At 45.1% G+C, this 144,179-nt stretch overlaps 5 protein-coding genes, 2 long non-coding RNA genes, 2 other non-coding genes and 1 pseudogene across 16 annotated transcripts in view; 5 read left to right on the plus strand and 5 right to left on the minus strand.

Annotated features, from left to right (window-relative positions):
- Positions 1-613: 613 nt before the first annotated feature.
- Positions 614-26,904, minus strand: amotl2a (angiomotin like 2a). Of its 2 annotated transcripts, none has more exons than XM_077015124.1 (11): positions 26,838-26,904; positions 7,281-8,070; positions 6,996-7,188; positions 5,539-5,683; positions 5,311-5,397; positions 3,179-3,474; positions 2,822-3,015; positions 2,325-2,426; positions 1,656-1,816; positions 1,124-1,306; positions 614-832 (listed from the first exon to the last, which is right to left on the minus strand). In XM_077015124.1, exons 2-11 carry the CDS (start codon positions 7,994-7,996, stop codon positions 738-740), a joined length of 2,172 nt encoding a protein of 723 aa, XP_076871239.1. In that variant the 5' UTR covers positions 7,997-8,070; positions 26,838-26,904; the 3' UTR covers positions 614-737. The 2 variants fall into 2 exon arrangements, with proteins under 2 accessions (XP_076871239.1, XP_076871238.1); XM_077015123.1 differs by lacking the exon at positions 26,838-26,904 and adding an exon at positions 8,947-9,228.
- Positions 26,905-36,693: 9,789 nt separating this feature from the next.
- cep63 (centrosomal protein 63) lies at positions 36,694-45,020 on the minus strand. 5 transcript variants are annotated; one of them, XM_077015120.1, is made up of 16 exons: positions 44,702-45,017; positions 44,084-44,167; positions 43,757-43,934; positions 43,317-43,412; positions 42,582-42,677; positions 42,342-42,464; positions 41,992-42,105; positions 41,622-41,837; positions 39,925-40,070; positions 38,860-39,006; positions 38,634-38,736; positions 38,331-38,528; positions 38,035-38,121; positions 37,724-37,914; positions 37,123-37,420; positions 36,694-36,959 (listed from the first exon to the last, which is right to left on the minus strand). In XM_077015120.1, the coding sequence occupies exons 2-16, from the start codon at positions 44,122-44,124 to the stop codon at positions 36,780-36,782; spliced, it is 2,214 nt and encodes a 737-aa protein (XP_076871235.1). In that variant the 5' UTR covers positions 44,125-44,167; positions 44,702-45,017; the 3' UTR covers positions 36,694-36,779. The 5 variants fall into 5 exon arrangements, with proteins under 5 accessions (XP_076871235.1, XP_076871234.1, XP_076871236.1 ...); XM_077015119.1 differs by having other exon boundaries at positions 44,084-44,197; XM_077015121.1 differs by having other exon boundaries at positions 41,658-41,837; positions 44,084-45,020.
- A 281-nt stretch (positions 45,021-45,301) lies between these two features.
- Positions 45,302-45,373, plus strand: trnap-cgg (transfer RNA proline (anticodon CGG)). The gene has a single exon. It is a non-coding gene; the product is annotated as a tRNA-Pro (tRNA).
- A 220-nt stretch (positions 45,374-45,593) lies between these two features.
- On the plus strand, positions 45,594-45,665 carry trnap-ugg (transfer RNA proline (anticodon UGG)). Its single transcript has one exon. It is a non-coding gene; the product is annotated as a tRNA-Pro (tRNA).
- Positions 45,666-47,944: 2,279 nt separating this feature from the next.
- LOC143521788 (RING finger protein 227) lies at positions 47,945-50,804 on the plus strand. 2 transcript variants are annotated; one of them, XM_077015126.1, is made up of 5 exons: positions 47,945-48,094; positions 48,737-48,815; positions 48,869-49,283; positions 49,540-49,653; positions 50,268-50,804. In XM_077015126.1, exons 3-5 carry the CDS (start codon positions 48,976-48,978, stop codon positions 50,293-50,295), a joined length of 450 nt encoding a protein of 149 aa, XP_076871241.1. In that variant the 5' UTR covers positions 47,945-48,094; positions 48,737-48,815; positions 48,869-48,975; the 3' UTR covers positions 50,296-50,804. The 2 variants fall into 2 exon arrangements, with proteins under 2 accessions (XP_076871241.1, XP_076871240.1); XM_077015125.1 differs by having other exon boundaries at positions 48,737-49,283.
- A 4,879-nt stretch (positions 50,805-55,683) lies between these two features.
- LOC143521789 (kelch-like protein 10) lies at positions 55,684-72,427 on the plus strand. Its single transcript, XM_077015127.1, has 4 exons — positions 55,684-55,918; positions 64,244-64,390; positions 64,555-64,775; positions 70,019-72,427. The coding sequence occupies exons 3-4, from the start codon at positions 64,711-64,713 to the stop codon at positions 70,512-70,514; spliced, it is 561 nt and encodes a 186-aa protein (XP_076871242.1). The 5' UTR covers positions 55,684-55,918; positions 64,244-64,390; positions 64,555-64,710; the 3' UTR covers positions 70,515-72,427.
- A 7,777-nt stretch (positions 72,428-80,204) lies between these two features.
- On the minus strand, positions 80,205-82,992 carry LOC143521790 (uncharacterized). The gene is made up of 3 exons (XR_013132842.1): positions 82,226-82,992; positions 81,839-81,911; positions 80,205-80,451 (listed from the first exon to the last, which is right to left on the minus strand). It is a non-coding gene; the product is annotated as an uncharacterized LOC143521790 (long non-coding RNA).
- A 717-nt stretch (positions 82,993-83,709) lies between these two features.
- On the plus strand, positions 83,710-88,843 carry LOC143522242 (uncharacterized; annotated as a pseudogene). Its single transcript, XR_013132969.1, has 6 exons — positions 83,710-83,764; positions 84,328-84,674; positions 84,783-87,104; positions 87,269-87,489; positions 87,883-88,042; positions 88,633-88,843. The product of XR_013132969.1 is annotated as an uncharacterized LOC143522242 (transcript).
- A 6,674-nt stretch (positions 88,844-95,517) lies between these two features.
- rab6ba (RAB6B, member RAS oncogene family a) overlaps positions 95,518-144,179 on the minus strand; it is a 55,730-nt gene continuing 7,068 nt past the window's right edge. The window contains exons 2-8 of the mRNA XM_077015128.1: positions 122,506-122,564; positions 113,706-113,759; positions 113,189-113,294; positions 112,239-112,350; positions 106,182-106,275; positions 103,006-103,072; positions 95,518-98,120 (exon numbers count right to left, since the gene is read on the minus strand). Coding sequence (XP_076871243.1) covers positions 98,056-98,120; positions 103,006-103,072; positions 106,182-106,275; positions 112,239-112,350; positions 113,189-113,294; positions 113,706-113,759; positions 122,506-122,564 — 557 coding nt within the window. The 3' untranslated portion in view covers positions 95,518-98,055. The remainder of the gene's footprint in view (positions 98,121-103,005; positions 103,073-106,181; positions 106,276-112,238; positions 112,351-113,188; positions 113,295-113,705; positions 113,760-122,505; positions 122,565-144,179) is intronic.
- On the minus strand, positions 100,426-102,994 carry LOC143521792 (uncharacterized). Its single transcript, XR_013132843.1, has 2 exons — positions 102,135-102,994; positions 100,426-101,153 (listed from the first exon to the last, which is right to left on the minus strand). It is a non-coding gene; the product is annotated as an uncharacterized LOC143521792 (long non-coding RNA).

Raw genomic sequence — 144,179 nt, forward strand, 5'->3', positions numbered from 1 at the left:
ACGGCCTTCAGCGTTCCGTTCTTGTCTTTCTTGGGGACTTTTCGGGCTCACGCAGTTGTGACATGTCTCCTATATACAGCGAGACCAAAGTAATGTCTCTGTTTCATCCAGGAATGCAGGCTATGATCTTGCGCTGAGCGCCACACCAAGTCAGTATACAAACACTGCCCTTCAGGGCAAACTGATGTGCAGACATGACTAACATGTATGAAGAGTTAGCTAGAGACATCCAAATGTCCTCTTCTCTTCCTCCTTCCACACAACACTCTTCAAAAGAAAACGCACACTCAATTCAGCAGCTTTATCATAAATATGAATTGCAAAATAAAAAAAATGTTACATATTTGTATAAATTCCGATACTGTTTTATATGTTCTTATGCAGGGTGATAGCAGCCTGTTGGAGTTGGGCCGAGTACTGGAAGTACCTTGGACCCACAGGGCTGCACTGGGCCAGCTGGGCACGTCCCAGCAGCCACTCCACTGTCTCATTGCTTTTAAGTGTGGACAGTAACAGGAGTTCAGCTCTCCTGTCTGCACCGAGGAACATCCAGCTTTCTTCTGTCTCTTTCATCTTGCCTGATTGGACAGAGACAGGCTCCATCGCCCTCCTGGGCAGCGTCAGAGACGAGATCCTGCCCGGCAGATCCAGGTCGTCTCGGGCCCACACTGGCTGGGGAGCCGTTCCAGGCCCGGAGTGCTCGGCGCAAACCGGGTCACCCTTCCTCTTCACAGCCTCTAGATGAGGATCTCCACCAGGTCCTTCACGCCACCATCGCTGCTCGTGCTCGTGCTTGGAGACGTCTGGGTCTGCGGAGGTTCAGCGCCAGCATCTGCACAAAGACACGAGGGTCATGAGGGTCACCAGAAAGTATGAACAATGCCAGATGCCCACGTTCCCTTCCACACGGGTTACGCCTTCACCCCGCCTGGTCCGATGAAGAACACATGCACTGTCTTTACAGACTATCCCGGAGACTATACATGCATCAAGGTAATCAAACCCAGGAGCGCCATGCTGAAGCTCTTAGTGTCTCCGGGCGAACGTGTTCATTTTATTACCATCCGCCAGACGGAGACGGAGCTTTTAGGGGATGGGTTGTGTGTGAGCGTGAGATACACACCACAGCCGGGCACTGAAGCGTGTTCAGAGGCAGCTGGTGTGACGAGGGGCTCAGACACGGCGCTCGTCACGTCTGACGAGACGTCACACTGGGTAGCGCGGTCGCGGCTCTGGGCCTCGGGAAGTGTGCGCAGTGCGGCGGACAGGGGCGCGGCTGCTGTCTGGTCATCCGAGAGACTCTTCCCTGCCAACACAGACAGAAAAAGGAAGCAGGTTATTTACTGGCCTTGAGAAATGCTCACCCCCCCCCCCCCCCCCCCCCCCCCTCCAGCCAAGCTCTCACACATCTGCTCCCCTACAGAACCCCCTCCATCTATTCCGGAGTCTCTATTCCAGAAGACCAAAACGCATTCCGGCTCACAGGACCGGGCCTATTTGGGACCCGCCGGCAGTCTCGGCGACATTATTTTGGATGAGCACATTCTTTCCGCGCAACTTTACATAGCATGAAGAATGTGGCAGTTGTCAGGATAAAAATGTTGCTGCAGATCAGGCTTTTCTGAGCTAGATCCATGTGACCCCTGAACCCTCACCTTTAGGCTGAGTGGTGGCAGAGGCAGTGCTGATGGAGGGCACTGAACGGGCGGGCCGGAGGCTGACCAGCTCTTGGTGACCCTGTTCCCTGCGTGAACGCTGCTGTAGGACTTTGATTACGGCGTCTTTCTCCAGGAGCTTGGCGTAGAGAGCTCGGATCCTGCGACAACCACCAAAACACACGGCACACATGTAACACACATACTCCAACATGTGTAACACACATACTCCAGCATGTGTAACGCACTTACTCCAGCATGTGTAACGCACTTACTCCAGCATGCATAACACACATACTCCAACATGTGTAACACACATACTCCAGCATGTGTAACGCACATACTCCAACATGTGTAACACACATACTCCAGCATGCGTAACACACATACTCCAGCATGTGTAACACACATACTCCAGCATGCGTAACACACATACTCTAACATGCATAACGCACATACTCCAACATGCGTAACGCACATACTCCAACATGTGTAACACACATACTCCAACATGTGTAACACACATACTCCAATATTTGTAACACACATATGTGAGGCTGCCCAGCTATACTCTAAACATGTCATATCTAGTAAATGTTTCAGGTAAACTGTGCTCTTTTACATTTGGGTGTTGAATTAGGAGATAAATGTGTAGAATATGTGACATACCTGTTTTCCATCTCCTGATGTCTGTGATTGGATGACGGCAGGACCTCGATGAGACTGTTGTCAGGTGAGTGCCGGGGAGAGTGCTTGATGATGGTGGTATCTCTGTAACCAAGTGGATCAGGTTCAAATCAACCGTTCCCCAAACAGCAGAACCGATACAGCACTGACAGCACAGGACCCCTCACCCCAACCCCACACCCCTCACCTCTGACCCCTCACCCCAACCCCACGCCCCTCACCCCAACCCCACGCCCCTCACCTCTTACCCCTCACCCCAACCCCACGCCCCTCACCTCTGACCCCTCACCCCAACCCCACGCCCTTCACCTCTGACCCCTCATCCCAACCCCACGTCCCTCACCTCTGACCCCTCACCCCATCCCCACGCCCCTCACCTCTGACCCCTCACCCCATCCCCACGTCCCTCACCTCTGACCCCTCACCCCATCCCCACGCCCCTCACCTCTGACCCCTCACCCCATCCCCACGCCCCTCACCTCTGGGCTGCAGCAGTAGCAGCTGCATCCATGGCGAACTGTCTCATGGTGCTCTCCTCCAGGTACTTCTGCTCCCAGCGCGTGATGTCTGCCTCCAGCGCCAGGATCCGCTCCTCACGTTCCCTCAGACGCTGCTGCAAGGAGGAGCTGCTCTGGTCGGCCAAGGAGGCTCCGCCCACCTGCTGTCCCTGCCACTGAAGGAGGGGGACGAAGAAATGCAGAGGTTTAGTGAACGAGTCCATCTGGCCCTGCCAAGGCGGATGGCTCCCAAGGCAGGGCGACGGGGCAACAGGGCGACGGGGCGACAGGGCGACAGGGCAACAGGGCGACAGGGCAACAGGGCGACGGGGCGAGTACCTGTTGTGCCCTCAGATTCTTCAGCTCCTGCTCCAGCCGTGTGCGGAGCCTCAGCTCCAGAGCTTCCCTCTTCTCGCAGGCAGCCTGCAGCTGGCCGAGGGCGCTCTGCAGCTTCTCCACCTTCTCCACGTAGGCCCGCTTCTTCCGCAGATCCTCCTCCAGCTGCCTGTTCCTCGCCCGGGCCGACACCAGGGCCCGCTCCAGGGTTTCCCGCCGTCGGCACCAGTCCTCGGCAGAGGCCCTCAAACGCTTCAGCTCCCCCTCCAGGTGTTCACACTCACGCCGGTGCTCCTCGTCTGCAGAAAGAGAGAGAAAGTCGTGTGAGAACACGTGAGATCTTCATCACTAATCTGGATATGGTGTGAGGGCACTCCACTCCACTCTTAATTTGAATGCAAACGTACAGTCATAGCACAGTGAACGCAGCAGAGACACTGAGATCAGTTGGTAGGAGAGTCACTCTTAAGGTCTAGGGTGTGTCCTGAGCACTCCCCACGCCCGGGAGTCACTCTTAAGGTCTAGGGTGTGTCCTGAGCACTCCCCACGCCCGGGAGTCACTCTTAAGGTCTAGGGTGTGTCCTGAGCACTCCCCACGCCCGGGAGTCACTCTTAAGGTCTAGGGTGTGTCCTGAGCACTCCCCACGCCCGGGAGTCACTCTTAAGGTCTAGGGTGTGTCCTGAGCACTCCCCACGCCCGGGGAGTCACTGTAACGGATTCCCACGAGACAATCTTCCCACAGGAGAACAACAGAGGACTGCTCGGTTTACACACGCCTGCATGGGCTGGGACAGGAGTGGTATAATCGTCTCTGTGCTTTGACCCAGCATTTCAAGGATCTGGCCAAAATTCCCAGGCTGCCAAGGCGACCACGGAGCGAACGGATAATTTGGGGCGCGAACTTCACGACTCCAGTCTGCACTCGACATGTTGTGACACTCTTCACCTATGCTGGCTTGTTTTCAGGTCTGAATATGTAGCAACAAAAGAGCTCTCAACTCTCTCGGCCCTGACACTCTGTACTGAAGTCTGGCTTATACAACCCCAAACGGCACACAGGAATGGAATGCGGATGTCGTCTTATCCACTTACGCATACAGGCATGTCTTTATATCCAGCCGAACTCTGGAATGCCTTTGGACGAAGTGGTAAACAAGCAATACAAATACTTCCTCAAGGTCATGGAGTTTTGGAGTTTTAACGTACATACTGCATTAAGATATGAGATGTTGAATCACATGATGTCCTGAGCTAATGGTTGTTTTTTTTTGTCTATCACAATCTGTCATTTCGCAACACTTGGACACTCTGTTTACCCAAATGGAGGCAAGGTGCCTGTAAAACAAACACATTGGTACTTGATGGAAAGCTAATTCCATTATGCAACAAGGTAAGGTTCACTTTGAGCAGATTAGTTTCCAACACAAGGTCCAAATTAACATTATTGCAAGAGAGCTGTAATTCAAACAGCTTAACAATAGTAGAAGCCCTTTGGAGATGGCACTGCCAACAGAACACCTCTCCTGGTACTGCACAAACCCCATTTTCTTCATCACACTGTCTGCTTCAGCATCACCATGCCCAAAGAAGGAGACCCAGTAAATCTTAAATCTGGAATGGGTGTCTCTGGCTTGCCCGAAGAAGGTGCCCACAGGCCCCTCCACCGAGCCGGGGTGGGCCGGAGGGGGGGGGGCATTCCTCAAGCATGGAATAGCCCAAAATACCTGAAAATATTCCAGGAATCCCGGCCGCGTTTACTGATGCTGTTAATAATGGCTTGTGCTCGGGTTCCCTGAGCGGTTCTCTCTCAGTGGAGAAGAACATTCCCTCAGCGGGGCCTCACCTAGCACCAGCGAGCAGCTACTCACGCCGGACCCAACATGCCAGTGTAATTCCTCACAGGAGAGCTGCCTCTGCAATGCTAACGAACCGCTTATTAATGTGATATGTCAAAAGACGAGCATTCTCAGGAATCACAGTCATCACAAGCATGCAGAACGCCGATGTTGGAGCAATGTGTAGCAAAGATAAACAAAACCCAAAAAAGCCGCAAGAGCCAGGACTTCGAGTTCAGCAGGCTCGGGGGACAGATGGCTCGAGTGAACCCAAGGACAGGAGGGGGATTGGCACTTACTTTGCTCTGCCAGTTTGGCGAAAGCCTGCTTGCTGTGGTCTTGCTCTTCCATGACTGCCCTCTGTTTATTAGCTGTTTCTAGGCGGTCTAACATTAGATACGGAAATGGTGGAAATTAGAATTCATGGAAATCAGGGTGTTGCTACATGGCTATCATCACAGTTCAATATCCTGTTTTAAGACAAGCTGGATTGACCAGATCATAGTAAACTACAGGACAGTACTCACCCCTAAGGTCTCTGTTGAAGTCATGAAGCCTCTTAATTTCTGATTCAAGCTTGTTCCTCATGGTTTTCTCGAGGGTCTCTCTCTTTGCAGATCCCTTCATAAGGGTCTCGTAAGCCTCTGATATCCTCTGAATCTCCTTCTCCAGCTGAGGAAAGAGAATAAATATTTTGTAAAATATAACTTTTGTGTGTGTGTGTGTGTGTGTGTGTGTGTGGACACATTTCATCACAGGAATTCCTCAGTAGGCACCTGAATGACCTCAAAGGACGCCTGAAAAGTTCCACCTAAAAGCCAATCGGGCCGGGATCAGTGACAAACACAGAGGAGGATGAATGTACTTCACTGAGGTTCTTACTGTGCCTGCCTACGAGTGAATTACTCTCACAGAGTTCTTCAGGGACTGGGAATTGAATCAACATTCCAGAAAGAACACTTATGAGTCCCAGGTGTTTGTGAATTCTCCACATGGCAGGATGCCAAGGGCAAGCCAAAGGAACAAGACGTGTTGAAAAGACCAGACTGTACACTACATGTAGTGTTCAGTCGTGTTAAGGGTGACAAAGGCTACGACCAGAGGTGCCTAACATGGGCCTTCACTGTCTAAACACAGTGAAAAGACACTGGACTCAGACTGGGCTTGTGCTCTGGGGTGAAAGTGAAAGAGGCCATTGAGTCTGGGGAATCCACAGCTGCGAGGTCTGCCTGTCAGCTGTGGGGCGCCCGGGGCCCCTCGCCACTCCTGAGACCGACCGAGGCATCTGCTCCAGCTGGCAGACAAAGGAGAAGCCTGGTCAGAACCCAGGGAAGCCTCCTCCTTCCTGCCTCAATTTACGGCCTATTGATCGAATGGAGGGAGGCCGGATCCATAGACTCCTCAATGGTCACGGACCATCCTCCTTTCAGTACTCGACTATAGACTTTTTAGAAGCCCCGCATGCAGCAAAAACAAGTTAATTTGGATTGCTGACTTTAGTGAAAGACAATGCAAAAGGAGTTTGGTGAATGCCCAGGCAGAACCTTACATAGCCCACTGTATTCCTGCAGAAGCACAGACCAAGCTAATCATGTGACATTCCAGCTTTTCAAGTACTGACATTATTATGTTACAGGAATACACTGGGCATTTCAGGCAAGGGCAAATTCAATATGGTTTCAAACGCGACAAATTTCTAGGAAATTTTGGGTCAGTTACTGAGAAAGAAGGCTTTTCAAGTGAAATCAAAATCCTTGTGATGCCGGTCACTGCACACATTCCTACACGGCTAGCGAGCTAATCTCTTTGGAATGCAGCGTTTGGAAGTGACTAGCACACTATGGTTTCTTTCATCCACACTCTTTCTAAGCCACTTTTGAGCTCAAAACCAAGGGGAGCCCCTGCAAATAAGCGCCTGTTCTACATCTACATGTGTAGTTGAAGGAATTCCATCCCAAGACATAACCAAGCGATTTCCGTTTACCTTCTGCAGTCTGAGTGCTTTCTCACTGTAGCTCTCCAGTTCCCTCTTCAGGATCTCGTTTTCCTTCATCAGCTGCTCCACCTGAGGATTAGGAGGTGGGATGCTATAGCCGGCAACTATGACCTCCTGTCCAGCAGGGGTCAGTGCAGGCAGGGCGATGTGTCGAGCCACCTGCGGCTGGGCTGGAACGTACCTGGCGTAGACACAAAGGAGGAGCCGATCAGGGTTTTTGTTTTTCTTTCGCTTTTCTGAAGTTGCATGCAGCTCGTTTTCTGAACTCATTACCTGTGATGCTGAGAGTGGAAAGCTGGCGGTGGCTCTTTGTAACAGTGTCCGTTCTCCTGCGAGTAACTCAACATGTACCCCGGGGCTCTGACGTTGGAGGGGTACTCTGGGGGTGGGCCACACTGCTCGGGTCTAGCGTGCACAGCGATGCCCGCAAGCCCGGCGGACAGCTGGGGGTAGCTGTGTGAGGATGTCATGGGCGCGTTGTCGTGCACGGAGCTCCGCTCCAGCGAGAGCTGCATCAGACGTTCGCTCAGCGATCGGGCATGTTCTCGCTTCAGCTCCCACGTGCCCGGGTCCTGCTCCAGTCCCACGTGTGGGCCGGGCATATCCAGGGTCCCCTGCTGCTGTCCGGCCTGACACCTCTGGGAGGCCAAGTACTGCGAGTGGGCCTTCGCCTCCTCGTAGGTGGGAAGCTCCTCCGTGTGGAGCTGGTACAGGTGGCAGACGGGGCTCTCGGAGTGCGAGCAATCGCCCTGGTGCTCCTGGCCCTGGGGCTCCTGTCGCATGGACGTTTGGAGGAACTGGGACTCCTCCTGGGTGAGGCTCTCCAGGGAGGAGCGCGGACTGCCTGCACCTCCACCACTGCTGCCCCCACGCAGGGCCTGCTGCTGGATGGCCAGGAGGGTGCGAGCGTCCGTGGGGTTCCCGTAGCGCAGCTGCTCCTGAATGAGCCGGTGCAGGACCGTGCCCGAGGACTCCTCTGCGGTTCTCATCTCAATGCTGATACACAACGGCCAGTTTAATGATGCTTTATGTACTGATAAATGTTCTGCCTTGACTGATGAACCTGAAATTGCATCAGTTAAACGAATTACAACAAATTCACCTAACAAAACAATAACAACAACAATAATAATTCACATTCAGTAACCTCAAGGCAATTCTTTAGCTTTGTAAATAGCTTAATTAAACCGTGAGTAAATGCTTGCTCTGCTGCATCAGCTGAAACACTAAATTCCTTCAGAAACAGCAAACAGTTCGCTGAGTGGGTTCACCCGCACCTCACATGCCTCTTCCCTGAACGTCCCTACTCATAGCAACACCACGTCAGCCTCTAAATACCGCTGGAAATATCGTACACAAGACCCCCCCCCCCCCAACACCCGCATTCCATGAAACCCTGCACGAATATAAACATACCATTTCTGATTGCTTATTGAGAAACCGCTTACACCAAAAAATGCAACATTTCCTAACTGGACACCATAGGAAATAACTGGAGGATGAGTAAGATTTCTGCACCATTACTTGCGTCACTTGTTTCCTGGGTTTACTAACTCATTTCCACCGGCTCGTGTTCCCATAACTTCTCCAGTTAATGATGAAGTCAGTAGTGTAATATTTACACCAAAACCACTCAAATGTTCTGTCAATAACCCACAGATCACACCGCCGTCGCTTAAGAATGTAAACACAAATAGTTTTCATCCAAGTCTTATTAGAACTCAACGTATATTTTTATGTCATGTAGGCGAAAAGATCTTGATCCAGATGTTGTAGTAAATACATGTGAAAGCAGCAGTTGGTTATTCTTTAACAGTAAATCTAGCGTTTACATTAACAGTAAATCATCGTGCACTTACGGCGTAGCACAAGATACTTCCGAGCCATAGAAAACCTAAACTACTGTTTACTACAATCAGTAGCAAATCATTAAACTCACCAATCAATGTCGCATCACGGCTAAAAAAAAGTTGAGAGCGGTGCTTATAAGTCGTCTTTCTTTTGAAATAATCCTAATAACGCTGCACAAGGGTTGTATTTCCATTCGTGTTTGACTGCGGACGCGTAAGTGCGCCCGAAGAGCTCCTACAACGGACTGAGCGGCGGGGCGAGAGCTCCGCTAATAAATGACTGAGGGCCGATTGTTCGCGCGCCTGGAATGTTTGGAATGCGAAGGCTCCGAGTCCCTCGGGGATCAAACGCAAGGCTGCTGCGCGCGGAGAGAAAGGGGGCAGGGCGGCCGTGCGACAAGCGGAACTGCGTTCCCAGTCGCTTATAACCAGCGAGGTGCATCCTGCTCGTGCATGCAGCAAATGTTATTTCTAAACAGACGTCGAGTTGGATCGGTTGTACGATTGTTAGACTGCACGAGCGGATATGGAAAAGGTTGTTGGTTGTTTCACCTTTAATTTTGTTGACATTATGCATTAGGCATATTATTATAGAATGACTGCCTCTTTGACTTGCTACACCTTAGAGATCAGTTTAATTCGTTGCTATTTAACATTATTAAAGAAAATAAAATGATATTAGATATTCTTAATGTATTCACTCATCTCTCATAGATTTTTATTTATTAAAAGGTCAAATCAGTTTTCTCTGTTTTCCTCATGCTGGTAAGAAACCAAATAACAAGAGTTCAAACAAGAGCACAGACGGCACGCTTTGAATGACCAAAAACTCAAGGACCTGATTTGAAGTTTTGTTTGCGTTCAGCTGGTGAATATTTAAGCCCTGGCCCGTGCCAGTTAATTGTTGAGTGTGTGTGTGTGGACAGTGCGGGAGGATACTGTGGTGTGTGTGTGTGTGTGAACAGTGAGGGAGGGTACTGTGGTGTGTGTGTGTGTTTGTGTGTGTAGTGAGGGAGGGTACTGTGGTGTGTGTGTGTGTGTGTGTGTGTAGTGAGGGAGGGTACTGTGGTGTGTGTGTGTGTGTGTGTGTGTGTGTGTGTGTGTGTGTGTGTGTGTGTGTGTGAACAGTGAGGGAGGGTACTGTGGTGCGTGCGTGTATAGACAGTGAGGGAAGGTACTGATATGTGTGTGTGTGTGTGTGTGTGTATGTGTGTGTAGACAGTGAGGAAGGGTACTGTGGTGTGTGTGTTTGTGCATGTGTACTGTGAGGGAGAGTACTGTGGGGTGTGTGTGTGTGTGTAGACAGTGAGGGAGGGTACTGTGGGGTGTGTGTGTAGACAGGGAGGGAGGGTACTGTTGTGTGTGTGCATGTGGACTGTGAGTGAGGGTACTGTGGTTCGTGCGTGCGTGTGTGTGTGTGTGTGTGTGTGTGTGTGTGTGCATGTGGACTGTGAGGGAGGGTACTGTGGTACGCGTGTGTGTGTTTCAGGCATGCTGCCTGCCAGCTGTCCACAGACTGCAGTGACCCCCCCCTCCCCCTCCTTAATAAGGTTTTAGAGAGACGTATTGTTGTACCCAACAGCAGACATTACTGGGAGAGGTCTGCCATCTGCTCCTGAACGACCCCCAAACCCTCTCACTGCACTACACTCTCTCTCTGACACACACAAACACAATGTGTGTATGTACATATATGTATGTATGTGTGTGTGTGTGTCTATCTATCTATCTATCTATCTATCTATCTATCTATCTATCTATCTATCTATCTATCTATCTAGGACCTCTGTCCTAAACATACAGCAGAAAGGCCTGGAACATGTATTGTAGACACTTCACCATGTAATCAACACATACAAAATACACAACTTGTCTTTTTCTTCTTAGCTCCACCCAGAGGATCCACACGAACGCATTTAGAATGTGTACAGCCACACAACTCCTCTTCCTATCACTGTTCCATACAGAAACCCCCCCTCTCCCTCGTACACAGGAACATCACCCTCAGGAACACGCACAGGATCTCTGTCAGATGGCGGATAAGCCTGTTCTTGGTTGTACAGAAGCGCCTGAGGGGCAGTGAACACTACCAGTGACTATGTGGGATTGGCACATTCAGGCGCTAACTGAACCCAAACAGGCTGGTGTGTGGCGTGTGTGTGGAGAGCAAGTCGTTACTTGTTAACGTGCAGTTGTGGTGAGTGGCTGCATGGAGCCACGACAGAGGGTCAGTAATATCTGGGTCAATACATTCTGTCTCTCTCTCAAGGGTCAGTCCATTCTATGATGGGTCGTGTATGAAACAGAAATAGTGCAGGTCATGTCATGTCTGTGACCTGCACTGAGTGCCGAGACTCCGAACTGTTCAGAACGTCTTTCTGAATGTGGTCCATGTTGGAGAGGAATCATATTCCACCTGTCTAATGGAAGTGGCATAACTGACCCGGTTGTCTGGCACAAAAATATTTCCTCAGGTTCTGAAACATAGGCAATAGATTAACATTAAACAAATGACAGAAATGAGCAGATCACGGCAGGACTTTTTTTGTTTGTGACATGGTGGAAGTTACTTGATACCATGACCCAGTATTCACTCCCAAAGCTCTCCAGAAAGTGTTACTGGGTCTACAAACAATTCCACTGTACTCTCCCCTGCACCGAGCTTGCAATGACAAAACTCTGAATGCTTATCCAATGAATATGGAATTAATTAGATATTAGATATCAGACGGTTACATTGGAAAAAGGCTTCATGCCACATGGGAGAGTGGAGAGGGAGAGTGGGGAGGGAGAGTGGGGAGGGAGAGTGGGGAGGGAGAGTGGAGAGGGAGAGTGGAGAGGGAGAGTGGAGAGGGAGAGTGGGGAGGGAGAGTGGGGAGGGAGAGGGAGAGGGAGAGTGGGGAGGGAGAGTGGAGAGGGAAAGTGGGGAGGGAGAGTGGAGAGGGAGAGTGGAGAGGGAGAGTGGGGAGGGAGAGTGGGGAGGGAGAGGGAGAGGGAGAGTGGGGAGGGAGAGTGGAGAGGGAGAGTGGAGAGGGAGAGTGGGGAGGGAGAGTGGAGAGGGAGAGTGGAGAGGGAGAGTGGAGAGGGAGAGTGGGGAGGGAGAGTGGAGAGGGAGAGTGGAGAAGGAGAGTGGGGAGGGAGAGTGGAGAGGGAGAGTGGGGAGGGAGAGTGGAGAGGGAGAGTGGAGAGGGAGAGTGGAGAGGGAGAGTGGGGAGGGAGAGTGGAGAGGGAGAGTGGAGAAGGAGAGTGGGGAGGGAGAGTGGAGAGGGAGAGTGGGGAGGGAGAGTGGAGAGGGAGAGTGGAGAGGGAGAGTGGAGAGGGAGAGTGGGGAGGGAGAGTGGAGAGGGAGAGTGGAGAAGGAGAGTGGGGAGGGAGAGTGGAGAGGGAGAGTGGGGAGGGATGGCCTTGTTTCTCTTCATGCTCCTCCGGATGGAGGAAATGGCTGCATTCCATACATTAGCATGAGCAAGGAGGTGGAGAGGGAGGCGGTGAGGGGGAGTGGTGGAGAGGGAGGAGGTAAAGAGATAGGGGGTGGAGCATATGCATTTTCCCCTTAATTAAAGTTTCCTTTACAAGCAACACATCTGTGCGTCCTGAATTTCTGAGCTAACATACACTACTCACAAAACGTTAGGGATATTTGGGTTTCGGGTAAAATGTATGGAAAATGTACAAAATTCACGCTACAGTGATATTATATCATGAAAGTAGGACATTTAAGAAGCATGCAGTAGTGATTTCCCCATCTGAAACAATTTATCGAAACAAAAGTCAACAGTGGTGGCTATATGCCAACAAAAAATGTCAATGTCTCAGTAATTTGTCATGTGCCCATGAGTATCAATTACAGCTGGACAACGATGTCTCATGCTGTTCACAAGTCGACTTTATTGTCTGCTGAGCCGGCACCCCTCTCTTCTTGAAGGGCCCTCAGGTAAGTGAGGTTCTGGGGTACAGAGTTCTGAACCTCTACATGGTGACTCCACCTGCCTACAGTGCAAATTCTTCACCGGAGCACCAAGAGCAAACCAATCCTCCGCTACCTTCCAGGGAAAGACCTCCAGCCACCTGACTCAGATCCAGCAATCACACACTGATCATTTATTGTACACAAAGAACCAGTAATGACATCCACTTGTCTTGCAAACATCTATTCCAAACACCGCTACCGTATATTGATTGTATTATTTCTCTTTGGTGAACACCCTTATACATGTAACTAAATCTCATGTAGTACTGGAGCTTCTCTGTACAGGGAAATGTACACGTAAGACTCTTCATGTTCGTTGTGAGTCGTTAAGGGGGCGATGCCTGGATTTGCATGGTGGTCATTCACTGTCAGAGCCATCAGTGAGGGGTTATCAGAGCAGGCTGAAGGTAAGGCCACCACGCCCAGGGGTCAGAGGGCTTATCAAGGGTCTGAGCACAGCTGCCAGAGAAGAGAAGATCCTTATCAGTTACATTTCCCCTGGCAATTTGACCTCTCATTTGCCTAACCAAATTCATCCTGGCCAGAGGCCTGCTGCAGTAGCTCAAGAACCAACAACCCCACACACCCCCAACACACACACACACACACACACACGAGACAGCTGCACACGTCTTTGAGTTATGTGTAATTGTGTGTGACCATCCTCATCACTGTCCTCCATTGTCCTTGGCCCTAGCTGGGTGATCAGCAAGGGTTTCAGTTGTCCACTCCTCTTTACACAGCTCACATTTCACATAGCATCACATTTTTCACTTATCTTCAGCGTTGTGTCACATGACCCAACTGTGAAAAATGTCATGAAAAGGCTTAAGCTGCATTTCACGATGCTGACATCACAACTGGTGCCTCTGTTCAGCTGATCAACAGTGCACCTGCTGTCGGGTGAAACAGCAAATACTGTGAATCACGTAACACGGTGTGCACTTTAAAACAGGCCCAAAATGTGAAGTATCCATTATCCAGGTGCGAGATGCACACAGCACTGGGTGAATTCCCCTCAGTCTGACACCTGTGTGACGTCTGCTCTTTCAGTTCTAAATTTAACTCCAAACGTCTCACTGACAGTCACCTTCAAAGGCAGGTTATGACTTTCTCTGTGGCTGTTACGAACACAGTAGATGGTCTGGCCAGTGTATCAGAGTCCACACAAAGAACAAAGGATCTGTCTGTGTCTGCACCTCGAGTCTGCAGTTCCAAGCGGTACACCTTACCGGCTGACATTTACTAAGAAAACCAACCACAGACCAGTCATAATCAGAGTCTGAATCCACCACTCATTAAACGTGATGAACAGGAAGAGTGAATCTGCAGTATGACTCCGCTACTGCTGCAATAAAGGAGGACGGCTGTGGCTCTGGCTACACAGTGACTAGTGTTGACAGCTACAATACTCTTTTGTATTTATTATTTCACCTGAAGGTAAAGAAAAAAAAATGAACCTTTGTGTTATCAGGACAACAACGGAGTTACTGGGATGCTGAGCAGAGAGAAGTGACGTGTTCTGGGCCTGGTCCCTCTCTACCCGCAGAAGATCACACGTTCCACCAGAGCAGTGTTGCACTTACGTGTTTCCACTCAGTGAGAGCCCTGCTCTTACTGTTTGTGGTTTTCACCAAATAAAGAAGCCTTGTTTGGACCATAAACACTTAAAGCAGGGACATTTTTCCAGTTTGCCAGGTTTTTTTTTCCTCTGCTGTTTGCAGACAATGTTAAACCCTCATCAAGGACTGTTTAGGAAACTAAAGGCACATTTGTTCCATGAGGAATGCAGAGTTTGTCTTCTTTTTTTAAGAGCAATATCTTACTTTGAAAACCCAATGTGTTTGCACCATCTGCACACACAAATGAAATAAGAGAGAACCAGTTTAGATACAATAGAATTTCTTGTGCAGGTCCATAAAAACATGTGACTTTAAGTGTATACCAAGGTTCATACAACGGTCCTCTCAGGTCTCTTCAGGTGGGAGATATGAGCTACACGGCAGGTGAGTGGTATGTGTTTGTATACTAGGGTAGCGGTTAGGGTGGGGGAGGGCCAGCCTGGAACCTTCTGCGGTAGTGGCACCTGTTCCTCCTCCAGCACCATATGGTGTATGGGAGTGGAAAAGGCTGAGCCTTATTACAAGCAACCCCCCCCCCCCCCCCCCCCCCATAGACACACACGTTCAGAACATGTTCACATTCACACATGCCTCGCATATGATCATGTGATCCACTTATGTTTTCAGACTACTTTCCATTTTGATAAAAAAAAAAAAAAACCTAAATTATCAGCGTTGCATATTATGTACAAAAAGAAACTGAAATTCACGATATTCACAGACACACCAGCTACCATTTCACAAAAGACAATGGCAGCACACCAATGAAACACAGAATGGTCCAGAGTTGTGAAGAGGGAGGTGTAGAGAGGAGTCCCCCAACATTGTCCGTCTCCCCGAGGACAGCAGACAGAGCCAGACCCTCAGTGACAACACTGACGCACGTCCTCCTGCATTTTCACCCCACATTCCACGGGGCCATTAAGGCAGGAGCAGGTGGTGGGAGAGGCTGCCGGGCCCCGCCTGCCAAGCAGACACTCCCCCAGCATCATAAGGGGCCATTGTGATGCAGGCGTGTCTATGGAAACGCACTGCATCCACTCCAGTGTAACGGTGTTGAGCTTACGTCTATGTTGCAGATATATTCACATATGTAGGGACCAGTATACATGCAACGCATATCTGAAAGTAAGCAGACAAGACTGTAGCTCTAAAATACAGTGAAAAAGAGTCTGGTGGTGATTTATATGCAGTTTTCATTCCTTTTCTGACATTAGGAATGTGTTTATCATCTGAAAATAAACATGATAGCTGTCGTCAATGTGCCTTCTCCATATTAGTTGATTCCAGAGCTGTGTTCATTTTAATAGCATCGTTTTTAAACCAGGCCCCCGCAGAATCAGCTGTTTTCTCCAAACACGCTGAAACGCTGGTATGCTTCTTGTGCCCTTCATCGTGCTGTGCGGGGGAAGGGGGAACAGGTCTACCACAGAGTGAGTCAATCCATTTCATTATGTGCTCCCACCGTAGCAATTTCTTGAGGACGAAGAGCACGTTTTTGGAAAGAGTCAGAACAGAGGAAAACATAGAACCATGTGGTGGCCATGGCATGCAGAAGAGAAGCATGGCTTACTAACAGCAGCAGCCAAGCACAGGTCACTCAGAACGTGCATGACACCGATACAATCTCATGAAAAGATCCAGAAAGCATAACATAATTTTAAATGTTTATACTTGGCATCACCTTAGGTGGGAGGCAACCAAGAACAAAAAGCCTACACACACACACACACACACACGCACACGCACGCGCACGCACACACACACACACACACACACACACACACACACACACCAGAGCAGATGGTCTACTAAGCGATCACTTCCAGAGCAGATAAAGTTGTCTCCCAAGGCCATACTGACTGGAGATCTTTGAGCCACTCATCAGCTATTGAAATGAGATGGATGCTTTTTAGCCTGCAGCCTAGTGACAGACACACACACACAGACACACACACACACACACACACACACACACACGCCAGGTGGTGGGGAAGTGGCCTGAGTGGTTGGGATTGAGTAGTGCATCTCACCGTCCAGCTGTTCAGTACAATCTCTTTACATGGTTGCAGCACCTGTCCTCTCCAGCGTAGAGCACTGTAGGGGTGTTTCAAACTGTCTGACATGAATATGACTTTACTTGGGACACTTCCGACCTAGAAGTGAAGAATCACTTAGTCAAGTTTGGCAAATGCTTTGTTTATGCTAAAATAGGACATTGTTATCAGTGGCTTGTTCACTTATGCATGAGTGAATCACTCGAATGATTTGAATCAATCAAATGTTGGGGTGGATGGTTGTAAGGGTGTTTGGGGGGAGGATGCATGGATGTTGGGGTGTTGGGAGTGGAGGGTGGATGGGTGTACTGGAGGAGGGTGGATGGGTGTTGGGGTGGAGGGTGGATGAGTGTTGGGGTGGAGGGTAGAGGGGTGGTTGGTTATAGGAGTGTTGGGGTAGAAGGTGGATGGGTGGATGGTTGTAGGGGTGTTGGGGTGGAGGGTGCATGGGTGTTGGGTAGAGGGGTGGATGGTTGTAGGGGTGTTGGGGGGAGGATGCATGGATGTTGGGGTGTTGGGAGTGGAGGGTGGATGGGTGTAGGGGTGGATGGGTGTTGGGGTGGATGGTTGTAGGGGTGTTGGGGTGGATGGGTGTTTGGATGGATGGTTGTAGGGGTGTTGGGGTGGAGGGTGGATGGGTGTTGGGGTGGATGGTTGTAGGGGTGTTGGGGTGGAGGGTAGAGGGGTGGATGGTTATAGGGGTGTTGGGGTGGAGGGTGGATGGGTGTTGGGGTGGATGGTTGTAGGGGTGTTGGGGTGGAGGGTAGAGGGGTGGATGGTTATAGGGGTGTTGGGGTAGAGGGTGGATGGGTGTTGGGTGGAAAGTAGATGGGTGGAGAGGCCGGCCCAGTTCCCCTGCTCCCTCCCAACCCTGAGCCTCCTGTCTGTCTACGTGTTTCTGCCACTCTGAGTCCATTGTTCTGAACTTCCTGCTAGGAGGCGCACAGGCTGAGGGAGCCCAGTCAACCGCAGAAGAATGCGGACAAAAATTACGGATGTTTCCTGGGATTTTGGAGCATGATTCCTGCCGTCTTCCAGCTAGGCGTCTGGAACAAGGACTTCCGGCTATATACACGTTCAATGAAGAACAGGCTTGCACATGCATGCATGCACGCAGGCAGGCAAACACACACACACACACACACACACACACACACACACACACACAAACACACACAAACACACACACAAGGCCCCATCATGGAAGTGACACAGATGCCTTTCAAAAACAAGGACTCTGGAGACGAAATCCCACACAGGGACACAGTGCATTCCACATGCAGAGGAAGAGAAGAACAGTAAAGTCTGCTATCAACCTACAAAAGCTCATTAATGATTAACGTGGTGTGGAATGTGCTGCATAGCTGCTGTACAGATGTCAGTCAGGAATACATTTACATGGGATCAGATCTTTACACACCTTAGATCCTCTGAAATTCAAGTGTGGGCTGCTGGGAGTAAAACCAGAGCGTTTCTCCACTTCTACAGCCTCGTCCTCATACAAAACGCCACATTCAGAGCCTATAAAAGTCACCTTTCTTTCCTCCTCTTGTAATTACTCCACCAGTGTTGTGTTTCTGAACAAAAGGCATGTCACCTTCTAGCATTAAAGAAGGTAATTAGCATTTGAGTGAGCAGGAGGAAATGGGTCCATTCAGCCACAGGCCTTGTTCAGCGGGTCTGGAAGAGGAGCCAGCGCCCCCCCCCCCACACACACACACACACACACACACACACCACAGAGGGTCACGGCAGACTCAGCGTCGCCCTCATGCGAGCCCAGACCACAGGAAGCCCACCCCTGACGCCTACACCGGCCCGGCCCCCACTGGAGGGGGGACAGAGAGAGAGAGAGAGAGAGAGAGAGAGATGGTAAAGACGAGAGAGAGAAGTAAGGATAGTGAAAGGGAAAAGGAGGAGAGATACAGAACTAAATATCCATATTATCTCTATATTCTGCCAGCGCTGCAGAATGTCTTTGAAAGCTTCTAAAATTAAACAGCTGCGATAGAGATAAAGAAACTAGAGGCGGTTGACGGTCTTTGCTATCGAGCATAGCTTTCGGTCAAACCAGCGTGAAGGTGATCGCTGTCCGCCAAGGGAATAGCGTGGGCATGATTTGGCAAACTCGCTGCTTCCTTCTGTGGCATACCCGCTTTTATCAACGTTGGCATCTACCGCCTATGGAATGTACAACAAGGCCCAGAGAAACAAGGCTTGGCGAGAACCGCAGGCCCCATCTTCCTCCTTCACACTTATGAAACACACTTTCTGAGTTTCTCAGAACTCTTAACAAAAATCCCATCACCAAAGCCACAGGCGGATTACTAGAAAACCTAGAACACACCGCACTGTCCCAGCTCACCACCACGGTGCACTGGCTAGACGCTGCCCGGTCGGCACGACGACACGTCACTATACAGAACCTCCCACTGCTTCAGCACAGCACTGTAGTTGGCTGGAGCAATACCAGAAATGGAATTTACCTTCATCACGCCACTCCTGATTGGTTGGTTGCCATCAGGTGTTATGACAGAGGAAGGGAGGCTCAGGGAAGGCGGGAGAATTTCTCCCACGGCACCTATCAGACCAGGATGCCACGCTGGGCCCCTGAGGCCTGGCTGTGTTCAGAGGAGTGAACAAGGAGTACAACAGTGATCCTGCAAAGCAACAGAGCAGTAGCAGTGTACCGCCCCCTGCCTTGGCAAAAACACACAAACAAAAACAAAACACAAAAACAAACAAACAAACAAAAAAAGATAGAGAAGAACCCATCAGTCCCTTACGTCCCTCACCCAGGTACTGAATCCAGTCTTTGGGCGTCCTGGCCGCTCGAGATTTTGCTCAATTCCAGTCTGGTAATCAAAAGCTTTGGAGCCCATGCTTATCTTATTCAGGCATATAACGAGGTGGAACCGAAGAAAAACCTAGAATGGCCTCGGGACTGGACTGAATACCTCTGTCTTAATGCAATGTTAAGGTATTCAGTCCAACAATGTACTCCTATTACTTTGTGGATTACTGTATAGTAAATGTAACTCGATGCTACTTAATCACTTTTTTTCCGGCTTTGAAATCCGAACATAATAATAACTGTGTCCGGTTCACTTTTGAAGCTTCTCTGGAAACAACAGTTTTGCACACTTATGTCTGAACTACTTCAACCCAATACTGAAGTTCTACACTAATTCACTGATGCACTGAGCACACTCGCATTGTAAAATTCCATTTCAGCTAAACCATCAGGCCTCATATCTTATAACGTGACTTTCAAAATATTTTTATCTACATTCCTGTCAGGGTAAATGCATATACGAAACTCCCGCGGTCTTGACTTCACAGAATTTAACCTGAACTTCCACATTCTTTCTGCAGGGCTAAAGCAGCCCCAGACCTTGAGGAGATGAGGAGACAAGTGGACACTGCTACCTATCTATCCATCTCTCCCTCTCCCCTCATCTCTCCCTCCCTCCCTCTTCCCCCTTGTCTCTCTCCCTTCCTCTCTACCCTTCTCTCCCATCTCCCTCTCCCTCTTTCCCTCCCTCTCTCCTTCTCTCCCTCCCTCCCTCCCTCACTCTCTCTCTTTCTCCTACTCCCTCCCTCTCTGCTCACTTGTTTCTCCCTGGTGTGTGGGTCTCTATTTGTGTGCCTGTTTTTTCAGAAGTTGCAGAGGTGAAATGGCAGGTATCCAACACTGGGAGACCATCTGAAGAACCACCCAGAGAAGGCAGGTCCACCACTGTGGCCAAATTTATCACCTCCCGCACACTGGCCGGTCGTGACCGGGTGGGCGGAGCTTTCCCTGACTATTCTTGACGTATGCTAATTACGTCCGCATATTCACCAGCATTCCGGACCCGTGGCGTGGAGTCTAAAGAGAGAGGCAGGGGCCCCGAACCAGAGACCCGCGGTCACCGTCCTCAGCCCACCACAGCGGGCTCCACGCCAGCAGGTCGCGCCGGCCGCATCCGTCAGGCAGGAGGCTTTACGTGAGAGGGGTTCCTTACAGGGCCACACACGGACGCACACACAGACCAGAAAACACCATGTGGAAGTTCAGCTCTAAGAGAACTGAAGAATCACTCAGAAGAACAAGATGCGTTACAATCATCAGGGGCAGCCTTAGGAACAGACAGCATTCCTTGACCCTGGAAAACATGAAGAACTGCTCCGTGTTCTACACAAAGAAAAATTATGGGCTGAAGTCAAACATCTCCAACATGTTCAACCCCAAAACAGAGGAGCCCTGGCAGGCCAACAGCAAAAGTGACAGGAATTCTTGATCTGGGTCTAGCATCCACTTGTGTGTGTTAATGTGTGTGTGTGTGTGTGTGTGTGTGTGTGTGTGTGTGTGTGTGTGTGTGTGTGTGTGTGTGTGTGTTAATGTGTGTGTGTGTGTGTGTGTGTGTGTGTGTGTGTGTGTGTGTGTGTGTGTGTGTGAACATGAAAGGTGCACATGGTGCCCACCAGCAGCGTGGGAGTAGTGAGGAAGGCCCAGGGGGCTCCGATAGCCTCAGCAGACAGCCAACGGAGTGACTGATGTCATACGCAGGCTTGGAGCTTTCTCATGAGTGCAGGACAGATAAGACTCACCCTCAATGGGCCTGCCATCTGTCCATCACACACACACATTCACACAGAGAGAGAGAGAGAAAAAGACTGCTCACAAAGACTGATATTATACACAGAAACATACTGACAAAGTACAGACACATTGAACACAGACAAACGGATATAAGAAATCATGGCTGCCCAGAAAGTAGAGACTCTGACAGCACACACTGGAGAAGTATTCTCAAGTATTCTTACCACTACTACGTATTCTGTCTACGTATTCAAGTATATGGTGATGGCAATTATTTATTTTTATTATAAATAATTGCCAATAATTTATTATTGTTTATTTATGTTTTACAACAATACTGCTTTGGCAATGATGTAGCCATAAATATGGTTGTGTCAATAAAATGTACTGAACTGAAGGGAGGGAGGGAGAGAGGGAGGGAGAAAAAGAGAGAGAGGGAGAGAGAGACTAAGAGGGGCGTGGGAAAGGGTCGGAGATAAGTGAAAATACACCTTCTGACTTTGAAAACAACAACAAATCATGTGACTATAATCATGAGAGTAGACATATTCTTGAACATGTTTAGTGTGTGGAGCTCAGTAGATGAAGTAACTTACTAGTAATCAGAAGGTTGCAGGTTCAAGCCCCATCATTGCCAACATACCACTGTTACAGCCCTGAACTCTTACACAATTGTAAGTTGCTTTGGCTAAAAGTATTTGCTAAATGTACATTTTCATAGTGCTCTGAGCCCTGTACAGATGAGGGAAGGGAAGCTGTCCTATCGGTCAGTCCTCAGTAGGAGTTTGAGAGTGTTGGTTCCTGCATGCATTACCATTCTCACTGCAATCCCATGATGTCCTGCTGAGGATCTGAATTCCTGGGATTCCTCTGGCTCTCCTCACAGCGTCTCAGAGGCAAAGAGCCACAACTTCCTGCTCACAGATGGCTGAGACAGGATGAAGTTTGCTCCATGAATCTTCTGTGCTGAGAATATGACGCAGCTGATAAAGTACCTGAGCCCTAACCATTCATCTTGCTTGTGGTATCTGACAACATTCCTTGGTCGGCAACCTCATCCGTCTGCAAGTTAACACAACTGGTATATGATCTGCGTTACTTGGACCACCCCAAGTCCTTTTTTTACTTTAGCAGACTTACATTACTACATAGATATTTAGCCAGTCAACAGTTTTAAAGTCATATAGTTTCCCAGAACCAATCAAGGATAGGTTTCCTAAAAGCACCATAAAACAAAGATAGTCTTTTAATGGTAATAGAACTACCACACTGAACACAGTCTCCCATTTAAAATCATCTTAAAACTACGATTATTTTGGAAAACGGGGCCCAGATTGATTCTTCCCTTCCATTGCAGACACCCATGGTGAATTAACAAATGTGTAAAGGTAGTGAAGGTAAAATTGAAACTCTTCTAGAAAAAGGCAATAAAAATGTTCAAAGATTCTTGGGATGACTAACAATCAGCTGTACAACTATCTCCGCCATATGCAGCTTCTGTAATCAAAGTCTTCCACAGGGTTTTTGACACATTCTTTACAAGTCATTACTTCTCAGGCACACAGAGTAATGCACGTCTCTTCCTGTCCCTCTCAGTTTACACGCTGTCTACATCAGGGACCTGAGGCCTGCCACCTCCATGCAGCACATCGCAATAAGCAAACAAAGAGTCTAGTTCAAAATACAGTGAACCAAGGCAGCGTGAACATGCCTGAAACACAAAAACAACTCCAAACAACATGTCAGCAAATCACTCTTATCGCAACAGTCATATGTTCATATGTTCTGGATCACACCGTTAAACTGACCACCATTTCCATTGTGATAATTTCCCAACATGACGGCAATGAGTGAGGGAGGGAATGGGAGCAAGTGAGGGTGGGAGGGAGCGAGTGAGGGCTGAGAAAGTGAGGGAGGGAGGGAGGGAGGGAGGGAGCAAGTGAGTGAGGGAGGGAGTGGATGTGTGAGGGCTGAGAGAGAGAGGGAGGGAGGGAGGGAGGGAGGGAGGGAGCAAGTGAGCGAGAGAGTGAGGGAGGGAGTGGATGTGTGAGGGCTGAGAGAGAGAGGGAGGGAGGGAGCAAGTGAGCGAGGGCAGAGAAAGGGAGTGAGGGAGTGAGTGAGTGAGTGAGAGCTGAGAGAGGGAGGGAGAGAGCGAGTGAGCGAGGGCAGAGAAAGGGAGCGAGGGAGGGAGTGAGTGAGCGAGGGCTGAGAGAGGGAGGAAGGGAGCGAGTGAGCGAGGGCTGAGAGAGGGAGCGAGAGAGGGAGTGAGTGAGTGAGTGAGTGAGTGAGTGAGCAAGGTCTGAGAGGGAGTAAGGGAGAGAGGGAGGGAGGGAGTGAGCGAGTGCCTGGAGAGGGAGGGAGGGATGGAGGGAAAGAGCCAAAGGGAGGGAGCAGGGGAACAAGAGAGGGAGTAGAGGAGGGAGCGACAGAGTGAGAGAGGCAGCAAGGGCCCGAGTGCGAGAGCCAGCCTGCCACGGGGATCAGAGAGGCCATGCTGATTTATGGCCCAGCTCCTGTGACTACCGACTACCCTCTCATCTTCCCCCAAGGCCACTCACCACTTTATGATGGACATAATGAAGGCTTTACTGAGCTATTAGACTAAAAGAGACATCAACATTAAAACTGCCTAAGAACCACTGGTATGCTTTTGTTACACTATACAGCTCCAGGGGAATTTGAAGAGAGTTATGAACTAAGAGAGCTATTAAACAGCGACTACGCGAAGAGGTAACTTTAACAAGACAAATAAAACCCAAAAAAGAACATTTTGTCTTCTAAATAACTCACCAAGTAAATTCACCAACTGCTGCCACTTTACACATCACTGCCCCTCCACACTACTCCTTCTGACTACTACTGCTCCTCCACACTACTACTGCCCCTCCACACTACTCCTTCTGACTACTACTGCCCCTCCACACTACTACTGCCCCTCTACACGACTCATACTGACTACTACTGCCCCTCCACACTACTCCTTCTGACTACTACTGCTCCTCCACACTACTACTGCCCCTCCACACTCCTCCTACTGACTACTACTGCCCCTCCACAATACTACTGCCCCTCTACACGACTCATACTGACTACTACTGCCCCTCCACACTACTCCTTCTGACTACTACTGCCCCTCCACACTACTACTGCCCCTCTACACGACTCATACTGACTACTACTGCCCCTCCACACTACTCCTACTGACTACTACTGCCCCTCCACAATACTACTGCCCCTCTACACGACTCATACTGACTACTACTGCCCCTCCACACTACTCCTTCTGACTACTACTGCTCCTCCACACCCCTACTGCCCCTCCACACTACTCCTACTGACTACTACTGCCCCTCCACACTACTCCTTCTGACTACTACTGCCCCTCCACAATACTACTGCCCCTCTACACGACTCATACTGACTACTACTGCCCCTCCACACTACTCCTACTGACTACTACTGCCCCTCCACACTACTACTGCCCCTCCACACTCCTCCTACTGACTACTGTGTAACTCCCTCCCTGAGCAAGAATGTAAACAGGTAGTGTGCCCCCTCCCCCAGGATCCGATGTGCCCGTGCAGATGCGTACGTTTCCTCCGCTGCCCCATGCGACTCCTTCCACATTCCTCCAAACAACTGCACTTCCTTTCCACGGTTCCCGTGTAGGGCAAACAAGCGTCCAGAGTGGGGTCACAGCCACTTAGCTGGGAGGAATTCTCACTAGTGTTAGCTGATTAAGATAAGGCTGGCAGACTTGCATAGTCTTACCATCACCCGCTGACAGGTGACTGACACTCCGTCACGACATGATTGGTTTGTGCAGCATGCAAAGGTCTGGTACACGCATCAGCAGACCATGCATGAGGACCAGGGAACCGGCATGGCTGCAAGCAAGTCTGTTAACGATTAAAGAGGAATTTGTGGCGCAAGGATTCAGGAACGACGACTATTTCCCCTCCCAAAAATGCGTCTGTGCATCTCAAACGTTCACACAGTCGGTCAAAGTCGCAAAGTTCTCGTTTGAGATGCATTTCTGGCTGGGTTACCGTGAAGAGTTCCCCCTTGGATAAAACATTTGCCAAACTAAAAGCGGCCCAGAGAGACCACTGGCAGTGAAGAACTTTGAATCCTAGAGAGACCAAAGACAGCCGTTATCAGATGGATTGAATGTGAATAGGCGCCTAACGCCTGGCCCTGGGAAACAGCTATTGATTCACAAATGAGCGTGTTCAAGTGCTCAAGCTTCATCTGTTCCTTTAGTCATTGCTGCAAACCATGCAGAGTAGGATCCACACGTCCACTCATCCCCCCAACCAATCCACCACCGTCATACACAAACCTGTGAAACAGAGCATGGAGCTTCCTGCTACCAGTGTTGAAGGTTTCTGTATTAGGACCTACGCACGCAAACGCAGGTGTAAGTGTGAACCAGGCTAGTGTTGGCCAGCAGGGGAGCATGCCAACAGTCACAGGACAATACAGTTTAATTAAGGTCAGTTTCCAATTGGTTGCTTTCATTCATAGTCGAAAGAGACGGGGGGGATACACTTTAACATAACAGTGGCTACTGCTATAGGTTACCATTGGTCAAAGCTTACAGTCAGATCAGATATGTCCTGTGGTGTTCTCAAAATGACCTGGGGAGAGGGAAACTGCTCTCTGCCATGGGGAACGTGTGTTAGAAAGCCTTTCTGATTTAAACGGTTCTTCAGGTCACAAGAGAATCCATGATAGTGCTTATGAGGAAATTTCCTCAAGCTGTACTGATATACATCTTTATCACATTACCGACAGACGCCAAGGACAGGACGAGGTGAAAGCTAGCTCAGTTTTCTCCACACTCCCCCCATCACATACCACCACCAACACCAGCACATATGTCATGCTGTGGCCTGCCCTTACTGAGCTCAGATCAGATAGTAGACGTTCCCATAACCACTACAAGCTTCTCGCATGATACAAAACAGCATCAAGCACCAATTCAATACACAAGGAAGCTGTGTGGGTTTTGGGTCGAGACCTGTCTCGAGCAAGACCTGAAAAGTGACAGAATGTGATCCAGTATGATCCAGTACGTTATCTCAGCACTGTAAGATGGAATTGAAGTGTTCAAACCTCGTACATGTTATACCAACGGTCAGTGAAATGCCAAAAGTGCCTGCAACACTCAGATTAGAGGTGACCACAAGACGCTTGCTTACTGATGCATGAACGACGTCCCCCTGGACTTACAGATAAGAGAATGCAACCATAATGGGGTCAAAAGGGACCGGACAGGAGAGGAACACTCTGAAAGAGTGGAACAGGTTGCTGGCACATCTTTAGTTCTGAGGATCAACGGCGTCTCCCTGAGCACAAATGCACTCTCTCTGAATCATGCCGATAAGACAACCCCGCCTCTGTCTCCAGAGCACTCGAGCCACCACGGAGAAGGCATCTGGAGCCGTGTGGAACAACACTAGATGAGTCCACCCTTACCCCCACCCCTACTCACATCCTCATTTAGCACCAATAAACAATGAACACACACACACACACACACACACACACACACACACACACACACACACACACACACACACACACACACACACACACACACACACGGCTGGAACCAGGGCTGGGATGCTTGGCCCGAGGCCTACCACCCCCCGGAGGCCTGGTCGAGCTGTGGAACAAACGCTGCGGGCGCGTGCGCCGTGTGCACGACTGCAACAATCGTGGGAAAGCACTTATCACTGGCCTCTTATCTCGGCGAGGAATGTCAGGCCGCCATCCACGAGCAGATACGCACCACATCACTTCCACTGCTGTGAGTGCAGTCTGCAGAGAGATGAAGAGGAGAGAATGTGACAGGGAGAGAAAGGAGAAACTATTTATAGGAAAGATAGAAAAAAATGAACTGTTTTGTTACACAGACAAACGTTTCTGCGATTTTGACAGCAAGCAAAGAGGCAGGCACACTTGAGGGAGGCACACGTGAGGGAGGCACACTTGAGGGAGGCACACGTGAGGGGGGCACACGTAGAGGGGGGCACACGTAGAGGGGGGCACACGTAGAGGGGGGCACACATAGAGGGGGGCACACGTAGAGGGGGGCACACGTAGAGGGGGGCACACGTAGAGGGGGGCACACGTAGAGGGGGGCACACGTAGAGGGGGGCACACGTAGAGGGGGGCACATGTAGAGGGGGGCACACGTAGAGGGGGGCACACGTAGAGGGGGGGGCACACGTAGAGGGGGGCACACGTAGAGGGAGGCACACGTAGAGGGAGGCACACGTGAGGGAGGCACACGTGAGGGAGGCACACGTAGAGGGGGTGCACGTGAGGGAGGCACACGTGAGGGAGGCACACGTAGAGGGGGGTGCACGTGAGGGAGGCACACGTGAGGGTCCATTCACGTACCGTGAACTAACGTGGACTGTATGCACATTTTGTACACAAATGTAGTATACTGCACTCTGCAAAAAAAGCACACCTGTATCACGTTTACAGTTCAGCTTACATGACTGCTTTATAAAGTAACTGAGAATTTGCAATAGATATGTAGTTTCATCTCATACTTGGGAGTGCACTTTCTAAAAAATTTACCCTTTTAAGTAATCACAGTGCATCACTGATAAGCCAGAACTTGACAGGAAACTTGAACAGGGCACAGCATCAGCCTGGAGTGAGAAAACCCTGGAGGAGAAGACACCACAGAACACCACAGAACAGCGATGATGCTGCAAGCGTCCGGCTAGTGATAGGAGGCTGTTCGTTTTGGCCCAAGTCCTCCAATAGCCCAGTGTACCTCTGACCTCACTTCCCTTCCCAGGGTTGTGCATTTTCTGGCATCGTGCTGCTCTGTGCAGCGCAGCCATGGACTTTAGCAGGACCTCTATCCCCCCCCCCACCTCTCCGCTGTGTAAACACAAAGTCTCTCCCCCCTGTCCTAACCCTTGTTTCTCGTGCAGGGAAAAGACCATCTCTCGGACTGCCATTCTCCCTTTTCCATTGTAGATGACGGTTCTGGTCATTATTCTAAAAGAGTGTCCAGACCACGATTAATTGCGCTCAGATCAGTCAAGGAAGCAGCTTTTTCTGCCATGCAGTTTGGTCACTTCACCACACTGCTGCTTTTTCCTCTCTTGAAAACATTCTCAGTAATCACAGCTGACCCTCTACAATTTCACACAATTACATCCTTTTCCATTTGACAACATTTGTTTTACAACCAGCCCGATATCAACCACCTTTGTTCTGAAAGTGAAATAACGACATTGTACTACGTGCGAGCGATGGTGTGACTGCATGTGCAAAGAGTACAGAGGTGTGTTGTTTTAGGCAGCGGTGTGTTATCATCCACGTAGCCTATGGAAGGGAGTGGACCTGTGTTGTGCTGTGCTGTGTGAAGGGAGAGGACCTGTGGTGTGTTGTGTGAAGGGAGTGGACCTGTGTTGTGCTGTGCTGTGTGAAGGGAGTGGACACGTGTTGTGTTGTGTGAAGGGAGTGAGCCTGTGTTGTGCTGTGCTGTGTGAAGGGAGTGGACCTGTGTTGTGCTGTGCTGTGTGAAGGGAGTGGACCTGTGTTGTGCTGTGTGAAGGGAGAGGACCTGTGTTGTGCTGTGCTGTGTGAAGGGAGTGGACCTGTGTTGTGCTGTGCTATGTGAAGGGAGTGGACCTGTGTTGTGCTGTGTGAAGGGAGTGGACCTGTGTTGTGCTGTGTGAAGGGAGTGGACCTGTGTTGTGTTGTGTGAAGGGAGTGGACCTGTGTTGTGTTGTGTGAAGGGAGTGGACCTGTGTTGTGCTGTGTGAAGGGAGAGGACCTGTGTTGTGTGAAGGGAGTGGACCTGTGTTGTGCTGTGTGAAGAGAGAGGACCTGTGTTATGCTGTGCTGTGTGAAGGGAGAGGGCCTGTGTTGTGTTGTGTGAAGGGAGTGGACCTGTGTTGTGTGAAGGGAGTGGACCTGTGTTGTGCCGTGCTGTGTGAAGGGAGTGGACCTGTGTTGTGCTGTGTGAAGGGAGTGGACCTGTGTTGTGTTGTGCTGTGTGAATGGAGTGGACCTGTGTTGTGCTGTGTGACGGGAGTGGACCTGTGTTGTGTGAAGGGAGTGGACCTGTGTTGTGCTGTGCTGTGTGAAGGGAGTGGACCTGTGTTGTGCTGTGTGAAGGGAGTGGACCTGTGTTGAGCTGTGTGAGGGGAGTGGACCTGTGTTGTGCTGTGCTGTGTGAAGGGAGTGGACCTGTGTTGTGCTGTGCTGTGTGAAGGGAGTGGACCTGTGTTGTGCTGTGTGAAGGGAGTGGACCTGTGTTGTGCTGTGCTGTGTGAAGGGAGTGGACCTGTGTTGTGCTGTGCTATGTGAAGGGAGTGGACCTGTGTTGTGCTGTGTGAAGGGAGTGGACCTGTGTTGTGCTGTGTGAAGGGAGTGGACCTGTGTTGTGCTGTGTGAAGGGAGTGGACCTGTGTTGTGTTGTGTGAAGGGAGTGGACCTGTATTGTGTTGTGTGAAGGGAGTGGACCTGTGTTGTGCTGTGTGAAGAGAGAGGACCTGTGTTATGCTGTGCTGTGTGAAGGGAGAGGGCCTGTGTTGTGTTGTGTGAAGGGAGTGGACCTGTGTTGTGCTGTGTGAAGGGAGTGGACCTGTGTTGTGCTGTGTGAAGGGAGTGGACCTGTGTTGTGCTGTGTGAAGGGAGTGGACCTGTGTTGTGTTGTGTGAAGGGAGTGGACCTGTGTTGTGTTGTGCTGTGTGAAGGGAGTGGACCTCTGTTGTGTTGTGTGAATGGAGTGGACCTGTGTTGTGCTGTGTGACGGGAGTGGACCTGTGTTGTGTGAAGGGAGTGGACCTGTGTTGTGTGAAGGGAGTGGACCTGTGTTGTGTGAAGGGAGTGGACCTGTGTTGTGTGAAGGGAGTGGACCTGTGTTGTGCTGTGTGAAGGGAGTGGACCTGTGTTGTGCTGTGTGAAGGGAGTGGACCTGTGTTGTGCTGTGTGAAGGGAGAGGACCTGTGTTGTGTTGTGTTGTGCTGTGTGAATGGAGTGGACCTGTGTTGTGCTGTGTGACGGGAGTGGACCTGTGTTGTGTGAAGGGAGTGGACCTGTGTTGTGCTGTGCTGTGTGAAGGGAGTGGACCTGTGTTGTGCTGTGCTGTGTGAAGGGAGTGGACCTGTGTTGTGCTGTGCTGTGTGAAGGGAGTGGACCTGTGTTGTGCTGTGTGAAGGGAGTGGACCTGTGTTGTGCTGTGCTGTGTGAAGGGAGTGGACCTGTGTTGTGCTGTGCTATGTGAAGGGAGTGGACCTGTGTTGTGCTGTGTGAAGGGAGTGGACCTGTGTTGTGCTGTGTGAAGGGAGTGGACCTGTGTTGTGTTGTGTGAAGGGAGTGGACCTGTATTGTGTTGTGTGAAGGGAGTGGACCTGTGTTGTGCTGTGTGAAGAGAGAGGACCTGTGTTATGCTGTGCTGTGTGAAGGGAGAGGGCCTGTGTTGTGTTGTGTGAAGGGAGTGGACCTGTGTTGTGCTGTGTGAAGGGAGTGGACCTGTGTTGTGCTGTGTGAAGGGAGTGGACCTGTGTTGTGCTGTGTGAAGGGAGTGGACCTGTGTTGTGTTGTGTGAAGGGAGTGGACCTGTGTTGTGTTGTGCTGTGTGAAGGGAGTGGACCTCTGTTGTGTTGTGTGAATGGAGTGGACCTGTGTTGTGCTGTGTGACGGGAGTGGACCTGTGTTGTGTGAAGGGAGTGGACCTGTGTTGTGTGAAGGGAGTGGACCTGTGTTGTGTGAAGGGAGTGGACCTGTGTTGTGCTGTGTGAAGGGAGTGGACCTGTGTTGTGCTGTGTGAAGGGAGAGGACCTGTGTTGTGTTGTGTTGTGCTGTGTGAATGGAGTGGACCTGTGTTGTGCTGTGTGACGGGAGTGGACCTGTGTTGTGTGAAGGGAGTGGACCTGTGTTGTGCTGTGCTGTGTGAAGGGAGTGGACCTGTGTTGTGCTGTGTGAAGGGAGTGGACCTGTGTTGTGCTGTGCTGTGTGAAGGGAGTGGACCTGTATTGTGCTGTGTGAAGGGAGTGGACCTGTATTGTGCTGTGTGAAGGGAGTGGACCTGTGTTGTGTTGTGTGAAGGGAGTGGACCTGTGTTGTGCTGTGCTGTGTGAAGGGAGAGGACCTGTGTTGTGTTAAGGGAGTGGACCTGTATTGTGTTGTGTGAAGAGAGTGGACCTGTGTTGCGCTGTGTAAAGGGAGAGGACCTGTGTTGTGTTGTGTGAAGGGAGTGGACCTGTGTTGTGCTGTGTGAAGAGAGAGGACCTGTGTTGTGCTGTGTGAAGGGAGTGGACCTGTGTTGTGCTGTGTGAAGGGAGAGGACCTGTGTTATGCTGTGTGAAGGGAGAGGACCTGTGTTATGCTGTGCTGTGTGAAGAGAGAGGACCTGTGTTGTGTTGTGTGAAGGGAGTGGACCTGTGTTGTGTTGTGCTGTGTGAAGGGAGTGGACCTGTGTTGTGTTGTGTTGTGCTGTGTGAATGGAGTGGACCTGTGTTGTGTGAAGGGAGTGGACCTGTGTTGTGCTGTGTGAAAGGAGTGGACCTGTGTTGTGCTGTGTGAAGGGAGTGGACCTGTGTTGTGCTGTGTGAAGGGAGAGGACCTGTGTTGTGCTGTGTGAAGGGAGAGGACCTGTGTTGTGTTGTGTGAAGGGAGTGGACCTGTGTTGTGCTGTGTGAAGGGAGTGGACCTGTGTTGTGCTGTGTGAAGGGAGTGGACCTGTGTTGTGCTGTGTGAAGGGAGAGGACCTGTGTTGTGTTGTGTTGTGCTGTGTGAATGGAGTGGACCTGTGTTGTGCTGTGTGACGGGAGTGGACCTGTGTTGTGTGAAGGGAGTGGACCTGTGTTGTGCTGTGCTGTGTGAAGGGAGTGGACCTGTGTTGTGCTGTGTGAAGGGAGTGGACCTGTGTTGTGCTGTGTGAAGGGAGTGGACCTGTATTGTGCTGTGTGAAGGGAGTGGACCTGTGTTGTGTTGTGTGAAGGGAGTGGACCTGTGTTGTGCTGTGCTGTGTGAAGGGAGAGGACCTGTGTTGTGTTAAGGGAGTGGACCTGTATTGTGTTGTGTGAAGAAAGTGGACCTGTGTTGCGCTGTGTAAAGGGAGAGGACCTGTGTTGTGTTGTGTGAAGGGAGTGGACCTGTGTTATACTGTGTGAAGAGAGAGGACCTGTGTTGTGCTGTGTGAAGGGAGTGGACCTGTGTTGTGCTGTGTGAAGGGAGAGGACCTGTGTTGTGCTGTGTGAAGGGAGTGGACCTGTGTTGTGTTGTGCTGTGTGAAGGGAGTGGACCTGTGTTGTGTTGTGTTGTGCTGTGTGAATGGAGTGGACCTGTGTTGTGTGAAGGGAGTGGACCTGTGTTGTGCTGTGTGAAGGGAGTGGACCTGTGTTGTGCTGTGTGAAGGGAGTGGATCTGTGTTGTGCTGTGTGAAGGGAGTGGATCTGTGTTGTGCTGTGTGAAGGGAGAGGACCTGTGTTGTGCTGTGTGAAGGGAGAGGACCTGTGTTGTGTTGTGTGAAGGGAGTGGACCTGTGTTGTGCTGTGTGAAGGGAGTGGACCTGTGTTGTGCTGTGTGAAGGGAGTGGACCTGTGTTGTGTTGTGTGAAGGGAGTGGACCTGTGTTGTGTTGTGTGAAGGGAGTGGACCTGTGTTGTGTTGTGCTGTGTGAAGGGAGTGGACCTCTGTTGTGTTGTGTGAATGGAGTGGACCTGTGTTATGCTGTGTGACGGGAGTGGACCTGTGTTGTGTGAAGGGAGTGGACCTGTGTTATACTGTGTGAAGAGAGAGGACCTGTGTTGTGCTGTGTGAAGGGAGTGGACCTGTGTTGTGCTGTGTGAAGGGAGAGGACCTGTGTTGTGCTGTGTGAAGGGAGAGGACCTGTGTTGTGCTGTGTGAAGGGAGTGGACCTGTGTTGTGTTGTGCTGTGTGAAGGGAGTGGACCTGTGTTGTGTTGTGCTGTGTGAAGGGAGTGGACCTGTGTTGTGTTGTGTTGTGCTGTGTGAATGGAGTGGACCTGTGTTGTGTGAAGGGAGTGGACCTGTGTTGTGCTGTGTGAAGGGAGTGGACCTGTGTTGTGCTGTGTGAAGGGAGTGGACCTGTGTTGTGCTGTGTGAAGGGAGTGGATCTGTGTTGTGCTGTGTGAAGGGAGAGGACCTGTGTTGTGTTGTGTGAAGGGAGTGGACCTGTGTTGTGCTGTGTGAAGGGAGTGGACCTGTGTTGTGCTGTGCTGTGTGAAGGGAGAGGACCTGTGTTGTGTTGTGTGAAGGCAGTGGACCTGTGTTGTGTTGTGTGAAGGGAGAGGACCTGTGTTGTGCTGTGTAAAGGGAGAGGACCTGTGTTGTGCTGTGTAAAGGGAGAGGACCTGTGTTGTGCTGTGTAAAGGGAGAGGACCTGTGTTGTGTTGTGTGAAGGGAGTGGACCTGTGTTGTGCTGTGTGAAGAGAGAGGACCTGTGTTGTGCTGTGTGAAGGGAGTGGACCTGTGTTGTGCTGTGTGAAGGGAGAGGACCTGTGTTATGCTGTGCTGTGTGAAGGGAGAGGACCTGTGTTGTGTTGTGTGAAGGGAGTGGACCTGTGTTGTGTTGTGTGAAGGGAGTGGACCTGTGTTGTGTTGTGTTGTGCTGTGTGAATGGAGTGGACCTGTGTTGTGCTATGTGACGGGAGTGGACCTGTGTTGTGTGAAGGGAGTGGATCTGTGTTGTGCTGTGTGAAGGGAGAGGACCTGTGTTGTGTTGTGTGAAGGGAGTGGACCTGTGTTGTGCTGTGTGAAGGGAGAGGACCTGTGTTGTGTTGTGTGAAGGGAGTGGACCTGTGTTGTGTTGTGCTGTGTGAAGGGAGTGGACCTGTGTTGTGTTGTGTTGTGTGAATGGAGTGGACCTGTGTTGTGCTGTGTGACGGGAGTGGACCTGTGTTGTGTGAAGGGAGTGGACCTGTGTTGTGCTGTGTGAAGGGAGTGGACCCGTGTTGTGCTGTGTGAAGGGAGAGGACCTGTGTTGTGCTGTGTGAAGGGAGAGGACCTGTGTTGTGTTGTGTGAAGGGAGTGGACCTGTGTTGTGCTGTGTGAAGAGAGAGGACCTGTGTTGTGTTGTGTGAAGGGAGTGGACCTGTGTTGTGCTGTGTGAAGGGAGAGGACCTGTGTTGTGTTGTGTGAAGGGAGTGGACCTGTGTTGTGCTGTGTGAAGGGAGAGGACCTGTGTTGTGTTAAGGGAGTGGACCTGTATTGTGTTGTGTGAAGAGAGTGGACCTGTGTTGTGCTGTGTAAAGGGAGAGGACCTGTGTTGTGTTGTGTGAAGGGAGTGGACCTGTGTTGTGTTGTGCTGTGTGAAGGGAGTGGACCTGTGTTGTGCTGTGTGAAGGGAGCGGACCTGTGTTGTGTTGTGCTGTGTGAATGGAGTGGACCTGTGTTGTGCTGTGTGACGGGAGTGGACCTGTGTTGTGTGAAGGGAGTGGACCTGTGTTGTGCTGTGTGAAGGGAGTGGACCTGTGTTGTGCTGTGTGAAGGGAGTGGACCTGTGTTGTGTTGTGTGAAGGCAGTGGACCTGTGTTGTGTTGTGTGAAGGCAGTGGACCTGTGTTGTGTTGTGTGAAGGGAGAGGACCTGTGTTGTGCTGTGTGAAGGGACAGGACCTGTGTTGTGTTGTGTGAAGGGAGAGGACCTGTGTTGTGTTGTGTGAAGGGAGTGGACCTGTGTTGTGCTGTGTGAAGGGAGTGGACCTGTGTTGTGCTGTGTGAAGGGAGCGGACCTGTGTTATGTTGTGCTGTGTGAAGGGAGTGGACCTGTGTTGTGCTGTGTGAAGGGAGCGGACCTGTGTTATGTTGTGCTGTGTGAAGGGAGTGGACATGTGTTGTGCTGTGTGAAGGGAGTGGACCTGTGTTGTGCTGTGTGAAGGGAGTGGACCTGTGTTTTGCTGTGCTGTGTGAAGCTGGCACCATGACTCACAACAATGGGCCTTCTGCATTAAAGTTTTCAAGTTGCATTGTGAAATAGTGTTTTTGATTAGTGTTTTAGGTACAGTACAGAGTTAACAGCAAAAATTCCTTAGAGAAAAGACATTTGGGAATCACAACAGTGCCCTCTATTGGCAATAAAAGGAAAAAGTGGATTGAAGGGGGGGAAAAAACCCAATTATTTTATATAATTATATTTCATACCTGTATAATGGCTACCTAGAATTCTAGGACCCAGAAGACATTTCAATCAATTTGGCTGAAACTGAATCCAAATGACATTCTTTTCACTATTGTTCTATTTCCTTGAAAGTGCATGAGCTCGGAGGGCCGCTACAGCGCTTTGAACCCACTCGGTCTTCATTCTGAAGCTTCATTGCTTCATTGGCTGTGCAGCTCAGAAGTGCTGCAAATCAGAAATGTTCCACCTTCTGCTCGCAAAAGCATAAACGTCCTCACTGCCAAATTCCTCAGCTCTGTTTGTTTGGCCTAACTGCTCTGGTAACCAGGGTTACGGAATACCAATCACAAAACCCTTGGACCCGAGCCTAGCTAAGCATACTTTTGGCATTTAGTAATTCAAGTGAAGGAAGAGAGAAGGAAAGAGAGAAGGAATAGGCACATACCAAAACAAATTAGATCTGGAATATTCATTTTCCCTCCACTGTTGTAAGTCATTCTGAGTGAAGGAGCATATCTCTTCCCCGCTCCCTCCTGGATCAGTCCAGTGGAGAAATACACTCCTTCCCCTGTGCACGACACCGGCGCTGTGTGCATGCTGGCCATGCCGAGAGCAGGACCCCATACGGATGCTATTAACACAACGTAACTTCGTCCTGATGGACGGCGCCGTTTGGGACAACGTGACGGCGTTGGCAGGAGCTCTGCATTCCTGGGTCACACGTGCTGGTCAAATGACCAGCAGGCCTCCGGAAACGGACACTGAAGCAGAATTGCATGTGCTTGTGTGTGTGTGTGTGTGTGTGTGTGCTTGTGTGTGTGTGTGTGCTTGATATCAGCAATGTGTCTCTGCAGAGCAGAACTGTCCAAAGGCACGTCCCTGGAGGACTGGGCACTGGCCTTGTGTCCACACCACCCTCCTCTCCAAAGGCTACAGTGACAAAGAGAATGAAAATGCACATAAACACGTCCACTCCCACAGACAGAACAGCAACGCCTTTAAAAACAAGCTTGTTTAATTCTCCCATTACAACAGGCTCTCCACTATGTCAGAAAAGCTTAAAAAACTCTCACATAAATTTGGTAATTGTACACAAACACAGACTGAGTGAGCTAAGGGGAGAGTACACATTGTGTACGTGTGTGTTCATCTACAGAGAGTGAAGGAGAGTGTGTGTGTGTATACGTGTGTGTACATCTACAGAGAGCAGCAATATCCCATAAACATTAATAAAGTGCTCAACAAAAAGGACAGAAGACAACAAACTATGACACACAAAAAGTGGCAAATATAAGGAGTTGTGAGGCCAGGACCATGTATGAAAAGATTATGTGGAGTCCAGCACTAGTGGGAGGACCACAAAGGTGTTTGTCATGGCTGAGATGATCCACATCCTGCAGGTATAATCTGCTCACTTCTCAGGTTTCTTTGGCATTGATCTTGTTTTTACCATCAACACAGACACATTCTCACCTCTGTACCACAAAATGCATCCATTTATTCCAGTCTTAAAAGGCACACCTTGAGACCCTGCTGTCTGTGTGTGTGTGTGTGTGTGTGTGTATCAGTGCTTGCTGTGGGGACTGCTGTCCTTGTCCAGGTACTTGTGGACAGTCCTGGTGTTCTCCTCTTTCATGCTCTGTATGTGAGCGTCCAGTCTCTGCAGGAGCTCCTCAGAGCGTAAAGACTCCTCCTCCAGAAAACGGGTGGCCACAGACCCAGCCGGAGAGGCAGCACCGCGCTCCTGCAGAACACGAACACACACACACACACATGAGAAAAGGAAGCAGATCAATCTACCTTTACATCATGGAGTATTAGTACACATGCACCTTTGACTTGTTTAATTGATGTGTGTGTGTGTGTGTGTGTGTGTGTGTGTGTGTGTGTGTGTGTGTGTGTCTGACCGTAGAGACGGGGTCTGAGGTGGGTTCTGGGGCATGTGCCTTCTCCTCCTGAGCCACAGTGCTATGCAGCACCACTCTCTGCAGTCCTTTATCAACTGAGGAAGACGAGGAGCCAGAGGGCGAGGAAGAGGGAACAGGGGAGACGGCAGGCCTGCCGTCCTGTGATTGGCCGTCAGCGCGACGAGGAGACGCAGCGGACAGCGCCTCCAGCTGTTTGAGCAGTGACTGGATCTGATGCTCATAGTGGGAGGAGCTCTCCTGCATGCGAGACTTTACGGCATGTAGCTCCGCCTCACATCTGCAACACAGCACACGTGGACACGGTTCCGCTGATGTCTGGGTACCGCACAACACAGCACACGTGGACACGGTTCCGCTGATGTCTGGGTACCGCACAACACAGCACACGTGGACACGGTTCCGCTGATGTCTGGGTACCGCACAACACAGCACACGTGGACAAGGTCCCGCTGATGTCTGGGAACCAAACACAGCAGCCCTAGTCTAGGGCCAGAATGATCTAATCTGATGTGTGTGTGTGTGTGTGTGTGTGTGTGTGTGTGTGTGTGTATTATGGCGCTCTGTACTGCACTACATATACCTGTCATGCGGGTGACTGTCCTGACTCTGCAGCAGGACTCTCTCGTACTTGTCCTGCCAGGTCTGGGCACTGGCGTCCATGCGGGCACGCAACTCAGCCAGCTCTCTCTGCAGCTGCTGGTTCTCCTGCTCCAGGCTGACCACAGATGACATGTAACTGTCCCGCAGTCCCGACAACTCCCTGTCGGCCCTCTACGGCCACGCAGGTGGCGGGGGAACCGAGACGGCATGAAGAAAAACAAAACACAACATGAAATTGAATGTAAGAACTTGGAAACAAATATGTCAATAAGATGTGATGACGGTAAAGACCTTTGGTGAATGAGACTCCACTCTCTCCAGGAGATCATTTAGATGCTGGTTCTCAATCTTCAGAGTTTCCAGCTGAACCTGTGTTACCTGCAGAAGCAGCACGATGACCTATTTCGCCACATCTCCGTGTGTGAACCAATCAATCTCCCGAGTCTAACTAGGGAAAACCGAACATATCCGAACTAGACCGATCCACCCAGTGACATTATTCACTCATACTATCCCTGGTTCACACCCACACCGGCCGTGATCATCGTGGCAGACAGCGGACAGACGGCCTCGTGAGAGGGCGGCACCTTAAGCTCCGCCGCCTTTCGCTCCGCCTTCTCCACGTCCGCCCGCAGTTGCCGCTCCATGCTGGAGGCGGAGCCGCTGAGTGTGGCGATGGTGATGTCACGCTGGTGGAGCTCGCTGGTTAGCTGGGACACCTCCTTCCTCATCCCCTCTACTTCACCGCAGCGAGTTTGCTCCGCCCGCTGGAGCTCCTCACGCAGCTGCGCGCGCGCACGCAAACACACACACACACACACACACTAATGCATACTCCCGCACTATATATTCCCAATAAGATGTGTGGCGTAACTCTGTGGTCTCCTCACCCGCTTGACTTCAGCCACGGAGCGAGCGTGCTCCTCCCCCAGCTGCTTCCACTCTTCTTCTCTCTTCCCCACTTGTGTTCTCTGCCTCCGCACACCGTCCAGTCTGCCACAAACCACCACACCGTTAACGCCACCTCTCCCTCGTGTCCACAGGTGATGTTCAGGAGGAACCGGGCCACACCGGAGGAACCGGGCCACACCAGAGGAATCCCTGACGGCTGCTTACTTGTCTCTGAGCCGGGCGACCTCAGCCTTGAGCCGTCTCTCGCAGGTCTGAGCGGAGTGCAGCTTGGCTGTGATTCTGTCCAGCTCCTGCCTGAGAGAGGCCAAGCCCGGGGCAGAACCCTGAGACGCCAGGCACTCCTCCAGGGACCTGCGCAAAGAGAAAAGACGGACGTTGCTGGACACACCTACACTGTGGGAGATGAGGGCATGGGGCCAAGAGGTCATGAGTTTGATCCCCCTTCAAATCTGCTGCCGTGTATCTACGGGCTGACGGGCTGCCGTGTATCTACGGGCTGACTCTCACTGTAGCGGATGAACACAAATCACGCTAGTAACAGCCAGAAGATGTTGTATCTACGGGCTGACTCTCACTGTAACGAATGAACACAAATCACGCTAGTAACAGCCAGAAGATGTTGTATCTACGGGCTGACTCTCACTGTAGCGAATGAACACAAATCACGCTAGTAACAGCCAGAAGATGTTGTATCTACGGGCTGACTCTCACTGTAACGAATGAACACAAATCACGCTAGTAACAGCCAGAAGATGTTGTATCTACGGGCTGACTCTCACTGTAGCGAATGAACACAAATCACGCTAGTAACAGCCAGAAGATGTTGTATCTACGGGCTGACTCTCACTGTAGCGGATGAACACAAATCACGCTAGTAACAGCCAGAAGATGTTGTATCTACGGGCTGACTCTCACTGTAGCGCATGAACACAAATCACGCTAGTAACAGCCAGAAGATGTTGTATCTACGGGCTGACTCTCACTGTAGCGGATGAACACAAATCACGCTAGTAACAGCCAGAAGATGTTGTATCTACGGGCTGACTCTCACTGTAGCGGATGAACACAAATCACGCTAGTAACAGCCAGAAGATGTTGTATCTACGGGCTGACTCTCACTGTAGCGGATGAACACAAATCACGCTAGTAACAGCCAGAAGATGTTGTATCTACGGGCTGACTCTCACTGTAGCGAATGAACACAAATCACGCTAGTAACAGCCAGAAGATGTTTAAAGACCTGCGTGGTCTGTGGTGGCGTCTGTGTACCTGATGACGTGCTCCTTGGCCTGCAGGGTCTGCTTGAGGTGGGTCACCTGAGCACGGAGCTTCTGCTCCTGGAGTCTGGAGCTCTGCACAAACTGATCCTGAGTGTCCAGAGTTTCCCTGAGCTCCTGCCTCTCCTCACTCAGAACCTGTCCACAGGAGCCCAGGGCAGCCGCCGTCCGTCAACTGCTCTTATTACAAAATCAACTTGAAATGCCGTCCAGCTAAGCGAGCAACTGGCTAACCTGCCAACCTCAATCACCAAGAGCAAGTCCAAGTACTGAATTTCAGTTCTTCAGAACATTCTGAGCTACCGTACTGCTGCTTTCAGATGAAAATAACCAATACTTGACTTTTGATTTCCATTGTTCCTGCTTACATGCACAGTGAAGAAATTAGTCTAAGATGACAAATGTCCTAATAACACATGTATTACAGTCATGCCTCAGTGCACCATGGGTCATTATGGATATTGATATCAGTGTATCTCTAATATTAGCTCTGCAGTTATCCAGTTCACACTCCAGCTGGTTTCTCCAGTCCTGTGCCTCACCCCAGATCAGCCAGTGGCGACTGGTGCTAAAACTTTTGAGGGGGGTGCAAAAAAACTGAAAAATCTCAATACATACAAAGGTGCACAAAAAAAAGGTAACACGCTTATCCGAGCTACATATCCCTGCGAGATTGTACTGTGTTTGGTAATAGCAGAAGAATAACTATTGCATAAGCTTGTTGGCGTATTAATATATACTTAAAATATATGCTAGTTTGGTTAGGATTTGCTCTGGTAGCTAGCTTAGTTACCAAGCCATCATATATTTTATTTAATGGTAGTTTATTTTCACACAATCCTAATGTCTTCACGTTCTCTCAAGTTTCCTGCTGGAATAACAAGAGGTGGTGCATTTCTTATATACTTGTAACGTAATACAAATATTTGTAATGTAATACAAGCTTATATTTGTAAGGTAATACAAGCGAACCATTCAGTCAGATAGCTATTTGTTGTGAAGTGAAATTAATGTCTAGTTAATTTATGGTACTTCAGCCAAAATTCCAGCACTTTTCAAATCCACTCCAAGCTCCTTTATGCTTTTTTTCCCCCTTCAACCGAACACCTGGTGAAGGGATTTGTTTATAAGAATGAAACTGAATTTTCCTTCATTTAGAAAAAAATTATGTGCCAACTTGAAAGGTAAACAGTTCAACAATAAATTAAATCTCTCACGTCCTCTCATCACCTAATGGAGCTGTCAGAATGCTTCAAGTATAATCACACAATCACACAATAGGAAAAATAATTATCTATACCGATAAAAATAGGTGTATCCGCAAACTTTAAGATAACCAATTAAAGAACTCCAGATCACATGCTTGCCAAAAATTTTACGGACCTACAGACACACATTAGTCTGACGCCCCACACAGGAAGTATATAGTATACATGTAATTTCACAGAAATTCAGCAGATATAATTCTTGATTAATTCTTTTTTTTAAATAAACACTAATTGCCAGTGTTACAAGATTCATAATACTTTTGCAATACATCATTTACATTAATCTATATATCCAAGTAGTATTTATTCTCTGGATAAATTGACCACCCCCTACTGACCAGCAGACACTGGTCCCGCCCTGGTCCCTCCCCTGGTCCCTCCCCTGGTCCCGCCCCTGGTCCCGCCCCTGGTCGGGTTGTACCTGTCCTGGGACGTTAGTTGCGCCACCGCCACCGACCTGCTGCTCCTGCTGGGAGTCGCCCAGTTCCTCCTGCAGCAGACGCAGACGTTCCAGCTCCAGCTCCTGAGTGTGGAGGGAGTCCTGAGCCCTCTGCAGCTGCGCCCGCAACCGCTGGGCCTCCACCTGGGCCTCCACCTGGTCCCCCGTCTGGCCCTGCAGCCGCGCCAGGCCCTGGGCCTGCAACACACACACACACACACACACACACACACACACACACACACACACACACACACACACAGGCTTCACACAACATGCGTGGCATCTAAATCTGAGGCAAATAACACAGGTCTATACAGGTGCGTCTGGCACTCGGGCAGTATGAGGTCACCTGCATCAGGGTGAACTGCTCGGCCAGGTTCTTCCTCTGGGCCTCTAATGAAGCCACCTGCCTCTGGTACTGCAGCCTCTGCTGCTCCCACTGTGCTGATCGCTGACTGAACTCCTACAACAAAGATACTGCAAGTACTTAAAAACACCAGTAGAGGGCACCAAACATAAAGCAGTTGCACAAGACAACACAGGAGTACATTAGAAAACTGAGCAAGCACTCAGTGTAGTTGTAGTACTGTTACAAGTGTAATGGCTGTCATGTGTTTACATTTGTTCGTGATACTGACAAACTGCCTAATTTGTAGTCTATCAGAAGAGCATTTCAAAAACTGCTGGTCACTGCTTTACCTCCAGCTTGCGGTTGAGGAGCGAGACCTCCCCTTTGTCCTCCTCCGGGCCTCGAGCTCCGTCCCGTGCCTCCTTCATGTGTTTGCGCTGCAGCTTCTCATAGCTGCGCTTCAACCTTGACAGCTGCGAGGGCAGATCTCTGGTTAACACACCGCAGCACGGGCCGGCGCTAACGTGGCAGCAGCGCAAGCGGCCTGGGGTCAGAAGAAGGGCGGCACCGCCGGCGTCCACCACGCTTACCTCCTCCTTCATGCGCTGCAACTGTTCTTCATACCTCCTCGCCAGCTCCTGCCTCCCAGTCTGCATCTCCTCCAGCTGCTTCTTGAGCGTCACGATCTGATTGGTGGAGTATTGCAGAACAGAAGTTTCACGGATATTAATGTTACCCAGATTTCTTATGGGTGAACTTCAAACAAATATTTCGGAGCATCTAATAATACTTGACTACAGTGACTAAAGACGGTGATTCAGTCCACTCTCTCAAAACACTGGTAATCAGACAGTGAAGTCTGGACTGATAGTGGCTGAAAGCTGCATTACATGCATGTGTTAATCTGTTTCTCCAACAGTTGTGTTTAATTGCAGACTGATGTCTGTGAAGAGCCTAGAAAGACCCCACACAGGAAATAAGCACAACAATAAACAGTATACACATATAAAATGGCCATTATCACTACTCTATCCAAATATTTTGCATATTAATAGTATAACTGCTATAAGATGCTTTGTTTGAACAATTACTAAAAGAGCTAACACTTAGTACTTAGGCACTCCCTGCTCTGATCTTGACACCTTAAGCAAGAGTAAGCATTTTGTTAAGAAACCATGAGTTCATGTTTCAAGCACACTGTTACATGGACAATTCTGGCCATGCAGATCAAAGTGCTGCCTGACAGTTAAGAGACCATGCACATTCACCTACAATAATCCTTTCTCCACTGCCATACTGTTCATTCACCAACCATGCAGATTCACCTGCAATAACCCCTTCTCCACTACCACACTTAGCATTTGGAATCCAGTGTCCTGGAGCCCCAGCAAGGAGGTAACAGCCTGCCTGACCCTTAACATCTGCCGGGGTGAAGGAAGAGCATCAAGGCAAGACACGTCATTCACTTGTGTCCTGATGACTCTGTAGTGACTGGTGCTTTTAAATTAAGTCTTGGAAAAAAAGGTTTTTCCCAGGATGCACCACAGCCCACCTGGGCGAAACACAGTTCTGTTAAAGATGTGTCTAACAATAGAGCAATCAAGATGAAACCAGGGAAGTCCCATCCTCTTCCCTTTGTTACCCCACAGACAACTACACGATCACTCTGTCACTTGTTCTGAAGACAACATGAAATAAATCATGTTGCAAAACCTCTTAAAACTCTTCTAAATATGGCCAAACAAAAGGCCAGTCCATCCACTACCTCGGAGTTCCTCTTGTCCAGCAGGTCTCTGGCTCTCTGCAGATCTTCTTCTCCATCATGTAGGCGGAGCTTCAACACGCGCATCTCCGCTTCCCACTCACTGCGTTTCTGGTTAACCATGATGTCGATCTGCCTCATTAGCTCCTGAAGTTCAGGCTCACATGATGTCAGGAGAGAGCTGGTGATGGAGAGACAAGAGCTGTTGGGTCAGATCACGGATGTGACATGTCTGTATTATACGAAATATTCCTGAACTATGTTAACATACTCCCACCAAAGAATGATTTTATTTTTCTAAAGGTTATGCAGACCTCTTTGTCTCATTACCTGACATCATGCTCCTGAAGACTTCCAAAAAAAGTATCCATTAGTGATGTTCTGATGGCATCCCAACTGTAATCATCTCACTCCCTGAGTAAAACAAAATTAACCCTGGACAGACTTTCCCAGGAAAGGCACAACGTTCAGTTAGCCGGTACGAAATGTATAACTACGATTTCCCCTTTTAAAAATACTTCTGACGACGTTCGCAACAAAAACAGCGTAGCTAGTTAAACTTAATGGGATTATTTTGGCTGCAGCCACTTATTACTAGTTAACCTACACAACGGTGAAACACATCGACTAACTTACTTTTAACATTCAAGCTACCATTAGACATTCTACAACTTTAACTAAGTTCGCTATAAAGCTACAACACATCTTGCTTTAATCGATCACCCACTTATTCCAGCTAACTCGCTACCCAACAACCCACTTCAATGCTTTGATAAGCTAATACTTTACTAACTAGCCAACTATTGCGCTTGTTAGCTCGTCGCTACTTTTCAGAACAAATATTATTTGAATTCCGGCTCAATTCAGGCAAAAGAGGGCGCTAGTGAGGCTTATTCAAAACGACAACTTACAAATAAAGCTATACGTTCATAACAATAGTTAACCTACCTAACATGTTCTGTCATATTAGTTTGGCTAGCTAGCTAAGTAAAGCTAAGCTAGCTAAGCTAACGTTCTACAGCAACAAGAAAACGACAGTTGGGCACGCGATACGTTTGGAACGCAAAGCATCATGGGTGTCGTCTTCCACGCTCGCGTTAGCTGGTTAGCCGCTAAAATAGCTGATAATGGTGTTGGGGGGGGAAATGAATTTACTCTATGTAGTTCTGGGGCACTTAGTTTTTGAAGCCACTAACACGTTCCACTATATATAGATGGCAGAATGTTGATACTCAAGGCAGTGAAATGTAACTATGCTTGCTAAATCTTTCTGCTGTCTTGATTAATAAATTATATAGATACAAGCTAATCCAACGCATGCTAATAGTAACTACGTATCTAGCCAATTAAAGCGTATATTTTTTTAACATCACTGCATTTTTAGCTTGATAGTGTCATATAGCTTGGTGGCTAATGTAATTCAGCTCTATTGCTATAACCATCATGGTTAGCAAATCCTGTCAGAGGGTGAGTCAGTTCTGACCAAGATTAAATTAACACCGTTGTTGATATGTCTATAGACACAACAAACTAGCATTTTTCACACGTGGCTCGTTGGTCTAGGGGTATGATTCTCGCTTCGGGTGCGAGAGGTCCCGGGTTCAAATCCCGGACGAGCCCGGTCCGTCTTTTATCACCACTCCTCCAAAATTTCGCAATGACGCTAAAAACACACGACACTGAGCCGGTTCAGAGTGGATAAAATGTGCCACTGGCTCTCTGATATAAATTATATCAGCGACAGTAAAATCTAATGTTAATTAAATACGTATAGTTACTGTAGAACAGTTAATGTAATGCAGTTGGTTTTATTTTTTCCTTTAAGAAGGAACTAACATGTGGCTCGTTGGTCTAGGGGTATGATTCTCGCTTTGGGTGCGAGAGGTCCCGGGTTCAAATCCCGGACGAGCCCATAGTTTTACGTCGTGCAATGTCGTCCTTGTGGATTTCGATCTAATCCACGCTTCTGTGCTGATCTTTTACGCAAATCTGGTAGTCTACAAGCATGTCGTTTTTAATTATTTGTTTCTGTTTGGTTTCATTATTTGGGCATGCTGTTTTCACTGTTCACTTGCTGATAGATAGCTTTTCCAGAAAGTATTTGCATGAATGCATCTGAAGACTTTAAAGTAACCTACCATTAGAGGGCACCACAACCCATTCAGATTGTTAATTCCTAACTCAGAAAACAGTAAATATAGGCTAGGCTATGTAAATGAGGTATTGGGGTAGATGTTGGGAATAGAATTTTAAACATTTCCTGTACCTCCCTTTCAGAGAACTAAGACATTGCGGTCAGACAACTACCAGCTACAAAATACCAGCTCCTTCTATTGGAAACTTCCATGCGTTTAAAAATGTGTGATTCATACTTTTGACATGAAACATATTAGTCACGACACTAAAGCCTTTTAGGTGTGAACAGATGTCAACACAATATTATGCCATTTAAAATTAATAACAAGTACAATGAAAACAGGCTACATACAGGCTACAAACAGGCTACAGTGGAAACCACCAGCAAACATTATTCCTGTCTGTATTAAATATCTTTGTATGGTACATAGCTGCTGTTTTAGATTGGTAAATAAACAGTGATTTGGCTGGACGGAACATCAGTGTCACTGGTGTCGCATCTTTTCTTGACATCCAGTCTGGAAGTTACAGGGTTGCACAATGAACAAGTTAAGACAGGATTCTAACTTCTGTAGTATTAGGATTGTCATGTAGCATCATCCCTCTCCAGTAAATGTAGACAGCCCTTTCCTCTGAAACTGCTGCTGGGATCCCTCTCTAGTCTGTTCACTACTAGCCATTTCTACAAACATGTCTAAAATGTAGGTTTGATACGTAAAACAGTTAATTGTAACCGGTAATGTATTGCTGCATTAATAATTACACTCGAATAACACACAGTTGTTTTTAATTGCGTATTTCTCTTGGCGAGTATCTGTATTTAAAGGCTACAGTTGCATGCAGACACACAGGCTCCACCCCCACCTCTCCGTCCTTGGCCAAGAGCCTTAGAAACAGACATGTCCCACCAACAGACCTGGTACGTACCTGTGGAACCTAGTTACCGGCTGAATCTGAGTGTGTATGTTGCCATGGCAACTCACCATCCTGCTCACTGCTGCCCGGGTTACCGACGAGGTGGCACACTCTCATGACAGCAGCGTGAGTGCAGGAGTAGTGGCGTGGTAGCGGGTGTTGTGCCGGTGCTGGTGTGTCAGGTAACAGCTGCTGGAGTCTTTACATGCATCTGTGTTGCAGCCCTGCTGAGAGGAGTCCTCCGGTAAACACACACTCTCCATTCCACAGCTACCCTCCATCTCTTCTCCAGTGTTCCTCACACGTGACAGGTGAATGTAGCGTAACATGTCAGCATATGTTTATATTATCCTTGAGTGATTACCATAAAAAAATTTTATTTGGTTTTTACACACATAGTAACAACTTATAATTTAGCCCGTTTTAAGCAAGTATTTCTCCAGAACAATCCAAATAAAGCTCAAAAGATAAGCTTAGTTTAATATTAACCAGTAATTGCTTTGTTCGTGTGTTCCTGACTTTTGATACAACTCTACTTGGTGTAATTACACAGTCCTGCTGTGGTGACTCACACATATTTTTGCATTTGTCAGCCACTTAAGACAGTTCAATGCAGGAAACACGGAAGCCAAAACAGACACGAATACCAGAGAAATTCCACATTACCGCCTCTCATAACAGTTGTGTGTTCTGAGAAAGAACAGTGAAGGAAAACAAAGCGAGCAGTTACAGGCTCTTCGATAACGTGGAAAAGTTTTATCTACAGCTACAAATACTTTAGATAAAGCCTCACTCGCTTGTTTTGTCTACATTTTCATTTTTATCTTGATTTCTGTGGTCCTAAGTTGTTGTAGGGCTTTAATGAGATGCATGCTCACAGCCTCCTACACTAGGTTTACTGTGCAGTGTTCACAGTCGCTGCTGTCGACCCCCAAGCCCCGAGTCACACAGACCCTCACAGCAGCCGTCCACCCATCACACGTCCACCTGCCTCTGTCCGACACGCTCGACAAAGGGAGACTGGGGACAAACAACCCTCCCGCTTCTCCCCTTACATGTTCCCCTCTAACCAAGCTGTGCCCATAGGCTATGCTGGAATATCTCCGCCTACTTTCCTCCTCAGAGCCTTAAAAACCACACGGCGGCCGTGCTGACAGCACTACGGGTTCCTCACCGCCGCATGCACACACACACACACAGACACTAATTCCTCACTCATCTGAGCAAACAGTGGAGGAACTGTGGGAGGAGAGGTTCCCAGCCAGCAGATACGCTGTCTCTCAGTCTCTGGTAAGTAACATTTTATCTCGAGGTCCTTTTTGATTCCTCTTGGACGTTTTAATTGAGGCACACCTAGTAGAGTTTCAACATGGACATAATTTAGAGCACACACCAGCAGTGGACGAATGAAAGCCTGTGTTGTTGAATTCACTAGAAAGCTTTGAAGATGTTGGACGTCTGTTATTCTACACATGATTTTACAGCTTTTTACAGTAAGGTTTAGCCAGCTTACATTGATTTCTCTGTTACAGATTATATGGTGTTTTGTAGCAGACACGTTTTTTTTAAGGTCACATATTAGTGTTTTCTGCATGAATGTTCTGAAGAGGTCAAAGGTTTCTTCCAAGAGGTCAAAATTAAGTGGATCATTCTGGGTGAGCAGGTGGCAGCAGCTAGAACAGGGTATTATAATATTATAATGATAAACCCTCTTTAGGGGAGGACAAACGTACCCGTGCCATCTGCTCTGGAATTGTAATTCTGATTTCCCTGACACTCCATACAGAGCTGAGCAGACTTTCAGGGTCGTGAGAGAAATATCAGTCTGAGGAAGATCAAAGATTCTTTAAGTTACCATCAGGGAAGAGATCTTGCACTTGTGAATGATACTTATATATCTAATTTGTTTATTTTTTGTTGTTGTTTTTTAAGGAAGAGAAGACAGCACTCTATAAGTGCGTTGTTGCTGGAGTAAAGAGAATTTGACCACTCTTTTACTGAAGGGGACCTTCCCATCAATTGACGGTTTCCGCACCGTTTACGGTGAAGAACTTCAGCCCTTCCCCTATTCTGCTCCGTCACCTGGGCAGGTGTTTCTGGAGCTGGTCTTGAGGAGTGAGACCGCTTGGTCAGCTGCTTTTCCTGCACTCTCCGTGCGTCTTTCCGTGATCATGGTGTTGTGTGAAGACCTGGATTGTAGCGTGTGCTTCCAGCCCTACTCCCGCAGCGAGCACGTTCCCCGCATGCTGTACTGCAACCACACGTTCTGCGCCCCCTGCTTGGAGAAGATAGCACTGCATCAGAAGGGCATGATGAGTGTCCGCTGCCCGCTGTGCCGGCAAGTCTCCTGCGTGCGCCATGGCCTCGACCTGCAGGAGGCGCTGTGGATCGACAGCAGCATTTGGGACCGCATATCTGAGAGCCAGGAAGGAGAGAGACCTGCCAGTGAGCAGTGCCTGGCTCCAGTGGAAGATGAATGGTGAGCATTTACCCTGTGTAACCATGAATAAATGACATCTGAGTAAACAAATCACTCATTTTAGTACCTCTGGTTCAGAGCCTCTGTCAAATGCTGAAAATATAAATGATTACATAATGTTGATCTTATAAACAGAGATTTAGATAGTTAATCTAACACCTACATTTGTGCTTATATAGAACTGTATTAGAATGCCATGTTAAGATAACTGAAGATTATGCATAACTACATTTTCTATTTTCACTCACTCTGTCAGTGGGCTGAGGCCAATCTCTAAGCACACCCGACCAAGACTACAACTCCCATCATTCCTGAAGAAATTGGGTTTCACCAGACATCCCCAGGAGAGAATTGTTCCTGTCAGCAATGTGTGAGTGAACCTCCTACGTGTTACAATGCTTAACCGACGCAGCTCATGTCAGATTGCTCCAGCGGATTATATTACCTAATATTATGAACGCAGAGATAAATATTTGTGTTAGCAGTGGATATTTCAAGCACCTCGTATGCGTCATACGTATGTTTTCCCCCTCACGTGCAAAAACATCTATTGCAATCATGGATTGACTCACGTTTGTAGTCCTCCATGACCGCACGGGGCATTTCAAAAGAGAGGATATTATTTTGATGCTCTTTTGAAAACATTTCCTCCTTCTTGTTTACTAAACCACACAGCACACCCGCTTTGATTGACGTTTGTGTTGTGGTGGGGACAGCACTGTAACGACAATGTTCTTTTGTGCTGCTCCGGTGAAGTTCAAAGGAAGGGAGCAGATGGGTGAAGGCGAGAGGGAAAACCTGTATAAACAGAACACAAACGCAGAACTGACTAAACCACACTAACCAGATTTACTCGCAGACCATTCAGCTCTTTTGAGACGTACAACAACCTGCGTCTGTCACTGTGAAATGAGATCCGATTTAAACCATTGTCGCATCTGCTGCTACATTGATAAAATGCTAATGTTCCTTCTTTCATTACAGGCACACAACATCATGGCGAAGACTTTAGGAGGAAGCAGCTCTGAACAATGTCAAAACCAAGTGGCCTCTTCTGCACAATACACCTCCAGTTTCTGCCATTGTTATTTAAAACGGCCTGCCACGCGCCCGTCAGGCCTGGATTGAAACAGTCAACATTGGGGGGGGGGGGGGGGGGGGGGGGGATTAGGTCGAGCGAACCGCTTACCCCGCTGCCCAAGTCTGACCCCAGGCCCCTCGGACTGCGTTTCACGTGCGAACGGCGCGCGTTGTGGTTCTGTCTGCAGGGATTCCGTCACCTCCCGTTCCGCCTATAATCCCGCACAGCAGCTGCCGCGGGAACCGGTTCAGCTGCTCCAGCGGGGAGGGAGGGGGAGAGACCCATGTGCTACATGATGTTGTTGGAGCATATGGCCCTGTGAAAAAGATCTCCCCCGATTGTAATTACATTCCAGCCTCTCCAGATATACCGTTTAACTTATTGTTAAGATTTGCTGTTTGGGTTATTTATTACTTATTGTGAATTAAAGATTTGTTGAATTCAAACGTGTCAGCATTTTTCTGTATGTGCTCGTTGTAGTTTTATATTTGTTATTTTTTTACTGCTGCATGTTTAATTAACTAGAAATAATTGCTTTTGGGCTGGCGGTGTTTGGGCACCATGTCTGATGTTGCCCCTGGTCCCTCCATTCTAACCCAGATCCAGTCTCAACCTACAATCCAACGAGGCTATGCAACAACTCCGAAACAGGCAGTATCAATTCACAAGACCTCAGAAGATATTAAGAGAATATTTTCCAAATATTAATGCAACAGGAAACCTAGTAGACATGTATTTACTATAAAAAATAATTTGAAAAACCATGTATCTTATGATCTCCAAAGCTGCATCAGCTGCAACAAAACTACCCGTCTTAGAGAGTAGCTAAAAACAAGAGTTTTGAAGCCATACAAGTACCAGTTTTAAGGACAGGGAGAGGGAGGTATAGCAGTCACAATTTGTTCATCTGGGAAATTACTCTCACTCATTAGAAGTCCCAAGAATCAGGCACAAGAGTGAGATATCCTAAAAGTGCAGTCATTAAGACGCTCAGACTCCTGGAAAAGAACATTCCAGAAAACTTAAAATAATTGTGCTAGTTTTCAGCTTACTCAGCAGTCTAGTCTGGACCTAAAAGTGTGTGTGTCAGTGAATGTGCAAATGAAATTATATAAGCCTCAAACCTGCAAAAGAACTTCAAATCAAACACAAATGCATGGAAGGTGCACCAGAGGTGGCGTCTGTTCTTCTGGGTATCATGAACTTAAAACCTAGCTTTAATTTAAAAGCTCAGATCAACAGAGCTGTTGTGGAGCACTTCGTGTAGTATGTATGAAGCCCGAATATCCTCCGACATCCATTCAAACATTACTGTGAAGAGGAATGAGCAAATTAAATATATGTGTTATTTTTGACAAAAGGTGCAATTTCAGTGTTTCATATTGGTCAGAGGAAATTGCATTTTGGTATGAAGGATGACATTAGTTTTGGGTTATGTTCAAATGCAGATTCAAATGTTCAAATATGCTTTAAAATATTTTTCAGCCCATTGTATGACACTCATGAGAGATTTCGGACAGTATTAGTATTAGCAAAACACCAGCATAAGACAACAGTGGTAGAAATGAATTATGAGTTGTTCCAGCATGTGCCACGTGGTCAGGTCAGAGGGGTCAAAGTTGACACCTCATTCATTAATTTCTTCACTGGTCCTCCCATCTGTAGCTGAACTTGTGCCAGCTTCTCTTTTGCTGTAGTACTGGTTCTAAAGTATGTTACTATCTGCCTTGGTTTATTTCGGACATCAGTGAGTGTCCCAATTCGGTCGCATGATTTTCGAACTGTTAAATTTAAAGAATGCGCTATTCAAATGTGTGCCTGATTTGGAGCTTTTTGACACATGAAATCATGTTTGCAGCTGCATCTGTGACCAGACATCTCACTTTCTCTGCAATGGCCCACTCCTCTATTAAGTTTGATTTTACTTGGGCCATATTTTCAGCGGTGTGCTGCTGAGGAAAGTGTTCCACTCCCAGCATTTATGTACACAATGTATGGTTCTCACTGTCCACATAGTGACAAGACACAGCCAGGTAGGCCTCCATGTTGATGGATGTCCACAAGTCGGGCGTTAGGCTAACTGTAACTGCACTCTTCAGTTCTTTTTTTACTTGCTCCTTTTTCTCCTCATACCTCTGGCTAATGGTCTTGATAGCCTAACATTAGTAACACAAATGGAGTACATTAATGAATGACAGCACAGAACATGCATATACGTTGTTAATGTGTATTACACCCATTCATCAGTTTGTTTCACGTACCTTTCTGCTTGGCAGAACATATAAGGGCTCAAGGAGTTGGAGCAGCTCTCCTTGTCTTCCACAAGGCTACGCGGCTGACAGTCTGTAATTATCATATTCACTACAGCCTCATCAATCACCTGCTTTCTGGAAGCACCAGGGTTGATCATGTGCGTGTCAACCGGTTCTTCCTTCTTATATAAAGCTATGTTACTCGGTTCAGACTCCAGTGAGGATGGTGTATTGGGCATGAATTATTGCTGATATGAATAAACTACATTATATGTAATAGTAATGAGTCTGTAGTATTATTTGATATACATTCTCTGTTATAATTGCATCTTGGAAACGGTTTCACCTTTTAGAATGCTTTTACGTTTTAGTTCTACAGCAGCAACGTTTCTTACTTTATATTTTTAATCCATAGCATTGTTTAGTGTTTCAACAGAACACAGTTCAGTTACCGTGGATATTCAGCTGCAGTAATCATGCTGATAAACTATATATTTGTTACCCTTTCACACAGTAACTTATGGTTTACCTGTGAATAATCTGTATGACGTATAATTCCTAATTTCATGGTCATATGGTTTTCTTACAAATTTTCCAGCACTAGCGAGTTCCAGTGTGTGTTCTGCAATTATAGATTTGAAATCCCACTTCAATTGAGAATTTTTCTTGGTAGATTTTCTCTTTGTATTTTTTCACAATTTTTTTAACAAATGGTTTATAAGACAAAATATGGCACATTTTTTTATTTTACATTTTTACAGATGCCTATGCAGTTCTCCACACCCAGCTGAGCTTCTAGGAACTGGCAGCAGGCACGTACGAGGCCCGAGACTAAGAACTGGTCTGCAGCTGCTAGCAGCTCCTCCACGTTGTCCTTATTTATGGGCACTGAGTGTGTGTAGGCATAATCAACGATCAGCCGCATCATACGCGGGGAGACACCAGGGATGTTGTAGACACGCTTCTCTGGAGGGCTCCAGCCATTGGTGAACAGTGTCCTGTGGAGGAAGGATACAGGTCACCCTTAAGTGTTTGAGTTTGTAATTTGATGCCTTTGGAATGAAAACATTTTTTTATCTATTTATTTATTATTCTTATGTTCTGGATCATAACAAGTGGGCTCTGGGGGAAATGTAGCTTCACAGGTTCACTGTGATAAATAAAACTTCACAAATAAAACTTCACACTGAAAAATAAGCTGTACAAAAACAAAAATATATTTACAAAAATATGTGACAATAATTGGCAGTCATAGAAATGTCTTATGAACAAATTCTAACAGAGGAGTGTTCCTTAGATTTTTAGTTTTTTTTTTTAGTTTGTAGAAATGCTTAAGTGGTTATCCATGCCTGCATGTTTCACTGGTGAATGACTATAAGATGACATACAAGTCAAAGTGAAGTCTCCCAGTCATTCAGCAACCAATCAGAGAATGCATAAATACATACACGAGTTCCAGATTTAAAATAAAGGTCTGGCTGAGTCTGCCAGGAAGCTACAATAGGGCTGAGGTCTGGTCTTTCAGCAGGAAAAACTCCCAAGTATATCTCAGCATCCATCAGTGGGTTCATGATAAAAGAAAAAAAGTTTTTATCATGTCCATCTGAATCTCCAGATCTGAACCCTACTGGAAACCTGTGGAGTGAATCCACAAGCAAGGACCCAGGACTCTGATCTAGAGAGATTCTGTACAGAGGAATTGGGCCCAGGACTCTGATCTAGAGAAGTACTGTACAGAGTGGGCCCAGGACTCTGATCTAGAGAGGTTCTGTACAGAGGAGTGGGCCCAGGACTCTGATCTAGAGAGGTTCTGTACAGAGGAGTGGGCCCAAGACTCTGATCTAAAGAGGTACTGTACAGAGGAGTGGGCCCAGGACTCTGATCTAGAGAGGTTCTGTACAGATGAGTGGGCCCAGGACTCTGATGTAGAGAGGTTCTGTACAGAGGAATGTCCCACTCCAGCTAGCATTACTGGTGAATGGCTGCTGTTATGTTGGCATAGGGAGGCAGATTCTGGAGGCTACATACTAAAATACTAAATGTAGGATTGTCTCACTTTTTATCTGATTTTGAGAATGATGATCTAGTCACTGAAATTTCACTAGAAGGTTATTAAGGAAGATTAGTTCTAATCCTAATCATGAAATCAGACTTTTAAACTCTTAACTTAATATTAAGTTATTTTCCATTTATGGAAAGATTTCTTATGGAAAAAACAATCTCTTATATCCAGTACATTTGGGTTTAATATCAACTAATAGCAATACAATATTTTTTAACACTAGAAATTAACATCTTTATGTCAACCTCTAAAATAATCCTCTCTCACCTGAAATAGTCACTGCAGCCACACATGATTATCTTGTGGGCACTGATTTCTATATTGTTGACCTTGAAGATCACGTCGCAAAGCTTTCCCTCCAAACGAATTTCATTTATAACCTCCATTCGCTCCATGTAAGGACGCCAGTGGGACACGTCTGCTCGGTCACTCATTATAACCAGTTTTGAACTTAATAGAATTCTAATAGCCACTTCAGACTCAAGAGAGTTCCGTAATGAATCTCTATTTACATCATAGTAACTGTGACGCTGGGACAGAGGCAGCAGGAGGCAGAGGCTGTGCAGAGGGTTCATTTTCCATGACAAAAAATGAACAGAAAAACTCAAGAACCAAGACAGAATGAACACAACAGAAAATCCACAACGAATGAAGTTAGGCAAACAGTGATAGCAACGGGCAGGGCAGGCCCTTCCATTAGGCGACAGAGGCAAATGCTAGGGGCATTTTTTTTTTACAAATGAACAATTAATAAATGTGAAAACAAGCAAAGTCTACATAATCATAATTTCATTGTTTAATAATATTAGTCAAATTAATACCAGAGGTCCTCAACTGACGGACCGCGGTCCGGATCCGGACCCGAACGCAGTCCTGTCCGGACCCAATCTCATTCCTGATTAACTGGATACGGAAAAAAAAAATTATTATTAATTTTGACGGGAGAATTAATTTTAAACCGGAGGGGCTATTGAAAAAACGTCCCCCCCCCGCCCCCGCCCCCGCTCCCGCTCAACAACTTGCGGTCGCCACCGCCGCCTCCCCGGACCTCAGGTCACAGCTATCTGCCAAAATTGGACCGCGGAAAAATATAGTTGAATACCCCTGCTCTATACGGCTCCGGGACAGAGTCAGATAGCGCATGTGGGTTAGTGCTGTTAGACGGGTCTGTCTCGGAGCCGCGGAGCAGCATAGAACCAGCAGGAGTTCAAATTCAAACGGAGGACCAACCGACAGCCTGGTGAGTACACTGCTAGATTTATGGACTTTCCGTATGAGAAGCATTTTGCTCAGGTTGTAGCACACACTCCGTTTCAATAGATGGACCAAAACAGAACCAAACATAATAACTAAATAGATATGTACTGGATTGGTAGCTACAGTTCTGCGATAAAGATAACTCTTGGAGAAACGTAACGCTAAGCTAACTAGCCTAGCTAGCTAGCATTAGCTAGCACAGGTTAAAATTGTAACGTTTAAGCTAGCTAGACCTAGGCTAGCTTATCCTGCTAGCTAGCGTAAACGTTCACTGCCCGCATTATATGCGAGAAAGGTAAGTTAGTTCTCTCTTTGTGGTCCATGTGCACCTTTTAGGACAGACTTTGTGGATCACTTTGTGGATAATATTTTTTATTCCACTGTAATGTCATCATTGACGTGTTTTTTGTGTGTTTGGCTGTTCGTGTGTGTTTGCTTGATTGTGCATTTATTTAATTAAACCAAATGATCTAACTGATGCAAAAAGAAAAATCAAGCAGTATCTTGACAGTGACACTGCTGGTTTGCAATCTGAGGTTGAGGACGAAGGAGGAAAATAAAGAAAAAGAAGAAGTATGTACTGCAACTTACATAAAGAAAAAGAAGTAGTATGTACTGCAACTTACTGCACGTTTAAATGAGGTCTTTTTTTCTGGTTTAGATACTTAAATGAAAGTGACAGTGATATGTCTGGTAATGAAGGAATGACATCTGTCCGAAAGGTTAATTTCAGGCTACCACATATACCTCAACCTTTCCCACCAACTATTACAGATATTTGTAAGACTTGTTTTTATTCTTTTTATAATGCATCCCTATTTAAAATGTATTATATAAAATGTTTACATTTACATTTATGGCATTTGGCAGACGCCCTTATCCAGAGCGACTTACATTTTTATCTCATTTTTTATACAAGTGAGCAATTGAGGGTTAAGTGCCTTGCTCAGGGGCACCTCAGTCATAGCCTCAGGTCTGGGGATCGAACCTGCGACCCTCCGGTCACAAGACCAGTTCCCTAACCGCTAGGCCATGACTGTTTACTGCTGTGTAATTGCATGCATTTGTATCTGTTTGGTTTTAGCTGCTAAACCCCAAGGGCCGATCAATGAAGTAAGCAGGTCTGTTGCTTACTTGCTAAAATCTTATAAACCACCTTAAGTAAACCCCTCTTCAGCTTGCTACATAGTCACTGGTCAAAATTCTTATAACAAGGACAACTTTATGTGGCAGGAATATTATACTTCTGAAACCTACTACTATATTGATTTTCACAAATACACTATACATATAAAGATTTTCACATGTATAGATTGGTATCAGACAGTGATTCTAGATAGCAGTGTTTACTCTGTTGATGGATGTGTATCCATGATTGTTTCAGATAAAAAAATTGGTAAATATTGTATTGCCATGTTCTTGCCAGTAGGGGTGCACAATACGACAATATAAAATCGTGAATGGCGATGACGAGTGGAGAATCGCAGGCGATCTACCAAATTAGAAAAATCATATAGATCGCCTTTGCCAATCAGTGCAATGATTTTTGCTGATGCGGCAGATGTAGGGCGTAGAACTGACCAATCACAGCAAACTGTGCGTCTTCCACGCCTCCATGTTGTGTTAGTAAAAACTAAAAACTACGTGGACAACGATGGCTGAAATCCAAACCGAGGAGCTACTGAAGAAGAGGAAATCCACCTCTGTAATATGGAATTGGTTTGGGTTTTCTTCCACTGACCAAGACCAAACTTCACCTATATGTAGGGTGTGCAAAGAAAATGTGAAATCGGCCGACGCTAATACAACAAATTTATTTAGTCACCTGAGACGTAGGCATCCCAAGGAATATGCCGAAAGTAACACAATGCAGGCAGCAGGGGCAGCCGCCTCACAAGCTGCGGTCTCGGTGCCAAAACCAAAGCAAACAACATTAACCCAGGCATTTCAAAAAGGTATGACAAGTCCAGTAAGCGGTGGAGCGAGATAACGGACGCTATTACGTACTATCTAGCTAAGGACATGGTTCCTTTCACGGCAGTGGAGGATGAGGGATTTAAACGCCTTATGAAAGTACTTGACCCCCATTACGAGCTACCAAGCAGGAAATTTTTTTCCAACACTGCAATGCCACGTCTATACATAGAGTGCAGACAGAAGCTAGAACACCAAATACAAAAAGTGCAGTTCTTCGCAACAACCAGTGATCTTTGGTCTAGCCGCACATATGAGCCTTATTTAAGCTTGACCATCCACTACATCGACAACTGGAAGCTCTGTAGATCACACGGGGGAGCTCATCACGCAAGGGCTGAGAGACGCACTTGAAAGTTGGGGACTCCGTGAGGAGAACATGACTTGCATGACCACAGACAGTGGGGCCAACATGGTGAAGGCCCTCCAGCTTAACAACTGGACTCGTCTTCCCTGCTTTGGGCATAGGCTGCACCTAGCCCATGGGTTAAAGTTCTCCGTCACTACGACGGATTTCCGTCATTTGAATTTTTTGGGGAAAAAATCCGTCAAATCATAATAAACCACACAGGCGTGCTATCTGTTTTGTGTCCGAAATATGATCCTCTCACTGGATCGTCAGCGCTGGATGGATGACGGCGGTGTCATTTGATTGACTTCCCGCCTTCTGATTTTCGGACATTACGTAGAAAAGTTACCTCCCTCCTGCCTGGGTGATTATACTTTCGCGAGTGACCGTAGCGTGCGACTCCGCACACCTGAGCAAACGGCGGAGGCTACTTAGAGGCTACTGCATTCTTTGCAGTGTTGTCCGAAACGATATGTGGTAGTATAAAGAAACAGCCCTCAAAAACTGGGGAGGGAACATTCACCTGACCAATTTTAATGTTGCTTTGTGTTTCAGGAAAATAAGTGCTGGAATTTAGGCTAAATGAACATGCTTGAAATTGTATCTACTTCGTTTCACAACAAATAGCTATCTGACTGAACAATTCTCTTGTATTACGTTAACAAATACGAGCCTCTTGTAATTCCAGGACGAAACATGAGAGAAGACGTTAAGATCGGGCGTTTTGAAAATAAACAACCCCTAAATAATGTGAATAAAACGCGAATTATTTCGAATCGTTTCGAGTATATGTATAAATATTTAACTTTATTAAGTTTAACGTGCTGGGAAATATTGAAATGGACCTTGAAAGTGACGTACAAGTGTTTTAATTCCACCTTGTAAAGGTGTATGAACCCTGCAAACATGACTTAGTTCATTGCGCTGAAGCGCGGCGCGGGCGAAGTGAAGTTACAAAATTCGAGAGGTGCACGACCTCGCGAATCGCCAGCGCGCGAGGCTCTCGCGCACGGGTGGAGCCACCGCGATTACGCCATTTTCGGCGCGAGGGCGACTTGTCAAGTATACAGGCTTTACTTTGCGTAGTGTGGGTGTTTGCTTTAACCAGGCTTTGTCGGAACAAAGGTACATACTGTACGCGAATAACGTACTGCACGCAGTTATCCTATCCTGACGCCGTCCTCCTCGGTCTCGAGCCGCATAACTGTGTATTCTTCCGCCGCGCACACCAAACACCAAGTTCCGTGTACGACGCACGACGTCGTAATAACCCGGGGACCGCCTGTATTTCAGACATCCGAAGAGCTTCAGAGGTAGATGTAAGATAAATTCAGTATTTTATCCTTATTCTGATAAAGTTACATTTTTATCATAAATATAAGAGTGGTTTTTTTTGAGCCGGTACAGGTGGTCAGACCGTGAGGCGTAATACAAAATCACATAATTTATGTCCTAATAAACCAACACGAAATATTTATAAAATATTTTATATATTTAAACTAACTATAATCATAATAGTTGCAATACTTTTAAACTTCATTGACATAATTTCTTTGAGTTGTCTTGTATCAGATCATTTTAATAACAGTAATAAATAAATAATGAATTAATCATGCCTACACGCCTGTTTTTATCATATTGTGTCTTAATTGTGTTAACAGAATCTTTAGGTTACAGCGTTTTCTCAGAATATTAATAGAAATATAGTTTTTTTAATTTCACCATAATGATTACCTGACTTATTTATTAATTAATTTAAAGATTAATCATTAAATATTCATTTGTTCATTCATTTTGAATATTATACTGTCATGTCCATACTATAAAGTGACTACATTTCAAATTTCAAGTTATGGTTATTTATACTGAAGAATCTCTCCACCGATCACAGACTTTTCTTCGTTTAGCTTTAATAGTCGAAGAAAAAAGGCGCATTTCTTCCATTTGAAATGTCAACTTTTTTAGTTCTAAGCCAGTTTAACATGGATGGTGTTGTTCTGTTTGTATTTAAAAGCTCCATCCAGTGGTGCGATTTAATTTGCCATTTTTGGACATTAAATTTTTTTGTAAGATAAACCAGGTAATCTTACTGCTTATGTTTTTGCGATAGTGAATCTGATAAAAACAAGAGAGCTTCATACCATTTTAAAACTCACCAGGATTCACTAAATTTGACTTGATCTTTAAACAATGTTCTGGAAGAGGACCCCCAGATAACTCCATTATAAAAACATTTATGTACATTTATAGCTCAGGTGTTGCATTTTGTCGCTTCATAGATTCTCTCTTCTCTCATTACACAGGCTGTTTAGATAAATATACTTTATAAATGTGTTTATTGTGTAGAATTAGACAAAAGAGGCTACACCACATTTTTAGTAATTGCTGGCATTGTCTTTTGCCAGGAAAAAATTTCAGTCAAATGAAAATTTCTTGCTTTAACCCATGACCTAGCCACTGGTGAGTAAACTTTATAAATTAATAATGCATGTCTATTAGGGATGCAAATTATCGATTAATTCATTAATCGTTAGTTGACTGATCTTATCGATCGACTTTCGATTAATCGATAAGCGGGGTTTTTCACCTGAATTTCAGTGTTTCAATAGGGCTTTAAAAAATATCAGCTAAATATACTGCTCAAAAAAATTAAGGGAACACTAAAATAACACATCCTAGATCTCAATTAATAAAAATCTTTGAAATCAGTTGAAAATCTCTCATTTCTACCTGTTGTCTGTTCCATTTGCACAAGAGCAGTTGAAATTGATTCACAATCAGTGTTGCTTCCTATCTGAACACGAAGTGTGGATGACTTGGAGTTACATTGTGTTGTTTAAGTGTTCCCTTTATTTTTTTGAGCAGTGTAGTTAAAACACTTTGTTCAAAAAGTATATATTATATTATGATAATTATATTGTATTATATTATATATTGCTCAAGTAATTATGCATGAGGAAATTTTTATGGTATAACAAAATACATTCTTTCATTTAAAAAAAGGAATAAATTAAGGACTGGCTCAGTTCAATTTGAAACATTAGACATAAAAAAAATGTTTAAAAAAAAAGAAGAAATTAAATAGAGAGCCAAACAGAATATTATTGAGCCCATGTTTGGACAATGTTTCTAGCTTTGTAGTGAACACATGCTGTAACGCGACCGGAGAGTGCCCAAGTTTCCACAACATCATTGAGCTTGTCAGTTAAACTGTCAGCGGTGTGTCTGTCCGACATGTTCATCGTAATCAGCACTGCAGATTTTAGCTGCCAGTTCTCGTCAGTGTAGTGGCACGTCACAGTAATGTAACTTTCTGTTGTTAGAGCCGTCCAACAATCTGTTGTAAGGGCTACAGTAGTAGCAGTAGATAGCTTTGTTTTTAGCTCACTCGTATTTTTTTGTAGCGAGCTTCGAAAACGCTCGCCTTCCCAGTGTAGCTGTGATTTTAGGTTGACCAGGTGCACTGGTGATATGCAGGACAGCTGCATGCATGGTGTTCAAATGATAATTGAGTGAGCTAGTGGAACTGTTGTACTTCAATACCGCATTACACACAGAACATTTGACTTCTTTGCCTAAATTAACAATGTTGAAATTGTAGCGACTACTACTCCTCGCAGCGCGTTCCCTAACAGACAGGCACTTGGCCCTTTAAGTGACACTGGGAGAGCGGCGCCTGCGCGCGCCAGGGGAGGGGAAGAGAACAGTGCTATTGTTTGAGTTGCGTGGAAAATAAAGTTTCCCTCCTTGGGATTTTCTGGATTACGCAGTTTCTGCCTCGTTTCCCGAACACGCTTCAAAATGGTCCCACACCGCACGTCTTTTCGCCTGCTTCATTTTGTTTTCCACTCTGGTCTTTCGCGACACGTGTTCACCTCTCGTTCTTACGCTCTGTTCAAGTTAATACAGGAGCGCTCTCTAATGATTAATCGTGATTAATACATTTTGATCGAGTAACGTCTTAATCGACAATTAATCGAAAGTCGATTAATCATTTGCATCCCTAATGTCTATTAAGATGTTTTCAGTACTTATCCTGAACAGATTATTAAAAAAAGTGATAGGGTGTTTATGATTAAATGTTTCTTCACATATAATAACAATAATATATATTATTATAATGATGCTGATAATTATAATAAAAAATAATTCTGAATGATAAAATATGAGCATTGCAAAACTTTTAATGTTGATAATTAATGCCATATTAAAATGTTCATTTTGTTATTTTGGTTTATTTCTGTCATTGCATCTAACTAATGAATACTGTGCTCTTTTTTCATAGAAAACAGTGCCAAAGATCATAGAGTTGTTCGTGTAACATCTGTCTGCAAAAAAATTGTCAGTGCGTTCTCCTTCAGCTGGATGAAGAGGGATTTGGCTCAAGCTCAAACAGAGCTGAAACTCCCACAAAAAAAAACTCAAAACAAAGTTGCCAACCAGATTGGGTTCCAGACTTGCCATGATCGAGAGAGTGTTGGAGCAAGAAAGTGCCATCTCGCAGGTCCTGAAAGCTGACAAGAAGACACGGCAGTTGGCACCATCATGGCAAAATATTGAAGTCATGGAGTGTGTTAAGAAGGCCCTCGGCCCTCTGAGAGATTTCACTGATGCACTTTCTGGGGAGGACTATGTGAGTGTCTCATATGTCAAGCCAGTCCTGCACCTGCTGAAAGTGAACCTTCTTGAGCTGAATGAAGAAGACATTGAGCTCACCAACACAATGAGGACAACAATCCTCAACTACCTCACTGAAAAGTATCAGGACCCCACCACTGATGACCTGCTCGACATGGCTTCGCTTTTAGATCCAAGGTTCAAGAGACAGTACATTGAGAGTGACGAGACAGAGGAAATACAAGCCAGAGCTGTTTCTGAGATCGAGTCCTTATTGAGCACAGCATTCACTGCCCACCTCCACTTCGCAGAGTGATCCTGGGGCAGAATGCCAACCCCCACCAAAGAAAGCACAAAAGAAAACATTAGGCAGCCTTTTGAAAATATGTGCTGCATAAGGTGCTGCATCTGCAGCTGGCACAACAACTTCCACCCCATCTATAAGAGAGGCAATCGAGGGGGAAATGAAGGCCTATCTTTCCACCCCACATGCAGACAGTGAGATGGATCCTCTGGAATGGTGGAAAGTCCACGAAGGAAACTTTCCACGAGTTAGCCAACTAGCTCAGAAATACCTGTGCATTCCAGCAACAAGCGCTCCCTCTGAACGAGTCTTCAGCACAGGTGGCAACATAGTAACTTGCCAAAGGGCTACTCTCAAGCCAGATAAGGTGAACAAATTGATTTTTCTGACTAAAAATCTGTGATGGGGAAACTGAATTTCTCCTTTTTATCAGGAGCAGTTTGATATTTCTTTGTTGAAAACTGTTGCACTAATACAGTTATCTCAGTTTGCTTTGGACAATTTTTGTAAAGCTATTTTGTGTTCGTGTTTGTGTTCTTCAATGTTTCATATTTTACTTTCTTTTTTATATTCTATGAGAATGTACATTATCAGAGTGAGAATGTTCTTTTTATAAGAGTGATGTTCATTTTATCAGAGTGAGAATGTTTACTTCATCAGTGAAGATCTTTAATTTATCACAGTGATGTTTACCTACTTAATCGTCTTCACTTATTTTATTCTTAATTATATTCTAATAGTGCACTTTATCAATGTAACGTGTGTTGTTTAAATTTTTTGTTTACAATGTTTGCACATGGAAAATTGCAATACCGTTCATTAAAATCTGCTTAAAAAAAAGCTTTTTGTAGCACCAATTTTTATTTTTTTTTTGGATGGAGTTTATGCAAAAAAAATCGTGATACAATTTTTTCTCCATATCGCCCACCCCTACTTGCCAGTATGCAAACTCATTTTGTTTATATGTATGAGGAGAGGATAAGTGATTGTGCTTGTTGAGTAGGGCCTTTTTGGTTATGTGAGCCTTCCGTGTCTTATTTTTCCTGTATGCATTTTTTGTTTAGCTGCCAATTCTCAGGACCTTTTTGATGGCAGAAATGCTTCTTCATCCTCCTTGCTTACTTGACCCAGAGGGATGGGAACAGAAGAGAAATGTGTTTTCAGGCCACAATTCAGAGTTGGACAGCATAGTGGCCCAATATCCTGCTCAGGTGAACTAGTCGTGTTCTCTGGTCATGCTTCACCAAGCCTAAAATGCAGCCATATTCAACTTTAGCTTGTTTTGGGCCCTAAAGCTGAAAGGCATGGTGAACTTTATTTAAACATTGTGGAAATTAGTGTGAAGACTTTTTTCTGGATTTGTATTGTCTTTCAGATGCAGAATTACACATCCTGCTTCTGCTTGAAAACATAAAGCAGCAAGTGTCACAGCTGTCAGCGACTGTTGGATTTCTGATGACTGGAGTAGGGTCCACTCCACAACTCCAGTGTAAAATGCCTGAAGAATTCCAGTTTCCGTTGGACAGCATAGATGAGGTTGATCAGTTTGAAGCGTGGATACAGTGTCCAGAAAATGTACAAAGAAAAAACAATCTTGTAAGTATGTGTGTCAGCTTTCAGTTCATTGATGTACAGTACAGACCAAAAGTTTGGACACATTTTCTCATTTTCTCAAAGAGTTTTCTTTATTTCATGACTATGAAACTGTAGTTTCACACTGAAGGCATCAAAACGATGATTTAACACATTAGTGGGGTTCCATGTATAGGCAATTAGTCATAGTCATTTACCATTGATGCAAAAGTTTCGTTTACACTTGGAAGTTGTTTGTAAGGGTCTATCGCAGCGTTTCTCAACCGGGGTGCGGCACCCTGGGGTGCCGTCTGTCTTCATCAGGGGTGCCGTCAAAATATTCTGATGTGAAATAAAAAACTATAGTTTTAAAAATTGAAGTTATTATACGCTTTAAAAATAATTAAAATGTATTTCATATGACCAGATCTCTCAAGTTTGGTGGGCGTGAGCTTTTTTTCAGGCGGGGGGGATTGGAATGTGTCGCGATGGTTAGTGTAGCGGCTGTGTGTGTGTGTGTGTGTGTGTGTGTGTGTGGTTGGGGAGCGGACTGGCTAAAGTCTACCAAGAAACAGCGCGATCTATATTCTGATTGGTTCAACCTGTTATAATATACAACCGATGGATTGGCTGAATATGCTGCGGTGTGCGGCGATTAGATTATTAAAAAAATTAATTAATAATAATAATATTCAAGCGTGAGAAATTCCATGTGTGGCGTGAGAGCGTGTGAAATCGCTAAATATGCGTGAGTCTCACGCTCAAAGCGTGCATATGACCTGCATATGTCCAAGGTCAGCACGTGATTACGCAGGTTTCCCACTGACTGTAAGTCACATTTATCTGCTCTCTGTCTTAATAATCACTTTTTTTGTGTTATGTTGGCCGGGAGATGGTTGCAGAGAGTATGTTTTCAGGGTTGCCAACGCTCACGCATTGAGCATGAGACACACGCATTTGACCGTTTTCACACACTCTCACGGCACACTTCCGATATCTCACATCCGAAAAAAAAATCTTGTTTATTTATCTGATCCATATCTATGATTCAATGAGTTACTAGTTCGCTTTGGCGCCAACCACCCGCGATCGATAGATTGCGATATAATACTTAATTTGTGTCCATTTTACGTTCACACCCCCCGTCAACAACTTACGTCTCCACCCCCCACCCCTGTGTTTTTAACGCATTGTAAACTGGGGTGCCTTAAAATTTTGCATGCATATAAAGGGTGCCACAACTGAAAAAAGGTTGAGAAACACTGGTCTATCGAACAATTTTGTCAGAGGGCAAAAACAGTCCGATCAAAAAATTGCCCTCTAGGGGGCGTCGTCTCCAAACCCACTATTAGCCCTTATAATGCAAAAGATGAGGCCAGAAAAAGTTCACTTAATGATTCAATCATGAAATTTGTCAAAAATGTTTATTAAAAATAATTTTTAAAAGTGCATTAGCCACAGAAAAATCCAAGATGGCTGCCATTTTTTCAAGATGGCCACCCTCTACTCTAATAATGATCTATTATTTATTATACAATAATGTTATTGTAAAAAAATATTTGCTTTTGCATGTAGCTACTTAAATAAAAACAATTTCAATTTAGAATATTACTGTATATGCTGTATAACCATAAAAATGTCTTACATTGTTTATTTAAATTAAAAATATATACATGTATTTTTCAATTTTAATACAATGTCAACATATCACACAGGTCATGCAATGCAAAAATGTTGTGACCTCCAACAATTTCCTCTTCAATGAATTGGCTCAATTCATTTTTAACTGTGACCTCAAAGTCCTCTCTAGGGGTATCTTGTTTGATTATTGCATTGTAACGACGGTTGAAGCCTATATAGCAATTCCGATGGTATTTTGCCTCAATAGCCACAAGGTCTCCCTCTGAAAGGAGTGCCACAATCTTGGCACTTGGCAGTGCCGATCTTCTCCCAGTGCAACTGCTTTGTCATGTATCTGCTTGGAGAGTTCGTAAAGATTACGACATGATTTATGCCAGGCAGCATTATTCAGATGCATGGCTTCCTCATCTGGAAGTTGTATATGTGGGTGTGGAGCAGCATCAATTTCTCTGAACTGATGTGCAAGCCTGATAATTTCTGCATATGCTCCCTGTCTACGACTAACAGTTGGATTAGCCAGAGGACAAACAAGTTTTTCCTTTGTTTGTTTTTGGCACAGAATGCACAAATGCCATTTTGTTGTCCCAGCCATTACTGTTACACTGTAAAACCAGGGTACCCGCGGGTCCTTAAAAAGTCTTAAAATGTCTTAAAATGTCTGGAATTTTATGAGGGGAGGCATTAAATTATTATAAGTGTGTGTTGTTTAGTTGTTCTGGCGCGATGTGAACTTTGCCGAATCTAGCACTAGGACCATGCAGTAAATAACCGCTCCAGGGTCCTAGTGCTAGATTCCTAGCGCTGGAGTATACGGCCTCAACAACGTCAACAATCCCCAGTAATAGTATTATTTTTTCTTGTGTGAGGTATTAAAAAGGTCTTAAAAGTCATTGAATTTGAGATTTAAAAATGTGCAGATACCCTGAAAAACCAACAAGTTCACTAAACTCAAAAGTTGTTGTAACCGATTACCTAAGAAATTTTAAGTTCATGTAATATAATTTTTAAGTAGTTAACTTAAAAAAATAAAACTTTAAATAAAATATATAAGTTTAGGAAAATCTTAATTTTTTATATATATATATATATTTTTAAGTACTCCATACTACAATACTTTTAATAATAATTATATAATTAATATAATTTCCCCCAACTTAATAATTTTTTAAAACATTTTTATGGCATTTGGCAGACCCTCTTATCCAGACCGACTTACATTTTATCTCAAGTGAGCAATTGAGGGTTAGGAGTCTTGCTCAGGGGCACCTCAGTCATGGCTTCTGGTCTGGGAATCGAAACTTAAAACATACCAAAAAGTTAAGACAGCGCAAAACCTTAATGCTGGGTTTACAGTGTCGTTTTCCCACACCAGCCGCACTGTCTACAATGTTTGTTCAAAAATCACAGTATGCTAATTAGATGGTTTTAACCAATAGGCATGCAGGAGCGCATTGCGTCAGACGCTCGGCAAATATTAAATGAAAAACTATGAGTTTAGTGATTGTCTTCACTTGAAAATGTTGAGCTTATTGAGATTAAAACTTGAATATCGTTGTATGAACTTTAATGTTTTAAGCTGTTTGAACTGTTTTGCAGTTTTGCTTACAAATAGAATTACAAACTACTTACAAACTACATCAAATCAAAATATCGCACCCGCCTCACAGATGAGAGCTTGCAGTCCCGCGTCAAGATTAAAGTGACATCTACATGCCCGATGTTGAGAAGCTGACCAGTGATGTCCGAAAACAGAAGTCACATTAAACGGGTTGCGGTTTTATTTTTATAAACGGAGCCTGCGTTTTATTGCACTTTGTTTAGTGCCCAAATAAGGGGCATGTTATGCACGTTCCATTTTGTTGTTGTTTTTTCGAATCGTAAAAATAAAAATGACATCAAAAAATCGGATTTATTTATTGAATTTCTTTAATTTCATCAAATCAATGAAACATAATTCATTAATATTGTAATGAAGTTAAACTTGAGGCAGCGTCCTACAACAGAGCAGTCGCGTGGTGCATCATTCTCTACAGAATACACTGCAGGGATAATAAACATTTAATCATTAATGCTCATTATGTCAGGGTTGCCAGCTCTCACGCAATGAGCGTGAGACACGCATTTGACTCTCTTCACACGCCATACATCCGATTTCTCATGCTGAAAAAAAATCTAGTTTATTTATCTCTGATCTACATCTATGATTCAACGAGTTACTAACGATCGAACAATCTACAATCGATCGCGATATAATACTTAATTTGTGCCCATTTTATACCCCCCCCCCCCCCAAAAAAAAAAGATTAAATCTCACTCCAAGTGATTTTGAAAAGTTGGCAAAAGTTGTAGCTAACTTAGTCATTTTGATAGTAGGGTAATATAGATACATACAGCATGTGTTGCCTTCATTATAAGGCTTTAAATTTTTTGCGGCTCCAAACATATTTGTTTTTTGTTTTTTTGGTCCAATATGGCTCTTTCAACATTTTGGGTTGCCGACCCCTGCCTATCGACCTAGCGATTACAACGTGGAATACTTAATATTATGCATTGTCACGATGACACTGAAGAGTCGTTACTAGCCAACTCACCTCAGGCTTAGTTCAGATACTTGACAAGTTAGAGGGAAAAAACGGTAACGGTTGGGGAATGAGGTTTAGAGCTAGCCAAGTTAACAAAAAGACGAAGTACATTGTTAGGTTAGCAATTGTAAGTTTAACATATTTTAAAAGAGAAAATCAAGACGTAACAAATAAAATTACGAAACAATCTTTCATAAATAATGTTGGCTTGAAGCAAAAATAATTATGTTAACACCTAGCTAGCAACATGTATTCCAACACATTACTTTCATTACCTAGCTTAGCTGGCGTAGCCAGTGAAGTTCATGTTCAAACTATTTTTAAGAACTATTTCTTAGTCTCAGGAGTAAACTATGGTAGCTAGATTGATAAACAGAATATGCTTTCTTGCCTTAGTTAGGTTAACCTGCAAATTGTATTCCTCCGTGTTCTTTCGAAATGGCTGCTGCAGATTGCCAGCTTTGGAAAAATATACCGCTTATATAACTTTGTATTCACACAAACTTTTGTAAGTTTAATATTACTCAAATAAGATGATTGTGCTTTTCATGAATAAAATAGATTTTATTCCAAACATTTTTAAATAACATTAACACAAAAAATAGCCACAAATTCAAGAACTCAATTCTGTTAAATAAATTTCACATAATACTTTTGTATCAGATCTACTGGACCACTGATTCATTTTTTTACAGTGCATGCAGGCATGGATAACCACTTAAGCATTCCTACAAACTAAAATTCAAAATCAAGATCTATAAAGGAACACTCCTCTGTTAGAATTTGTTTATAAAACGTTTATATGACTGCCAATGATTGTCACATATTTTTGTAAATATATTTTTGTTTTTGTACAGCTTATTTTTCAGTATGAAGTTTTATTTGTGATCACAGTGAACCCGTGAAGCTACATTTCCCCCAGAGCCCACTTCATGATCCAGAACATAAGAATAATAAATAAATAGATAAAAAAATGTTTTCATTCCAAAGGCATCAAATTACAAACTCAAACACTTAAGGGTGACCTGTATCCTTTCTCCACAGTACACTGTTCACCAATGGCTGGAGCCCTCCAGAGAAGCGTATCTACAACATCCCTGGTGTCTCCCCGCGTATGATGCGGCTGATCGTTGATTATGCCTACACACACTCAGTGCCCATAAATAAGGACAACGTGGAGGAGCTGCTAGCAGCTGCAGACCAGTTCTCCGTCTCGAGCCTCGTACGTGCCTGCTGCCAGTTCCTAGAAGCTCAGCTGGGTGTGGAGAACTGCATAGGCATCTATAAACTGGCTGACACTTACTGGTGCCCGGACCTGCGGCTGAAAGCCCACCTGTTCATCCTTCACCACTTTGAAGAGGTTGCACGTGTGTCAGGAAAGTTCCTGGAGCTGCCGCTGACCCAGCTGAGTGGGATCCTTGTGAAGGACGTCCTCAACTTCAAACATGAAGATGTGGTGTTCGAGGCCGTCCTGCGCTGGGTCACCCATGCACTTCAGGAAAGAAAGGGACACATCGCCGTCTTGCTGTCAAAGGTCTAAAAGAGGCATTGCTGGCATGATGTCCTACATGTCTCCCTCCTCATTATAAAATGAAGTAAGAATGGTAATAGTTTTCAAGGCAAGTATTTTTTTTTATCCAGCTGAGAATGGCACAGATGACAGCGGAGTACTTGAACAACATAAAAAGCAATGCTCTAGTGAAAGACAGTGAGGACTGTAATCTGATCATCATCAATGCGCAGATTGTTGTGCCAACTTGAACATCCCTAGTCAATCAACAAACAAAATTGGGGTGGAAGGGGGGGGGGGGGTAGCGAGTGTAAATTGTTGGCCGGTGGGGCAAATAATACTTAATTTGTGTAAATGGACACAAATTAAGTATTATTTCGTGATCGATCGCCAAGTATAAATGCCTCCGCCGCTCGCGTAGGTTTGCATGAGGTGTGCCGAGTCGCGCGCTATGGTCACTCGTCCAGCATGTTGTGTGCCAGTGATTATGCCTTGGCGTGCCAACGGTGGCACGCGTGCGATAGGTTGCCGACCCCTGCTCTAGTGTATAGTGGGGAATAAACTCAAGTATGTATGTGAGCATTTGTATGCATTGACATGCAGGCATTTCTCAGCTCACTGGTTTGGTAGCACTGAAATTGGTTGTGTGTGTGTGTGTGTGTGTGTGTGTGTGTGTGTGTGTGTGTGTGTGTGTGTATGTGTTGCCACCTTGCCATGCCGTGTGGTAGCACTAGCTTGACTGCGCTGTTCATTGGTGTGATCATGGTCCACTGGTTTGTTTCCGGTTTGTAGCGCTGTTGAACCGTACGTGGCCATCGCATCCTCCCATGACGTAGATACCGCCGTTTAACACAGCAATGGCAAGGCTGCTATGTTGATAATGCATATGCCCAACCTGCAACACACACACACCATAAACAGCACATACACAGCAACCTAACAAACACTAAAAACACACACAACAATCTTGCCCACATGTACCCTGTTACTGACCTCATGCAATGTCCTGGCCACAGGGTTAAACTGTTTGACACTGCTGAAATGATCAAAAAGGTCACGTCCTCCCACAATGCTCGCGCACTCTCCCTCCACTGTAACATTAATCCAATGATCCGCCCTTGTGTCATATGCCTCAATGCTATTGGAAACTATCAACACTCAAATCACCTATCGCCAATAGGATGGTGTAGGGCAGGCGTGGGCGGGACAGAGGGTTTCTTATGTTAGATGACCGTCCATTCATGTTCAGGTTGAACAGGGATTGGCAACCTATGGCACGAGGCATAATCACTGGCACGCGACACGCTGGACCAGCATCCAGCTTATAAATTAATATAAATTATTATATTAATGGATTATACTTTCGTGAGTGACCGTAGCGCACGACTCCGCACAATTCGCACGAGCGGTGGAGACGTTTATACTTGGCGATTGATCGCAATTTAATACTTAATTTGTGTCCATTTACACCTCCCCGCCGCTAACAATTTACACTCGCCACACAACCCCCCCCCCCACCCCACTGCCGGTCAACAATTTAAACTCGCCGCCATGTCTCAAAGGTTGCCGACCCCTGCTATAAAAGATTAGACCTCAATGAAACACTAGACGGGTTTCCATCCAAACCTTTCGAAAAAATAATACGCATTTTCCAAGTTTCGGCAGGAAAAAAAAACGAATTAAGCCTTGTTTCCATTCATTAAAGTTATGCGAATAAACTTTAGATCACGTGAGAGGACGCCAAACAATAGTGGTTTTACGTCCATCTGGCAGTTACGCATTTTTGCACGTTGAGGTTTTGAAACATTTTTTTCTTTTTCTTTTCTATACATGGAGAAGTTAAATTCAATTTTTGCTCTCTCCAGAACTGTTTTTGCATGCATTTGCCATCTTTACATCGCGATCATGTACAGAACCACATGACTTGAGGCATGATACGTCATCGTTTATGCGAAAAACCCTTTTCCATCCAGTTTTTTTTTATTTTGGCGATGCGATAGTCTAACTTTTCCACCTCCTCCTAGCGTAAAAATCTTTTTGCGATATTTGGGGCTTTTTTCGAATTTTGGACTTTTTCCATCCAGCTTTTTTCATGCGCATTTTCAAAATGCGCAAAAACTCGGTGGATGGAAAACCCTCTACTTTGGATATACGCAGGCCCGTCGCGATGGGGCAGGCAAACCAGGCAATTGCTTGGGGCCCCAAGCTGGCCTGGGGCCCCCAGACAACAACAGGTTAAGAATTAAATGCAGCGACAAACTATGTGAGCCCCCCTTTACATTCTCAAAGTCATGAGCAATGACACTGTTCTCAGAATCCCCCTTAAGGGGGCCCCTCCCACAAGCTGCTGAAGGCAGGCAGACACTGTCCTGGCAGACAGCCAAGTTTTAGACGCCGGCAAATATGAAACTTAACCATGAAGCGAATTAATCCATCAGGAAGCCAAAAGAGAAAACAAAAGAAGGAAGAGGAACACAAAAAAACACAAGACAGTGGTAAGTGATGAGTTACACTGGATAAATTAGGCCTACCTGTACAAATGGTGTAATTTAGCAGCAGGTAGGCTAAAAACAATATACGTCCCGGGTAGTGTTGCCACCTGTCCCGGTTTTCCCGGGACTGTCCCGGTTTTCACATGCCTGTCCCGGTTTTCCCGGGCTGTCCCGGTTTTTCTTCTTTTTAATATTCAGTCCCGGAAAAAAATTAGGTTAGTTAAAACCACGATTCAGACTGTTGCACACTTTAAATCTGTTTTTTTTTCTCGCTGTGTTCATTTTAAACCCCTCCGGTAACATTTTACGTTCGCCACCGCCACCCCCCCCCCCCCCCCCCCCGTCAACAGATTACACTCGCCACCCTGTGTCAGTATGACAGTGTCCTTGTTTTTTGTCAGACCTAGGTGGCAACCCTAGTCCCGGGTAATCCCATACCGGGGCCCCGGTTGGTGTCTTTGCTTGGGGCCCCCAAATACCTTGAAACGGCACTGGATATACGGAGTGAAAAATGAAATCTAGCTCATCTTTAATATTAAAACCTGTTATAACAACATTCTTGTGCTTTTATGCTTTTAAGTATGAGTTTATATGGATCTATTTCACAAACTAAGTGAGAAACCGCTTACCCGGAGGAACAGAAAGAAATACAAGAGCAACGGGAAAAAACACTGAGCCTGTAACACCTGTTTTACACCAGATTCTGTGAAAACTCCCTTGTGCGCATACACGCGGTATTACGGTAGCGCTTTGGGTAACGCAGGATGAAATCTAAGCGCAGATGTTGAAAACCCATGAAATGATGTTCTGAACCTTAATGAAATATATCTAAGAATGGTCATAATTTATTTTTCAGTTATTTTAACTGTTGGGCATTTTATGTCATGATACCAAACTCAAAAAATAAGATGATGGCAAAAGCCTGCTAAATGGCAATATGGTTGCTTATTTTCACTATTAGGAGCGCTATAAAATACACAAATCAAATTGTTATCAAACCAGTTCACTACATTCTTGAACAACACTTCCTAATGTATCATTCCTGTGATTTACAAATGTTTTTACTGTAGCATTTTGTAATAACATGATGGCAAACTCCTGATACATGACAATTCGGTTGCTTATTTTCAATACTTGGGCTCTATAAAAAACACAAATCAAATTGTTATCAAATTACTCAACTACATTCCTGAAGTACACTTACTACTGTATCATGTCTGTAATTTACAAGTGTTTTTACTGTAGCATTTTGGAATAACATGATGGCAAAATCATGTTAAATGGCGATTTTGTTGTTTTTTTCACTATTTGGGGCTCTATAAAAAACACAAATCAAATTGTTATCAAATTACTCCACTACATCCTTGAAGTACACTTACTAATGTAACATTCCTGTGATTTACAAGTGTTTTTACTGTAGCATTTTGTAATAACATGATGGCAAACTTCTGATATATGACAATTCGGTTGCTTATTTTAACTATTTGGAGCTCTATTAAATACATATATCAAATAGTTATCAAATTACTCCACTACATTCTTGAAGTACACTTACTAATGTAACATTCCTGTGATTTACAAGTGTTTTTACTGTAGCATTTTGGAATAACATGATGGCAAAATCATGTTAAATGGCGATTTTGTTGTTTTTTTCACTATTTGGGGCTCTATAAAAAACACAAATCAAATTATCAAATTACTCCACTACATTACTGAAGTACACTTACTAATGTATCATGTCTGTGATTTACAAGTGTTTTTACTGTAGCATTTTGAAATAACAAGATAACAAGGGGCTCTGTAAAATACACAAATCAATTATCAAATTACACTACTATATTCTTGAAATACACTTGCTAATGTATTATTCCTGTGATTTGCCAGTGCATTTTGAAATAATGAGATGGAAAAATATACAATACTTTTTTAAATAAATCGATTTATTAATTCTGATCAAACTTCCTCATTACTATCACCGCTTCCACCACAGTCATCATATAAACAATTAAATGCACATATTTAAACAGACTTCAGAACATTTCCTGCCATAAACATGGTCTTCATATTCCTGGAGGGTATTCCAAGAAGCGGGTTAAGCGAGAAAACCTGGGTAAGTTAACTCAGAATTCACGGAAACTTTTCCGGAATGATTTTCCGTTCCAGAAACCAAGCTTAAAGAGAACCTGAGTCAGTTACTATAGCAACTTATGCTCTGAAGCTAACCTGCTCGCTGGCAGGTTAACTTGGACCTGAACCAGAGTTACAAACACGTCTTCATGACGTGTCCTTTCCTCGAGGATCATGTGGATATTGAAGCTCAGTTTATTCGGGAACGCCTTATAAAACCTTGAATAGACAGGCCTATCATTTTCAGATTATTTTTTAAATGAATGTTATCGTTTTTCAGCACAATCCATTACTTACATCAATAACATTATTAAGCGTCACATTTCAAATATTACACATCGTGGATCAGCCCTAAATTCTCTCCATATTGTTATACATCGCTCTTCGTTTTTTTTCTAGTGTAAGTTTTCTTTATAGTGTAGGAGATGCGGAATCTGTCAGCAAAGCTACTGTATGTTGGTCTGTCCGAAAACTATGTCTGGCATTAAAATGACTAGTGCCCAGTTTTGTGGCGTTTCCTGGGCATAAGCCAGTTATGGATATCAAAGAGGAATTCCACAGCATTGTTGGTTTGTCTTTAATTCACACGGACAATAAAGAAGCAATATATAACGAACTTCATTCCATTTACATTTTAAGGATTTCCTAGAATGATTGGCTGCATTGATGGAACCTACATACATGGGCGTGGTAGTGGGGGGAAAAGTGGACCTGGCTACCCAGGGCCCGAGTAGGGACAGGGGCCCATTTTGCTCATGTGCCTCATTTTCTGGCATTTATAGGGGCCCACTGACATTAAGAGGGTACAGGGCCCAGAATTAACTACTACTCCCCTGCCTACATATGCTACCTATTACAGCACCATTAGAACATGAAGGCGATTACATAAACAGAAAATCCATCCATAGTATTAATGTACAGGTACTAACCTTTATAATACTTAATGAATAATGTACTTATCTTTAATGGTAACAAAAATAACGTAGCTATTGTAACTGACCGTTCTCCCCATCAAGATCATATGTGATGCTTCTCACCTCATCACAAATGTTGAAGCCAGATGGCCAGGATCCATGTATGATTCCACACTGTACAACAAATCTGAATAGAGTAGGCCTGAGGTAGTTATGCTAGTTATTCACATGCAGTGTAATAGTTAAATCATTGCAAACCCTAGTGCGATTCCAGGGCTTAATTTGAGCCGGATCCTGCCGGAACAGGATCCGGGAACTCTTTCATTTTGAACGGTGCGTTCCGGGAACTGTCTGCCTCGATCCGGTAACTTTCAAGCCTACTAATTATAAGTTATGAAGAAATCTGTCTGTGTTGAACCAATTAATTGAACAAATAATTCTATAAAATACATTTTTTAAACACAAGATCCACATTCAGGCTTCCTAAATCACATAAGAGCTCTCCTTTTTAGCGATGCCTTTAGGCGTCTCCCCTATAAAGCTAGTTATACTTTCGCGAGTGACCGTAGTGCGCGACTCCGCACACATCGCGCGAACCTCCGCAAACGGAGGAGGCGTTTATACTTGCCGCGTCACATTATTTAGTGTGCTAGTTAGTAGTATAAAGAAACACCCCTCAAAAACAGGGGAAGGAACATTTACCTGACAAATTTTAATGTTGCTTTGTGTTTCAGATTTGTAAATTAGGCTAAAGTACTTGAAAATGCACTTAAATGCACTTCTGCACTTAAAACACTTATAAAACACACGTAAATCATTTAAAAGTAGTTTATATATAGGAATTGGCTTGCTATTTTGACATTTGTGCGCCTAAGCATTGCGTTTTTTGTGCGATCTGGTGACATTGTTGGCCTCAGTGACCCCTTGTCTCATGCCGCTGTTTGCGTTCCGGCATCGTTTGATTTACAAATTAAGCACTGGGCCTACCTTATGACTCCCTATTCAGATCCTGCACCTGGACCACAGTCCCGCTACAATCAGGCTCACAGCAAAACCAGGGGAAGAATCGAAATTACCCTAGGAATCCTCGAGGCCAGGTTCCAGTGCCTGAAGGGGCTCAGAGTAACCCCTGATAGGGCGTGCCACATAATAATGGCATATGTGGTATTACACAACATTGCAACCATCCAGGAAGAGCGACAGCCTACCATCTCGGACTTGCCCACAGATGAGGAACCTTACATGCATGTGGGTGACAACAGAGATGGTGGAGTTGTCAGAGACTCCATCTGCAATCACTGCTTTCCACATTAAATCATGCACCACCACCCACCCCACCATCCACCCTGTAACCTTTTAGTATACATTACAGTCAAATTCACTGTTATGTTTCATTATTTCATTTTTCCTGTAAATAAATATATTTTAGAATATATTTTAAGAATAAGATATAGTTATGTACAGCCATACCACTTTGTACAATATTCTTATACTTCATTTTTATCTGATGCCATGTGTGTTTCACACCACTCAGATTAGACCTGGAATTAGTAAGTGTTCAATTAAAAATATTTAAAAACTCAATACAGTATTATAAAGGTAGAGAAAATAATAATATAATCGCACCCTTCTGCTAAATATAAAAATATCATTTTCACTCACGCATTAACTCTGTTGGCAATTTTTTTACATGCTGACTGCCTTTCTCTAGCAGCTACCGCAGTATTACATTTACGTTTAATAATATCTAAATATTCTGCATACGCAATCATTAATACTTCAAGCTACAGTGGTGTGAAATACGATGCTCGGCTGATTTTTGCGTTTAAGTCCATGATAAATCCTATTTATCTGCGTTCCATTAAGAATGCCTTTTATAGTTACACGTGAACGCGCTTCTGTCTGGGTCAACCTACTCAGAGTTGAGCGACCCTGATTACTTTAACACACAGGGTGGTACCAGGAGGTACATCTGCTGCACTGGACCGTCACCTCTTTATTATGGGAGGTTCTGCAGACACAGTAAACTTCCACTTTGTCTGTTTCTCCCTCAGGTTTTGGCTGTGTTTTTAGGAAGGGAAAGCCAGGAGCTCTTTTCTCCATCATTGCTCTGTAGAGTCTTTGTTTTTTCCTCTTCAAAATGGCACTCGTCTGGTCTCACTCCTTCACATAAAACTGTAGCAAAGGCCAGTGCAAAAAGTCCACAGTTGCTACCTGACTGCTGAATTTGCACAGCAGGTCTCCTGAGGAGGAAATATGGTGCTTCTGGATGAAGCATCCAAGACAGCATTTGATGTGTGGTCTTATTAATTGATGCATTCAAACTGTCATAAATGCACACCTCGTTTGGCCCACAGAAAATGTTGCTTGCTGTAATCCAGTGATTGTCATTAATGTTCAGTACTTGTACAAATGGCTTTTCTGTCGTCCCAACAATCCCTCCACAACTTCTCCTTCTTCTTTCGGCAATTCCCATTTACGGTTCGCTACAGCGGATCAAACTCCATCTGGACCCGTCCACCATCTGCCCTCTCATTCACACACATACTCTGTTTTACTCCTGCTCACTTTCATTCCCCTGCTCTCCAAAACATATCTCCATCTTTCCAAGCTCACCTCCACCTGCTCCCTACTCTCACTACAGATCACAATGTCATCAGCAAACATCATAGTCCAAGGGGACTCCTGCGTAACCTCGTCCGTCAGTCTGTCCATGACAATTGCGAACAGGAAGGGACTCAGGGCTGATCCCTGATGTAGTCTTACCCCCACATTAACCCTGTCTGTCATTCCTACCGCACATCTCACTGCTGTCACACTGTTCTCATATATCCTGCACCACCCTCACATACTTTTCTGCTACTCCTGACTTCCTCATGCAATACCACAGCTCCTGTCGCGGTACTCTATCATAAGCTTTCTCTACGTAAACAAATACCCAATGTAACTCCTTCTGTCCTTCCCTATACTTCTCCATTAACACTCTCAAAGCAAACATAGCATCTGTGGTGCACTTAGCTGGCATGAAATCATACTGCTGCTCACAGATCTCTACCTCTCTTCTAAGCCTAGCTTCCACTACTCTTTCCCAGATTTTCAGGCTGTGACTGATGAACTTTATTCCCCTGTAATTACTACAGCTCTGAACTTCGCCCTTATTCTTGAAAATCAGCACCATTATGCTTCGTCTCCAGTCCTCAGGCATCTTCTGACCTTCCAAGACAAGACACATCTCCTTGTACCTGTCTACTTTCTTCATCTTGCTGAAAATCCCAATTCTTTTTAGCCAACCGCTTTCCTCTCAACCTTTCTTGAACTTCCTCATTCCACCACCACGACTCCTTGTCTATCTTCCTCTGTCCTGAGGTCACACCAAGTACCTTCCTAGCCACATCCCTCACTGCATTTGAAGTCTCATCCCAGGTATCCAGAACACCACCACCATTACCCAGTACCTGTCTCACCTCATCCCTGAATTTTACACCACAGTCCTCATCCTTTAACTTCCACCACCTGATCTTAGGTTCCGCTCTCTCTCTCTTCCTCTTCTTCACCTCCAAAACCATCCTACATATCACCATCCTATGCTGTTTAGCTACACTCCCCTGATAACACCTTGCAATCACTAACCTTTCAGGTTTCGTCTCCTACAGAGGATATAGTCGACCTATGTGCATCTTCCCCCACTCTTATATGTTACCCTGTGCTCTTTTTAGCAAAATCTACCACCATTTGTCCTTCCGTATTCCTTTCATTAACACCATATCTACCCAACACCTCCTCATCACCACTGTTCCCTCCACCAACATGTCCATTTAAATCTGCTCCAATAACCACTCTCTCTTCTTTAGGAACCTGCAAAACAACTTCATCTAACTCTCTCCACAATTCTTCTTTCTCCTCCACATCACAACCTACTTGAGGAGCATAAGCACTGATGACATTCATCATCACCCCATCAATCTCTAACTTTACACAGATCACCCTGTCACTTACTCTCTTTACCTCCACTACACTCTTACAAAACTCATCCTTCAGGATTACCCCTACTCCATTTCTCTTCCTGTCTACACCATGATAGAAGAGTTTGAAGCCACCACCAGTGCTCCTGGCCTTGTTCCCCTTCCACTTGGTCTCCTGTACATACAGTATATCTGTAGGGAAGTATAGGGACTAGATGGACTGTATATTAATCTAAATAGGTTGCACCGTTCTGTTTGTCATCGAACACAACCAAGGAATGCCGGTCAGAGCATTACTGATAGCGTGAAGATGGTGAATGGGAGTTTAAATGGAAATAACGACGCCAGACAGGTTGAAGTAGAACTTGGTTTCTTCTATTAAAATTTGCAGTTACATTTCACAGGGTACTGATCAGCATTCATGCATTTGTGTGTGTGTTTGGAGTTGGGTGAGGTCGTACGTCATGTGATCCTAAACACAACGGAAAATTATGGGAAGAAATTAGTCTCAAAACTCCTTACAAATGTGTAAATGATAATCCACAAATTACACATATATCACAAATACATTTCACTGTTCACAAATAAATACATTTCATTTTGTGTCTCACAACCTGAAATGTGTACAAACACTGTTCAACTTTTATAAATACATCATAATTTGTATGTGAAACTGAATATGTTTCATTTATATTTACTTGCATATTTTTTAAAAGCTTAAGTCTCAAAATTAAAATTTAGTTATAAAATGGTGCATCTGCATTTGTGGATCACGTTGTTTTTTTGTTCATTTCCTCTCGCGTATTTTGGGTTTTGAGACTTTCCTCGCGCATTTCTGCATCCGATCCACACACAAATGCACCACTCCATTCACAAAGGTGGCAACAAGTGAATAAGCCACCACAAGTTTACTGTTTAGTTTCACTGTGGTTGTGAATGGCGGTGTTCTGTCGGATTTTCCTACTTTGTCGAATTTTCCTACCGTATCAGCTGGCAGCGAGTATTTATAGACTAGTCTGTCGAATTTTCCTACCTTGTCGAATTTTCCTACCGTGTCCGTTGGCATCGCGTATTTGTAGACGTATCTCTTAGTTTGTTTACCTTATGGAAACGTCGTAATGTAGCGCAAATCAGCGTTTAAAAAGTAGTATTTGTAGACGTATCTCTTAGTTTGTTTACCTTATGGAAACGTTGTAATGTAGCGCAATTTAGCGTTTAAAAAGTAGTATTTGTAGACGTATCTCTTAGTTTGTTTACCTTATGGAAACGTTGTAATGTAGCGCAAATCAGCGTTTAAAAAGTAGTATTGTAGTATCTCTTAGTTTGTTTACCTTATGGAAACGTCGTAATGTAGCGCAAATCAGCGTTTAAAAAGTAGGATGAGCTTTAAAATAAAAGTTTTATTTTGCGTATTAGTGTATACACGGCTCAATCATTATCATGCGGAAATATCCAAGTCCCTATAAATAGGTAATAACAGGTAGTAAAATGGCGCTGTTTAAAACATTTTAATCAACTAGTTAACTTAATGCACAGTTGAAAACATTGCAATTGCAAACAAAGAAGAAATTATAAACAAGAAATTTACATCTACATTATTAGCCTAATAAGTCATCCTAGTAGTGGTACTGTGTAAACGATCAGCTTTAATGGTAGCACTACATGAACTGTTGTAGCTACAAAACGTGACACTGGAGACAACTATATCCTGAGCTTGTTTTAAATTAATTACAAAAGTGTAGGTACAACTGAATCACTAGGATATAGCAGACGCCATGCCAAAGTAAAATAGCCAAGTGGAAATTAGCTATGCAAAGATGGAACTAGGTCTAACAGAAACGTGTAATGGGTTACTTTACCATTTTGAGATGGCAACTCCAAGGCGTGCTGCAGCATTCCGATGATGCGCCTCGCTGCATTTTGTAATTGCGACTAGTTTAAGTTGGAAGAATAAACAAATTGTTAGCGCTAGCTAACGAAAATATCTCCGTAATGTTAGTTACCAACATGACATTAAGGTTGTATCCTGAACTCCATGTTATAGCTAACTAACCCAGCTCGCTTTTTCAAACGACTTACAGTAACGCTTCAGTACGAAAATCCACTTTTAGTAAAAATTATCATAGGTACTACATAAATCAGTGACTGCATGCGCATTACAAAATGTTAAGATTGTCTATTAAATTATACTTATAAATTAAATCAACCCCAAATTTACTTCAAACCTGGATAGGTAGCTAACTCACCAGTACACGCTCGTCGTGCTCCGCCATCTTCTGAAAAGACTTTATGTACTGTGCTGTCACTCACAAAATCAGGAGCCGTCATCAGCCAATAGCATTGACTGAAAGAAACTCTCATGAGCCCGCCCCCAAAGTGCCAAAAACACCCCTTATCAAAACTCGCGCAAAAAACATCCGAAGAGAATGTGCTTGTCGCGCGAGCGCCGTTGTAAAATAGAGAAGGAAAAAAACACTCGAGCGTGAAAAAAGACAGTTTGAGCGCGCGCACTAACACAAACGCGCACGCAATTCGGCGTTCTGTGCTCGCGACTGTCATTTTTACGCTCGCGAGTTGAATATTTACGCTCGCGAGTCAATTATTTACGCTCGCGAGGTGAATATTTACGCTCGCGAAATGTGTTCTCCCGCGCGCCCTAGTTTTGGCACGGAAATGACGCCATAGACGGGCTTCGTGTTTTTCTTGTTGCTCTTGTATTTCTTTCTGTTCCTCCGGGTAAGCGGTTTCTCACTTAGTTTGTGAAATAGATCCATATAAACTCGTACTTAAAAGCATACGAATGTTGTTATAACAGGTTTTAACATTAAAGATGAGCTAGATTTCATTTTCCACTCAGTATATCCAAAGTGTTTCATTGAGGTCTAATCTTTTATAGCAGGGGTCGGCAACCTTTGAGACATGGCGTGCCAACTATAAGATGTATAGTCAAATGAGTGTGCCACTATGGCGGCGAGTTTAAATTGTTGGGGGGTTGTGTGGCGAGTGTAAATTGTTAGCGGAGGGGAGGTGTAAATGGACACAAATTAAGTATTAAATCGCGATCGATCGCCAAGTATAAACGCCTCCGCCGCTCGCGCAGGTTCGCGCGAGTTGTGCGGAGTCGCGCGCTATGGTCACTCGCGAAAGTATAATCCATTAATATAATAATTTATATTAATTTATTTTTATTTTTTGCTGACTGCTGTTGCGTGCCAGTGATTATACCTCGGTGCCATAGGGTGGTGGTCTGCGCGGGACTGCTCTTTTAATCCCGCTCCCGCTAGTTTTAGTCCCGCTCCCGCCAAAAAATCTGTTTTAATCCCGCTCACGCCCGCTCCGGCCAAAACATCGCTTTAATCCCGCACCCGCCCGCCACATACACATTTCTGTCGCCCCCGCCCGCAATCCTAATATGAATTGAATTAATTATATTTAGTACTTGAAATGTTCTGATGTATTTATTAAAACAGCAATATAGCGATGGATCGCGCTGTCTCATTTCTTACCACAGTCCAAACACATGCCGTCAGGTGACGTACACCAACACTTTCTGACATCTATCACAACAAGCAAATGGTAGACGATTTCCATCTCCATTAATTACAATGAAATATGACTTCCATACAGCAGACTTTCCTGTAGTTGGCTTAATTGTGGTGTATTCGCCTGTTTTAATTTAATTTCCCACAGCTGAAAGTGGTTGACCGTCTACAGCAGGGGTCGGCAACCTATGGCACGCGTGCCACTGTTGGCACGTCGAGGCATAATCACTGGCACGCGACACGGTGGACCAGCATCAACAAAAAAATTATAAATTATTATATTAATGGATTATACTTTAGCGAGTGACCGTAGCGCGCGACTTCGCACACCTCGCGCGAACCTGCGCGAGCGGCGGAGGCGTTTATACCTGGCGATTGATCGCGATATAATACTTAATTTGTGTACATTTACACCCCCTCTCCCGCTCCAATTTTATTTGTTGATAGTGGCACATTCATTGACTAGACATGTTAAAGTTGGCACTCCATGTCTCAAAGGTTGCCGACCCCTGGTCTACAGTAGGCCTATCTGCCATTTCTGTATCAAAATGACAAAATGACAACGACATCATATTCACGTGATCAGTTGCTTAGCCAATATTTTGAATTAGTTTATTGCTTACTTACTGAATGATTAGTTGTTTTCGTCCTGTTCCTTATGCATTGAAATCATTGCGTTATTATTATAATTTTCTAGACTATTTATTAATTTGCGGGATTTTTCTACATGTATATGCGGTCCCGCTCCCGCATCGCCTGGACTAATTAAACTCCCGCTCCCGCCAATAACAATTAAATTCTGACAGGATTCGCCGCAAGATATTCTGACGGGACCCACGGGATTACCGCAGGAGTGCAGACCTCTACCATAGGTTGCCGATCCCTGTTCAACCTGAACATTAATGGACGGTCGTCTAACTTCAGAAACCCTCTGTCCCGCCCACGCCTGCCCTACACCATCCTATTGGCGATAGGTGATTTGAGTGTTGCTAGTCTCACCAATAGCATTGAGGCATATGACACGAGGGCAGATTGTTGGACTAATGTTACAGTGAGATAGAGAGAGTGCGCAAGCATTGTGGGAGGACGTGACCTTTTTGATCACTTCAGCAGTGTCAGACAGTTTAACCCTGTGGCCAGGACATGGCATGAGGTCAGTAACAGGGTACATGTGGGCAAGATTGTTGTGTGTGTTTTTAGTGTTTGTGTGTGTTTGTTAGGTTTCTGTGTATGTGTTGTTTATGGTGTGTGTGTGTTGCAGGTTGGGCATATGCATTATCCACGTAGCAGCCTTAGCGTTGCTGTGTTAAACGGCGGTATCTACGTCATGGGAGGATGCGATGGCCACGTACGGTTCAACACGACAGAGCGCTACGAACCGGCAACATACCAGTGGACCATGATCTGACCCATGAATGAACAGCGCAGTCAAGCTAGTGCTACCACACGGCATGGCAAGGTGGCAACACACACACACACACACACACACACACACAACCAATTTCAGTGCTACCAAATCAGTGAGCTGAGAAATGCCTGCATGTCAATGCATACAAATGCTCACATACATACTTGAGTTTATTCCCCACTATACACTAGAGTAGGGGTCGGCAACCTATCGCACGTGTGCCACCGTTTGCACACGACACGCTGGACGAGTGACCGTAGCGCGCGACTCCGCACACCTCGCGCAAACCTGCGCGAGCGGCGGAGGCATTTATACTTGGCGATCGATCGCGATATAATACTTAATTTGTGTCCATTTACACCTCCCCTCCGCTAACAATTTACACTCGCCACACAACAACCCCCCCCTCCCTCCCCCCAATTTTGTTTGTTGATAGTGGCACACTCATTGACTAGGGATGTTCAAGTTGGCACTGCATGTCTCAAAGGTTGCCGACCCCTGCTCTATACGGCTCCGGGACAGAGTCAGATAGCGCATGTGGGTTAGTGCTGTTAGACGGGTCTGGCCCGGAGCCGCAGAGCAGCACAGGACCAGCAGGAGTTCAAATTCAAACGGAGGACTGACCAACCGACATTCACCAACCGACAGCCTGGTGAGTACACTGCTAGATTTATGGACTTTCCGCATGAGAAGCATTTTGCTCAGGTTGTAGCGCACACTCCGTTTCAATAGATGGACCAAAACAGAACCAAACATAATAACTAAATAGATATGTACTGGATTGGTAGCTACAGTTCTGTGATAGATAACTCTTGGAGAAACGTAACGCTAAGCTAACTAGCCTAGCTAGCTAGCATTAGCTAGCACAGGTTAAAATTGTAACCTATAAGCTAGCTAGACCTAGGCTAGCTTATCCTGCTAGCTAGCGTAAAAGTTCACTGCCCGCATTATATGCGAGAAAGGTAAGTTAGTTCTCTCTTTGTGGTCCATGTGCACCTTTTAGGACAGACTTTGTGGATAACTGATCAAATTCATAATATTTTTTTATTCCACTGTAATGTCATTGACGTGTTTTTGTGTGTTTGTTTGTTCGTGTGTGTTTACTTGATTGTTTGTGCATTTATTTAATTAAACCAGATGATCTAACTGATGCAAAAAGAAAAATCAAGCAGTATCTTGACAGTGACACTGCTGGTTTGCAATCAGAGGATGAGGATGAAGGAGGAAAATAAAGAAAAACGTTTAAATGAGGTCTTGTGTTTTCTGGTTTAGATACTTAAATGAAAGTGACAGTGATATGTCTGGTAATGAAGGAATTACATCTGTCCGAAAGATTAATTTCAGGCTACCACATATACCTCAAACTTTCCCACCAACTATTACAGATATTTGTAAGACTTGTTTTTATTCTTTTTATAATGCATCCCTATTTAAAATGTATTATATAAAATGTTTACTGCTGTGTAATTGCATGCATTTGTATCTGTTTGGTTTTAGCTGCTAAACCCCAGGGACCAATCAATGAAGTAAGCAGGTCTGGTGCTTACTTGCTAAAATCTTATAAACCACCTTAAGTAAACCCCTCTTCAGCTTGCTACATAGTCACTGGTCAAACACTGGTCATAACAACGGACAACTTTATGTGGCAGGAATATTATACTTCTGAAACCTACTACTATATCGATTCTCACAAACACAGTATAAAGATTTCACATGTATAGATTGGTATCAGACAGTGATTCTAGATAGCAGTGTTGTTTACTCTGTTGATGGATGTGTCTGCATGTGTGTTTCAGATCAAAAATTTGGTAAATATTGTATTGCCATGTTCTTGCCAATACACAGCCCTATATGCTACTTTCCTACTTTTTTGCATTTACCAGGTTTTTGAATTAGGATTTGTAGTATGCAAACTCATTTTGTTTATATGTATGAGGAGAGGATAGGTGATTGTGCTTGTTGAGTAGGGCCTTTTTGGTTATGTGAGCCTTCTGTGTGTTATTTTTCCTGTATGCATTTTTTGTTTAGCTGCCAATTCTCAGGACCTTTTTGATGGCAGAAATGCTTCTTCATCCTCCTTGCTTACTTGACCCAGAGGGATGGGAACAGAAGAGAAATGTGTTTTCAGGCCACAATTCAGAGTTGGACAGCATAGTGGCCCAATCTCCTGCTCAGGTGAACTAGTCGTGTTCTCTGGTCATGCTTCACCAAGCCTAACATGCAGCCATATTCAACTTTAGCTTGTTTTGGGCCCTAAAGCTGAAAGGCATGGTGAACTTTATTTAAACATTGTGGAAATTAATGTGAAGACTTTTTTCTGGATTTGTATTGTCTTTCAGCTGCAGAATTACACATCCTGCTTCTGCTTGAAAACATAAAGCAGCAAGTGTCACAGCTGTCAGTGACTGTTGGATTTCTGATGACTGGAGTAGGGTCCACTCCACAACTCCAGTGTAAAATGCCTGAAGAATTCCAGTTTCCGTTGGACAGCATAGATGAGGTTGATCAGTTTGAAGCGTGGATACAGTGTCCAGAAAATGTACAAAGAAAAAACAATCTTGTAAGTATGTATGTCAGCTTTCAGTGCATTGATGTACAGTACAGACCAAAAGTTTGGACACATTTTCTCATTCAAAGAGTTTTCTTTATTTTCATGACTATGAAAACTGTAGATTCACACTGAAGACACCAAACGATTATTTAACACGTGTGGAATTATATAATTAACAAAAAACAATTGTGAAACAATTGAAAATATGTCTTATACTCTAGGTTCTTCAAAGTAGCCACAGTAGGTGGCTCAGTAGGTGTTTTCTACTAGTTCTGGCTTTTTAGTGACTCTTGACACTACTTATTACTGTTTAAGAGTATAAAAATGTTGATGTATTATATATAGATGCAAGCTGTTGGTGGTTCATTTATTTTGCATTTATGTATTTGTTCTCACACACAGGTTTCTGCTTTGTCATCTGTTGGGGGACTAGATACAAAGAAAGTAACCTGGAATATCCTGGCACGCCTCTTCTCTTGCAGTGTTTCAAAGAAAATAAACTGGAAAGGGGTCAGTGGGGAAAAAGCATTCCACAAAATGGGGAGCAAAACTATACTCATACGTAAGTATTAATACAAGTATTTGTTAATTTAGGATTTGAGAAAAAATAAAACAAAAGATGTACTGTTCAGTCAATATTTCAGTACTTAATGTCAGTAAGTGTTGCAAGGGTACAGAGTAAGAGTTTGTTTGAGACCAACAGAAGATAATACTAAAAGACTGCAAACAGTTTAATTGTTTTGTGTGTGGATAAATTTAGGCATATAATTATGGTTATTATATAGTGTATTTGTATATAGTTAAACCGTTTGTCAGAGCATGAGTTTTTGTTCAGTGTAATGCTGCAAGTTGCAGATTATTCTGTGCATCGTTTACCAGGGTTTGCCATTTGATCTATAGACAATGTTGTTTTGTAGGGATTCCACGTTGAAAACAGGTGAACCAAATCACTTGTTAAATGTTAAAATGTGTTACCAAATTATTAATTGCATGTAAAAGTGAATAGTCTAGTAATATGTGCTGGCCTATCTACTCTCACTTTTTTTTCAACAATTTATTTTTAACTCCTTCCTTTTTCTTTTTGTTGTTTTAGCTGTGGTTAATATTCTGTTGTCCAGCACTGCTTTCTCATTAATTTGTGTTTGTGTTTAGGTTCTTTTCGGAAATGTCCAACTTCTGCAGGAGCAACAGACACTGAAATAACTCGGCATGCCATCAGATGGTTCAATTTGTCCTGTGACCGAGGGGGTGGACGGCAAGAACGCAACAAGCAGTGAGAATGTCCTGTGGGGGTGTTTATACACAGTCATACCAGAATATTACACTGATATGTATGTGTGTATTACAAAAATAAATTAGGTAAAAAAAGAATTTGTTTTATTTATTGTTTATTTATTTTTCTTCAAATTGTGGAAGTGAAAGGACAGCACTATGAATAATACAAATAAAAAAATATTGACTGATTAAATTTATTCAGAATTTATAATATTTTAAAACGAATTAAATAAATATTGCATTTCTATTTTAACAATTTGGTTGAAAAATATTTAACATTGATATAGTTCATATTTTAAAACATACTATGGAAAGCAATGTTTATTTTAGTAAGTTTAGTTAAAGTATTGTGTTTGTATTTTAGAATCTACTATGGAAATTATTTTCTACATATTTTAAAATGTAATTGTGTAAAGTATTGCATTAATACATTTAAACTAGTAGGGAAAGCATTATATTATATTTTACTAGAACTAGAAAGGTAAGATAGCTTGCTGTTTCTTCTGTCAGCAAACCTGATTCAAGTAATTAGTTAATTAAACAGCCGTTTCAGCCATTTGCATGCGTGTATTAAAGCAGTGCAGAGCAGGGCGGCGCCAGGACTACATTATAGTAGTAAACACACCGTTATAAACGCGCAGCTGAATCGAAGCTGATCCAGGTGTTCTGTCGATTTTTCCTACCCATCGAAAATTCATACCAAGGCTTACTGCGCATGCGCAAGTCGCTTTTACGTGACTTTTGGTGGCCGCCTACTACACCCATCGATTTTTCCTGCCTGCTAGCGAATTTCAAAAGTGCAGTACTATTTAGTCCTTTCAATAGTGCAGTAAGTTAATTTCTTGTTTATAATTTCTTCTTTGTTTGCAATTGCAATGTTTTCAACTGTGCATTAAGTTAACTAGTTGATTAAAATGTTTTAAACAGCGCCATTTTACTACCTGTTATTACCTATTTATAGGGACTTGGATATTTCCGCATGATAATGATTGAGCCGTGTATACACTAATACGCAAAATAAAACTTTTATTTTAAAGCTCATCCTACTTTTTAAACGCTGATTTGCGCTACATTACGACGTTTCCATAAGGTAAACAAACTAAGAGATACTACAATACTACTTTTTAAACGCTGATTTGCGCTACATTACAACGTTTCCATAAGGTAAACAAACTAAGAGATACGTCTACAAATACTACTTTTTAAACGCTAAATTGCGCTACATTACAACGTTTCCATAAGGTAAACAAACTAAGAGATACGTTTACAATACTACTTTTTAAACGCTGATTTGCGCTACATTACAACGTTTCCATAAGGTAAACAAACTAAGAGATACGTCTACAAATACTACTTTTTAAACGCTGATTTGCGCTACATTACGACGTTTCCATAAGGTAAACAAACTAAGAGATACGTCTACAAATACGCGATGCCAACGGACACGGTAGGAAAATTCGACAAGGTAGGAAAATTCGACAGACTAGTCTATAAATACTCATAGTAAGCGGTAAGTGGATCTGAGCCGCATTTGGGCCGAAGGAACACAAAAACTATAAAGATCTGGCGTGGTGCCAGTCCGGTGTCATTCTGAGTCCGTACGCCAGATCCATACGTAAGGCCCATTTATGCTCAACGTTAAATACGCGTACGTATACGGACGGGGCCTTTTGTCCGTTCTCTGCGTTCATTTCGTGCGTATTTGTGCACGTTTGAATGCGTACTGTACGGAGCAATACCACTGGCAGCCGTGGGGGCAGTATAGGACGCTTCTATATGGACACAACGAAGAAGAAATGGCGGAACTTTTTGAAGAGCGGTTGTGCGAGCTTGTTCGAAATCTTAATCACTTGTATGACGTAACTTCACCGGGGCACAGGGACAAACAGTTGTTACAAAACAGCTGGGAGGACATTGGAAAAGAATTAGGTGTGAGTTGGACATTCGAAAATACTGGAAATGACGTTCGTCATCAATCTCTCTCATCGGTAAAACAAGTGAATAAAATTCTCCGTCCAAAAGTCGCATAGTATTTAATGGCCTCACAGACCACCGCCGTCTTGTTTGCCGCCTTTTTCGTTTTCGAAGCAGGTACAACACTAAAAGCTCCTCCACCGCCGCCATGCTTGATACTCTGAACTGCCCCCTGCTGGATGTATTGTTTAACAACCATTTCAACGGAGTTGACGCGTGGAAGTATGTGGGCAGTGTCGTTTATATCGCTTGAAACGCACGTATACGTTTACGTACGTAAAGGGAGTATAAATGAGGCTTAAGACTGGACCGTTGTGCGTTTGGACGAAGGCCCAGGTCCGTTTTACGGACCTGGCCCGGATTTTATGACAGTTCCCGCCCAGATCCAGGCCGAATCTTGGTTGTTAACTAATTCAATCAGGAGAGGTCTGGAGAGGCGTGTTCCAAAGTGAATCCGTGAGGAAATATTCATGACTGGGGAGTTGCGTGTAAACGGTTTGATTTGCTCACTAGCTACAGCGTTCCACCCAGAGACGTATATATACGGTCTCTGTATATACCGTATATATACGGTCTCTGGTTCCACCCAGGGCGGGGGTCGGCAACCCGCATGCGGCTCTCTGGCGACTCCCTGGAGCTTTTTCAAAAATGTTTGAAAATGTAAAAAGATGGGGGAGAGAAATATATTTTTTGTTTTAATATAGTTTTTGTAGGAGACAAACATGACACCAACATTCTTAACGAAATTAATTTTCAACATTTATGTCAACGAAGATTTGCGTCATAGCCTGCGACACACGTTTCTATTAGCAGGGCGAGAAAGCTCAGCTTGGCCAAAGCCACAAATGGAGCGAAATTGAAAGCCTCCCAACACCCGAGAAACATGTCTATGACACATGGAATGCTCTTCCTGACAATTCTAGGAACATGAACACATGCATTTGGGGTATTATCCATCTTTGGATCAACATACCTGTGCGAACAGATATTTTCAAACATGAACTACATCAAATCAAAATATCGCACCCACTCACAGATGAGAGCTTGCAGTCCCGCGTCAAGATTAAAGTTACATCTTACATGTCGGATGTTGAGAAGCTGACCAGTGATGTCCGAAAACAGAAGTCACATTAAACGGGTTGCGGTTTTATTTTTATAAACGGAGCCTGCTTTATTGCACTTTGTTTAGTGCCCAAATAAGGGGCATGTTATGCACGTTCCATTTTGTTGTTTTTTCGAATCGTAAAAATAAAAATGACAAAAAATCCCGTTTAATGACATAATTCATTAATATTGTAATATAGTTAAACTTGATCAGCGTCCTACAACAGAGCAGTCACGTGGTGCGTCATTCTCTACAGCCCCCATACTCAAATAGCGGCCCTATCTAATTCTGGCCCGCGAGCTGTTTTGAAAAGTGTTTTTTTTTTTTTTTTTTTTAGGAATCTTTTTTTTCAATCGCGCTATCCGCTCTTATTTTGAAATCGCGCACCGCGATCTCAAGACGATGCCGGGCATTGCCTTTATGGCAACAACAAACAGGTAGCAGACGCCTAAATGCGTCCCCCCAGGGCCGGCGCCACGGGGGGCCGAAAGGTATCCCGCCCCCTCAATGTAAATAATAAGACCCATTTATTTTACAACAATCGCTGCATGGCGCCCCTTCGCCCGCTCAAAAATCGTTACACGGCACCCCCCGCTCAACAACTTACGTTCGCCACCAATGATCTATATTACTGGATAGCTTTATTATTGGATTACTAGCTATAGCGGCAACAGGCGATGTCCAATCCAGTAATATAGATCAGTGTTTCTCAACCTTTTTTCAGTTGTGGCACCCTTTATATGCATGCAAAATTTTAAGGCACCCCAGTTTACAATGCGTTAAAAACACAGGCTTTGGGGGGTGGGGGGTGGAGACGTAAGTTGTTGACGGGGGGGTGTGAACGTAAAATGGACACAAATTAAGTATTATATCGCAATCTATCGATCGCGGGTGGTTGGCGCCAAAGCGAACTAGTAACTCATTGAATCATAGATATGGATCAGATAAATAAACAAGATTTTTTTTCGGATGTGAGATATCGGAAGTGTGCCGTGAGAGCGTGTGAAAACGGTCAAATGCGTGTGTCTCATGCTCAATGCGTGAGCGTTGGCAACCCTGAAAACATACTCTCTGCAACCATCTCCCGGCCAACATAACACAAAAAAAGTGATTATTAAGACAGAGAGCAGATAAATGTGACTTACAGTCAGTGGGAAACCTGCGTAATCACGTGCTGACCTTGGTCATATGCAGGTCATATGCACGCTTTGAGCGTGAGACTCACGCATATTTAGCGATTTCACACGCTCTCACGCCACACATGGAATTTCTCACGCTTGAATATTATTATTATTAATTTATTTTTTAAATAATCTAATCGCCGCACACCGCAGCATATTCAGCCAATCCATCGGTTGTATATTATAACAGGTTGAACCAATCAGAATATAGATCGCGCTATTTCTTGGTAGACTTTAGCCAGCCCGCTCCCCAACCACACACACACACAGCCGCTACACTAACCATCGCGACAGATTCCAATCCCCCCCGCCTGAAAAAAAGTTCACGCCCACCAAACTTGAGAGATCTGGTCATATGAAATACATTTTAATTATTTTTAAAGCGTATAATAACTTCAATTTTTAAAACTATAGTTTTTTATTTCACATCAGAATATTTTGGCACCCCCGATGAAGACAGACGGCACCCCGGTTGAGAAACGCTGATATAGATCATTGTTCGCCACCAACCCCCCCCAAAAAAAAGATTAAATCTCACTCCAAGTGATTTTGAAAAGTTGGCAAAAGTTGTAGCTAACTTAGTCATTTTGATAGTAGGCTAATATAGACACATACAGCATGTGTTGCCTTCATTATAAGGCTTATATAAGGCTTAAAATTTTTTGCAGGTCCAGACATGTTTTTTTGGTCCAATATGGCTTTTTCAACATTTTAGGTTGCCGACCCCTGACCTAGGGTGACCAGATTTGGGTTTCTGAAAAGGAGGACAACATAGTACACTAACAAAAACATACACTGACATGTTTTTAGTGTAATAGTGATAGACTAAGTAAAAATAATAATAAAAAAGAAAAGACTCCTCTTCAGTCCTCCTTTTGCGGGGTGTATTTGTCAGAAGTCTGCATCTCTTTCAACAGTTTACGATTATTCATTAAGTACGTATGAAAATCTTTGCAGGTCATGTTTGCCACAGACACATAAGTGCCTGCCTTACACGTCAAGCAATCTGCCTCATACGGATCACGACCCTGGCAAAAGCACGGGAATTTTTTTCTTTTTAACTCCTCCGTAAACATACACTTTCGTTTCGGCATTGCCGTAGAACTGGCGGACACGCGTGCTTTCGCTTGTAAACACTCGGGGTTAGACTGGCAGGCCCACGCTTTCTCCTTCACACACACACACAATGTAAAGTAGATAGATTTCAGGAGAAGGGCGTGACTAATTTGCGATACAGAGAAACCTGGAGTGCACGGACGTAATTTTGGGGGGGGGGGACGGGGGGGACATGTCCCCCCCACTTTTTCAAAAGCCGGCTTTGGTCCCCCCCAGTTTTTACGGTTAAAACCAAATGTTTAAATAGCGACGAATCCATGTCCCCCCCACTTTTGAAATCAAAATAAATTACATCCATGCTGGAGTGGAATGGAGTGGCAGTTCTAATCACAATGCACTGTACATGTATTATGTTTGAGGCAGTCGAACAAAATCCCGGACAATTTTTAAATTCCCCTTTTGAGACATTTTTTTAGGTCTCAAAAGTAGTACATGTCCGGGAAAAAGAGGACGTCTGGTCACCCTAGGTCAAAGGGCAGAGCAATTGGTGAACTACCTGGTGACCTTGTTGCAACTTGTGCCATCATGGACAAGCTGACAATAACTTTACATGCTTCTCAATCACCAAAATGGTAACAAGAGGAGCAAGCTGTTGGGAAGATGTGAGTTGCAGGAAGCAGCTTTGGAGAAGTTACAAACATCCTACAGGCTAATGCACAGGGCTCTCAAGTTTTGGATTCATGTCAGAGTGTGAGAGTTGTTGACGGGGGGTGGCGAACGTTAATTGATGGGGGGGTGGGGGTGGCGAACGTAAGTTGTTGAGCGGGGTGGGGGTTTGTATATCGCGATCGATCGCCAGTGGAGGGCGACATAGATATGGATCGGAGGTAAATAAACTAGATTTTTTTTTTCTCGCCGTGTGAAATCGGAAGTGTGGCGTGTGAAGACGGTCAAATGCGTGTGTCACACGCTCAATGCGTGAGACTTGAGAGCCCTGCTAATGCAGCTGGACGCAATATAAAACAAAGGAGTATGTACTACACATGAATCATTTCTCTGATATCAATCAGACAAGTTCACAGATAGAGAAGATGTAAGATCTCAAGAAACCTTGAACATATTAAGAGTTTTGCATCATTATATCTCTTCAGTAGTAGTTTATCCTGATTTGCGCATAACACAATCTCATAAACACATGGGAATGAATGATATTGCACCAGAGTTTCGATTACAGGTGTGTCTAACCTGTTAGGCTACAAACGGCTTCAGGTTGCCACACATTCATTGAGACTTTTACTGTAACTCTACATTTGAACTACTCCCATTTCAGCTTGCTCTACAAACTCGACTATGGAAAATCACCTGACAAGCTGCATGTCTGAAACCCCTTCTTTCCATCTGGGTTACCTTCAAGCCACATTTAACAGAAAACACACACACATCCTCTTTAGGGAATAAGATGTTTTTTTTATTGATTTTTATCAGTTTGGACAGACATGCTAGATCTCTGTACAATGTGAATGGAGAGGTAGCCCTGAATCAATCAGATTTGCTCCTCTGAGCTGAAACATTTACACTAGGTATGGTCTTACCCTTAAAGCAGGACCCAACTTGCACACAGACATGTTGCCAAGAACGGTGTGTAGTACTGTGCCAACAGAATATTAATGTAGTCACGTATTCACTGCTGTTTCATTACACACCTCATCAAGGAGAGACTATATACAGTACACATCCTGTTCATGCCAAATTATAAAGGAGATTAACTCTCTACAATAGATTTTGTTATTTGGTGGAATATCAAATAGGAGCAAAAGGTTAAAAGTAAAATGTAAACAAAATGTCACAAGGTGCTGAAGCAAAAGTTGAATAAATCAGCCAATGAATGTCTTCACACCCCAGTTCAGCCAATGAATGTCCTTACACCCCAGTTCAGCCAATGAATGTCTTTACACCCCAGTCTTCTGCGCTCAGTCTTAGCAACTCTACGCTCACCGCTAAGCTGTCGGGTCGGTACCTTTCAACAATCTGTGAAGGCACCGGAGAAGAAGACATGAGAACAGAGCTTCATGAACATGTACTACACAGTACGAGGTGGATCTGTGCTCTCACGCCGGCCGCGTGGTCCGAGGGCGCGTGGCGGTTCACAGTCGTTGCCTCTCGCGTGGGGGCGCGTGAGGAGAACTTGTCAGGACGTTCCTTCAGAATGTCTGCATGACCGTTTGCCCACTTTCTGCCATTCAGTAACAGTGGTAGTAGAAGGATGCCAGGCAGGCCGTTAGAAGCACACAAAGACACAAGGCAGAGACGCTCCAGTTAGGCAGCAGTCATCTCCACTAAAAGCAGTTATTTCCCAACCAGAGGCAGACCAGAACTCTTCATACAGCACAGACCAAGTCAAGTTACGGTAAAGGAGAGATTCTGCTCTCTGATGGGAAATGCGGTGTGAATCACAGGAAATTCACAGTGCCTTATGCAGGTTGTTCTCTGAGATAACATTCCCAAACTACATTTTCATTTTTATCAATTTTTAAAAATAATTTTCTTTAGTCAAGAACACTCTCCACTCTGGTATCCACGGTTACAGTGTGAGGACTTCAGTGGGGCCACACCTGTATTTGGCTTACTCTGGAACCAGGGACAAAACAGGACAGTTCCTCCCAGCATTCCGTCCTGTCTGGTACTGAGGGCAGCTATACAGATGATGTATCTGTACAGTGACCATCAAGATCTCCTCACAGAGATGACCACTACATCACTACAGGACATTCGATCGGACGGTAACCTTGAAACACGTACAGCTTTCTTTTAAAAGTGCGTTGAAGATAAGATTCACACCAAATAAACAGTGAATGCTACTGGCCAGCGCCTGACCTCATGGCCAGGATACTACAGCCGACTGGCCTAGAATATGCAGATGAGTGGACCACAGTGGTCCCCTGACACGCCTAAAACACGCCTACAACTCTGCATAATGCATAATGCTAACTCTTAGTAATCGACTAGCGTTATTCTTTTAGAATGACACATATTCTTCAATCTGAAAGCAAACGACAGGCTATATTTACAGTGGACCACATGATAAAGGCTACAGGTGCACAACTGGTTGCTGCTGTTCTGTACGTAGGTATAGGAATGTAAAAGTCCCATGATCCTTCAGTGATAGCAATCGCACTGCACTACAACAGTTACACACATCGCAGAAACGAGAGAGACATCGTGACCTGCTATATATGCCTTCATAACACCAGCTGACATTTAGAACCCAGCTAACCAATTCCCTGACTGAAAATATCACTAATTGGATGTGAGAATCACAGCACATGAGAGAAAGTCATGGAGGTGTGGATAGTAATGCACAAGCCAGGATGACCAGGCTTTGACAAAGGCTCGCAAATGTCTCAGACAGACATCGCCCCGCATGCCAGATCGCCAAAGTACACACAAAACGTAAAAAAGTGGTGTTTTGATACAGTGAAGCACGTACATGGACATAGTCAAATATGTGCACACATACACCAGCGGACAGAATCTATCAAAGCGACCAGCGTGAGGTCTGCATGCATGCTCGAGATCTCCCTCCGGCAGCTACGGCTCTGGCTCCTTATCAGCTGCAATCTTCCACCTTCTAGTAAAAGTTTTAAACCTCGTCTACTTCTTTTTTAGACCTTTTCCTTGAGTATACAAAAATACAAAACAAAAGAAAAAAAAACTACAATTCTAGTTTTTTTCAAAAAAGTATACACGTTTGGACTGTTGGATGTCTTTTCTGTTTCTTTTCAAATTTTTAAGACTTTTTTGGCAATTTCGTTAATAAAGTACACTATTTTACAACTGAAAATGATGTAACACTGTTTCCAACCTGTGATCCATGGGCAAATGGGAGTGCCAAATATCCAATCCTGAAAACTCAACTGGAAGCTAACCAATAGGAAGCAACACAACAAGCATGTGGTGTAAATGAAGTTGTCTGGATGGAGGCTATTAACAGGAACATCCCCCTTCAGTGGTCGTGGGCTCCTGCGGTTTGTCCAGCTTGATGTCAATCACTGTGGAACATCGTTAAGGAAGACACCTTCATTCATTACTGGCCAGAATAACCACAACAACAATAATGTATTTCATTACACATGATCTAGTTCACTTGTTTGTTTCATTTCATGTTCAGACATTATAATGGCCTAAAAAAAAAACCTAATATCTGAAGTATAATAAACAGGCTGTGAAAAATCAGACTGCAATAAATGACACCTCAGAGCACCAGAAACATCTTCCATTAAGTTATTCACCAGCAAGTTAGCAGATCATCTAAGCACGGACGTAATTTGGGGGACGGACGGGGGGGACATGTCCCCCCCCACTTTTTCAAAAGCCGGTTTTGATCCCCCCCAGTTTTTACGGTTAAAACCAAATATTTAAATAGCGACGAATCCATGTCCCCCCCCACTTTTGAAATCAAAATTACGTCCATGCATCTAAGGAATAGTGTCAAACAAAATTGTCTCTAATAGATGGATCATTGTTGACCCCTGGAGGCGGGATAAGTCTGAGCAGGATGAGGTGCTGCAGTGCTCCCTTTTGGACACTAGGAGGCATCCACGAGTCTAACATTTAACTGCATAGTCTGCAGTGGAAGAGACCAAAATGCATACAGACAGCACATGCCGCTTTGCTGACTGCTCATGTCATAGCAAGTCTGCCAGTGCTTCAGATCCCATCACACCTTCAGCACTGTGGAGCTAGGAGAGTGAGGCAGAGCCGTGTGGTTCTCTGTGAAGCCCGCTGAGATCCCTCAGGAGCTGCAGAGCAGTCGTGATGGGGAGGGAAGGCGATTGCAAACAGGAACAGCAGGTAGACGGAGATCACACTGACCAGGACGCAGAATGTTATCAGTGTAGTCAGGCTGGCAATAATTCAGTGCATTACTTTAATGAATAAGAGAGAGTGTGTGTGTGTGTTTGTGTGTGTTAGCATAATAGTCTGTGGGGACTGTAGGTGCGCATGCCAAATAGACAAGTGTTTGAAATCAACACCCCCCCTCCCCCCTCCCCACACACACACACACGCACGCACACACACACACACATAGAGGGAAAGACACGGACCATGTGCCACACTACAAGGCCTTGACACTGCACATTAATCACAGGCCAGAAAACTCAAGAGTGGAGCACCTGCTTCTACCTGCACACACACACACACACACACACACACACACACACACGCACACACGCACACACACGCACACACACGCACACACACGTACACACACGTACACACACAGCTCTCCAGAGAAGGCTTTTAAGAGTAGGGACATACCAAACTGACAGTGAAAAACTAGCAGCAACTAGCGGTGAGTGATGTGCTCCCTCCGTGAGTGGGTCGCCCCTCATCAGCTGTGTGTACTCACACTCGAACACACCAAGCACACTACAGCTGATAAATGACATGCATGTTCACTCAACACCTGTGCAGAGCTCTCCAGTTCCCAGGTGATGCAGTAGTCTGGGTGTAGTAATCTAAGAGCAATCTGCTGCCCCCTAGAGGTGAAGACTTCTTATAACGAGTATACCGAGGCATGAATGACTCCCGCTTCGGCAAGTACGCGTGGTTTTATTTTGGAACCTCAAAATACCACATAGGCTATCCTGGAGGAGAGCCATCCGAGCCTGGAAGACTCTCACCCCGAGTAAGGCGCCTTCACTCATAATGCCGCTTTGACGCCAGTCTTGAGGTTCACTGCTCTTATTATAAATTTCAATATAGGATTAGATGTCCCGACCAAATGCAGGACACGCCATTATCTAAGTGACAAGTAGACTCTGGTCTGGTGGTCAGAGCAGGTGTTTGCCACCTGTAGTATCTGCATCTGAGACCTGGGTGGAGTTCCTAATCTCCACCTTTTACACAGACAGTCTGGCCTTTTTGAAAAGACCTTTAAAGAACTGGTAATGTCCAACCTGTGGGACGGCAAGGTAACATCCACCCTGTGTGGAGTGTGCAGCAGGGGCGTTGCCTGGGTATGTAAAGATCCGGGGCTCAGCCCAATTATATATATAATGACTGTTGGTGACCTAAAGATAGTGAGCTTGTACTAAAGGACATGGACCAGGTATATTCCATTAGTAAATCCATTCCTCAATAAAGTATGCAAATCAGTATGTCAACAATGGATTTCATGCAACTGTGTAATAATGTAAACAATTCACTTGTTTCTAAATTGTTCTTTTACCTTTTATGACACACAAACAAATTATTGAAAGAAACATTAATAATTATTAGTGCTAAGGGGTCTACACAATTAATACTCTTTAAGAATTACTTATTATCTATCCTGTATGTTTTTGCACAGTCTTTCTTCTCCTAACCTGTTCTTTCTTTAGATCAGTCCAGTCCTGATCAGTTCATTTCAGGTCTCTCCACATTTCATATTTCCTCTCTCTCCACCCTCTCTTCTACCCTGTTAAATAGTAATTCAAGAAAGTATGCTTAAAATAAAGCTGGAAACAATATTTTAAATACAAAAGACTGTGCTAAAACAAACTACATCTGGCATTATTTTGCTAGTCTTCATACTAAAAACATGTGTATTTTATTAATAATGTGTTTATTAGACATTGTTTTCCAAACCACTTGTAGGCTATTGTCTTCTCCCATCTCCCATCTCCTCTCCTCTCCAGTTCTCTCCTCTTTCCTCTCCTGTTGTCTGCTCTCCTCTCCTGTTGTCTGCTCTCCTCTCCTGTTGTCTGCTCTCCTCTCCTGTTGTCTGCTCTCCTCTCCTGTTGTCTGCTCTCCTCTCCTGTTGTCTGCTCTCCTCTCCTGTTGTCTGCTCTCCTCTCCTGTTGTCTGTTCTCCTCTCCTGTTGTCTGTTGTCTGTTCTCCTGTTGTCTGTTCTCCTCTCCTGTTGTCTGTTCTCCTCTCCTGTTGTCTGTTCTCCTCTCCTGTTGTCTGTTCTCCTCTCCTGTTGTCTGTTCTCCTCTCCTGTTGTCTGCTCTCCTCTCTAGTCCTCTCTAACACTTCAAATTCCTCAGGTTGTTCTAAGTCACTTTGCTTTTCTCCCTCTTCTGTACTCCCTTTCTTGTCTGTGGTATTAGGAAATAAATTACACCACAATACTTGAGATTTGAACAAACTCTAACAAACCCTAACCCTCAACTATTAAAAGTAAATTATTTTTTGTGATATGCTGTGCTGTGTAAACTCAATAAAGGATTGTTTATTAGCTGATCAGCTGGCTCCAGTGGAAAACACACAATTTTAGGGCAGTGACCAGGGTTAAGAAACTGCTTTAAACTACCATCATAAAGTATTGTACTAAATTCTGGCTATCCACAACGTCTACCTTCTAGCTAACTAGTTAGCTAAATTGAATTTCATTCATTATAGCTTACAGTCCTACAATCCTAAATTATTAAACACAATTTGAAAATGAAATAGTTATTAGCTTATCAGGTACATCAGGGCACGTTGAACATACTAACTATAACTATAACTAGCTATAACATAACTAGCTATATAAGTTTTTTTTTCCCTCAAACCTTCACTACCTAAGCTACCTAGGTTAACTATCTATGTCGGTTAACTAACTAGGTTAGCTAACTAATTCCGAAGCTGACTAGTGACAAGCTGCATTTTATTAAGCACACAGTGGGTTTGATCTGTGTTTTGATTCGGAGACGTGTGTTTTTAACCAGCTATCAGATAGCTCCACAAACAATGTCATCACAGTTTACATAGTTCACTACCGTTACCTTTCTCCAAAATGTCATCACAGTTTACATAGTTACCTTTCTCCACAATGTCATCACAGCTTACATAGTTCACTACAGTTACCTTTCTCCACAATGTCATCACAGCTTACATAGTTCACTACCGTTACCTTTCTCCACAATGTCATCACAGTTTACATAGTTCACTACCGTTACCTTTCTCCACAATGTCATCACAGTTTACATAGTTCACTACCGTTACCTTTCTCCACAATGTCATCACAGTTTACATAGTTCACTACCGTTACCTTTCTCCACAATGTCATCACAGTTTACATAGTTAACTACCGTTACCTTTCTCCTTGAAAAAACGCCGTATATCCATTTTCATTCACCGTCAGCTACCTGCAACCTGCTGCCAAAAATGGCTAGAGCGCATGTGCGCTCCCCCACGGGGGTGGGGGTGGGCTCTCCTCCGCGCCCGCAAAACCAGCAAGCTGATTGGCTGTTTCTCCTGAAAGGCGGAACTTTATCCTTGAAGCGGCACTGTGATTGGCGTTAAGAGATTTCCTATTCTCACAGCAGCACTGGCCTCCTCATTAATAATACAGCTGAGCGAAAAGGTTCGGGGCTACTGGATAATCATTCGGGGCTGAAGCCCCGGAAGCCCACCCCAGGCGACGCCCCTGGTGTGCAGACAGTACGCGACAGCCAATATCTCTTGTGCTGCTTTACGGGAGCCTCAGCTAAAGCAGTAGTCTTTCATAAACAGCCCAGCAGGGGGCGATTGTGAAATAGGCTACAGCAGCACGCACACTGTGAATGAGCCTTTCCTGCATCGTGGAGAGTATGAGAGCTCCTATCTGACACCTCCCTACAAGAGAGAGGCCAGTCACATGGTGTAGGCTGCTGGAAAGTAGAATACGGAGAATGTCTGAGCACACAGACACACACACAGACACACACACACACACACACATAAACGTGCACACACACACACACACACACACACACACCACGTGTATGTGAAAATGGCTTGCACCTGCACACCTCTTACAACAGTAAGTGTCACCCAGAGACTTGAGATAGATGTGAAGCTGAATGCTGGTTTGCTGTTTGGATGATGAAGGGGCCATGTGAGGGGAGCTCCTTGTGCTGCCCCCTGGTGGCAGCTGGTGGGGAGGCCGGTGAGCCAGGCTGCCCACCCCACTCTCACTAAGGATACTGCCCTCTTTGCTTGCCTCCTGCATGCTCTCCATCCCGGGAAGCGCAGCGGCCACACGCCGAAAGAGCTGGAAAAGAGAAAGAGAAATGGACAGAGTTAGAGAGAGGGATAGAAAGAGAGAGAGGGGTTAGAGGGAGAGACAAAGCAAGAGAGTGATAGAGAGAGGAAGTTAGAGAAAGAGTGAGACAGAGAAAGAGAGAGAGGGATAGAGAAAGAGTGAATCTAAGAACAGGAACATTGTGACGCACTATAATTAGAGTCCTCAGTTTTGCTTTCATCATCAATGGGGCTGCAGTCAGTCATATCCTCATCAACACACACACACACACACACACACACACACACACACACACACACACACACACACTGCAATCCCCCTCCTCACCAACCCACCCAGCTTGGCTCTCCTGTCTGTAAGCATGTTACTCTATGGGTTTATATGGGCATAACCCATATAAAGTGATCCCGTCAGAGATCATGAGATAAAGGTTCTCAGTAACCCTAATCTTTCTCTATAAGTCATGGTATGATACCATCATAGATCAAGTGTGCCTTGAAAATCCTTACATGAACCATAGCTTTGTTTATTCTTTAGTTCTCTTTATGTAATTATTTTGCCGATTTGCCTTTTGGCCTATTGTCAATCTCAACAGAAGTTATAAACAATAACAAACAATAATGAACAAACTAATAAAATTCTTTTATTTTAAACACTTTCTGTGGGTTTATGATGTTCTTAAATCAGATGTTTATCAGCAAAGGGGATCAGAAGGGAAGTGTTTTTAGGTTTTTTGTCTCATCCATTCCTCATCAACAGAAACATAAATCCACACAGGCCATTTCTGATCCTGGCTCACTGCAACTGACTCTCAGTCGTCCACATTTCAGATAAGAGACAGACAGTTAAAAGCTCTCCAAGTTTTTAACCGGCATCTCTCAGAGAAGTAAAAGGCATTATGATGCAGAGAGGTCAGAGGTCTGAGGCTGGGCGGTGCCAGGTACCGGCTAGGCAAGCACGTCTACCACTTGTGCGTCTTCACTGCACTATCCCCACAGGACTGGGGAGGAATGCTGGGTAATCAATCAGGCTCTGTGTGATTGCCAGCAAACAGGCCAGTTAGCGCGTGCATCCACACCAGCCTCCTCCCTGCACCCCATCCATCACCCACGGCCCGGCGGGTCGTTAGGCAGACAGGCCTCTGGAAGGGGCCGAGTTTGTTTGCCACCCCCAGCCAATTGCTTCTGAAGGGGAAAAACAAAGAGGACCATAAAGCACGTTTTAATGTGGCCAGGACAAAGGCAAGATGACACCATCCATTTCAATTAGACAACACACACACACACACACACACACACACACACACACACACAATTTTTTATTTCTGAAATTAACATTGAAAAAAAAAGTTCATTCGCTTACTCATCTCTTATACCATTGCCTGTTTTTGCATAGTACATAATGCTAAATTAGAGTGTGTGTGTGTGTGTGTGTGTGTGTGTGTGTGTGTGTGAGAATCTAAGTCAAAATCTCACATCATCTCAATGACTTTCAGCACAGCACATCCAGCACATATGGACCCTGTTCGGCTCTGTCACCTTGCACTTCCTATTGGTCATTTGTTCAGGTGAATTTGGTGGTGTTCACATGCACACATAAGTAAGTAAATTTCTCTGTTAACTATAATGTCATTTAGCCCAATGAACAGGTGGTGTGACACCCTCTCAGCCATAACAAACAAACAAGAAGCCAGAAACAACAACAACAAAAACAACAATGCTGTCACCCCCCAAATTCTCCAAACAGAAACATTTCTCATTACATTCACATACAGTTCAAATGCCAAAGAGCATTTGGGCTCTACGAATACAACAGGCTCTGCTTGGTCATGTGACGCGCTGAGCAGATGTTGCTGATCAAAATGCTCTGCACTGAGTTTTGGCTTCCTTAAATTACAGAGAAGCATTTATCGGGACACAGTGGGCAAATTCTAACATGTACATTAGCCCATCCAAGAGTTTGAATAAATCGTGAAATATATACAGTATATGGAATAAATTGATCTAGTATTATTTTCAAATCAATTTAAAACAAGTGTATTTTGAAAAGTAATTGGTTTCTCTCATTTTAGCCTAACCTGTCATATATCAAATTGATGTGCATCTCACGATCATGATCTACTGGAAACTCATATTCGCTCCATGGGTAATAAATACATTTGTCTTTTTTTCTCTCCCAATTACATTCCATCAAGAGAACTTTGTGAATAATTGTTTTGTTGAGAGTGAATTTTTGTGGATTGATTTTGACACTGCAGAGCTGGAGAGAAGATCAGACTTTGCTGGACAACTGGAAATTCTTTTACGTCAGTGATGAATCTCATTAAAACCAACCAAACAAAGCAGCACCTTCCAGGTTCCATGTCATATCGTCCAAATTCCTTAATTCACATCATTTTCTTTTAGAAGCATCTAATCACAAAGGAACCTCAGCATGTCCAGTGTGGGACCCTGATCAAGAGACTCTTCAGATACACTGTAATCAAGACCTTCTTTAGTGGTGATCCAGACCCTCTTCACGAGCACTGTGATGTATTCTAGAAATTCTAAAACTACACAGGTGGCCGTGGACTGACGGTATCAATGCAATGACAGGTTAGGTGTACTGGGATTCTACGTGGAAATGTATCATGTATATTCAGTTTGTGGTACAATTTAAGCTTGTGCTAGCCCACACTCTACAACCTTCTACATACAGAGGGAGCCACAGTCTGTGTTTGAAGACAGACAGAGAAGGAGACAGACAGAAAGAGAGGCAGAGAGAGAAGGAGACAGACAGAGAGAGACAGAGAGAGAAGGAGACAGACAGAGAGAGAGGCAGAGAGAGAAGGAGACAGACAGAGAGAGAGACAGAGAGAGAGAAGGAGACAGAGAGAGAGAGAGAGACAGAGAGAGAAGGAGACAGACAGAGGGAAACCGGGACAGCAGAGTTGGGGCTATGTTCCCCATCCAGCTCTGTGATCAGTCTTCCTCACTCACGGTGACTGACAAACGAAGGCAGGAACACATCACCCCCCCCCCCCCCCCCCCCCCCAAAAAAAAAAAAGAAAACACCGCACCCTCGCGCCCACATCCGCACATCCCCGTCTCCCCAGGAGGCAGGTTTTAGAGGAGCTCACCTGTTTGACGTTGTAACCCGTTTTAGCGCTGGTCTCAATGAACATCACACTCAGCTCCTTGGCTCTCTGCTCACCTTCCTCGATCGTGATCTGCCTGCAGGAGGGACAGAGGAACCAAAACTTCAGCTCTCTGCTCTGGCTAGGCTTGATTTTAAATGGACTCTAGCATACAGCATATTCCGTATGTGACCTCCTAAAATATAAACTATAAAACATGGATTTATATTAGAAAATAACTAGGATCTCAATCAGCAAACATCTTTGAAAACAAAGATAAGAAAGATACAGCCAAATCAACTATACTACCAGCAGCACAAAAACTGACCATTAAACTAGCCGGTGTCACAGTAACAGTGAAATATCAGAGACAATGGAAAATCCCTCATCGTAGAGATGACAGCAGTGGCCATCCAGGTGAAGCATGGTTGATAAACATGGAGAGGGCTGCATGGCTCACCGTCACCAAGGCCACTTCAAGCCATGTGACAGTAATTAACTGATACTGGGACTGATTCGTTGCACAAAAGGCTGTCTCGTTAATTAAACTACATTTGTGTGACATACTCATGCATTAATCAATGTCTGAGGGCAGAGAGTGCGTGTGTGATAGGGAGGAGGGAAAGAGGGGGGACAACGACAGAGAGAGAGAGAGAAAGAGAGAGAAGAGCTAGAACATGAAGGGGGGGGGGGGGGGAACGTGAGGGAGAAGAGTGAGGCAGAGCACTGGGGTAGATATGACGTAACCAGGCAAGCTCCTTTGTTCCTGTCCAGGAAAAAACAGGGAGAGCGAAGATGTCCCTGACTGTCCCCAGCCCCCACGTCTCCCAACATGAGAGACCTCTGCTTCTCAGAACAAACACGCCTGTGGACACACTCAATTTAACCACTACAGAGATGTCAGATGTGAGCCCAGAAAACACAGGTCTCTCTCTTCTGCTTGCAGTTGCACTCAAATTCCAGGCCATTAGAGACGTGCAGTTCAGGGTGAATGCCAAGAAAGTTTCACCAGTGACTTAGGAAGGACTTTAACAATAGATTTCAGGTGTTTTAAGGGCTTACAGAACATAATGACCTATTTATCAGCTTTTCCTTCGAGTGGCAGCAGACTAAAGTGTCAGGAATGAAGTATGTACTAGTACGTGCTTGAGTTATAAAAGTGGAAATGAGAGCGATTTGAACAGAACTGAAAAACCAGTTTCAGCCTGGTATAAACAGACATAAGCACACTAGTCCCTTATTTGCATATAATATACATATGTCACCATTTACCCTCATGTACATTTTGTTAACCGGAAACTGTAATTCATGCAGAACTTTCACTGAGGCCATGACAGAAGACAAACATTTGTGTCTGTACACTTGCAGGACAATGACACGATTAATTAACCTATAAAGAACAAAGCCTACAGAATTCACATTTACGAGGCAATTGCGTTATGATTATAATAGCTAAATTACTCACCATGCATATGTACAGTTAATGAAATTTGGATTTTTCTATTTATATTGTAATTAGTAATATAATTGATGGTACGGATACTGAAATAACTGACAAACAAGAACTTTTTGGGTTGTAAAACATTTAATGCTTATATTTACAGAGAAGCTGATTAGAGTCTTGATCCTCTAGAATCTAGAGATCCTGCTCTAGATTAAACTGATAAAAATCTCAGTGAAATGTGGGTACATTCATTTTTATTTGAACCAATGTAATCTTGACGATTAATGGCTGTGTCTCTGCAGGAAGTACCACAGACAGTGCATTAGAACCCACTCAGTCATCCACCCATATGAGCACTGCTCTGATACAAGCTGTCCAATCACTGTGGTAACAAGGTCCAATCTGTTCGAGAGAACGTGGGTGTGTGGGTTGTGGCGGAAATGCACCATCAGCTACTGTGACGTCCTGCAAGCAGGCTTGTCCATAACGGAAGTACATGCTCTCCCCAGCCGAGGGTTAAACGTGGACGTCAGTGTCAGCTGTCTGTGTCAGTGTCCTCCCACCGTGCGTTTAAAGCCCGGCCGTAAAAACGTCATTTCTCTTGGTCAAGGTGACTGGGTTACTGAAATAGCTTCATTCACGCCTGACAAGGGATTTACTTTGATTCACTCATGTTTCAGCGTGAAAGGCACCCCATACTGCTGTACAACTGAATGTTTCTTAGCTCACTCTCCCTTTTTGCTCCTAACAAACATCTCTTATTCAGTACCGGTGTGAGCTGTTTCACTCACGGCAAGCAATCCGTACCCCTCCCTGGGGGATGAAAAAGGTGACAGCACCACACATGGTACCAATTAGGAGATGAGCCTGTCACCTCTCTAAGGGCCTCTGTCTTTCATTACGGTTAGAAGCCCTGTGGCTTTTATGGAGCCTGCTTGGCCCCGAGCTCTCCTTCTCTCCTCTCTTCAGCTCTGCGTACTAACGCAGCTCAGACCAGAGCCCACGTCTTCCACATTATGAAAGCTTTTGAAATCTTGGAACAGCCACAAGTCAGATATTTTTCGAAACTACAGCCAACAATAAATTGAGGATTGAGGAACAGGAGTCCGAGGATGAAATAAAGCACATGATGTGGGAGGAGGAGGGAGAGGGAGGGGCTGGCAGGACTGCTGATGGTACAAAATGTCTGCCTGCACCTCTTCGCTGCCTCTGTGAAGAGCAGCGTCCACATGGCATCAATATTTCATGCTGCTCCGCCTCAGACCTGGGCTCAAAGCAGCTGTGGGGTGATCAGGTTCACGCTCCCTCTCCTGACCGTGTCCCGTTGTGTCCTGCCTGTTTTCACTCCCGTAAAAATAAAAAAATAAATCAGGATCATGAGGCTCAACGATCCACACAGCACCGTGTGCTGCTGTAGCAGTCGGCGTTTTCTTCAGCGCCTGGGTAAAAATACAGATGTCAAATAGCGGTTGGACTGTCTGGACTGATGGTGTGGTGTTACATTTCCGCTGGATCTCTCTCCCGTTAGCTCAAGACCTGGAGGAGAAGGTAATCTCAGCCGGCATCAAGCAGGGGATCTGGAACAGGCAGACACCATCTGTTCCCTCTGAACAAGCAAACTTCCTACGCGCAAAGCCAGAACTAATCAAATATGTAGCCCATACTTGGACTTGGACTGCACGCACAGGCCTACAAACAAAAGCAACAATGACGGCTACTGATATCTCTGAATGCATAGATGCAGTTAATGACTACACAAAACCCTAGAATGCTGCTGGTGTCTAAATGCTTGGCAACTGGGTGGAGTCTGTATTTTTCCTGTGTGGATAGCCAGCAGTACAGGCCAGGTTGTTTACTGCAGTACATCCACCCATGAAGGCCGTGGTTCTCTGTAATGAAGTGCTGTTGATTCCTGTGACCAGTATGAGGTGAGGTGGGAGAGGTGAGACACCTGTGCAGACACACACCTCCCCTCCTCATCCTTATCCTCATCCTCCCTCCGACCTGATGGCCCCAACACGCAGGCTTATCTAACAGTCTCCTGCACAAAGAAGCACATAGCAGTGTTTACCGAGCAAGCGCTTCTCAGGAAAGCGCAGATAGAAGCAGTTTCCCTGCTATCCAGTGGATCAATCAGACACTGGGCCAGAGATGGAGGGGATTATAACAGAGAAGACAGAGAGAGAGAGACGAGGACAGAGTGAATCGGAGACAAGGACAGGGACTAGACACCCAACAGCCCAGTCTTTGCAAGCACAGTGATTTAGGTGTGAGCTAGACAGTAAATCACTGACTCTTTGGGGGGGTGCAGGGGGGGCATGAGGCAAATGTGATTAGTTCAGAACCACATACAGAGGGACCAAGCAGGCCCCTGTCACCAGCATGAGAAGAAGAACATTTCTGGCTAACGTTTCAGTGTTCTACAGCCAAATTTTTTTTTTCAAAGGAACAGAATGAAAATAGTTCCTGAAATGCACCTGTACCATATACACATCTAACCGTCTTCCCACTCAGCTAATGCGCAACCTCGTAAATGAAATCTTAGGAAACATCAGCGCTCAGGCGACAGCTGGGTCTGTGAGCGCGACCTGCTATGCTGTGGGGAGTTAGCCGTGTGCTAACCAGCTTCATTAGCATCGCATTACTCTCCTGAAGCAGCCACCTACACCTGCCACATTCCATCAGAGTTGTCGTGGAAACCAACCCAGCACTGCATTGATATTCCAGCCCACCGCAGAAGAGTCTTTACAGCTCTGCTCTCTTCCCATCACCATGGTGATCTATAAGAATACAACGTTTAAAGCTGACATTCTGCTTGGTTATGCTTAAGTACCAGAGTCAAGCTTAATGTCTGACAAAATTAGCTGATTCACCCCATTCACATCACCACAAAAGGAGATTCGGGGGCGACATCAACGAAGACATGGTCTTCTGAAGCGCTGCATATTTGGTGTTGATGAACTGTGTATGCTGGCTGTCTGGGGGCGGCAGAAAAGACATGCAGCATAGGTGCTGGGAAGTCTCAAGCTGCCAGGACGCTAGGAGACATCAGGACATCTTCTATGGCTGCACCGTCACACTGGTCAGAGCTGAAAGTCCACACTGACCCAGCCCTGGAAACTAGAAACCTCACGGTCTGCCCTTTCAAATCAGCTCCTGGTCCTACAGGCGTTGTGTGTGCAGAAAGAGCGTGTATCAGCTCTCAAGGGCCCGTGTTCAGCTCCCAGCACCCGGGCTCAGGAGGCAGGAGGCAATTGGAAGAAATGAACCTTTTTAAGCCTGTCGTTTTAATGCTTGTTCGTTTTGCATAAGCCCCGGATGTTTAAAATGTCTGCGGAACAGTGTGCACCAGGGCTAGATTCGGCCCTTTAATGAATTTGTACCGGCCCCCGAGGTCAACAAATCATGTTTGCCAAAATCATGATCGCCACCACCAGAGTGGCCACCAGGGGGCAGACGCACTCAAGACACGGCCATGTGACCTCTCTCAGTCTGCCTTCTGCTGCCCTCCCCTGCTCCTATATGCTGATTTAACGGCCAGAACCAGCGCCAGTATCAAATCCCCTGCCAGAATCTGAAATAATGATCTGAACCTCTTGGAAACCAGATGCCATTCTAGTCTATTGAACACCACACTCTTTCCATTCTGCAATACATGAATACTGCATACGAACCAAGTAGCATTGGCATATATGCAAAGATGACCGACTCCTTAACACTCATTTGCTAAGTGTCCTTGGTGTGCACAAATGTACAGAAAAACAAACCCAGGGTGTCTAGCTTTTCACATGAGGCTCTTTAGTGTTTTGTAGAGTCATGATGCATTGATCACCCTAGACACTACAGAACCCATAGTACATTTACATTTACATTTAGGGCATTTACCAGACGCTATTATCCACTGAATGCGTCTGTTCACTGAATGCATCCTAGACAGTCCTGGAGATAAGTCAGAATTCAAGATACCCTTGAACCAGACTGTTACTAAACTACACGAATCAATGCCATTACCTAGTATTTCAATTAAACAGGCTAACTTAAACAGGAATTGAAACTTATACCAAGAAGCACAAATAACCATAGACAGATAAACCAAGATTGAGGATTGTGGTGGAGATTGAAGACTGTGGTGGAGATTGTAGATTGTGGTGGAGATTGAGGCAATGAAACGTGAAATGTGCCATATTTGTCAACTGTGAATTTACACAATTTACCCCAATTGAAATTTGTCCTCCGCATTTACCCATCTGTGCAATTAGAACACAAACACACACTAGTGATTACTAGGGGGCTGTGGTGCACACATGCCCAGAGCGGTGGACAGCCCTAGCCCAGTTGGGGTTAGGTGTCTTGCTCAAGGGCACCTCAGTCATGGCCTCAGATCTGGGAATCGAACCCACGACCCTCCGGTCACAAGACCAGTTCCCTACCACAGGACCATGACTGCCCCCCTGGATTGTGGTGGAGTCTGCTGCTACATGCTGCCCTACATCCACACATCAGGGGTTCTTCTTCCAGTGGTTCTCTTAGCTTGCTTCTTCACGATGAGGCTGAGGAACCCAGGAGGCATCATTAGATAGAGGCCCAGCAAAACCGTAGGGAAAGGCAGGACTGACCTCTTATCAGCAAGATCTGTCTTATTGCCCACGAGCATGATGATCACGTCGCTGCCTCGCTCCGTTCTGACATCATCAATCCATTTGGAGGTCTGCTGGAATGAATTCACATCTGAGAAGAAGACGAACAAGTACAGAGAAAGAGAGACAAGGGAGGACTGGATTTAGCAGAGCTTTAAAACTCATGTTACTTACAGTTTCTCTCCATAATGGTGGCTAGAAGAAGACTACAGGAAGGATGAAAGTGAAATTACATTCTCTTGGTGATTAGATGTTGGATTACCCGATACCTCATCTCCACCAAAAGATGAAAACTGTGTTGTTCAAAAAAAATCATGACAGTTACTGCATTTTTCTTGTGGAAACTTAACCACAGATAGATGAGACTGTGTCACTGTAATATTAAGATCAAAGCCTCCATTTCATCCGAGATGGGAATTAACCGCCTTCCTTCTGTTTCAAGGTCAAACTTCCTCTCTGTCTCAGGGGTATTTAGCCTATAAAATGACACTTTGCTATTCCTCCCCCCCCAAGGCCACCATAAGAAAGCCACCATGTTGCACTGTGCATTAAAAACTCAACATACTGTAGTCTTCGATGACCATGGGAGGGATGTGGAGACAATAAACCTGTCATGCTTTTATTGGGTAGAATAAAAGCAAGCAGCTTGTTCCGGGCCTGAACCTACACGGCTCTTCTGTTTATGTCTGAACAAGGATGAAGATGCAGTGATGCTGTGTTGTCATAACAGCACGTCAGCAGCTGAACTCTGGAGCCGATTTGATTTAGTTAGAGGGGTTGAGATGAGTGGATCAGTCAGTTTGGTCTGATTTATTCATTTACTGCAGAGGATGTCATAGCAAGAACGTTTTGTTTACCATGTAGTGTTTCAGCAATTTGTGTGTGTGTGGGTGTGTATGCATGCGTGAATGTGTAAAAATGCCACTCACTCGTAATGTCATACACCACCACGGCCACGGTGGAGTCACGGATGTAGCTGGGAATGAGGCTCCTGAAGCGCTCCTGTCCTGCTGTGTCCCACAGCTGCAACCTCACCTGCAGCACCACCCACAAGGTAAACTCCATCAGACACAGGTCACAACACACACACACACCCACACACAATGGCCGGCAGTATATAAGACTTGACACAGAAGGTCTTAAGTTCTGTAAAATTCACATCCAGGTTGCACATTTTCATGCAGTATAACAGTATAACAATATAACAGATGTTTTATCTTTTTTATAGCAGATGGTTATAACAGACCTGCCTATATCATTTACATTACATAATGTCATGTATGTCATATAATATTACTTCCTATTCATGCATATCCTATTAAAACCAATTCATGTAAGAGTAAAGCAGAGGTTTCTTGGTCCTGTTTTTTCATGCAGACAGCTGAACTGATCAAGTGATCAAAAGTGTGCAGAGTGTGAAAGACTAAGTGATATGGGGAGTCTTACCGTCCTGTCCTCCAGATACATGGTTTTTGATAGAAAGTCTATTCCAATCGTCGCCTGCAAGAGAACAAGCAAACATCACTGCTGTAAGCAAAGACTAATACCATCACTCAGGCCAATTACACATGACACAGACATCATGAAGCCAAATTCTGAAAGAATTTCTTCTTCTGAAGACAGCACACACTTAGCAGCCCGTGAACATGGTTCTGGGCTCTGAAAAAATGTCAGAAACTGAAATCAACTGACATTTTCCATCGCCCGTCACTCTAATGAGGTGAATATCAGATGTGGGGGTGTCTCCACCCAGCAGTCTCCTTTAATGCTGCTGCAGAACACACACACACACACACACACACACACACACACACACACACACACACACACACACACACACACACACACACACACACACACACACACACACACACACACACACACACACACACACACACTGCAAATCACAGGCTGATCCAATCTGCGTGAATTTGATCACAGGAACTCTTAATGTGACTCAGTATTGTGCATGGCCCCCACGTGCCTGTATGTATGAGGGCTCCTGACGAGACTGTGTATGGTGTCCAGGGGGATCTCCTCCCAGACCTCCTGGACACTATGGGGCATTACTTGGTGGTATCAGATACACTGATATATAATGTTCTAGAGCTTCAACTGGATTCAGGTCTGGGGAACATGAGGTCCAGTTAATGTCACCAAAGCTTTGACCATCCAGGAACAACAGTACACAATAGGCACCAGCAGGAACCCACGGGCCACTGAATCAGTGTAAGACTAATATCACATTTAAACAAACAATTAGGCAGGTAATCATCCTTCCAAGACTGTTAGATTAATAATCATTTGTCAGATTAATAACCACTTATGTCCATGTCTGGACAGAGGGCAGTCCCTGTCTGTCTGGACCGGGCAAGGCTGTGAGAAAGGTCCATGAAGACTGACAGATCAGGACTCTAATCCCAGCCTGCAGGTGAGAATCTGAGGGTCTGTGGCATGACAATCTGAGCCATGCTCCAATAAGATAAACACTTCTCAAACACAAAGAGACAATAAAACAAACAACATGAGGTATACTGCACTGACTATCATGACCGTCACGCAACCCCTAAAGCACCACTCACACCAGCCAGAGTTCAGACCACTGCTTTAACCGTTTGTATTGTGTGTCGTGTGTAGTACTGCAAGTGTGTAGAGGTTAAACTCTAGCTTTCAAATCATGAGGAGTTCGAAATTCTTCAAGAACTCTAGTTGTGATATCATGCTTAGATCCTGTATGTATCTGTATGTGTACTGGGTTTGACGTCTGTTTAGTCCATTTAGGATAGCATGATGCTACATGCATAGTGGACATATTCGTGTGTGTGCGCATGTGTGTAGGTTTGTGTTTGTATATGTGATCGTGTATGTGTTCCTGGATGATCAGCTGGATGATCAGAAACATGGTCACGAATCAGTTTCTGTGGCAATGCCAACCACGATCCCCTTACTAAATCACACTATCACTCTATCCCTCCACTATCACTGTATCTCTCCACTCTATCCTTCTGCTATTTCACACGATCACTCTATCCCTCCATTCTATCACTCTATGCCTCCACTTTCACACTGTACCTCCATTCCATCACATTATCACTCTATCCTTCCATTCTATCACTCTACCCCTTCACTCTATCCCTCTATCTCTCCACTGAAACTTGGGACGCTATGATTTTTCCTAGTTGAACAGCAGCTATTTGTCTATGTATTCCACTTATCAGTGAGAGGTTTATGCTTACTGCTTCACAATCGGTTATAATGTATGATTTCTATAAGAGAAACAAGTATTGATCTCTTTGAAGAATGAGGAAATGAGAGACAGAGAAGGATGAGTGAGACAGAGTGAGCGAGAGAGAGAGAGAGAGATAGAGAGAAACAGAGGGAGACAGAGAAAGCGAGATAGAGACATAGAAAAAGAGAGACAGAAATCTGTTCTATCTCTTTAGCCTTGTGTGTTAAATATAGAATCCTGCACAGCAAGAGAGATGCTTGCATAAACGTATCTAGAACAAATTATTCATACATGTTTCAATAATTAAACAGCCCCGAGTGCAGCTGTGAGACCTACACTGTACCATCTCCTACACCCACTGCCCTGAAACCCCCCCTGAACACCCCCCCCCCCCCCCCACGCCTCCCAGGACTGGAAACAAGGACACTGGGAACAGGAGGGAAAGGCAAGTTCCTGTTCCAACAAGCTTTTAAATACTAAGCATTTATGAAAGTCCCTGGCTGTGTTTAGTATGGTTAAAAAAAGAACAAAGTCCAAGAACAGCAGTTTTCTTCAACTTATTTAAATGCATTTGTAACATGCTATAACCTTGCTTACATGTCCATACACTCAGACCTACAGCTTAGAAACGATTAATCAAGCTCTACATGAACAATCAGGTCTCAGTGCCTCCAGATACAGTGTGTGCCACCCAGTAAGAGCTGCTAGTTTGCACCACAGGCAGAGAACAACCTTCAGACTGGGGAGTGGCCAGAGAAACAGACACAAAGCTACACAAATAATGTGTGTGTGTGTGAGAGAGAGTGAGAGAGAGAGAGAAAGAGAGGATGAATCATACCACACAGCTAAGCCCCATGAAAAGCAAAATTAAGTAGAAGAAAAAAGCTCCTGTTTCTCCAAGACTGCAAGCCTGTGTGGATGCTAACGTCAGCGGCCAATGTTTCTCCGTTTATCTTTCCATTTGAATGTAATGAAATTAAAACATGGACATAAGCTGCCTGAAGCAGTCCCTGTGTAAACCCTCTCCAACTCACCCAGATCTACTGACTGTAATGGTCATACCCAGACACAAATTCGACTCAAAAGAACACAGACACAGCTCAGCAATCACTATTAAACATTCAAACAGCTTTGTGCCTGCATACAGCGTGCATCCATAGGTCACCAGGGCCTCTGGTAGACTGGTCATTTAGCATCGTTAGCCCTCAAAGTCTAAAGACAAATTGCACCACAATAGCACAACGCATTTAATTAAACGCTATTGACGGACTGTAGAAGCTCAGAGGGGCAGCTACCAGAGGATGACATCACACTGCAGAAATGATGGCCCTTCAAAGGCATGCGGGCCTCTAATCGATGGCCCAAAGGCTCAAGCATGTTTACACATATTTCACACATAGTGCCGCTTCCCCCTACACACCAGCCTGGGTCTGTTTCACGTGTGAATCATTGGCCCACGTGAGCCCGGAATGGTCTGCTAAATGGAACTGGGATGTCTCAAATTGGATCTATGGAACACTTACTGATCTTAGTCTAACACAATTCCCACTAAGACTCCATCACTGAGAATCCCATGAGCACTGAGCGGTTTCTCTTTTAGTTTGTAAAGGCTGTTTGGTTGCGAAAATTTATAAAGCAATTACACAGCATGTTGTTTAGTCAGGAGCTAAAATCCTGTGTAAATTATACCAGATGTGTGGCTGCTCGCTGATTGCAAATATATATATATATATATATATATATATATATATATATATATATATATATATATATATATATATATATATATATATATATCAAACATATCTGTACGTAACAGTTGAAATTAATAACATAACCAAAAGCAAAACAGTTATTGCCTGTGTAAGCTCTAATAGTTTCTAACTGTGTGCATAGTGAGGGCGGAGCCTGTCGTGCAGGAACCAGAGATGAGCAGTGAGTGAGAAACAGCCTGATGGGCGGAGCCTGTCGTGCAGGAATCAGAGATGAGCAGTGAGTGAGAAACAGCCTGATGGGCGGAGCCTGTCGTGCAGGAACCAGAGATGAGCAGTGAGTGAGAAACAGCCTGATGGGCGGAGCTTGTCATGGAGGAACCAGAGATGAGCAGTGAGTGAGAAACAGCCTGATGGGAGGAGCTTGTCGTGCAGGAACCAGAGATGAGCAGTGAGTGAGAAACAGCCTGATGGGTGGAGCCTGTCGTGCAGGAACCAGAGATGAGCAGTGAGTGAGTAACAGCCTGATGGGCGGAGCCTGTCCTACAGGCCCTATGGCAGCCTGCCCCAGCCTCTCACTGCAGCCTATCACAGCCAGTTATTTATGCCCGCCTACTGCAGAATGCTAGAATCGGCCGTGCTGCACCACTCCCTCTGTGGTTGGTGCAGATGTGGCATCCACTGCCCCTCTCTCCACCCACCTCTGAACTCTGAACTCCGGTTCTATCTGACCTCCGCTCCTCCCTTCTCCTCACATTATCACATTTGTGCCCTCATGTGCTTGTCCTGCGTGTAGAAGTAAACAACTCCAGCCATCTGGAGTACAGTGCTAATGTGAGAACACTACACGTCCCCCTAGCTAGAGTGGTGAAGGAACACTGAAGGCCTCTGGTCCATGTCAGCCCCAGTATTGTCTGTGTGAGGCCCAGGGGAACCACAGGCCAGTGCACCAAACACAGCCGCCTCTACTCAGTAGTCATTCATTAGCAGCCACAAGATACGCACACAGAGGGGGTCCCAGCACAAGCCAGGAAGACTACACTTCACCAAGCAAACAGACCACAGAAGCCAAATTACACACACACACACACACACACACACACACACACACACGCACGCACAGGTGCTCACACACACGCTCACACACGCACACACACGCTCACACACACACACACACACATGCTCATACACAAACACGCTCACACGCTCACGCATATGCACAGGTGCTCACACACATGCTCACACACGCACACACACGCTCACATGATCATACACGCTCATACACACACATGCTCACACACACATGCTCACACACACACACACGCACACGCACAGGTGCTCACACACACATGCACACACACGCTCACACACACACACACACACACACACGCTCACGCACAGGTGCTCACACGCTCACACACACACACACACACACACGCTCACGCACAGGTGCTCACACACACACGCTCACACACACGCTCACGCACAGGTGCTCACACACACATGCACACACACGCTCACACACACACACACACACACACACGCTCACGCACAGGTGCTCACACGCTCACACACACACACGCTCACGCACAGGTGCTCACACACACACGCTCACACACACACACACACGCTCACGCACAGGTGCTCACACGCTCACACACACACGCACGCACGCACGCACGCACGCACGCTCACACACACACACACCAATAGCAGAATCCAGAGTATTATCCAGTGCTGGTGGACAGAAGTGGAGTAGAGGCTTCGTTTTAAATGGCCACATCCCACTCACATGTCTCACTGTTCTCACATTTGTCTCCAGTGTTAATATGCAGATGTGCCTCCTGATTTGTATGACTCAGACAGACGAACAGCTGACAAGAGTCTGATGCCTGGTGTCTGATTTTCTTTGCTCTTCTGGTTCCACTGGCATACAGCATCAGAAAGGACAAAGGCGTGACTTCTTAAGGTCAGTCTCTATTTGCTGATTCAAGCTTATTCAAAAATATGTAAATGTAGGCCTGGGTGGTGTCTAGGGTGCATCACAGCCCAACCAACTGGAGGAGGGTTCTATTTCCAGGGCTGTACTGCCTCTGAACAACAGTGACGGAGCAAAATATTCAGAAAAAGTAGATTACAAAGGCAAATTTCTGAATTTCTTAGTCTGAAAGATTTTATTCTACAGTTTCACATCCTTCTCCCATAGTTCCAGTGTTTTTTAATGATGTCTGCACGGATGCTTGCTGTCGCCATTGCAGCACAACAGCCTTTTACATCAGAAATTCTGCTAGCTTCATGGTCTGAGAGGCTAAGGCTGTGCGTGATCATACTGCAGTGTGAATAACACCTCATTATCCTTTTCTTCGTGGTTTCTCGGGACTATGAGTGCCATATCACTGACATCTAAAGCCAACACAACCTACAGATTCCTACAGAACCTACAGATGCTCAAAGTCAATTTAGGGTCTGTTCAGTTTAATTAAGAGATCTTGACTGAATCATTCAGGACTCAAATAGCACACAAACATTCTAATCCACATACTCCTCATATTACACTGTGCATTGTCATACCTTTTACCCGGACTGAGGAACTGGGGCTTCTGGGTAACTGCGATGCGTGGAGTTAGCATGGACACCAGGTAGTAACAGACACTGGTGTGGATACTCCACAACACTCATTTATTCTACACCGACAAGAGCAAGCAGGGTCACATGACTGCTAGGGTTTCATTTCTAAAGGGAATGCGGTAATACACACCGTAACAGCGTGACTGAGGACATTGAGGAGTTATCACACAGAAGGATGATAGCTTCTCCACAGCTTCCTGCGTTCTCCCCACACCCTCTCTCATGAGAGATCTCCCACAATACAACAACTAGCACAGCCGTGGGCGTCGGAGCATGAATAAACTCAATTATAATAACAGGTATTAAAGTGGAGGAGAGCTTCAGCAGGCCTGTGTGCCTGGGCTGTGAACCCTGGGCTGACTCTGTGATTAGAGGGGCAGCAGACAGGCATCGCAGCAGCTACATCCCATCAGCCCCAAGTCGGCACTCCACCAGAAACGGGTTCACAAAGCGCTCGTGTAAGCTCATTACAGCGCAAGGCTTTATCACTGCGGCACGTAGCTGAGCGGAGACACTCGTGTCGTGACACAGCGGATCACCCTCTTCCACGCTGCCTGTTACGATGGGGGAGGTGTTTGACAGAGCTGTATGCAGCGTAGGAGACAGGCACCGGCTTGGATTACGTCTACATATAATAGGATAAGGACTGCCAGCCAAAGTGTGGACTGAAGAGACTCAGGGTTGGGTTTACTGTACCGCTCACAATACTCCTCTAACAAAGACAGCACATTAATAATTTCAGGCCACTCTTGTAGAACATTCCCTTTGATACGACCCATAATCAGCACTTTCTCCAAAACTCCTGTTCATGCATTATTCTCTTATAGGAAGCCTATCTACATTCACAGAGAGAGAGAGAGAGAGAGAGAGAGAGAGAGAGAGAGAGGGAACAAGAAAGAAAGAGCAAGAAAAAGAAAAAAAGAACAAATAGCAAGACAGTGAGCAGAGCAGAGAGGAGGAGAGAGGAGAAGGGAGAGTTGGATCGGTGTCAGATCTCCTTTTCAGATGTCCATATAATGCACACACACATATGTGTGCACATACACATATTGAAGCTCTTCCACTGTATCACAAAACAAGAGATTTTTGACAGTAAGATTGGGGACACATTTCTCTGCTACTCCTCTCGCTTGTACACATACACGCAGACACACACAAATATAAACAACACATCCATCTTGAATAATATGTCACAGCAGTAGCTAATATAAGTTCCTTCCTCTTCACCTGGCAAGTTCATTTTTAGATTTAATTAGAAATATGAAGCTGAGAGAGACGGCAGCCCCCTGGAGACCACTTTAGTGACCTACCTGCTTGAGACCGCTTTAGTGACCTACCTGCTTGAGACCGCTCTAGTGACCTACCTGCTTGAGACTGCTTTAGTGACCTACCCCCCTGGAGACCACTTTAGTGACCTACCTGCTTGAGACCGCTTTAGTGACCTACCTGCTTGAAACCACTTTAGTGACCTACCTGCTTGAGACCGCTTTAGTGACCTACCCCCTGGAGACCGCTTTAGTGACCTACCCCCCTGGAGACAGCTTTAGTGCCCTACCCCCTGGAGACCACTTTAGTGACCTACCCCCTGGAGACCACTTTAGTGACCTACCTGCTTGAGACCGCTTTAGTGACCTACCTGCTTGAAACCACTTTAGTGACCTACCTGCTTGAGACCACTTTAGTGACCTACCCCCTGGAGACCGCTTTAGTGACCTACCCCCCTGGAGACCGCTTTAGTGCCCTACCCCCTGGAGACCACTTTAGTGACCTACCCCCTGGAGACCACTTTAGTGATCTACCTGCTTGAGACCGCTTTAGTGACCTACCTACTTGAGACCGCTTTAGTGACCTACCTGCTTGAGACCGCTTTAGTGACCTACCCCCCTGGAGACCACTTTAGTGACCGACCTACCCCCTGGAGATCGCATTAGTGACCTACCTTTCCCTTGTCAGCTGTACAGTAATGCACACTCTGAGCCTCAGTAGAGCGGTACAGTGTGTTAACTCTGGGCCTCAGGAGAGCGGTACAGTGTGTTAACTCTGGGCCTCAGGAGAGCGGTACAGTGTGTTAACTCTGGGCCTCAGGAGAGCGGTACAGTGTGTTAACTCTGGGCCTCAGGAGAGCGGTACAGTGTGTTAACTCTGGGCCTCAGGAGAGTGGTACAGTGTGTTAACTCTGGGCCTCAAGAGAGCGGTACAGTGTGTTAACTCTGGGCCTCAAGAGAGCGGTACAGTGTGTTAACTCTGGGCCTCAGGAGAGCGGTACAGTGTGTTAACTCTGGGCCTCGGGAGAGCGGTACAGTGTGTTAACTCTGGGCCTCAGGAGAGCGGTACAGTGTGTTAACTCTGGGCCTCAGGAGAGCGGTACAGTGTGTTAACTCTGGGCCTCAGGAGAGCGGTACAGTGTGTTAACTCTGGTTCTCAGGAGAGCGGTACAGTGTGTTAACTCTGGGCTTCAGGAGAGCGGTACAGTGTGTTAACTCTGGGCTTCAGGAGAGCGGTACAGTGTGTTAACTCTGGGCTTCAGGAGAGCGGTACAGTGTGCTCTGGGTGCTCTCTGGCTCCTCTGCTGGTCCAGTCCCAGTCTGAGTGAGTGCTGTAGCAGGATGGTGACGGGGTTCGACCGGGATGACACAATGACAGCGGCGGGAAGAGGAACACGCCTGCACCTGCCTACCTGGTACGTGTTGTCAAAGCTGTCATACATGAAGCGTGTGATCAGAGATGTCTTCCCCACTGCAAGAGACAAAAGAGGGGAGAGAGATGTTACTACAGCGGCCGTGAAAAGCAGACAGGATCGGGGGATGTGGGCTGCTCCCGGGACCGGGCGGAGGGGTTTGGGGGAAACCTGCCATGAATCACACCACTGCCGAGGGACCCAATTAATGAAGCAGAGGCTGAGCAGAGAGCTGCTAGTGATGTCATACATGTGGTAATTACATTTTATAGTTATTAATTATGGTTATTAATGATGACTGGTGCTAAATCATTATGTTGGACAAAAACTAAAGCATAAATAACAATTGCAGAGCATTTTCCTCTAGGGGAATAATAATGGATGTAATAAACCTGTCACCTGTATCCTGAAATGTAACTGAAATATATGGCAAAAAGCAACTTTTTGCCTTTTCAAATGTCATGAAAACCAATATTTACACAATAACATTTTTGTGACACTAATATAGCAAAAAAGCATATCATTATTGAGGAGCCATTACAGTTCTGCACTCACCATGACATTTATTATAACTAAAGGTTGGCATGGAGACACCACACAATAACGATCCAAATCCCTTCTGAGACGCAGGTGAATGGTTGGAAACAAACCCTAAACATTCCTGTGCCTGGTACGAATCAGGTGTTCCTACTACAGGACAGGGGAAGGGGAAGCTCACATGTACTTATGTGATTTATAATAAAGTCTGAGAAATATACAATAACTGATAAGCTATTAACGATTGAAGCTCATAGCTTCAAGTGATCAAACTCATATAATGATATAATAATAATTATAACTCATAAAAGCATATAAGTGCATCCTCACAGTAGCATTAATAAGCATGGGGTCCATACCCTGAACAGCCGGGCCACAGAAAAGGTGAATATTGTGTTTGGGGTGAAATAATCAAACCTTTAGAAATTGTGGAAATATATACACACTTGTGCGAGAAGACATAAATGCATTCAAACACAGATACGTGCACACAGATGTATGCACAGACAGACAGACAGACACACACAATGCTTAAATATATTTCAGTACTTCCGATTAAGTAAGGGGTGAGGATTTTCCAACGCTAACAGGACTTCACAGTGTGTTAGCTAAGGCAGGCAGCTATGGGTCACAAGTCATTTAAATGCTAATTTGCCTTTAGACAGCACATAGTGTCTGTTTTACAGTGAGGGGGATGGAAACACACACTGCGCACAGGTCCAGGTCGAAAGCTGCTCTGCAAATGCAGCATTATGAATTTAGCTTCGCCATCCTTCAAACAAAGGAGAATTATTGATCTTCTGTGTGGACAGGGTGAAGCTGATGGCTGAGGAGCAGGTGTGAGCACTTTTTGTGTGTGTGTGTGTGTGTGTGTGTGTGTGTGTGTGTGTGTGTGTGTGTGTGTGTGTTGTCTGGGTGTGGCACTCACAGTGGAGAGATAATGGTTCATCAAAAAAGAAATAGAGGAAGCGGAGAGGCAGAGGGGTGGAAAGCTCAGGCAGATGCCTTTCTGACCACATGTCAAGTAAATCACACACCTCAAACTCTGCCCCTAGGTATCGAGCACACTGAATTATGGACAATTAAGTTTTGGCTCCATATATTAGAAATAAAAAATAATACTAACAGCTAACATTTAAGATACATTATTGTATCAAAGTACAAACCACAGCAGTAGCCATAGACATTTAATGAAGCTGAGCAAATGAGACCCTTTTTGGACTGAAAGCCAACTAAAAGGGGAGGGGCCTAAGCTTAGTCTTGCCTCTTAAGCCTGAGTGTCATGGAGACGGTGGGCTCAAAGCGCTCTCATTGGCCTCCTGATGGATGGTGGCTCAGAAGGCAGCTAATTTTAGTCCTGATAAATATTTAATACGGTGTCATTTGGTAGAGCAGGGGGCACAGGACATTTTTCAGTTAATCACCGATGCCAGACAGAAGAGGGTAGAGTGGGTACAGGACTCAGTGGTTAACATTTCCTCTGACATATTACATGTTCACTCTGCCTGTTTGTTGGAGTCTCCCTCCAGCTCTGCCATTAGTGAAGCAGCGTTGGATAATGGCTTTGGATGCCCAGGGCGGCGGGGGGGGAGGGGTGTATTTGTGTGTGTGTGTGTGTGTGTGTGTGTGTGTGTGTGTGTGTGGGGGGGGGGGGGGGGGGGGGGGGGTTGTAGGCTGGTTGAGTGATTCTTCGACAATGAGAGGACGAGACAGTGAAGTCACTCTGAAACGACGGTTCTACTCACAACAGATCAATATTTGCCTTTTCCCAACTCGTTTGATGCAGCACGAATGTTATGATTGATTTCCATTTAAGACTCAAGTTTGAGATTTGGAAATATGATGGGTTGCAAAGTCGTCACACATTAATACAGCCAAAACTTCCTGCGGTTTGTGAAGTACACAAAAGCCTTAGATGCAGTTTCTCTAGTGACCACCAGAGGCAGCAAGGTACTCTATAGGCGTCAAATAAAGTCCATTATTCCATCATTTCGTCCGAGGTTGCCAAGCTCATGTGCAAACTCTTCCTGACCGACACCTGCTGATACCCAGCGGTGTGCAGAAGAATTCAATTCCCTGGTTTGTTCTCACGTCACTGAGATTCTCCCGGGATTCTCCCACTGCATCACATGGAACTCTCCAGGGGAACTCACTCTCTTGTCAGAAAATATGGAGTAATATTAAAGCTCCACTGCATCTGTGATTTTAGTTGGATTAGATGTTTCTGAAATAAAGTTTGCTCGCAAAGAGAATCAGTTTGAGCAATGTGAGGAGCAGAGGGTATAAGACCATTTATCAGCCTGACAGTGTAGCGTCAGGAAACAAATTCAGCTTGCCTGAGCAGTTCTGAACTCCAACCATCCATGTCAGCTAGCTTATTCTTACAACATAGTGGGCCTATAAACTCATCCTAATATATGACCTCAAACCAATGTATCAGTTACCAAGCAACAGTTTTCTAAGGAAAGTACATATACAAAAAAGCATACCACGCAAAGCTACTGGAGAAAGAGTAGAGGTTTCAAGATAATAGGAAGGCCATCACAGGACCGTTACTGCAGGCGAGGACACACCCGAGACACATGAGGACACACCTGAGACACATGAGGACACACCCAAGACACATGAGGACACACCCGAGACACATGAGGACATTCCCGAGACACATCTCATTCACCATATCAATAACTACAACACAAAGCTTACTGTTTAAACACCCACATCATGTGCTGTTTCGCATTGGTAATGAAACATACAATCCCTTCATTTGTCTTGCTGTTTTCTTATTGTTATTTCATCATTGTCTACAGTGTCGACAGTTAAATGTGTTATTTACATCCATCTCAGTGGAACATTTGTTCTCTTCACAAAGCTGTGGAGTGTTAGAGCCAGAACCCAAGGTGCCCAGAACATTCTTTCAAGCTAGAAGTGCTTTAATACTGTTTATTTATCTGCCAGTTTTGCTTTGCTAAGCCTGTGTTGTCATCCTCACCTGTGGTCTCCTAAAGGCTCCACATTTGTGGCCCACACAGGGGAGTGCTTGCCAAGTATCACCAGCAAAACTCGCCATTGTTTGAGCATTTTTTCTATATATTAAACGTAATGCAGGATATTTGGATATAAAATGGGTTAAATGAGAAATGCAGGAAACATAAATTTTCTGTAAACTAATAACATATTTGTTGGGACTTGAGTTTTTGTAATTTATAGAGGATTGTATAACTGATTAGTATTGTTAAGAGACATCCTTGTATATGATATAGTGAAGAAGATGGATCCTGTGGTGTCACATGTTTTTGGGGCTCATGGAAGTAAAATGGAGGTGACCTTCATGCTGGGTTCAGCCTGGATGAGGAACCTGGCAGAGATCTGCCTCATTCTGGCTCATTAAAGTCATACGCATATGCGCAGACTCCCTAAATCCGCCCCCTATCTGATACTTGGTTAAACCCTCATAATAAGAGGTGATTATGTCAGTCAGTTTGGAGATAGGTAGGAGTAACAGCCTGAAGGAGACATCGCTCTGCTAAAACATCCAGACAAAGGCCATCTGGCTGACCCAGACCACCTCTGGCACCCAGCGAAGAATTTCCTGCAACAACACCGCACACATTCATCATCTTATTAACATCTCACTGATCTGAGCGCACAAGCACAATCAGTAATTCTTTTATGAGCTATAAATAAGTGGTCAGTTTTGAGTGGACAGTGTGCCACAGTCACGGGTCCAGACTGCACCCCTGACCAGTGCATACTTAACAAGCAGGTCCAGTCCTGTGGATGGAGCGTTCAAAGAACCCCCCTATCTTTGCTAGGCGTGTGAAATGGTTTGATGTGTTCTGCTGAGTTACGTTATGTAACAGGTTAGGCTTCTGTCTCAGGCGTCCCTGCAGACATGAAGACTTCATTTAAAAAATCAGGTTTAACCCCAAACTGATGAAACAGCAAATGTGCGGCATTCACAGCATCTGAACTCTCTCAGGGACCCGACCACAACGGTTCCTCCGGCTTAGCACATATCAGTCCTGTTAACACATCCAGTCCGAAGTGACTAAAGAGAGTCAGCAGACAGCTGCAGGAAATACTCTCACTGCAATAATAATTATGAGACACTATGGAGAGGGGCACTTATCAGCCTGAGTAATTAACTTAATTTGGGCCTTCTTTTTGTTCCTGTATCTGCCAGGAAGGATGCCATTTAAGAATGGTAATTAGCAATTATGCTAATCATCCTCCTCTCATTTATCAATATCTGTGCATGTTTGGAAACACAGGGTCACTCTAAGGCTGCCAGTGATTAATGAAGTCGAAGGTTTAGGACTGAGGTGTGAGCCAGAGAGATTTGCAGTTAAGGAAGACATTCCTAAAGCACAATTGCCACGTAAACGTAACTGCAGTACCATGACAGGACACAGAAGATTCCCTGACAAGAAAACCAAAAAACCAAGCAAGTCTCAGACGTATCCATGGAGACAGCTCCATGGCGACGCTCTGTTCATCTCTCACTGTCCCCAGTGCGTTGGCTCAGCCCGTACTTTAGTGTGCCTCTGCAGGCGATGGATCACATAAAAAAGCACGGGGCACAATTACTGGCCCGTTAGGCAGAGAGGCTCTTCAGTCAGACTTTAAGGACCCTGTGGTGTACGGAGCTGGAGGTGCACAGGATGGAAAGGTGGAGGTGATGGAGAACCCCCACCTCTTCATCTGGCACTGCTGTCAGCCTGTCACTGAGCCAGAACTCACTGAGCACTCTACATGCATGCTCTCTCTCTCTCTCTCTCTCTCTCTCTCACCCCCCTCCCTCTCTCCCCATCTCTCTCTTCCCCCTCCTCTTCCCTCTCTCTCTCCCCATCTCTCTCTCTTCTCCTTTCACTCTTGCCCCCCTCTTGCTTCCATTCTCCTCTCTCTTTCTTTGTATCTTTCTGTCTCATGTTCACTGATCCTTAACTGCTGTCATGTGTGAAATCCCAGAGCGTCTGGGAGCAGTAGCCTACTTTTCTGTCTCTGCTGTTGATCATGGGTAACGTTTCAGCTACCAGGCAGGATCAAGACCAGCAGGCTGGATGAGGCACTTGGAGAGCAGGGGGGAGGAGACTCGCACCGTAGCACTCGCAGCAATGTGGATGGACATGTGTGTGTGTGCATGTCCCATTTGTACAGTATGTCTGAGCTGGAAGTCTGAGAGCCCCGAATCCAATTAGAGTTCAGCTAAATGACCAGCCCTGTCGTTTGTTACCTTAGAAAAATGGAAAGGAAAGTTTGATGGTATCTAGAAGAGTGACCCAGATAGGAGAAAGCAATTTCCCCCAGGGAGAGAAGACCGCTAAAAATCAATGTCTCTGTGTTGGAGATAGATAGCACCCGTTTACAGCCACAGAAACATCTGCGCAAGAGTCAGGCGCATAAACCAGTCTAATGTCTTAGCTAAACTAGCAGACATTATGTTAAGAAAGCCCACCAGTGACAGTGAATTAACACCCGTTCCAGGCAGAAAACCGTATGTCTGCATCAAAGTCATGCAGTCATAACTGACTCCAGGGCGAGGTAAAAAATCCCATGTGCATCATGAGAGTGCTTTTGCTGAAGGTCTGTGCTCAGAGAGAGAGAGAGAGTGTGAGTGAGAGAGAAAGAGAGAAAGAGGGGAAGAGAGAGAGAGAGAGAGAGAGAGAGAGTGTGTATGTATGAATGTGAGAAAGAACACAGACACTTGATGAAAGTACTGAGTTAACTCATTTCAGAACGTGAGGATGCAGTGAGATTTTTAATATTCTCTGGCATTCAATTACTGCTAAACATGCATTTAATTTACTGCTGTGTCACACAGTATGGATCGTCAGCGGAAAAGGCCTGGTACCGTCTACAAGAGCAGACAACAGGCACTCGTGAGGAACTCTGAACTCAACTTCCACACAAACCACTGTTCTGGCGTGATAGCAAGCATGCTAAGCCTTTGCTAATTGCAAAAGCAAAAAATTCAAAAACCAGCACAGTGAGAAGTGACTGGAAGACACAGATCTGGGTCATTAAGCATTCATCCGTATTAGCTGCTAATCACATTTCACAAATGTGTAATTGTTTGGAGCTGTCATTTATTAACTGCGCTACGTGTCATGGTATTCAGAGGGGGGGAACAGGGAGGTGGCCCTCCACGGTCCTTAAACCAGGGGCAATAAGAAGGTTGCCACAGCAATCCACAATTATATAAGAAGCGTTAATCCAGTTTACTAGACCTGGAAGCATTGCGGAGTGTAGACGTAAACAGTAGGAGGAGCAAATCATTAAGTCGAAATCTTCATTAAAAACTTCAGACCTTAATCTGTACTTAAGCTCTTTGTCAGTGAAAACACTGACAATTTAATCTCACATTAAAACTCATTGTTTTAATTAATGAAATTTTTAATGCACATGACCCCTATTAAGTTTAACAGCTGGCCTCCATGAAAAATAAATAGGAATCACCATTAAACATGACTAAAGCATTTCCTGGCCCCATGATGAAAACTGCTGATACTCAAATCTGTGATACAGTCTGTTCTAGGAAGCAAATTAATTTGATCAAATATGACCCTGTGTCAATAACAAAGGAAGGTTTAAATAAAGAAAGGTTTAAATGTAGGATCGTGATCTGAAGTAAGACACATCATCTGGTGAAATATGGGGATGTGTGTATATATGACTAACTCGCCTGCACTGGTGGGTGTGCGGTCCGACTGCAGGATGAAAGCAAACTGAGAAGAACCACTGAGAAGATCCAACATCACCTTCAAGCTAAAGCACACCGCTAAAGCCCTTGACAGGGTCTTGTTCATGTCATGTTCTTACCTGGCCAAGTCAATCACCCAGCCTGAGCCCAATTAAGCTTCCATTTTACTTACTGGACACAAGGCATTAAAGGCCCTTTAACAAAGCAAGCACTGGGGCTCCCGATTGGTGCAGCAGAAAGGGGTTCGGCCAAGGTGGGGGGGGGTTGATCCACCCCCAGACACCGCATGAGCCGCAGCTCGGGATGATGTGGTGATTTGAGGAACCACCCCACACTAACACACTAACCTGGTGGGCTAAGTTGGGACATGACTATATTAGGGAGAAAAATCAACATAACATACAAACACAAAACAAAAATCAAAGCGAGAATCTGTCTGGGTCCTACTGTTTACACAGACACCTCTGATGGTTTACTGTCCTCCACCAAAACAAACAACAACTTGCATGTAATAAACATCAGAATTTTATTTAAAATTATAATTTAATCAGTTGCCTCTGCTCCCCTGAAAAGGGACTGCATAACACAGGCTGTGGTTTGCCGATAAATACATGTGACTAAATCTTACCAAGCACTTAACCCTCAATCATTATTTCCTTTCAAATATAATGGGCAAATATAAGTACAAAGCCAAACAAAGACCGCATCACAGTTCAGTTGCTTATAGTCTGTTCTGTACTTCAGATAGCAGCGTGTTTACCACGGAATACAAATTAGCATGTGGGTTGTGGTTAGCACCCATTATAAGAGGTGCGTATATGTGTGTGTGTGTGTGTGTGTGGGTGTGTGTGTGTGTGTCCCACGGTGACCAAAGTGAGGTGAAAACCACACTCCATTCCTGCCCCTCTTCCCTCCACACACCCACCAGCGCCAACACAGGTCTGTTTCATCCTGACATTTGGGAAGATCAATATCTTCTTCTTCAGGCCCTGGCATGAATCGATTGCCATTAAACTCTAATTAATGTGGAGAGGGGTGCTGCTCTTCCCTCGCAACTGGGAATACACAAAGCAGCTCCGTCTGGGTAGCAGGCCCACATACACGTTCAGATCTCAGTGTTAGCACCAAACATCTACACACAGGGCTGTGGGCTACAGGAGTCAGTGCTACCACCACTAACAAGACCAGTCTGAGCTATATTAGCCCATCTTACTTTTTGACATCCACTTTTGGTGAAACATAAACAACTCCTGGAGTTGTTCCTTAAAATAACAATCTGTGTGTTATTTTAAATGCCAAAATTGACAGATAAAGCGCTGTTTTTGTATGCTAGCGTACCTAATGTGGTCATGTCATTTGCATATGCAAGTAAAGCTCCTGTGGTGCTGCTTTAATTAGGGCTGGTTGCCACAGCGAGACTTATTGTCAGTGATTTGCTGGCATTCACATTTGTGGGTTTAATCGAGCTCTGATAATCCCTGATGCACCGTTCAGACAATAAAGTCAAAGACAATCGACTGGTAATTTGCTTATGTTACAGGTCAGCATTAGAAAATGTGTAGCTTGTAACTAATTGCCGTGCTCTGTAGCCTGTGGCAAGTATAATTTCTTATTGCCAGCACCCCTGATAAACATAGAGGAAAATGGGAAAATGTCCAAAATGTTCAAGGTGACACAAGAAGAAGAAAAGCTCAGCATGAAGAGATAACTGCCAACTATTACCCAAACAGCCCTCGGAGACATGACAGCAGTCTGGCCTGCATATGAACCAGTCAGTCGATGGGAGGTCACTGACAAACAATCAATTATGCAGTGATATCACAGACAGCTTAATAAGCAGGAGCGATTGGCTTCACGTCTGGCAACCCACCAATTAACAGGTAGCTGCTTTAATTACGCCTGCCCCCTCTCTGGCTCTTCAAAGCATTTGCAGCAGGAGGAATCACCAAGAGGGCCAATTATAGCAGGACAGGGAACATCTGGTGGTCCTGAGAAGCGGATCATGTGCGTCTCAACCTGCAGAGGTCCACTGAGCTCCTGCATCACAACACCCGAGTGGCCACTCACCAGCCGAGATGCACCCGACTGGGTAGGCAGGGGGCCCCGGGGGCAGGTTTGGGGGCGGGTCTGGGGGCGTGTCCGGGGACGGGGCCCCGAGCACAAAGCTCCGTGCTATTGGCTGACGGAATGGTGGATGGTGCAGCACACTGAGTGGAGAAAACAGGATCTTACTTATGAGTCAGAACTGTGATATTCAAGTTAAACGGAAAAGACCGTATATGTACGCTATCATCAGAATTTTTTTTCTCAGCAACCTACACATTTTGTTTTGGTACCACAAGCCGTGTGTAGCTGGAAGGAGAGGCAGTGAAGTACGGAAAATGGCAAAGAAGCACCCGTGACTTCTGAGTCAATAAAAACATCACAAATAAAGAATCAGAGAAAATAAAGCAAGAAGGCACAGGTGATGGTGTAGCACTTAATTCAGGCCTTAATCTAGGAACAGCTCAGTAAACATTCTCTAACAAACAAAACTTTAGAGAATTAACTGTGATAAAACATTTAAAACAACGCCTGAATTCAACGACGCGAACAGCACTGAGGAAGTAACATGCGCTGACTTCACTATATCTTGTATCTACACATGGTCTTTGATAAAGACAAACAGAAAAAACAGTAAATGATTACTCTGAAACTGTTTGGCAGGACTGAAGGGTTCTTCTGCTCTATAAAAGAACAGGCAAAACGCAGGTACGAGGAAGTACAATTACAACAAAAAAAAGAAAAGGGAGCTGATCGCGGCGCGTGTCAAATGCAGTGTGTCGGAGACGCCTACTCTGTGTAAACGTATGAGCGTGTGCCGTGTATTGAGAGGTCGTACTGGTGAAATGTCTCCCCGTCCAGAGACAGACACCATACCTCAGTGTGAGCACCTTTCAGCCGCATATAACAAGAGCAGGCCTTCACTGTATGGCTCTGTAGGCCATATTTATAGAGCACTTTGACCATTACCATGCGATAACACACCCCTGTTGGGGCTGTAATGCTGATCTGGGTTTGACGGTCCGTCTTCGTATGCCACTGAAAAGTAGTGGTATTTTAAATGCACACCCAGAAGCTTATGCATACTGAATTTGTCTCATGGCGTCTATGACCACGCAAGCATGAAAAGACTGGGTGCAGGGTTTGCCTTTTGCAGGATTAATTAATGGATCCACTTTTTTTTTTCCCAAGCAAGAGCACAGAGAACTCACTTCTCCTGCTTGTCCCTATGGGCTTTGTCATCAACCAATCCCCTGGGACAACAAGCCAATCAGAGCTCCATCTGCCAGTCTCTTGCACCACCTCCTTGTCGCTAAGCGAGAGATAAAAATAAACAAAGGCGGGACAGAATGGGCATCTTGGCCCCCCCTTCCAACACAGGGACACGAGTCCCGACAGAGGACAGAAGTGAACGTCAATTCGTCTGGGGGACATAGACAGAGACTAAAGAATGTGTGAGGAAAGATGAAAAAGAAAAACTTGTGTAATTTCTACATGTATTTTTGTAGTGATTAAGAGTAACAAGGTCAAACAGAACAGCTAACATATTACCTTTAAACTTCAGAAATTTGAAAGCTAATGCTAAACATAGAAGTCACTCAAGCAAACACAAATCCACCCTAAATAGCAGCTGCAATGCATGTAGTGTCAAACACACAGGCTAGCAGTACTGTATACTCCATCCACTGAGAGCAAACAGAAATATTCTGAGTACTGCATTGCTTAAAATACCCACAGTATCCCCAAGTGGCCTTTCTCTTAAACAAAGTCCACTGTCAAAGATCCATGAAAGTTTAGATGATTCAAGGATACAAGATATGCTGCTGATGAATACAGGAATTTTAAATGGTACGTAACATTACCAATGGTACATGCATGAATACAGACCATTACCAACAGTACACGCTTGGATCCACTCCATTACCAATGCTACACGCATGGATCCATATTGTAAAACTATGTGGCTTTAAAAAAGGGGTTTACCAACATCAATGTTTTAATCATTTTCATTCAATTCTTTCTAATTCTTTCAGATTCTATTGAAATATAAATCTAGAGGTTGCATGCACTGGATTGATCAAATGTATATAATTTTGCTTTAATTATCTTACCACAGAATGCTTAATTATTCTAAGCTATTAAGTGCCTGGGCTTTGAGTCTGAAATGTGGTTGTTCATTTTCACTGGCTTGCCAGGAAACCCAAGACAATTCAATATTCTTCTGTGAGGGATATTGTTCTCACAAAAACAGCACGCACTTCAAAGAGAGATACGAGGGAAAGGGAGGAGACCAGAGAGATATGAGGGAAAGGGAGGAGACCAGAGAGATATTAGGGAAGAGGAGGAGACCAGAGAGATATGAGGGAAAGGGAGGAGACCAGAGAGATATGAGGGAAGAGGAGGAGACCAGAGAGATATGAGGGAAGAGGAGGAGACCAGAGAGATATGAGGGAAAGGGAGGAGACCAGAGAGATATGAGGGAAGAGGAGGAGACCAGAGAGATATGAGGGAAGAGGAGGAGACCAGAGAGATATGAGGGAAAGGGAGGAGACCAGAGAGATATGAGGGAAGAGGAGGAGACCAGAGAGATATGAGGGAAAGGGAGGAGACCAGAGAGATATGAGGGAAAGGGAGGAGACCAGAGAGATATGAGGGAAGAGGAGGAGACCAGAGAGATATGAGGGAAGAGGAGGAGACCAGAGAGATATGAGGGAAAGGGAGGAGACCAGAGAGATATGAGGGAAAGGGAGGAGACCAGAGAGATATGAGGGAAGAGGAGGAGACCAGAGAGATATGAGGGAAGAGGAGGAGACCAGAGAGATATGAGGGAAAGGGAGGAGACCAGAGAGATATGAGGGAAGAGGAGGAGACCAGAGAGATATGAGGGAAAGGGAGGAGACCAGAGAGATATGAGGGAAAGGGAGGAGACCAGAGAGATATGAGGGAAGAGAAGGAGACCAGAGAGATATGAGGGAAGAGGAGGAGACCAGAGAGATATGAGGGAAGAGGAGGAGACCAGAGAGATATGAGGGAAGAGGAGGAGACCACAGGACTGGATTCACTGTGCAAAGTAAGTGACGATTAATTAGCGCAGCAGAACCAGGAAGTTACAGTGTGCAGAATGCTGGAGCAGCGTCCTGCTGCCTGTTGTAGGAACACATGTGCTTCGTCTCACCCCACACTCCAGCAGCTCACCCCACACTCCAGCAGCTCACCCCACACTCCAACAGCTCACCCCACACTCCAGCAGCTCACCCCACACTCCGGCAGCTCACCCCACACTCCGGCAGCTCACCCCACACTCCGGCAGCTCACCCCACACTCCAACAGCTCACCCCACACTCCCAACAGCTCACCCCACACAATAGAACTAATATACAAATAAATATATAAATAAAAAAAAACTAAATATGAATACCCTAAATGTTCGTTTTAAATAATTTTCCCCCAATATTTTGTCATTAGTTTGATAGCAATCTTATGACCACACTGTGTATTTTCTGATTCTCACCACTACTGTTATCTCCTCTTGTAAAGTCTACTGAAGCCTTTTAGCTACACATGCACTCACACACAAGAAACACATGACATGTTTTAAGACACATGACACCAGACACATGGCTGGCTATTGCCTTCAGACGAGAGGGTAGCTTTTAGTCTGCTAGTCCCATCTGAGCGTCTCATCCAGGGCGAGGCCAGCTCAACACTTTAAATTATACCCCCCCCCCCATTATACCCCTTCCCCCCCTCATCCATCAAGCACTACGGGACTGAGGAAAGTGCCTCACTCAGAGTGTGTCCAACACTTCCAGATGTGCGTGAGGGTTTTTGCTGCCTGGTGAAGCTGAACTGTCACGCCTGAGCACGACGATGAGCAGAAACACCCACAGATGGCACAGGAGCACTAGAGTCCTGCTGCGTCTCCCAGAACGCCTCACTGAGGAGGAACTGAACGCATCTACACCAGGGTGCCAAAACCCCACACGCTAACATTAGATTTGGCTGAGATTATATGGATATAATTAAGACACCCAAGAGAGATGCATCATTAGGAAAAAAACAGTTTAAACTGATAAATATTCCTCAGTCATTCTCTGAAACTGATTATGAATATGCAGTTAAAACATGCAGCTGTCTGACCTTCCTCCTTTCTATGTCCCAGTAAACACACTCGTTCAAATATTTATTTTCTCTCTGGTCGACCAAACACGGCAGCACTTAGACGTACGAGTGAGGATTTTAGTGGCGACTGACCACTCAAGTACAGGAGCACTGCCTGGTACTTTAAGATGCCAGCGTGCATGAACCTCCTGGCACACGGCTGATCTGCACAAGCAAAACTGTCCCTAAATGGACCGTGGCCAACAACACAATAGCTGTGCCTGTCGACATGCGTAGGCACGAGCTTAAAGGACACGGCCCAAGGACACGGCCGGTCTCCAGAGGGAAGAGCAGCTGACTGTCCCCACTGCGTCCTCGCCCCCCCGTCCTCTGTCTTCTAGGGACCCGGACCGTTACGTCTTTGTTCGCTCCATTCAAGCGCATGACGTTGAGGACGGCTGACAGCGACCTGACGTGAGTCAAATTACAGGATGCATCCTGGACAGGGTGGTAATTACACAGAGAGGCTTCCCGAGAGTCGTGGGCAGAGCCACCCCGGCCCGATCCAGCCATGGGCCCTGGTGCAGCACTCTCCTCCTCCTTCGGGTCTGAAGCAACGGTGTGTTCTGATCAGTACTCTGGCTTCTTCACACTACGTGTTGCTCCGTGAGCCTCACACTCCCTCCGCAATCCTCTTTCCTCTCAGTCACTCTTCCATCTTGCCTTTCCTCCCTCTCTCCGTCTCTCTGTCTGTATCTGGTTCAAGAAGTGAATCATTGTTCTGAAGCTAATCTCCTTCTGTTAGATTCCACGCTGCTGCCAAGGTCCCAGGAAGTTGCCCCCTCGTGGGACGGCAGCCTCTTCGCCCCTGGATCACCTGCCCCATCTGTGCCAAACCAGTACCCATCTGCAGCCCGGCTGCCCTCCACCCAGTGCCCAGGTAAGAGGCAGAACAGGGTCAAACCTAGTGGTCCCAGTCTATCTGGCGTGTCCCAGTGACAGATGATGGGGGTCAAGTGAATAGCTTCAGAAAGAAAAAAAAGATGATGACCATTAATGACTGTGCCCTTGTAATAAGGTAAATGGTTCACATATCTTATGACCATTCAGAAATAACAAAGATAATCCTTATATCTGTATTCTAGGAAATTTATGGCTGGATTGTAATTCAGACTGTTTTGCCTCAGGTGCTCAGATAGAGACATACAAAGCAGAATTACCCAATACTGATTTCGCAAGCTAATTATTCAGCTGTAATTGGGATCAGTGGCCTGTCAATATCAGTCAGCAGCAGACCCAGCTGGAATTCATCATTTATATAGCAGCCGTACTCTGCAAATTCTAATGGAGCTACAATGAATCGTCACTGGGATGGAACAAAGCTGAAACCAGCAATTTATGGTATCTGCCATTTTCATCCGCCATTTTCAGCTATTCATTCTAATTTCAAGTTGGTTGTGTGGAGTCTCCAGAGACTGTGGGTTGGATGGAATTAATGAGAGTGGAGTGACAGGAGACCTGAGTGTGAATGCTGGACACATCCACGTTGATCCAGCCTCACACGGACCTGCGTGAACCAACATCACATGCAGCACGTGTGGACCAGTCTGAGGCAGGTACACAACCAGATGGGCTAACAAATCGTAAAGTGAATAGTATCTACAGGACTCAAGACATGCATAAGATGTATAGTTTATCTACAGGACTCAAGACATACCTAAGATGTAAAGTATAGTTTATCTACAGGACTAAGACATACCTAAGATGTAAAGTATAGTTTATCTACAGGACTCAAGACATACCTAAGATGTAAAGTATAGTTTATCTACAGGACTCAAGACATACCTAAGATGTAAAGTATAGTTTATCTACAGGACTCAAGACATACCTAAGATGTAAAGTATAGTGTCTCTGCAGGATTCAAGACATACCTAAGATGTAAAGTATAGTTTATCTACAGGTGTCAGTATGTGGGTGATTGCGAGCGGGGGAGAGACCTAGCAGTGGCGTGACATGATGTGAGTGTCTCCCCTGTGCCCGGAGCTTAGCCTACCCTGACAATGACCATAATGAGTTTACCATAATCAGTTTATATGCACAAAAAGAGGGATGAAATTGCACAGTTCAAATCTGGAAAAAGGTCCTTTAAAAATCGATCTGAACTGAACAGCGAGATGGCGTGACATTTTTAGTAAGAGGCAGGAAAAACACTTTTGCATTTGCAGCAGCCCAAGTACAACAGGAAAATCTATTCCTCTAATTTGCAGAATTTGGCTTTAAACCAAATCGTGAGCGTGGAGCCGTGCAAAGGTGACAGGCAAGCGCAAATGAATATTTCTGATTCACGGACGTGTGTAAGCGAACAACAAAGGCGCGTCCCAATGGCAGGTCTTCAGAAGGTACCCCCGTGTGGCTGATTAGTTCTGTAGCTCATAATACAACACCAAGAAGAGAGGAATGGCGTGTTTTGAACAGGGTCTGTGGCCGCACAACAGAGGACGCTGGCTTGGCACAATATGTGAGAGCCACAACAGAAGTGCTTCTTTTGCTGTTCAACACATTTAGAAGAAAGGAGGCTGATCCGTTCTGTGCAGGCCTACTGGAAAGCACTTTATGCAGGGTAAAGTTCTTTAGTATTAGAGCCATTCATCTCTGGAGTCGTGGGAGAGACGGTGCATAACAGCAGCAAAGGATCAAAGGGGAGAGCAGCACTTTAACTCCTCAGCCCAGCAACCAGCAGACCCCTCAGAGATGAAGGCCCACATCGAGGAAGAGGAAGGATACTGGGAGGTATGGCACTGATATTCAGCCTCTGATTTCACTGGCAGAAACAAGAAAACACTTTCTTTTTGCTGCGCTCCTCTGAAGTACACTTCCATCTGACTGTTAACATCTCCAGTTGAGCTGGAAGTGTGTTAATTAACCACAGAATCAGTGTAAGGCTGTTTGATATACATGCTTGCCTCTCTCACTTACTTTCTCTTACTTTCACTTTCTGTCACTCTCTCTCTCTCTCTCTCTCACACACACACACACACACAGCACTCCCTGTGGCTTCTGTTGCTTTTCCTCTGTGTGTTAAGTGTGTATGTATACACATTAAATCAGGTGATGAATGCACAAAATACTTCCAAAAATGGACCATCTGAGCCTGTCTAATGTTTCAGTGTCCATGACAAATTAAACGTGATTTCACACACCAGGGTGTGGTTTACACCGAGGCAGGCCACTCTGTTTACGAATACCACAGTATTGGACAAAATCTCTAAATAAAAATCTAAAATAATGAATGTATAAGTAGAAATATACGAATAAAATCTCACTTCTCTAAAAAAAAATATTGAATCATTTAAAAGTCTTGCTCTTCATCATGGCCAATTTGAGGAGCAAACAAAAGTGGCTGATGAGACATCCAGACCAGGACGGGCGAGGCGGGCTCCCCTGCGCCGGTGTGCACTGGGGCCCAGTTCATCACACGCCCCAGAGGCCGTGGGAGCTCTGCTGGTGCTGGGTGAGTGATGGGAACGTCAGAGGGGGGTCGGCCAGCAACACTGCAGGCTCCGCTGCCTCCCTGACAGAGGGGCCTGTCTGTGGGGGAAGGGCCCCGTGAATACTCCCAGTCTGTAGCAGGCAGTGGGGCAGGGGCAGGAGCAGGGGCAGGGGCAGGAGCAGGAGCAGGGGCAGGGGCAGGAGCAGGGGCAGGGGCAGGGGCAGGGGCAGGAGCAGGGGCAGGAGCAGGGGCAGGGGCAGGGGCAGGGGCAGGGGCAGGAGCAGGGGCAGGGGCAGGGGCAGGAGCAGGGGCAGGGGCAGGGGCAGGGGCAGGGGCAGTACTGCTCGCTGCAGTAAGAGTCAGAGCGCTAAAGAGACAGACTGGCTCCTGTGCTCTCATTATAGTGAAGTAAAGGAGAGAGCAAGCATATATTTGAATTTGCTTCACCATCAATGAATTACCACCTGGAGAAAAATTAAATGAACTAAATTGGATTGGATAAAATGAATCATATTAAAAGGAAAGACATTCCCATATAGGCATGGGGAGTTTATGTATACTACACGTTTCTTACACAAGGTGCCTTACAAATAAAATCCTAACATAAAAGATTCAAGGAAAAGTATTAATTAACATTAGTTACAAATATAAATTTAACATTTTAATAAATCTTAAATAAAGAACCATTAGAAAGTTTATAACTGGTATTAAGAGGTTTTTTTAAACCCCAACCCAGAATAATTAAATAAATTCTTTGACAAGTCATTTACTATATTTATATGGAAGTATTCACAGAGCTGAAAGCTAAGAATCCTTACAAAAGCCACAAGGATGACTGTCTCTAGAACGCTTGGATAATTACTTCATTGAATGCCTCGCCCTGACTAGAGCGGTGAACATAAACATGGTGGGGGTGTCCTGGCAGGTTTCTGGGGTGGGGACGTCCGTACGGGTGCCAGATCAAGGCCTTGCGAGGACCAGGCCATATGTCCAGCGTGGAGACCTCAGACGCTCCACAGTGTTCACCAAGGGCAGGAGGGTCAGTTCAGAGGTGAACTTGCACACAGGGACCCCTCCCCTCCCTACGATGGAGATGAGACAGACCAATGTATATGCTGGGTGTGATTTCACAGATGGGATTATTAAGAGCGCATGGATGTATGATCACTCCTTTTTCATCGCTCAATAAATCAGTTCACATCCTCCTGTATCTCATATTTCTGCAACGAAATAGCACGGTGTGAGATTTACAGGAATCACTGCAAAACAGTTCACAGCCATCCAATAAAAACTTTAATGAAGGCTCTTTTATGAGCTTCTTAGATGAGGAATCCAATGTTGTAGTTTTTTAAACATTCATCATGTCCTGAAACACTGAAAACAAGTCAGAGGGGAGAATACACTGCATTCATGGTGCCGTATGCTTCGGAAAAGGATTGTTGTGATGTAGAGTAATGCAAACAGTCCTGGACAGGGGAGAGAAGGGGGGGGGGGTGCCTAATGATCAATCACCTGCCATTACCGGGCAGCAGAGTCGATCAATAACAGATCAACAGTGCCAGAGAGCAGGCTGGCCATTCTGACTTAGAGCACAACTCTACTCCAGAATGATACAAGGAGACCCAAAACGATGAAGACCCAGTTATATTTTAAAATAAAAATGAATGCTCACATCCCAGTGGATTTTACTGCTGGTCTACGGAACACCCCCTCTCTCTCACACACACACACACAGACTAAACTGCAGGCCTCCATATCGACAGCATGTCCACAATAGTCATGTTGGATCACATCTCTCCTCCTTACAGTGACAGATGGGGGTAGCTGTGTTTACTCAGTATCTCCTTGGCCAACTCTCATATCATTTCTGCATGGAAATAGAAGAGCTCAGTTCCCATGAAGACTACGAGCATATCTCATAAAACATAGTGAATGTCCACTTAAGGAACCAGTATTTTACTTTACAGGCTGATAGAAAATTGAGCAAGACATTTTTAACTGTAACAATCGTCTAAGTCCTGTTGGGAGGAGAGCCGTGGGGGAGGCAGGAGTCCCTGGTCGAGTCCTCCTCCCCTCCCCCGCACTGCCAGCTCCGATGCCGTCATACCCCTGGACACGTCTTCATCTTGCGGTACAGGTTCATGAATTATTGCAGGTGGAGGAGAGCTAACCGGAGGCTTGCTGCCTGGCCAAGGGCCAGCAGATCACCATCGCTCTGGCGCCACGGCAACGGCAATACAATCCTCGGCACTGCTTCCGGAGGCTCAGCCTGGATGTCTATGGCCATCTCTGCCAGGGAGGGCGTGTCCGGAAGGGCAGAGCTACGTGCACAGAACACCCATCAGACACATGCACCCCCCTGGCAAGGCCGCGGGGCTCCGTCAGGGTCTTTAGTGCCCTGTGAAGTGTGGATGAGGTGACAGACCCCCAGATGTCCTCCTGCAGGAAGAGCTTAAGATTATGGAGGGTTGCACCCAGACAGCATAGTGCCTAATGGCCGTAATGCCTCGACAGCCAGCTAAGACATGCACAATTCAGCTGTCACGTAGCCACTGGCCATTTATATTTGTGCACTGCAGTTTTATGGTGTTTTTCCAATGAGTCAGGGTTTTATAATAATATTGTGCCTTTATGATTTTTTCAGGCTAAATTTGAAAGTAAAATAAATAATGGTGTATTTAAATGGTCTTTTGAACTACAAGCATAAAGGAACAAAAGTTTTAGTTTGGTTACTGTGTAAATTATATACAAGTATGATAATAGATTTATCAAGACACCAAATATTTTTTCCATAAATCATTATTTACTCATAGCTTGATCGCTAGTGTTCTGGATGTGTTAACTCTGAGGCTAACCTTTCCTGTTTACATCTTGTTTACATGCCTTTTCTCATTTATGCCGCGGAGTTGTCGTGCTAGATGGATGATGACATCATGCTAGACAGATGATGACGAGTCACTGTCTGATGAACTTTCATATCTCCGTGCGTCAGTGTAGCAGTACCAGGTGGGTTCAGAGGGCACGTGCGTTTTGTTGATCAGCTCTCACCATGAGACTGTAATAATTACCCAAATACAATTGGGTATGTATATTAACGTACATTAGAGTTCCTAAAATCATTTATGGTGTCATGATCTGGTGTCATGATCCCATGACAGGCATTTATTTATTGTTGATTTACTTGTTTGTCTGATCTAGATTTAGAAACATCCACTTACAAAAAAGAAAGAAAAATATTACAAAGAGCAACATCCAGAAATGAGAGTTTATGATAAAAAATTTTGCCTTTTTTTTCAGGGAAGCAGGCTGATTAATGAATCAGAAACAGTGACAACAAATTAATTTCAACATGTTGGTATTAGCAAAATTGTTTTTAAAAGACTTATGTGCTCCCTGTATAAACCAACAGTGTATGATTTGATTAACTTTTTTTGTCCCTGTTTTATTAAGTGGTGACATGATTTTAATTGCTGAAGGGGCGTGTTTATTGAATCCACAGACGCGATACGTTTAAACTATATGGAGACGCCTCCAACAGAGCAGACTGAAGCAGGACCCTCATAGAACACAGCCCACAGCCCACAGCAAGAAATATTCCATTTGCATAGAGCTGGACACGTTTCCATTGAAGACCACCTCCAAATGTTTCACACAAAATGGGTGCCGGGTTCCATAGTCTGAGCTAGGTGATGTGTCTTGGACCACAGACTGAACTTCTCCACACAATTCACAGCTGCAGAAAATCTCCAGAGAGCGCTGCAGTCTGAGCACGCCGATACTGACCCTGGGCTCAAGACACAACCCCCAATACATGTCTGGCCAGCCAGCCCCTCACAGAGGTCACGATTATTACATTAACCACTTTACAACCCTCCAGCACCACAGCAGGACATGCGGTATGCTTACAGGGTGCATGGATCTCAACACAATCCATTATTCATGGATCTGAAGTAATCCTTGATTGAGCATTTCTGCCATATGCAGTAAGCATCAGTGCCAGCCAATTTGGTAAGGTTACCAAGACAAGTTCAAGACAAATTTGTTGCTAAATAAATCTCTCATTTTTATTTTCGTGTGCTCTCTCTGCTGGCTTTGACGAGCTCATCTCCAACAGCCATAGCTCAGAGCATCAGCACTGAGACGTACATCTCCTGTTTAATGTTGACTGACTGGTGCAGGTGAGGTTTCAGGGGGGCAGTCAGGAATAATACCAGGACAGCTTCACTAAGAGCTTCTAGAGGCCTGCACGCTTCTCTCTTCTGTCCTGGAGCGATCCAGCAGAGCAGTAGCCCGTGGGGACAGTTGGGGAGCTTCTGTTGGAACCGGCAAACTCCCACAAGGTGACGTTGTTCATCACGCTACACTATAAATAAAGCAGGATGTTTTACATCCAGCAGTCCCTAAAGTATTCATTCTTTTTGTCCGCATGGATACTGAATATAGATACGATGGTGACTGTGAAGTTGAGACATCTTAGTGAAAATCAAGACACTGGAACATAAATGAATAAACAGTTTAAAATGATGTGTCACTTTTAATAATTAAGATCTCCTGAGAGGTCAGTGGACGTCTGTAGTTGGGTTGTTATTTCTGTGTGGGCAGTCACACGACGCTGATGGTCCCTGTCAAGTGCACCTCTCTGGAATGCAACTGCATACAACACATAATGGAACTATATTTATATCTTAATGGGTTGGACATTGATTTTTTAATAGGCATTAACAAAAACTCAGTGGGAAAAGAAGCCTCTTGAAACCCATTTTTGAGGCCCAATTTGTTTAAGGTGCTTAGGAAGAAAAA

Source organism: Brachyhypopomus gauderio, chromosome 8 (genome assembly GCF_052324685.1).
Source record: "Brachyhypopomus gauderio isolate BG-103 chromosome 8, BGAUD_0.2, whole genome shotgun sequence".
Taxonomy (NCBI): Eukaryota; Metazoa; Chordata; class Actinopteri; order Gymnotiformes; family Hypopomidae; genus Brachyhypopomus; species Brachyhypopomus gauderio.

Excerpts from the sequence above, each read along its gene's own strand:
- amotl2a (XM_077015124.1), bottom strand. The coding sequence starts at position 7,996 with ATGAGAACCGCAGAGGAGTCCTCGGGCACGGTCCTGCACCGGCTCATT. Across the intron at positions 3,016-3,178 it reads AGAATCTGAGGGCACAACAG|TGGCAGGGACAGCAGGTGGG; the intron begins GTACTCGCCCCG and ends CCCCTCCTTCAG. Across the intron at positions 833-1,123 it reads CGCTTCAGTGCCCGGCTGTG|ATGCTGGCGCTGAACCTCCG; the intron begins GTGTGTATCTCA and ends GTCTTTGTGCAG.
- cep63 (XM_077015120.1), bottom strand. The coding sequence starts at position 44,124 with ATGGATACTTTTTTTGGAAGTCTTCAGGAGCATGATGTCAG. Across the intron at positions 42,678-43,316 it reads TGGAGAAGGGGTTATTGCAG|ATCGTGACGCTCAAGAAGCA; the intron begins GTGAATCTGCAT and ends TCCACCAATCAG. Across the intron at positions 40,071-41,621 it reads CAACTAACGTCCCAGGACAG|GTTCTGAGTGAGGAGAGGCA; the intron begins GTACAACCCGAC and ends TCCTGTGGACAG.
- LOC143521788 (XM_077015125.1), top strand. The coding sequence starts at position 48,976 with ATGGTGTTGTGTGAAGACCTGGATTGTAGCGTGTGCTTCCAGCCCTAC. Across the intron at positions 49,284-49,539 it reads GCTCCAGTGGAAGATGAATG|TGGGCTGAGGCCAATCTCTA; the intron begins GTGAGCATTTAC and ends TCACTCTGTCAG. Across the intron at positions 49,654-50,267 it reads ATTGTTCCTGTCAGCAATGT|GCACACAACATCATGGCGAA; the intron begins GTGAGTGAACCT and ends CTTTCATTACAG.
- LOC143521789 (XM_077015127.1), top strand. The coding sequence starts at position 64,711 with ATGAGGTTGATCAGTTTGAAGCGTGGATACAGTGTCCAGAAAATGTAC. Across the intron at positions 64,776-70,018 it reads TACAAAGAAAAAACAATCTT|TACACTGTTCACCAATGGCT; the intron begins GTAAGTATGTGT and ends CTTTCTCCACAG.